At 38.4% G+C, this 144,179-nt stretch overlaps 4 protein-coding genes and 2 pseudogenes across 4 annotated transcripts; 3 read left to right on the top strand and 3 right to left on the bottom strand.

Annotated features, from left to right (window-relative positions):
• Window positions 1-29,030: 29,030 nt before the first annotated feature.
• Window positions 29,031-30,927, top strand: LOC127435435 (protein LLP homolog). The gene is made up of 3 exons (XM_051688929.1): window positions 29,031-29,103; window positions 29,946-30,149; window positions 30,226-30,927. The coding sequence occupies exons 2-3, from the start codon at window positions 29,957-29,959 to the stop codon at window positions 30,384-30,386; spliced, it is 354 nt and encodes a 117-aa protein (XP_051544889.1). The 5' UTR covers window positions 29,031-29,103; window positions 29,946-29,956; the 3' UTR covers window positions 30,387-30,927.
• Window positions 30,928-32,245: 1,318 nt separating this feature from the next.
• On the bottom strand, window positions 32,246-41,463 carry LOC127434918 (hematopoietic lineage cell-specific protein-like; annotated as a pseudogene).
• Window positions 41,464-42,459: 996 nt separating this feature from the next.
• LOC127435392 (golgin subfamily B member 1-like) lies at window positions 42,460-71,378 on the bottom strand. The gene is made up of 20 exons (XM_051688836.1): window positions 71,277-71,378; window positions 69,048-69,135; window positions 68,764-68,937; window positions 67,952-68,074; window positions 67,454-67,609; window positions 67,033-67,152; window positions 65,931-66,044; window positions 64,260-65,790; window positions 64,041-64,123; window positions 63,082-63,151; window positions 57,625-62,698; window positions 57,075-57,498; window positions 54,675-54,908; window positions 53,743-54,570; window positions 51,361-51,542; window positions 51,052-51,205; window positions 50,838-50,923; window positions 45,933-46,004; window positions 43,836-43,926; window positions 42,460-43,740 (listed from the first exon to the last, which is right to left on the bottom strand). The coding sequence occupies exons 2-20, from the start codon at window positions 69,126-69,128 to the stop codon at window positions 43,603-43,605; spliced, it is 9,735 nt and encodes a 3,244-aa protein (XP_051544796.1). The 5' UTR covers window positions 69,129-69,135; window positions 71,277-71,378; the 3' UTR covers window positions 42,460-43,602.
• A 3,396-nt stretch (window positions 71,379-74,774) lies between these two features.
• LOC127435431 (guanylyl cyclase-activating protein 1-like) lies at window positions 74,775-80,908 on the top strand. Its single transcript, XM_051688926.1, has 4 exons — window positions 74,775-75,119; window positions 78,003-78,152; window positions 78,243-78,336; window positions 79,794-80,908. Exons 1-4 carry the CDS (start codon window positions 74,922-74,924, stop codon window positions 79,919-79,921), a joined length of 570 nt encoding a protein of 189 aa, XP_051544886.1. The 5' UTR covers window positions 74,775-74,921; the 3' UTR covers window positions 79,922-80,908.
• Window positions 80,909-81,049: 141 nt separating this feature from the next.
• Window positions 81,050-96,264, bottom strand: LOC127434917 (origin recognition complex subunit 5-like; annotated as a pseudogene).
• A 1,448-nt stretch (window positions 96,265-97,712) lies between these two features.
• On the top strand, window positions 97,713-143,498 carry LOC127435430 (LHFPL tetraspan subfamily member 3 protein). The gene is made up of 4 exons (XM_051688925.1): window positions 97,713-98,595; window positions 134,338-134,568; window positions 136,347-136,380; window positions 142,118-143,498. The coding sequence occupies exons 1-3, from the start codon at window positions 98,169-98,171 to the stop codon at window positions 136,361-136,363; spliced, it is 675 nt and encodes a 224-aa protein (XP_051544885.1). The 5' UTR covers window positions 97,713-98,168; the 3' UTR covers window positions 136,364-136,380; window positions 142,118-143,498.
• Window positions 143,499-144,179: the final 681 nt, after the last annotated feature.

Here is a 144,179-nt window from a genome sequence, read left to right as displayed (position 1 = left end):
AAATTGGGATCATTAGTGTGAATGACAAATAATCAAAACAGAGCTCCACTGCATTGCTTTTAATCGCAGAGAGACCCTTGTAATGTAAATAACAGTGGAAGCATGGTACAGTGTTGATATTGGATTGCAATACCATGGTACTAAAATGATCATCATACTTAGGGTTGCAACCCGTCCCATTAAATAGAGGATCGAATCAATACAGGACATGATTTGTCCCGTATTTTTAAGCAGGGCAAAGATGGACTCCTGTCGGACAACAAGGCAGGGGTTAAGCTGGGCCGGATAATTGGCAGCTTTTTATCAGTCCATTCCATTATGTGTCTGCTCCGGTCAATATTTTGTTTAATGATAATCTATTCCACACCTTCTGTCTCCATTTAGCTAGTGTACTTGCTCAAAAAAAAAAAAAAAAAAAAAACAATTTCAATACATTAAGCATTATGCCTCGCTCTCACTCTAGATACAGACCCAGGTAGAGGTGGCATATTTGAGAGTGGCATCGATCTGAAGAAGAGCACAAGACAGAGCACCCCAGCATACAGACAACCGTTCTATAGGTTTTCCACAGATTTTCCACAGATTTCATGTCTGACATCCACTGATATGTAGTTGCAATTTTGCTTGGTTTATTGAAAAGCTTTACTGTATACCTGGAGCAAGGGGTTTTGTATCGGGGACATCTCACATCAAAAGCTAAGATCTTACCACTGGAACAAAACTTTAAAGCTTTCTCTGTTATTAGTAAATGTATCTATGTGTGTACTCCAGTTTTGAATGAGCATTATATTTTGTAAATATAGCCTATGGAAAATATATAATGCATGTATGTGAGCTGTACATGTATTTCAGAATTTCAATACATAAAAAAAATAAAAAAATAAAAAATAAAATAAAAATCTGTAATTCATGTAAATTCAGCATTTTACTATGCCTATAATATATAATTAATAATGTTTATTAATATTATTGTTGTTATTATTCAATTGTAAAAAGGTTTTGATGTTTTTTGGAGATGGGGCAGTAGCTATATCTATAAAAAAATAAATAAAATAAAAATAAAAAAACATGCAAACTTTTGGTAATTTTATGAAGGTACTTTGAAGAATACCATGGTATCACCATAGTGTATGTCCAAAAACATGACATTATCATAGAAAGAAATGGTATTACCATAGTACATATCAAAAAAGCATGGTATTAACATGCTGCTGTCAAATATATATATATATATATATATATATATATATATATATATATATATATATATATATATATATATATATATATATATATATGGTATATGTCCAATAACAAGGTATACATCTAAAAGCATGTATTACCACAGTATAGATCCACAAAGCATGGAATTTCTATGCTACTATGTCAAAGAAAAAAAACATGGTAATAGCATGATGTATACTTATATATATATATATATATATATATATATATATATATATATATATATATATATATATAATATATGAACTTGTATTTCATCCCAAGTATAATGAACACAACAGTATTACCATGCTACCATGTAAAAAAAAAAAAAAAAAAAAAAAATAAAGAAAAATTTGTAATACCATGGTTTATATTTTTTGTAAGGGTAATTCATATGCTTCCTTAACACAAATCTATAGACTACCCATTTGTCTGTAGAATTCAGCTTACTTGAACATTATTCTCTCTTTCTCTCTCTTGCTCTCTCTCAAAGCTGGGAGGGATTTAGCCTACATTTCTACTTGGGTCTTCCCCACTCCCAAGGATGACTCACCAGTCTTGTTTTTTCTCTGAGCAAACACCCTGCGCACTGCTTACAGCTACAGCTCCACAGAATGCCACAGCTGGGTGTGCTGGTATCGACATACTGCAACCATGACAACACATCTTTTAATAAAGCCTTCAAGGACATAAACACTACATAAGGAATAAAACAAAGTTATGGCTGTAGTATAGATCTTTGTATCCTGTGGCTTAATGTACCATTATGATTGCTTGTTTGCCCAGTTAATTCACAGAGTATCACTCACACTCATGTTTAGAGCCAGTGTGCTGATGGATTAGGTTTTTCAAAGGAGCAATAGTTTATAGTTGTTTTTAATGGGGCCGCATTATACATGGCTCTTATCCATTGGTTTAACTCATCTTATGCCTTCAGTTAAAACAGATCTGACCAGGCAATTAAAAACAACATCACTAATCACATACAGGCCCACCAGCGAGCCAATTTAGATGAAAATACAATTAGAGGAAGAGCGGGACAGCGTTCACATCCAGCAGGACAGTGTCAGGCTAACGTTCCCACATCAGACAGTGCTGGAGGGCTCAATTCAGCTCTAGGAAATGCCTTTTCCTGAAACAGGGCCAATCTTGAATTGAGATTCTTTGTCAAAATGCATTGAGAGCGTTTAAAGGGAGAAAATGTACTCACTATCATTTTGTTTCAAACCCATTTGAATTCCTTAATTCACTTCATTGTATGAAAAAAAAATGCAATGAAAGTGATGACCGAAGGTGTCATTCTGCCTAACATTTCCTTTTATGTTCCACAGAAGAAAGAGTAAGTATGAGTACATAATGATAGAATTTATTTTTGGGTGAACTGCCCCTTTTATAAACAACAGTTCAGCAAACAGGTCCACAGCCATACACGACCAATGTGTTGGTGCTTATGCAGAGTAGATACAGTGGCTAATCTCTGTCTGTAAGCTGCAAACATATTCTCTCTATCCAAAGCACACTGCCAATTTCAATCCACCCTCCTTGCTGTGCAGCCTCATGAATCATTCATCAATACTACAGGAAAGAAAGGCGAGTCTTTCAATGGGAGAATCGATGCTGGTGTCAGGGGGAAGCCCTGTCTCTCTGTCAAGACTGCACACGCAGACACTCCATTCTCAAATAACACTATAGAGTGGTCTTAACTCACAGCACATGTGAAAGTGTGTAGTTTTCCATAATGACAACCTACACCATAAAGTACTTGATAACTTGATAAAGTCTGATGACAAAGAAAGAGCTTGCTGACAAGAACTATCATTCATGTAATGCATTGCAAGATTGATAGGGAATGTGAAGCTTTTGTTGGCATCTGCTGTCTAGCTCAAATCACACAGGACAACCATAGCTCACACCACAACCACAGATTATGAGCTTCACAGGCTATGCCAAACTCAAACATCCACACAAAAAATGTGACAGCAATATATACAGCCTATATGTGGCAAGGGAGATTAAGACAGAACTTAATCTACAATGCAAGCGTGCGCGCACACACACACAATACAATATTTGTATAATTGAGTTAATTAGGAGGAAAATGATGATAAACGTGCAGGTAATTTGTACTTTTTTGTAATGTTTTGCTGCTTAATGTGGGCTGTTCTGCTTTGCAGCTTTTTTGATGGCTTTATAAGTGACTTGAGGCATTTTTAGTATCTGCCATGAATAATAATCCATTTTATTTTAGAGAAGCAGAGACCTTGGGTGACAAATGCTTCAGTTGAAATCTTAATGGTTAAAGCTTATGAAAATTTAAACCTACAGCTTACAAGACAAATAAGTAGTACATAGTCACAAATTTAACAGCTTCTTTTAAAAGCATCTCAGGGGTAAAATATCACCTGAATGGGATATTAAAAAGACATTATACCCTTATTCATTCTATTACCATATAGACTATATACATTTGTGCTCAAAAGTTTGCATACCCTTGGAGAATTGGTAATATATGTACCATTTTTAAAGAAAACATGAGTGAGCAGGCAAAACACATTTCTTTTATTTCTTATGGGATTCATATTCAACTGTGGGTTATAACAGAATGGCACAATCATAAAACAAAACATGGCAACAAAGAAAAAAATGAAATGACCCCTGTTCAAAAGTCTGCATACCCTTAGTTCTTAATACTGTGTATTGCCCCTTTTAACATCAATGACAGCGTGCAGTCTTTTGTAATAGTTGTCTATGAGGCCCTAAATTCTTGCAGGTGGTATAGCTGCCCACTCGTCTTGGCAAAATGCCTCCAGGTCATGCAAAGTCTTTGGTTGTCTTGCATGAACCGCACGTTTGAGATCTCCCCAGAGTGGCTCGATGATATTAAGGTCAGGAGACTGTGATGGCCACTCCAGAACCTTCATCTTTTTCTGCCGTAACCACTGGAGGGTCAACTTGGCCTTGTGCTTAGGGTCATTGTCATGCTGGAAAGTCCAAAAGCGTCCCATGTGCAGCTTTCGTGCAGAAGAATGCAAATTATCTGCCAGTATTTTCTGATAACATGCTGCATTCATCTTGCTATCAATTTTCACAAGATTCCCCGTGCCTTTAGACCTCACACACCCCCAAAACATCAGTGAGCCACCACCATGCTTCACAGTGGGGATGGTATTCTTTTCACTATAGGCCTTGTTGACCCCTCTCCAAACATAGCGCTTATGGTTGTGACCATAAAGCACTATTTTGGTCTCGTCACTCCAAATTACAGTGTGCCAGAAGCTGTGAGGCGTGTCAAGGTGTTGTCAGGCATATTGTATATTATGTGTATATATTTTGTGGCATTGGCGCAGTAAAGGCTTCTTTCTGGCAACTCGACCATGCAGCTCATTTTTGTTCAAGTATTGTCGCATTGTGCTATTTATCCTGAGGTTACCTGTGGGTTTTTCTTTGTATCCCAAACAATTCTTCTGGCAGTTGTGGCTGAAAACTTTCTTGGTCTACCTGACCTTGGCTTGGTATCAAGAGATCCCTGAATTTTCCACTTCTTAATAAGTGATTGAACAGTACTGACTGGCATTTTCAAGGCTTTGGATATCTTTTTATATCCTTTATCATCTTTATAAAGTTCCATTACCTTGTTATGCAGATCTTTTGACAGTTCTTTTCTGTTCCCCATGGCTCAGTATCTAGCCTGCTCAGTGCATCCATGTGAGAGCTAACAAACTCATAGACTATTTATACACAGACACTAATTGCAATTTAAAAAGCCACAGGTGTGGGAAATTAACCTTTAATTGCCATTTAAACCTGTGTGTGTCACCTTGTGTGTCTGTAACAAGGCCAAACATTCAAGGGTATGTAAACTTTTGATCAGGGCCATTTGGGTGATTTCTATTACCATTATGATTTAAAAAGTATATATATATATATATATATATATATATATATATATATATATATATATATATAATTTAATTTAATTTGTAACATATTCCGTTTGTAACAGATTACTCAAGGTCAGTAACGTATTATAAATACTTTGGATTACTTCTTCAGCACTGGTAGATTTTTTCACTTGTTTTGACTATAAAAACTCTGCCAGTACAGTAAGACAAAATACACATGTTAAAAATATATTCTCTGAAAAACCTAAATATCTTATGCAGTGTTGTTTCTAAAACAAGATGAATCTAATTGATCTTGTTTTAAGGATTTTTAGATATTTTTACAGGAAAACAATACAAAAATTATTATCAAGAATATGATTTTTGCCCTAATATCAAAGATCTTACTAGAAAAAAGAAATTATGATACAACGTAAATTTTCTTGATAAAAAAATATGATCGTGCCTGGTAACGTGCATGTAAAATGGATAGAAACAGCATTTTATCTTAGCATAAAGCTGACAATTTACACAAGGTTTATTTCTATTTCTTCTGCTCCAAACTTACTTCAAACTTATTTCTCTGTCTGCTCGTATGAATGTAACACTTTGGATCACATCATTTATATGGATAAATATTTTCCATCTGAAAGGACTAAATATTAAATGAAACAAATGACAATAAAATGCAAAGTAATCTCTTCAGTAATCAAAATACTTTTTGAATGTAACTGTATTCTAATTACCAATGATTTAAATTGTAACTTTAGTGGAATATAGTTACTTATGTTTTGTATTTTAAATACGTAATCCCGTTACATGTACTCCGTTACTCCCCAACCCTGTATATATATATATATAACAGTATGTACTCACCACTGCTGACCGGGAGTACCCCACAAGCCTTGCCATTTCAGAGATGCTCTGACCCAGTCATCTGGCCATAACAATTAGGCCCTTGTAAAACTTTCATAGGTCTTATATATTCTCTAATTAAACAATATTAGGTTAAAATGCCACCCTATGTACACTGACGGCCAAAAGTTTGGAATAATTTACAGATTTTGCTATTTCGGAAGGAAACTGGTACTTTAATTCACCAAAGTGGAATTCAACTGATCACAAAGTATAGTCAGGACATTACTGATTTAAAAAACAGCATCATCACTATTTGAAAAAAGTCATTTTTGATCAAATCTAGACAGGCCCCATTTCCAGCAGCCATCACTCCAATACTTTATCCTTGAGTAATCATGCTAAATTGTTAATTTGGTACTAGAAAATCACCTGCCATTATATCAAACACAGTTGAAAGCTATTTGGTTTGTTTATTTTTGAGTTGCCACAGTATGCAATAGACTGGCATATCTTAAGGCCAATATTAGGTCAAAAATGGCAAAAAAGAAACAGCTTTCTCTAGAAACTCATCAGTCAATCATTGTTTTGAGGAATGAAGGCTATACAATGCTCGAAATTGCCAAAAAACTGAAGATTTCATACAAAGGTGTACACTACAGTCTTCAAAGACAAAGGACAACTGGCTCTAACAAGGACAGAAAGAGATGTAGAAGGCCAGATGTACAACTAAACAAGAAGATAAGTACATCAGAGTCTCTAGTTTGAGAAATAGACACCTCACATGTCCTCAGCTGACAGCTTCATTGAATCCTACCCGCTCAACACCAGTTTCATGGTTTCATTTCGGCTTTTGGCCGCCAGTGTATAATGTTTGATATGCGAGATGATGATTTTAAGTTAATCAAAAGTGTAATTTCCAGTAACCATGGAAAATAGTCAGTGCACAGTTTTATACAACCAAAGAAACTCAGATAGCAAAGAAGAAAAAAAAAACTCAATGTAACAAAGTTCATGACGGTTATACAATGTAATAAACATTACAAAATAATTCACAAAAAAAAAAAAAGCACAAAAAAAACAAAAAAAAAAAAACACGAAATTTAAAGAAATAATTACAAAAAGCAACATATCTATTTAAATAAAATCTAATCAAATGTGATGGGCCAAGCAGCATAATAATGCTTATAATTGACTGTAAATTTAGAATAGCATTCTGAGATGCTATTTTTCTCACCACAATTGTACAGAGCGGTTTCCTTCCACAGAACTACCACTCACTGGATGTTTTTTTGTTTATGGCAACATTCAAAGTAAATTCTAGAGACTGTTGTGTGTGAAAATCCCAGGAGATCAGCAGTTACAGTAATACTTAAACCAGCCCATCTGGCACCAGCAATAATCCCACGCTCCAAATCACTGAGATTCTGATGGTTGATGTAAACATTAACTGAAGCTCCTGAACCGTATCTGCATGATTTTATGCACTGCACTGCAGCCACACGATTGGCTGATTAGATAATCACATGAATGATTGTTGGTGCCAGACAGTCTGGTTTGAGTATTACTATGGTCTATGGTAGCTCAGATAACCGTTCTGTACACTTGTGGTAAAAAGAATATCATCTCAGAACGCTATTCTCAGATGCGGGTTGGTGCTGTTTTGGTGGCACGAGGGGGACCTACACAATATTAGGCAGGTGATTTTAATGTTGTGGCTGATCGGTGTATAATAATTTTTATCATACAAAAGGTAATTCAAATAAATTATTTATTGCTAAAACATATTTTCACAATTTGTACAATAAAATTACATGTATTTATATGTAAAATGACATGTATAACTTAATACTATACCTTTTCATATAAATAGTATATATTTTATTAGATTTTTAAATTATATTTTATTTATTTATTTGTACAGTTTTCACTATGCCTTAAATTTTTCCAACATTTTTCAAGTCTTCAGTTCACAAGCTTGAAAAATGAATGGTTTGAAGTGATGCTATGAGACACAAATAACAAACTATTGCACTGTATCCCTTGCAACAAACTAATTCAGCAACACTTTAGCCTTACAATGTCTTTTCCTCATTAAAAATGCATTGCATTGCTTCTAAGTCACCTTTACAGTCTTTTCAGCCACTGTGCAGAAATATATACTTATCTAGACATTTTGTTGCCACTGTGATTTTAAAGGGGCAAAATTCTGCATGCCATTTAAAACGTCATATTTAGCTGTCTGAAATTGCATATTTATTTTAAAAAGGCAATATGCTGTAGACATTCATTCATTTTTAGTGCTGAGTGCAAACTCCCACACACAAACACTGACTGTCTTACAGACTGTCTTCACTATCTCTCATGAGCAGATCGTTTCATACACGTCCACCTCTGCACTATGCACATCGTTTACAATTGGCACAGTAAGTCTTGCACCTGACATGGACAAACTTATTACTAAGTTATAAAAAAAACTTCACTAAATTTTGTCTAATATAGTGAAAAGCAGGTGTTAATGAGAAAAAAACTTACAACAGGCATCACAGGTTGTGTTTGACACAACCAGAATAAAAAATAGCTACTGATCATACAAAGCTGGGTTAAGAATTCTTACCACCCAATTTCAGTGTATAGAGAGTAATGTAGTAGCTTATATATACATAAATTATAAACAATCCAAAGGGGGTTCTGGGTGATCACTAGGATGTTGCTAGGTGTTAACATACTAGCCCAAGACAGAAAAGCCAAACTTTAAGTCTCTAGCATATTGTGGTCAGTGTTAGGGAAACTACTGAAACTGTAGCTTCTCAAGCTACAAGCTACTCATAACTTAAAACTACAGTCAAGCAGCTCTTAAAAAAATCAAAAGCAGTTAGCTACACTACAAAAAGTAGCTAACTACATTGAAGCTATTTGAAGAAAATATTTTTAGATATGTAACTACCAGATGATATGATTTAATTCTGATGGCAGAAATGAATAATATCACCTTATGGTTATATATTTATATCACCTTAATTATTATATATAATTAGGGTGACCTTTCCTCACAAAAACTAACCAAGGTTTTACTATAGTACCATAGTTTAAACATGGTATTTGCTGTAAAATCATAATAATCACAAAATACGCCATGGTAGTTATTAACCATTAGCTAGATGATAGAACCTATAGTCATGACTACTACAATATTACTATAGTAAAGCCATTGTTTTTAGGAAATGTAGTTAATTCCTGGAAAATCTTAGTGAAAACAGCCAAACTATTTTCATGCTACTGAAGGCGAATTAAGGTTCCAGGGGCCCTGGGGCATACTGTTCTGCTGAGCCCCCCTGACAGTCATCCAAAGGACTGTTATTCTATGGAAATGCGCTGCAAGGACGGCTTTCGCTGTTGCACACCATCTCTGTGTTTATCTGACTATTCAAATTATCAGTTAAAGGTGCAAGGAAATGATTATCAGGCATGAATGTGGCTGTGTCAGTTGGTGTAGTCTTTCCTCTCTATAAACAGTGAGACGAGAGATAGAGACTCTGATGGGTCAGTCTAATGGACTGGAGGTAGGGCTTATACACTCAGTTTTCCTTGACAGTGTGTGTCATGAAATTGCAGTGGAACCGGATCTTAGGAAGAATAAGGCTAAGAATAGCCTTGTGTAGCGAGTATACAGACACTTTTTCTGCACTGCACCACCTGTTGTTTATTGCTGCTGATGATAGGCGAAAACACCGGCATCCACCCACCAGCCAAACACCTGCAGACCTCACCACCTAATCAGAACAAAAACATCATCATCCTATGACCCTGTTTTGATGACTCACTTCCTCTTTCAATTTTCTCCCTGGATTCTCAACAAAATAAACTAGGTGCAATGAAAACAGGAAATTGCTGGGTTTGATTTGACTTCAGTGTGAATAAGTACTTAAATAAAAGAACAAAGTGAATGCATGCCTTCAGAAGACTTGGAATATGGTGCACAAATGGGTGTTTTTTAAACAATATGCTCCACAAAAAAAGATATTCATATGAGTTTGGAATGACATGAGGGTGCATGTTCCTTTTAAGCTCTAAAAACAGCATCTTTGGCCATAATTGACTCTTTCTTTCAGTTTGTAAAAAACTAAAACAAAAACAAACAAAAAAATTTACAGTAATTCACTTACAATGGAAAAAAAGTGTGTTATTTAAACTGTTAAGTTGTATTAATTGTCTTTTTAGGGGTCGAACAACTGTTTTAGCCAAAAGAACTTCTGGAATCCAACGTGCGTTACAAACGTAATTCCTGTGGGTGGAGTTGCTCCACGTAAACACGCTGCGGATAGTTACATCACATCCCTTTAAGGTATTATATGGTCATGACAGAAGTTGAAAGATTAGATATAACTTTGCTAGCCTGGTATCATGAAAATAAAATTTTTGCAAACCTAAATTATGTGCTTCATTACACATTTAGCTGCAGTTTCCTTGTGAAATGTCAATTGGGGGGCACCAAAAATTTTTTAATTGGTGTCGTAATCAGACTAGATTTTTCAGGTGACTATTAGTCGGGTTTTAATGCGTAAAACGAACCTCCCTAACCAAAAACTTTAGTCTAAACCTAACCAATATTGTTTTTGAAAAAGCAAATGAGAGGTGAACAAAACAGACATCCTTACCCTAAACCAACACCTAAAACTAACCGATAGGGGCCTGGTTAGCTCAGTGGTAAAAACGCTGGCTACTACCCCTGGGTTTCGTTAGTTCGCTGTTTGAATCCCAGGGCGTGCTGAGTGACTCCTGCCAGGTCTCCTAAGCAATCAAATTGGCCCAGTTGCTAGGGAGGGTAGAGTCACATGGGGTAACCTCCTCGTGATCGCTATAATGTGGTTCATTCTCGGTGGGGCGCGTGGTGAGTTGAGCGTGGTTGCTGCGGTGGGTGGCGTGAAGCCTCCACACATGCTATGTCTCCGTGGCAACGTGCTCAACATGCCACATGATAAGATGCGTGGGTTGACAATCTCAGACATGGAGGCAACTGGGATTCATCCTCCACCACCCGGACTGAGGCGTAGCACTACGCCACCACAAGGAGAAAACGGAAAAATAAATAAATAAATAACCGATAGTGTTGTAAAATGAAATACAATATGAAATAAATTTTTTTTTGAAGCAACCACATAATTTCGTGTCCATTCTATGACACTTTCATCTCATGTGTCAACTTGCACGCTTGACTGGTCTCGAGCTGCAGTCTTCAGAATCCAAAGTACAACACTGTATCAGGTGAGCTACCATGGAAGCTAAATCACATTGGAATTAGTGTGTAAATGTAGGTGGGTCTGTAATGCAAGTGTTAAAATGTATAGTTTTTCAAATTATACATTATAGTAAAGGAGTTTCGATATCATAACAAAGTAGTGCATGAGTTATAGAGCAAAAAATAAGTGTTTACACAGTCATAATCAGCCATAAATCTTGTGAACTGTGTGATTAAAACACACCCACACCCTCCTCCCTCGTCATATACCTCCACCGCCCGATTTAGGCCTAGGAAACCTCCGGTCTGACTTACTACCCTCCTCCCTTCCTTGAGGGGAGGAATTGCCCCTTCAGCCATTCCGTCCCGACCACGCCACCATTCAGTCCTCAGCCAGCTGTCCAGTGATCCTCTGCGACGCCGGGTGATGGCACTGTATCCCGCTTCCTGGTGGCCGGCAGTGGCTCCTCTGTCCCCTGGCAGACGGCAGCGGTGTGAAGGCAGTCGATAAGGAGGACACGGGAGGCAGGTTGCTCCACTCACAGTTAAGGATTTTAATGACCACACTTCAGCGCTCACAGCTTCACACACTATTCTCTTCAGTTTCACAATAATAAATTCTTAGCTTCACAATAATAAATTCTTAGTTCACAATAATCTCTTCAGCTTCACAACAATCACTTTCTGGACCCAGGCTCTCTCTCTCCTCTGCTGGTTGTGTGGCTGCTTTTAATGCCGCTCTCCTCATGCTCACTGGAATTAGAAACAGGTGTTAGGCATAATTTAGCTCAGGTGTAAGTGCCCTTACCGCTTTCTCTCTCTCCAGACGGGCGCTTGACCACGCCCCCACTGCCACAGACGGCAACAGCTCTTCCGGTTCCTGGCAGACGGCAGTGGTTCCTCTGCCTCCCAGCAGATGGCAGTGGCTCCTCCGTCTCCTGGGGGACCGCTCCAGTATATTTGAACCACTCCTCTCCTCAACGTCGCAATCCTTCATCAGCAGCGAGGGCTCTCTGATGGCACGTCTTCCTCCAGTCCCGGGTTTCGGCACCAGTGTGGCAGACAAGCCTCTCATTCATCGGGAAAGGAGGAAGCAGGAACTGGATTAACAATCAAAAGAATTTAATTCAACATAAAACACTGAACTGAAACTTAACAAAAGCGCACTTACAAACACTGCTGTGTCCATCTCTCTCTCTCTCTCTCTCTCTCTCTCTCTCTCTCTCTCTCTCTCTCTCTCTGGCATCCCCGGCTCCTCCTTTTATCTCTCTCCCGCTGATTGGGCAACTCATCGCTGGGTATGAATCCTATTGGCGTGGCCACACCCTCCTCCTCAACACAGCTATACTTTCAAAACAGTGTCTACTTATTAATTTATCCTGGTTCAATGACTTGCCCCAGGCAAAAACATAAAAATACACAGACTTACAAAAAATAATTTCACAGATATAAAGATGGTGTTCTAACACAATGATGACACTCAGGGTGATGCTCTGCTCCTGTTGACAAGGTTCTCATGTGACTGACATTTGGGACACTTGTTAGCCGACACACAGTGACGTGAAGTAGAACATGAGTAAGGGGTGTGCGAGAAGGCAGAGGCACACACTTGGGCCATAAACAGGGCTGAGACACTTAATTCGAATTTATCTCTGAAATATTACCAAAAAATATTACCAAAATTTGAATTATATTCAAATTATATTTGAATTTTAAAGACATTATTTTAGGTAGGGGAAAAATTCTACAAGACAATTAATATAAACCAATCAGCACGTGTTGAAGCGTTGTTTATTGCAACGAACATATCAGGCTGTTAACAAAAGTGCATAAAATGATAGTCAAAAGATTTAGCCAGTTCATATTCTCAAATATTAAGTAAAAAAGCAAAATGAGAAAAGAAATGCTTCAATAGACGGTTCTATGTTAACTTAGTGTTGCACAGTAGCCTATACCGGTGCCACAGTACTACTACGGACATTCGCTTCATAAAACTGCCGGTACCACAGTGTTTTTCATTAAATACAGTTGTATATATGTACCTAATGCTTATGCAGCTAGACACTGACAAAAGAGCAAAGCATAGTCAAGACACAACCACCAAAGACCACATCTCGAGACACCCGCATCCTCGAGACACCCGCATTTTATTCGTTGCACTGCACCTGTTTTAGCCCTACAATATAAGTCATTATCAGTGCAAAATTCAAATGATAATTGTCCTAAATTTGACAAATATTAGAACTGAGTTTTAATTTGACAGGCTTAGCACACACACACATCACTCCACTGTTGAGGGAGCAGAACATTAAACTGGGCTGGAAAATCACGTTGCTAGGCAACAGATGCTGAGCAAAGCTTCACTACTCGGTGTAAAAGCAATATGTTCATAGTCTGTGTAAGCACTAAAGCGTAAAAGTGTAAAGACCAAATCGTCTGTCCGTCTAGAGTCTAGACTATGAGAAATGACCACTAACCAGGCTGCAAACAGTGAGCACTGATTTACGATGAGAAATCAAATGACTGCATTAAATTGTCTTCAGACAGATTACTGTAAAAGAATTTGATCTGTCGCAATGGTATTGTAAGCGTTTTTTAATCGCTACTCACTTAGTACATTCATCTTTGTCAGGTTATGGCGAAAGCTTGGAGCCCCATCAATTCCACGATCGATTTACAGTAATCTACCTGAGCTGCACAGGAACCCTGTGAACTCAGAGACCCTTCAGTTCTGGAGTGTGGCCAGATCCAAGCAAACAGCCAGGGGGAAAGTCCTCCCAAGCCCATTCATCACCAATCTGCCACCACATTTCTGTATGAATACTGAACTAAAGTCCACACACACCCAGAGACTTCACAGCATTTATAGAATGCTAGAGAGAAGATCTAGTCAGCACAATGGAGAAATTTAGCACAAACAAAAGCTTAACCATTCTCATCCTTGCCAATAAAAGTTACTGACAGTAACTGTGCTGTGAAGCCAGACTAATATCATCACGAATTCGGTGACAATAGGTCGAAAATCTCTGTGCTTACTGAAATTCAAACTGCTTCCACCAGTGGCAAAGTTGGAAGTGTTGTTAAACGTATGGGCACTTGTGAGCTCCAGTTACTGGGTGAAATGTCTAGATGAAATCGCAAGATAAGACCGCCTTCCGCGAGCGGGGAGGGGCTCACTGCCGACCGCCTGGAGTGGGAGAACCGCTCCCAGGGGCGGAGGAGACTCCTACCATCCACCAAAACGTTTCGTCCGCCAGGGGCCAGAGAACTGCCTCCGATCCACCCGGAGAGGAGCGGCTGTCTTCCACTAGAGGGTGGAGGAGTGACCGAAGACCAGGTTATGGCATAACAGAGAACCGGCGACTAAGTTTTTTTTTCTCTCTCTCTCTCCTGCTGTCGCTCCGTGTTGGCCTTTCCCTCTCTTTTTTTTTTTTTTTTTGTTGCTTTTTTGTTGTTTTTGTCTCCCTCCCAGGTCCGGAAAGGAGGTGGGGGGATGTACGTCATGCCGGGGGCTCCCCGGCCTGAAGCAAAGGAGGGAGGGGTGTGGCAAGGAGGAAGGCACGGCCAGGCCGTGATGACGCACGCCCGGCCCCTAATCAGGCTAATCAAGCCAACGAGAGGGATAAAGGCGGCCGGAGATGGCAGTTCGGGAGAGAGAGAGCTACAGGCAGCTGCCCTGTATGCGTTTGTGTTGTATGTATTTTGCTTTAAGTTAATCATTATATTATTATTTATATTGTCAAGCCGGTTCTCACCTCCTCCTTTCCCTTTTACCCTGTTACAGTCTTTAAACAGCAGCTAGTTTTTTTTTTCAACACATACACTTTTTAATTCATGAATTACTATTAATGTCAATTAAGTCACAATAAAAGAATCTAAGATTTAAAGTAATACAGTATGTGTCTTAACATGAACTTATGTCAGAATATTACTGTATCCAAGAAACATGGGATGCTATATGAGATTTCAAGAAGACAACAGGATTTCTTAATAATAATAATAATAATAATAATAATAATGCAGAGACTATTTGCACTAAGTGTAAATAGCAACATCTTTGCACTAAGTGCAAATAGTATTGGACAGATACTATTTGCACCCCTAATTAAATACTAACAGGGCGTCACTGTGGTGTGTTTATTTAGAGTCCTAAAAACACCCTACACTAACCTATCACTGCGAGGAAATCAACCTTTATATTCATTTTATTTATTATTATAAGTAGTATTAAAGAAAAATATTAAGAGTGGAGACAGGAAACAGGATCAAAAGGAGGGTTAGAACCCAGGTCATCTGCATAGAAAAAGCCCATTCACACCATCTTATCACACTAAGCCACTGACACTCAAAGAACAGTTTTTCTTTAATTTCTTTGCTTCCATCAAACTATTTCAGTGCAAACAGTTGTACTATGTGGCAAGTATTTATACCTAGTGCAAACAGTCACTCTATGATAATAATAATAATAATGTTATATTATTGAAGTTTTCAATGCTTTCCATCATTAATACGCTGAGATGCCAGCAAAAAAGCACAGGCGAAAGCATTTTAACAAAATGCGCATGCGCGAGAAGTTGACGAGAGAGGGATCCCTTCTAGACACGACCATGTGGCAGCTGCCCAACTTTACATCTGCAAATTCAGGCCCACCAGCTGTTGCTTCCCCTGCTGGGCAGGAATTGCATTCGCACTGGCTGCTTTGAGGATCAACAGGGCTTATATAAGTGGCCTATTCTGAAGGTACAGTACAAGCATCACCTCAAGGTAAGAACATGCAGCAGAGAATGACAACCCATGTTGATTGAGTGATTATGAAACGAGAAGGTGACAGCTTCATGAAATGTGTCACATAGTGCGAGTGTAAGCTAAATGTTTGGAAGACCATGATGGACCTCAATGAAATAACAAACACCAATGCCCAGAGTCAAACTGACTCATTAATTTCAAGTGATTGTACACAATGGCATTCCTAACTCAACACCCTTCAAATATTCCATACATTTTAATGACTCTAGTCATGGCAACACACATTCAAGCTGATGTTTGTTTTATAATGATGCTAATGAATAATTAATCAAAGGGCGTAGCAGCAACGGAGAACGTGGGGGACACGTCCCCCGCACTCTTTAAAAAGGTCATTTTTGTCCCCCGCACTTTTCCAAGCTAAACCCATACTGAGTCCAAATGGGGGATTTGTATAAAGTATTCTTTGCGTTTTGTTACTTTGGGCTGATTGAGCGACCATCCAGCCAATCACAGGTGAGTTTCATGAGCTGAAACAACCCTTACATAATAGGCCGTCAGTCAGACAGTTTAAGTAGCTTTCAACGATGCTCATTTATCCATTGATGTTGATCTAAATGAATAATCTAGAGATGAGGAACACAAATGAGAGTTATTTATCGGCATTTCGTTCTTGACTGGTAGCATTACGTGAAATGTACTGCAGAAAAAAAACAAAGGACAATCCTTCTTTAAAGCACACATTGTAAGTGGAGTTTATATCAGTGCCTGAGTCTTCATTAAGGTATGCTTTTTACATTATGTTTGTGAAGTAATAGTTTGATCGGTTGTTTTGGCCAATTTAAGCAGATTAATAGATCTGTGTTACATATGTAAAGCTATTTTTAATATCAGCTCCCTTTTTCTCCCCAATTTGGAATGCCCATGTAAGGGGGTTTCGAGGAAAGGAGGAGGCGAGAACCAGCTTGACAACTTAAATAATAATTTATTAACCAAAAACACACACAAAAACACACAACCAAAAACACAGCACAGCTGTCTGTAATTCTCTCTCTCTCGAACTGTCGTCCCCGGCCGCCTTTATCCCTCGCGCGCCCCATCAGGCTGATTGGGGACCGGGTGTGTCTCATTCCAGCCCGGCCCCGCCCTCCTCAGCGCTACACTCCTCCCGGCGTTGCCTCAGGCCGGGGAGCCCCCGGCATGACGTACATCCCCCCCACCCTTCCTCTCCGGGTGGGGCGGGTCCTCCCCGCCTTCCTCTACCTGGGAGGAGACAGGAGGGGAAAAAACAACAACACAAAATGGCGAGGGAAAGGCCAACACGGAGCGGCAGAGAGAGAGAGAGAGGAGAGAGAGAAAAAGAAACTCACCGGTTCTCTGATGCGCCGTCGCGTGGTCCTCGATCACTACTCCACCCTCTCAGGCGGACTGCAGCCACTCCTCCCCGGGCGGACCGGAGTCAGACCTCCGACCCCCAGCGGACAGAATGCCCCTCCGCGTTCCCGGCGTCCCGTGGGGACTCTCCTCCGCCCCTGGCAGCGGCCCTACCACTCCAGGCGGTCGGGGAGTCGCTTCCCTCCTCCCCCCGCGGACGGCGGTCTTCTCTCGACCCCTCCGCATTCCCGGGGGACGGCAGGGCACTCCTCCGCCCCCGGCAGCGGCTCCCTCGCTCCAGGCGGTCGGGAAGTCCCGTCCCCACTCGCCTCGCGGACGGCGGCCGTTCCCCGCGTCCGGGTAGTCGGGCTACTCCGTCCCCCGTCGGGTGGCGCTCCCCTGGGTGGACGGCAGTGTCGAGGACTCTGCGACGGGAATCCCTCCTCCTTCCCGGGTTTCGGCACCAGTGTAAGGGGGTTTAGAGGGAAGGAGGAGGCGAGAACCGGCTTAATAATATAAATAATAATTTAATGAACAACTTAAACACAACACAAAAACACACAACCAAAAACACAGCACAGCTGTCTGTAATTCTCTCCCTCTCGAACTGTCGTCCCCGGCCGCCTTTATCCCTCGCGCGCCCCATCAGGCTGATTGGGGACCGGGTGTGTCTCATTCCAACCCGGCCCCGCCCTCCTCAGCTCTACAGCCCAATTCCCAATGCGCTCCAAGTCCTCTTGGTGGCTTAGTGACTCGCCTCAATCCGGGTGGCGGAGGACGAATCTCAGTTGCCTCCGCGTCTGAGACGGTCAATCCGCAAATCTTATCACGTGGCTTGTTGAGTGCGTTAACGCGGAGACCTAGCATGTGTGGAGGCTGTACGCTATTCTCCGCGGCATTCATGCACAACTCACAACGTGCCCCACCGAGAATGAGAACCACATTATAGGGACCACGAGGAGGTTACCCACATAGGCCAATTTGGTTGCTTAGGAGACCTGGCTGGAGTTACTCAGCAAGCCCTGGCTCACTGAATGCCACATGCGAGTTAACAAGAGCAGCATATGAGCAAAAGCACAGATGGGCTGCTTAAACACCATTAGGCTGACTGAACTGGACGACATTTCGGTTTGAAATACATATGCATCTTGTTTGCAGTATTGTTTGCATTGGTTGACAAAAGATTACTGTGAGACTAGACAGATTCCATTAACAAGTACACATGTTGGACAGACTTTAAAGGAAAGTTCATCCAAAATGAGAAATTCTGTCATTATTTATTCACCCTCATGTTGTTCCAAACCTGTATGACTTTCTTTCTTAACATAAAAAATTAATATCCTTGTGTGTCTTTTTAATACAATGGCAGTGGATAGTAACTCATATTAAAACTTAAAAAAAAAAAAAGTAGTCCATGTGTCATATTCCAAGTCTTCTGAAGACATATGGTAGGTTTTAGTTAGAAATAAGGCTGTCAAATTACAATTTGAAATTGCAATATTCGTCAAATTTAAGATGCACATTCAAATGCTAAAATGAGCATTCTAATTTTGGATGTGCCAAGCACTGATGATAATGTACATTCTCTGGCTAAAACAGACACAGAGCAGAATACGGGTGTTTTGATACACGTTTGAATTTCCTTTTAAACTGATACAGCATATAAACAATGCATAGTTACTGTACGAGACGCTGAAAAAACAGTGAAACATGACGCAGCAGTCAAAGACGTCCGTCTAGCACATGCTTACATAGAAAAAGTCACGTTCTGAGTGAACGGCCCCCAGAGGTGTAGGTCTGTGGCAGTTGTGTCTTGACTATGTGTTGCTCTCTTATCAGTGTGTTGCTGCATAAGCATTAGGTACATATATACAACTGTATTTAATGAAAAACACTGTTGTTCTCATTATTATAAATGGCATCGGTATAAGTTACTGTGCATCACCATGTTAACATAGAACCGTGAAACGCTTCTTTTCTCGTTTTAATTTTTAACTTAATATTTGAGAATATAAACTGGCTAAATCTTCTGACTACCATTTTACACACTTTTGTTAACAGCCTGATACTTATGAAAGAACGTCGATTTAAAAATCTTGTAGCTTTTTCCTCTTTCCTGAAATAATGTCTTTAAATAATAGTTGAATACACACATACCTTTTCCAGAAAATTACCTACAATTTCCAGTTTTGAGGTCATGTGTGAACACAACCCTTTTGAAAATATGTGTAAATTTTGCTCTGGCAATTTTCCTTAATGTGAAGTTGTGTCATTACCTATAAATTTCCATATAGCGGCACATTTGGTACATTTACCAGTAAAGGCAGCTCAACAATTTTCCTGTAATTTCCCTGGTTGCTTGTTTGAACGGGGCTACAGTCTTTGGTAATATTTCAGTGAAAAATTTTCATTTTCATCAGCCCTAGTATCGAGTATTACCATTGTATTGAACAGCAGGTCATATGGGTATGGAATGACATGAGGGTGAGTATATTGTGACAATTTTCATTTTTTGTCTAACAATAACTATTATGCTTTCTCTGTGTTAGTGCCACCAGCATGTACAGTGCCCCAACAGTATTTTACTATCTGGACAGTAATGCCACCCTTATTTAATTTTATTTTATTTTATTTATTTATTTTTTAATACATTTCACTGTTTTGGAAAACTATATATCAAACCAAGTGGCATTTATTTTAAAGAAAGAGAGCACAAAAGCACTTTCCAAGCCAAACATTTTACAAAAATATATTTTTTTCTTAAATAAGTTTTAAAACAATGGATATAGTGTGCACTATGAACACAAATGACAAAATGTATAGACACTTTCTGTTTGTTAAAGGTTAGAGGGTCATGTCCATAGTTAACCCTATAACGCCACCTGTATCATATCTAATACGCTATTTTCTAAAGTCTGTGCATCATTAACATTATAAAAATGTTGCCGAAAAGCCTGCTGCCACACGGTGGACGTTTCCGGACATTTCTTGATGGAAAAATATTTTTGAAAAATGTCAAAAAATGTCAGCTTTTGTATTGCATGCATTTTTTTTTTTTTTTTTTTTCATTGAAATCTTTGCCGATTTTAATGAAAAGTAAAAGTGGCAGTAATGATTATATTTTACTGATATTTTAAAATGAGTATTTGCTGAATATAAGCAATTTGTTCTTGGTTAAAATTGTGTATATTATTTTATTGAAAAAGCCTGTTGAAATCCATGTATCAGATATGATACAACAGTCTTTTGAGGTATATCTCTCAATCACCATTCATGCCCACCACAAAAAAAAAAAAAAACTAAAAAATACAACAACAAAAAAATCACAGAGCTTTGAAATTTCTGAGATATATTTATATATACAGTACTGTGCAAAAGTTTTAGGCACTTAAGATGTTTCACAAAAACATTTGTCTTAAGATGGTTATTTATATCTTCAGCTTTAGTGTGTCAATAGGAAAAATACATTTTAGACTCCCAAACATTTCTTTTGCAAATAGAAAAGAGTAGAATAGAAGGACAGGGCACTCTGCAAGAGATGGCACTGCCAGAGCCCAGAGCCCCCCACTGAACATCAGGTCAGTCTGGGATTTCATGAAGAGACAGAAGCAGTTCAGACAGCCTAAATAGATAGAAGAACTGTGGTGAATTCTCCAAGAAGCTTGGAACATTCTATCTGCCAACAACCAAGAAAAACTGTCCAGGTGTACCTAGGAGAATTGGGGCTGTTTTAAAGGCAAAGGTGGCCACACCAAATATTGATTAAGCTTTTTTATGTTTACTGGACTTTGTATGATGTTAACTGATAAATGAAAACTATTTATGGCGTTATTTTTGAAAACATCCTCACTATGCAACATTTTCACAAGTGCCTAAAACTTTTGCACAGTACTGTATATATATATATATATATATATATATATATATATATATATATATATATATATATATATATATAATTGTCATTAAGTTGTTGCAGGAATAACATAATGGTTTAAGTTTAATTTTTAGCGTGCACAGTAGTCTAACAAAGCTCATCAAAGTTATTTGAGATAGCAAATCAAATCGATGAAGGAGGGACTCAAATTTAAGAAGTTAAACGGGAACCTTGTGGATTATTCCAGCACCATGCACACATCACTGTCAGCAGTTAAGAGTGTTAGTGTCATGTAAGATGCCAATATTTAACTAAACATGCAATATTTGCCCAGAATTTTATGACTGAAATATTGTACAGACTGACAGCAATTTCCAGTGGTGTAAACTATTCACCATTTGGCAAAATTTGCCATTTTGAATTAAAAATATGTCACGTAGAGTACAAGATTCATATGTCATTCATAATTTTGAATTTGAAAACATGAACGGAGCCGTTTTCAGCATATCAGGCTCAAGACAAAGAGCGAATGTGTGCATATTGTAAAGGAATTGAATGAATGTGGTTATCTGGCAAGTTTCCTGAAGTACCACTTGATATTGTCTTAGAAAATGATCTATAACACAATGTAAAGCGTTATCACCCATAGATTAGAACTAGAACATGGCGAGATCTGTGACTTGTGGCTTCCATTGAGTTCCTAGGTTGTGGCAAGAACAGTGTCATATATTTTAATGCAAATATTATTAGGAAATAATTTAAAATCATTTTAAGATTTTCTAATTTCTTTATGTCTTTAATTCTGAATTTTGCACAGCATCTCTGAAGAGTCTTCTTTTAAAAAAATGAGCCACCAGTTAAAGGAGTAGTTCACCTAAAAATGGAAAATGTACTTTTACTCACTCATTTACTCACCCGTATGTTGTTCAAAACCCATATGCTGTTACTTTTTCTTGGAACATAAAAATAGATATTTTAAGCACCTCTATTCCATAGAATAGCAGTTTATAGTGAGCAGGAGCGGTCAAGCTTCAAAAGGACATATACTATAAAGAACTCTTAAAGGTTCAGTATAAAGACTTCATAACAGTAGTCCATATGATAAGTGCACTATATTCCAAGCTTTTTGGGGCCACACAACAGCTTTGTGTTGATTGTGAATTTGCTGTGAGTTTGTTGTCGCTGTTGAATAGCGGAAGAGCAGCTATTACTGAGGCAAGGCTCTCGGGAGCACGCATAAACGACCCACTCCCTTCGCATGAAAATCAGTCTACATGCTTTAATAGGCAACCTAGGAAGTCCAGGAAGGGCTAATTTTTTAAGTTGCGTTTCAAGCCGTTCACACATTGGCAAAAAAAAAAAGGCGAATATTACATGAAAATTGTTACATATTGCACCTTTAAATTTGCTTGGCTCCTCTGTGATAAAACTCATGCGTTTGGAAGGCAAGTAAATCGGGGACAAGCGAAACTATACGTCGATCACATGATTCCAGTCGTGCTTGTTAAATGGAAAGTTCCTCAATCCACAAACTGCGTCCTCTGTATTTGCATTCAAATATGTTTGAAATTACGCTAAAGTGAAAATCAAATTTTCAAAGCATGTATGAGGGAACCGCGATAAAATGTGCTGCGGACATTTACAGCAGCGTTGGTCCTCCCTATAGGCAAATCTTTTTTGGTAACTAATTGTCTCTGTTAGCTCCATTCCAAAACACAGTAAGCTCAATACCTGGACAGCATTTTAAGGTGTGTTCCAGAAGAAAAGGCTGTTACAAAAGGTAGGCAGCATCAGATACATCAGTTTGCTCCAAATCTAAGGCAGCATCACAGAAAAGGCAATTCCAAAATAAATTGCGACGAGCCTAGTAAAAAGAATAATATCCAAGATGGCAGATGAATCGAGAGAAATTATGATTATAAATATAATTCATAAGGTTAAATCTAATCAAAAAGGACTATTCTAACAAAAAAGGACTATTTTAACAAAAAAAAATGTTGTATCTGTTTGTGTGTGTATACAGGATTTTAGAAAAATAAGGAAGCTGCCTATGTAGACAAGAGTCACACTAAGGCAGCTTACTAGGTTTTGAAAGAGATCGGTGTGCCTGTACATCTGTTATTTTGTCATATCTACATAAAAGTCATGCAACCTGACTGCATGTGAGAGCCACAGACGGTGTGTGTTTGTGTGTGCCGCTTGCATCCTGATCATTTCAGAACACAGTGTCCTGGGACTTAATTATTATACACACAGCCACGTCACACTCACTGAACGAACCCTAATTGGGGGATTCAAAACACACAACAACAAACACAAAACTCCCCCCCGCTACAAAGAGACTCAACTGACTGCCAAGGGCAATGTCACTTGAGCAGCCCAGCAGATGGGACTTTCAAATTCGGATCCTCCTGATAAGAGAACTTGCTGGTCCCATGATATGTTGGTTGCAGGTTGTCTTCAGTTTGTTTGTTGTTTTATTTGCCATGGTCTAATTCTATTGGTTTTACAAAAAGCTACTTACATGAGTTTTGGGGCTGCGGAGGGATAATGTGACTGTGGCTGATTTTTGGGTAGCTGGAAGGAGTCATCTTCGCCTTACTATGCATCGGTTCATGGGCAACATCAGTACTGATAAACAGAACCTGAGAAAGGAGAAGATAGAGGAGATTTTTAAAGCTAAATTTCATTGTTAAAATACTTTATTCTTTCCCCGCTTAATATGCAGAGACTTAAGATCTATAAAGATGGTAATTGTTTCAAATTCTTTTTAAGGTGCCGTATGTAAGATTCAGAAACCCTTGTTATTAATGACACCTGTGACCGTTAAGTGAACTGCAGCCAGCTACCTGTTGCTCGTGCTCCTGCACACACTCCATAGGGACACGTGCGAGCGAGCATCGACCAAAACAATGACGTAACGTACAAAAAGACTGAACGTGATTCACTGAAATCATGCTGATAGATGCATAGTTAAAATTACACAGTTATGATTGTTTTACTAGAAACTTTGAGACTGTATAGTATATATGACTCTCCAGTGCTGGAACAGGGCTAAAACAAAGTGTGGATATAGGTCTGACTATGTGAGACTGTAGTTTGAAGTAATCACTTTTCTTTGCATGATACATTGACTGCATTTATACGATAGCCTATGTCGGCATTAGCTAGCTAGCCAGCTTTATCAATAGCTGTTAGCTAAATTTGGTGGATGATGACTTAGCTGTTTATAAAATAGACTGTATTATAAATACGTTGACACAATTCAGTATTGATGTGATTCCATCACAAGTGACATTTTAATATATCGATGTGCTATTGTTTTATAATAATAGTTATTATATTACGCTACACTAATGAATGGGTCTTTTTGCATTACCTTGAACATTGCCTAGCATTCATTTCATGTGTTATTGTAGTTTACCTTGCTGAATATTTACAGATTAGCATTGTTTATGTCAGTTACTGTGAATCAGCATACCTGACTTTTAGTATAAAGAGAAGATCGCTGAAATTATTGAAAGTTATGAAGCAAGGTAGCTTGCAATTCGTCAGCGTTAGCAGGCAAGATAAGTTAGCTAAAATTACACAGCTCAATCCTTATGACACTATATTTCACATGCTTTGCAGTTACGCAAGCTTACCTGTCCAATAAGAAGAACGCCAATTCAGGGTTGGTTTTGATCCCCAAAATCGGTTTTGATCCCCAAAACCGAACAAAGGTCCCTCCAGGAATCAAATGCCCTGCCGATGTTCACTGCAGTTTGTTGTTGCTGTTGAATAGCGGAAGAGCAGCTATTACTGAGGCAAGGCTCTCGGGAGCGCTCATAAACGTCACATCCTTTGGATTTTCCCGGCAAAAGCGACCCACTCCCTTCGCATGAAAATCAGTCTACAGGCTTTAATAGGCAACCTAGGAAGTCCAGGAAGGGCTAATTTTTTAAGTTGCGTTACAAGTCGTTCACACATTGGCAAAAAAAAAAAGGCGAATATTACATGAAAATTGTTACATATTGCACCTTTAAATTTGCTTGGCTCCTCTGTGATAAAACTCATGCATTTGGAAGGCAATTAAATCGGGGACAAGCGAAACTATACGTCGATCACATCATTCCAGTCGCACTTGTTAAATGGAAAGTTCCTCAATCCACAAACTGTGTCCTCTGTATTTGCATTCAAATATGTTTGAAATTACGCTAAAGTGAAAATCAAATTTTCAAAGCATGTATGAGGGAACCATGATAAAATGTGCTGCGGACATTTACAGCAGTGCCGGTCCTCCCTATAGGCAAATAAAGCAAGTTGCTTAGGGCCCCCAAATCTGCCCCCAAAAGGCAAGGACCAGCACTGATTTACAGTGTACATTATCACATACGGCACAAGCCAAAATTCTTAAATATCATGGACAGTAAAGATAGTTTAAATGAAATTTGAGGTGATATGGTAAAAATGGTCTTCTTATGTTTTATCTATTAAAAAAACCAGATATAATTTGGAATTATCCATTTTTTTTTTAAGTGGCGGAAGAAATTAAACCTTTTAAATAAGCTCCGGCCACTTTTCTGGGATTAATCGACCCGTATCTACGTGTAGTTGTGCAAGACCTATGTATAAATGTATATAGTATACGTTTCTATATTAAAATGTTATATATTACAATTTTACTACATGTTGCTACAATAATAATGGCCCACTTCAAAAGTTTATGGGATCTGGATCTCATTTTTCTTTTCCTTCTTCTTAAGAGTTCCCACTCACTGTGTTGGAACGGCGACGTAATTTTGTTATTGTGAATTATTTCAAACAGTTGTGTTACCCAATCCTCCATTGTTCACAATGTACATTACCGCCAGAGCTGTTACAACACAGCGCAACCGTACGACACTTAACAGTGATCAAAAATGATTTCCAAAATGACTTTTGTATTATAATATTCGGAGATCTGGATTCAGACGTTAATTAAATTACCTCACGACCTTGGTGTCTAAAAACAGTAGGTAATTCGGATGGAAATTTTCTCCTGGAAGGAGGAAGAAAATACTGACATTTCAGATTCGGACAGCAATAAAATCACAGACTACCCCCTGTAAATGCTGGAATTACCTCACACCTCCATGTAAAATAATATCTGAATAGGGCTTTAGGCACAACTATAAGTAAGCCATTCATAGGTTAATTTTCACGAAAACCAGAAACACTGTCTCTGTAGAGCTATAAAAATTCTTGTGTTTGTTTTGAGCGACCCTCTTTGACCCACCCCAACAACATTACTCAGCCAATGGTGTGACTGGGGGGTGGGACAGTCTGACTGTTTGAACAACTGCAGGCGAGGGGCGTATTCAGAAAGCTTTTTTGAAAACACTGTTAATTCCGTTCAGGGGCCCTAGTGTCGCAGAAATTACATACTTGCAGATCTAAAAAAGGGGAAATCAATATATCTATCAATATACATATATATATATATATATACACTACCGGTCAAAAGTTTTGAAACACTTGACTGAAATGTTTCTCATGATCTTAAAAATCTTTTGATCTGAAGGCGTATGCTTAAATGTTTGAAATTAGTTTTGTAGACAAAAATATAATTGTGCCACCATATTCATTTATTTCATTATAAAACTAAAATTTAATAATAATAATAAAAAAAGTTTTAGAAATTGATGACTTGGACCAAATAATAAAGAAAAGCAGCCAATAAGTGCCCAACATAGATGGGAACTCTTTCAATACTGTTTAAAAAGTATCCCAGGGTGATACCTCAAGAAGCTGGTTGAGAAAATGTCAAGAGTACATGTCTGCAAATTCTAGGCAAAGGGTGACTACTTTGAAGATGCTAAAATATAACACAGTTTTGATATATTTTGGATTTTGTTTAGTCACAACATAATTCCCATAGTTCCATTTATGTTATTCCATAGTTTTGATGACTTTACTATTATTCTAAAATGTGAAGAAAAAAAAAAAATAAAGAATGAGTGTTTCAAAACTTTTGACCGATAGTGTGTGTGTGTATATATATATATATATATATACACACACACACACACACACACACACACACACACACACACACACACACACACACACACACACACACACACACACACACACACACACACACACACACACACTGGCGGCCAAAAGTTTGGAATAATGAACAGATTTTGCTGTTCCGGAAGGAAATTCAGCAAAGTGGCATTCAGCTGATCACAAATTATAGTCAGGATATTACTGATGTAAAAAACAGCACCATCACTATTTGAAAAAAGTCAATTTTGATCAAATCTAGACAGGACCCATTTCCAGCAGCCATTACCCCAACACCTTATCCTTGAGTAATCATGATAAATTGCTAATTTGTTACTAGAAAATCACTTGCCATTATATCAAACACAGTTGAAAGCTATTTGGTTTGTTAAATGAAGATTAACATTGTCTTTGTGTTTGTTTTTGAGTTGCCAGAGTATGCAATAGACTGGCATGTCTTAAGGTCAATATTAGGTAAAAATGGCAAAAAAGAAACAGCTTTCTCTAGAAACTCATCAGTCAATCATTGTTTTGAGGAATGAAGGCTATACAATGCTTGAAATTACCAAAAAAACTGAAGATTTCTTACAAAGGTGTACATTACAGTCTTCAAAGACAAAGGACAACTGGCTCTAACAAGGACAGAAAGAGATGTGGAAGGCCAGATGTACAACTAAACAAGAGGATAAGTACATCAGAGTCTCTAGTTTGAGAAATAGACGCCTCACATGTCCTCAGCTGACAGCTTCATTGAATTCTACCCGCTCAACACCAGTTTCATGTACAACAGTAAAGAGAAGACTCAGGGGTGCAGGCCTTATGGGAAGAATTGCAAAGAAAAAGCCACTTTTGGAACAGAAAAACAAAAAGAAAAGGTTAGAGTGGGCAAAGAAACACAGACATTGGACAACAGATAATTGGAAAAGAGTGTTATGGATCTTAAACCCATTGAGCTTTTGTGGGATCAGATAGACTGTAAGGTGTGTGAGAAGTGCCCGACAAGACAGCCACATCTATGGCAAGTGCTAAAGGAAGTGTGGGGTGAAATGTCACCTGAGTATCTGGACAAACTGACAGCTAGAATGCCAAGGATCTGCAAAGCTGTCATTGCTGCACATGGAGGATTTTTTGATGAGAACTCTTTGAAGTAGTTTAAGAAGTTCTGAAAAAAAATTTCAAATTGTAATAGTAATTTTTCACATTTTTAATGTCCTGACTATATATTTGGTGAATAAAAGTATCAATTTCTTTCCATAAGAGCAAAATCTGTACATTATTCCAAACTTTTGGCCGGCAGTGTGTGTGTGTATATATATATATATATATATATATATATATATATATATATATATATATATATATATATATATATATTAGTCTGAACTGCTAATTAAAGATTTGTATTTGCTGTTTACACAGTCTAGGTGCTGTCACAGAGACCGGTGAGATATCTCAGGATACTTATTTCAGTGATATCTTTCAGGGAGAAGGAACATTTTCTGCATACCTTTCCATAAAAATATTGCTTACAGCACCTTTATGAGAATTACAACTAATAATTATGGCAATTACTGCTAACGTTGTGCTGTATACTTCTTTGAAACATACTTCTTTGTTTTTTGTTTTTTTTTGTCTTTTTTGTCCCCACCTCACATTTGAAAACTAAAGAGGATTGTGAGATCACTGCATTGTGATGTTCATAATATCGCAGTTCTGTCTCCATCTACTGAACGAATGAGTTTACTGCCGCGTTATCATTCCAACCGTCAACACACTTCACACTAGACGTTGTGTCGTAAAACAGGAAACGCCTGACGCAAAAGTTCATGTTTTACGTCAGCTGTGTTTAGACACACGTGGAAAACGTGCGCTTACACGTAAGTTTTCTATTGCGAATTTAACAGCTTTGAATATACGATGAAACAATTCTGTCAACAAATATGCAAACAGTAGGAGTTTTTACGTCAGTATCTGTTAGAGGAGAGATCTTTGTGAATGTATGAAGTGGCTAACAACAATAATTGTATTTACTGATTATGTAGCTTCCACCGTTCTAATGATAGAACAGTATTGATTCTGAACATATGAGATGATCGCTGCAAAAATACGAATGATTATGTATGTTTAATAAGCAACAATATGAAGGATTATTAGTGTTTACTATGTAGTGTGGAGTGTTTTTCAGATCAAACTCTTCCAGTCTTTCCGAGCACTAGTCATCTGATTAGATATCGGCTGATATTGATTTTAATAACCGATACAATACAATATTGTGTCTACAAATAATTAAACTAGTTTTATTTGAAATCTACACTTGTGCAGAGCCCCTCACTTAATTAGTATTTAGGATGTAAAGTCTTTTGTGTATAACTTTATCAGTAAACCGATATAAAAGAACCAGTAAGCAATTAAGTGTACAAGTGTAAGTAAATATCGGTCTATCTCTGCATCTGACACCCCACATTCCAGTCTACTAATGAGCTGATAAGTTGAATCAGGTGTGTTAAACGAGGGAGACATCCAAGATGTGTAGTTGCTGGAAAAATCCAGGATCAGGACTGGAAAAATACTAAATAGATAAGCAAGTTGTTCAGCACATTTCTTTGCTGTTACATTTTCAGTGTGTATTGTTTAAATAAATCATGATACTGTCACATTATGCAAGTAATTGTCTGTCAAAAATGTAAGCCCTCCACAATAACACATTTTCTCTCTTTAGTCTCCATTAGGATGGCGAAAAGTTTACGCAGCAAGTGGAGGAGGAAGATGAGGGCAGAGAAGAGAAAGAAAAATGCCCCCAAAGAGCTGGCAAGACTCAAAGCAGTGCTGGGCCTGGGGGAGAAAGGCGAGATCACCATGAAAGATGTAGCTGAGGTTGCCACCGTCGTGCCAGCTGAGAAAGTGAAAGAGAAACCAGATGATGGTGAGCTGGATTTTGATCAACTTAATCAAGTTGTTCTGCTTTACCTGGTTAGGTGATCACTGTGGTTGTGTTGCAGGAAAGATGGATTTGGACAGTAAGCGTAATAAAAAGACAATGCTGGATGATCAAGGGCGGTATCCTGTCTGGATGAGTCAAAGGCAGGCAAAGAAGATGAAAGCCAAACGTATGACTAAAAAGGGAAAACCTAACAGTAAGAAGAAAGGGATTGCATGGTAGATGAACGGATTTGCCTGTGTATGGCCTCCAATCCGTGAATAGTTGTACAGGAGCCTTGCTGTGCATCGTTTGGATGTGCAAATTGAAAATATCCATGATTTCCGACTGATTATGAAGACAAATACTTCGCAGAGTTTGCTGTTGTCAAATGTAATGACGATCTAGTAGGCACTGTTTATGGCTTATCATTGAGAACGCGAGATGTGATCAGACTGGGATTCATTGAATGAAGAGCATATTTAAAGATCTTTAATCTGCTGGATAATATGGGGGAAGAATGTCTATTTAAATACTCTCAAGTACTCTGGATTCAGCATGCTACCTGGCTGACTCTTTCAATAAAATAAAAAGTCAGTCTCTCTCAGGCTAAACAGTCTGGAGACTTTTTTTTTTATTATTATTATTGTTATTATTTTTGATCTTTTTCACTTATTGGGTCTGCTTAATTTTTAAATGGTAAAGTTTTAAGAGTGTTTCTATGCGGACAGAATGATTATGGATGTGCATACATTTTTATCTTAATAAATCCAATATATGTCATGGTGAAGTTTGTCTTTTGTGATTAAAACAAACGCATTATATTGAATCAGTCAATAAAGGCACACTTCCTAGTATACTTTAGGTGCATGCATACACCGATCAGCCACAACATTAAAACCACTTGCCTAATATTGTGTAGGTCCCCCTCGTACCGCCAAAATAGCGCTAACCCACATCTCAGAGTAGCATTCTGAGATTATATTCTTCTCACCACAATTGTACAGAGTGGTTATCTGAGTTACCGTAGACTTTGTCAGTTCGAACCAGTCTGGCCATTCTCTGTTGACCTCTCTCATCAACAAGGCGTTTCCGTCCACAGAACTGCTGCTCACTGGATGTTTTTGGCACCATTCGGAGTAAACTCTAGAGACTGTTGTGTGTGAAAATCCCAGGAGATCAGCAGTCACAGAAATTCTCAAACCAGCCCGTCTGGCACCAAAAATCATGTCATGATCCAAATCCATACAATGCAAGTGAATGGTGACCAGACCTTTGAAGCTCCAAAAAGTAAGGCAGCATTAAAGTATTCCATACAACTCCAGTAGTTTAATCTATACCTTCAGAAGTGATATGATAGGTGTGGGTGAGAAACAGATCAATACTTAAGTCCTTTTTTACTATCAGTCTCCACTTTCACATTTTGAAAGTAAAAGTAGAGGTTGATAGTAAAAAAAAGACTTAAATATTGATCTATTTCTCAACCACACCTATCATTTAGCTTCTGAAGACATGGATTTAACCACTGGGGTCGTATGGAGTACTTTTATGTGGTCTTTATGTGATTTTTGGAGCTTTAAAGGTATTGTAAGGACCTCAAAGAAAGTCATACACATGGGATGGCATGAGGGTGAGTAAATGTTGAGAGAATTTTTATTTTTGGGTGAATTATCCCTTTAATACAGTTCCAGTCTCAATACATTTTGATTGATATTTGCACATTTGGAAAAATCTTGAAATTCCTTGCATAAAGCAGCACTGTTTAAGAATATACAGTAGTATGTTGGTAGTTGACACGCCAAGCAGTTACAGCAGTATCCTGCATTGTGACACTATATGCCGTCTAAAACTTTTAAACAGCATTTTTCAAATCCTTTCATAATGATTTTGCATACATGAGGCACTATGTGAAACATTTGCACTTTTAGAAATTTGTCACTTACAAAATGACTAATAATTCATGTTATGTTCTACATATGTCATTATACATTAATATACATTTTAGCCTACAATCCTGATGTATAAAACATTTGTGTTCATGTTATTTGGCATCTACCCATATGCCTTCAATAGACCATTTCTATTCAGCTAATGTAGGCTCCTTAAAACAACTAACAGCAAGAAGTAATTTTTCTAAAAGGTTTGAATTTTTGTTCAGTACATGTTTGTATATTGCACTTGTATTGTCTTAGAAAAATGCAATTGAAACAAATGTCATGCAAAGTGGCCAGTGATCATATTTGATCATTAAAACTACATGAGCTGCACAAAGGTGGCAGGAAATAGTCCTGTGCGCCCATGACATGTTCCTTTCCACCAACCCTCATCCACCATCTCAATGTTAGTGATGTCATCGGGCATGAAGGAGATCTCATCACTGTTCTCTGCAAAAGTAATGTAGCTATTTAGGAAAAACGTATGTAAAATTTAATCCTAAGTCAACGAAACAATTCTTTTTCACAGATGACGACACATTTCTCAGGTCAACCATTCACTGCTATAGAAGTTTTTCCTGCTATAGTTTACTTATGTGTTCCAAACCCAGAAATGTAAAATAGGTCAATAAATTGCTATGACTTAAGGTTGCACTTACCTCCTTAGTAGTCATAAATGGCCACAGCTGACTGTCCTCCACTTAGATCTTCGTAGTCATTTTCAGCAACTGTTGGAAAAGCAGAATAAAGCAATTACAGCATTCAGAAACATTTGTAACAATTATAATTATAATAAGCGATCTGTTTTCTCTCCTTGTGACCTTAATAACACTTCGATCACTGTTAGATCAAACAGCCGCAGAGAAAATCTAGTAAGTGGGAATGTAATTGTAAAGCAGTCGACCCAACCAATTACTTGGGTAGAAGGGAAAGTACAGCCGACCACATGTAATGTTTGTTTATGAGGTTGTCAAACCTGTAGGAGTATGAGCCAACATCCTCATAGTCTTCATCCTGCAGTATAGGAGGAGGATAAGCACGACTAGCATCTGGCTCCTCCTGCTCCTCCTCTTCCTCTTGGAGGTCATTAGAATGGGGAGGCAGAGATGGTGGCTCCTCATAGTCGGGCTTCTGCTCCACCTGTAAATTAGGCCTGCTTTTCTTAAAATGAGCATGTGCCTTACATTACACCAACTTACATACTATATGTATATATATATATATATATATATATATATATATATATATATATATATATATATATATATATATAAAAGTATAGATGAATCATTGACTAAGGTTGTGTATGATCGTGCCTGTACTTCTGTCTCTGGTTCATCTCTGGAAATTTTAGGCAGTTTTCTGAATGTCTGTTGGGGTTTCTTGGGTGCTGTGAACCTGCTGTCTGCGTCGAGACTCCTCTTGTTCTCTCTTCTCTCTGGCGAGTCTTCTGGCTCTCCTCTGCTCTCTTTCTATTCTCTTCATCCGAGGCTTTAGCCATGTTCTCAAACCGAGATTTGAGGTTTCCAGCTCAGCAAGCATCTACAGTGGACCAAAAAAGTAAGCTCCATAAGCTGACCTTTCAATCATCCTGTTATAGTTACCATGACATGCACGTTCCTCATTTAATTTTTACTATGACTCCTTCATTGTTCTTTTTTGCATTTCATTAGCAATACCCTACAATGCTTCCTACAGTATTCGAGAAGAAACAGTGCATCACTGAAGATCTGCCATGGGGTGTTTTGTGTGGAGAACCGCTGATGTTTTGATATAATGATGCATGAAGTAAGGTTTAGTTAATGCCAGTTATAATTAACAGTTATATTTAAAGTTACAGACGTGATTTTATGATTCATCATCAACTAAGATTATCTACTTAACATAAAGTGTAATGCCAAGTCGGAAAGACAGAACACTTAAATTACATTGTGTTGGACTATTTTTTATTTTAAGTTTTTTGGATTTTCTCCACTTTTCTCCCCAGTTTGGTATGCCCAATTCCCAATGCATTCTAAGTCCTCGTTTTGGCGTAGTGACTCGCCTCAATCCGGGTGACAGAGGACGAATTTCAGTTGCCGCTGCATCTAAGACCGTCAATCCGCACATCTTATAACGTGGCTTGTTAAGCGCGTTACCGCGGAGACATAGCACGTGTGGAGGCTTCACGCTATTCTCTGCAGCATCCACGCACAACTCACCAAGTGCCCCACCGAGAACGAACCACATTATAGCAACCACGAGGAGGTTACCCCATGTGACTCTACCCTCCCTAGCAACCGGGCCAATTTGGTTGCTTAGCAGACCTGGCTGGAGTCACTTAGCACACCCTGGATTCGAACTCACGACTCCAGGGGTGGTAGAGTTTATTTTATTTTTTTATTTTTACACATTTATTTTATATTTTTGGCAGAGAAACATACTGTTTACATCATTACAACAGTCCATTGAGAATTGAGAATCTGACTGATGATGTGCTGCCAGTTTTAATGCCATGTTTGTAATTTTTTATGTTTGACAATTGTAGTTCTGAAGTGAACTCTTCTGTCGAGCAAGTTATTGTGGGCAATATTAGCCAATAAAGTGTTCATAGATCAACACTTCGAAAATCTACCGGAAATAGTAGACCATCCGGCAACTTTGGGACACTCATTTCAACATACTATGATTTGAGGCACCCTAATTCTATTCTCGGATACTATTTAGGGCAAATTGGGTGCATATTGGGATGCAGTGTCAGGCTTGCTTGACACTAGCAACAGCATAGGATGACGATGCGTTCAAAGTCAAACACAGCTGGACAGAGCGCAAATCCGAAAGCAGGATCTCAAGTTTCAAACTACGTTTAACTTGACACAGTGATCTAAAAATGCTGTATTTTTTACATAACACAACAAATGTGAGATGATCCAAAAGCATCCGTCTGATGCAGGTGTACATTGACGCGTCCTTAGAGAAGCCCTTATCCACCTTTTTCCTGGGGGCCTTACTGGGTAAAAACGAATGTGGGTGGGACTTCCGCTGGAAGTTGTTCTACAGCATTCCCCAACTCTGGCAGCAGTCATTTTTAACCCTATTTACTGCTGGTAATAAGATGTGTTTCGGATGATCAGATCGCAAATGGTCAGCACTAAATATAGTTGTAAACGGGGTGCAAAATGTTTTGTGATTGGATCACGAAAAACACATACAGAGGTAGTCAAAAACTATTGCATTTGAGGTTTAAAACGGCATCCTGATGCGTCCTGGACGGCAGCAAAGCACCACCTTTCACCAGTCAATCACCCACCAAACAAATGTTTAAACTTATGTGTGGATTTAAAAGGAAATAACCGTCCGATCGGAAAACTTGAAAAAGCAATTACATACCCAAGTATGAGAGCACAGTTGTGTTAACTTGACAACGGAAGTAACGCCCATATTTCTCATTAAGCATCACGGGATGTATGAAAAAGTTGGATAATAAATCTGTCTCGGACAGACTGACGAATTCAATTGCAAAATGGATCGCTGTGGACTGTAGGCCAAAGATAGCCTTATGTTAATAATATGGAAATAAACTATATATTGACTTCTAAAGACACTTTTTTTTTATTGTCTTATCAATGATTCACTTGTCTGCCACAATAATGTAATGCATTTGTAATTATCTGAATTCTTATATTTATAATATATATTATATTTATAATTATTTTATTATGTGATTAATTAATTGGCATATCATTGGTTTGATATTTTGTGATCTAATGCAATGACATTCAAGTGTATAAATATATTTTGGTGCCACTGAATAACACAAATCTTCCTACCCCAAAACCAATCAGATCAATTGTAATTATATTGCGTTAAAGACACTCACAGGCTTCAAAAGCTTGAGGTTTTTCATATGATGATGTTGGAGACTCCATGTCACTGAATGAAGCTGCACTCTACGGGAAAAACACTCGATGCACATTCACTGGGAAATCGTCAAACATTCGCTGCAAACCATCAAATAAATAATTAATCTTCTTAAATGTACCTTATCCATGTGATCTTCCTTGACTCCATAACGTCCTCCAAAACCCTTTGCATAGTCTGAGACATTATGAGCCCTTTATGCTTCTAGAATTATACTTACACATTATGTAAAACAGATCAAAATGAGTTGCATTTTGAGCTTTGCTTGTCAGTTTAACACAGCACATTTTGTGATAAGAACATAATTTATGTTCTGTGCTTGACATTTTGTCTTTGTATTCTTAAACCTCTCTTTGCCCTCACCCAACAATATATTTTCACCAAAGCCCTTGACATAATCTGGGCAGTCAAAGACAGTCACAATTATGGATGCCAGTTAATTTGACACTAATACTGTCATTGTCATGCATGAGAGCAGTTTTAAAAGAGTTTCTCTTTAGATAAATGACCATGAAAAACTTTTTGTGGTACCTTTTTGTGAATGATGTTTCTCGGTAGACATAACCCAAGGCAGCCTTGTCCACCTTCTCTTTTTCCACTCCTTATTTTCCCCCAAATCCTTTAGCATAGTCCGTGAGAGGTAAACAGAATTATTTGACTCTTGCTCCAAAAGCAGACCAAAATATGGATTGAGCACCAGGATGCTGGTCAATATCGGTAAAAGTAGAGCTCCAAATTACCTTTCTGTGACTGGTGTTTCTCAGTCTCGCCTTTGTAGTCGTACCCCATCACAGCCTTATCCATCCTTTCTTTCTGTACACCGTATTTGCCACCAAAACCTTTGGCATAATCTTGGTGAAAGCAGAATGTTTACCATTAGAAGAGTAACTGCAAAACACAGGAAAGTGAAAAGTTGTCTGTGAGGTTTTGGATTTGAGATATTTGAACGCATAACTAACTTTCTGAGAGGCATGCTGCTGTACTTCACCCTTATACTCATAACTCATGGCAGACTGAATTGAGTAGAGAATGAAGAATGAAAGATAATAGGAAGAGACAGTTTCCAATCCATGTGTGCAAATACAGATTGTTTTATTAATAATGATCGATGAGTAGAGGAGCTTCTAACCTTGTCCACACGGTCCTTCTGTACTCCGAATTTTCCACCAAACCCCTTCACTGCATCTGTCTGGGACGAGTGCTGCTCTACTTCTGCCACATATTTTGCCCTAAAGCACCCTGGGGAAATTCAACATACAATCTTCAAGTCTTTTATTACAAGACATGTGAGAACCAATGGTGTTTGATGTCATTGTCATCAAACCTGCTGCAGCGCATCTTGAAGTTTGAATATGAGCATATGTAAATGAGATTTGAAGACTATGGCGAGGGGAAGATTACTAGTGAATAATGTCTAACATTTCAGCCTATTCCTCACACATATTCCTGTATTGGCTACTTTCAAGGGGCTTTTTTTAGCTTGACAGCCCCTGGTCACTGTATATTTTGTTGCATGTAAAAGCGCAGCGTGAACATCTTCAAAAACACCTACTTTTGTGTTGAATGGATAAAAGAAAAGTATATGGTTTGGATCAAATGGCTGAATTATTCTTTTTACATAAGCAAATTCAAATGATTTTTACTTTTCCATTCAAATCATTAAATTCTTCAAAATTAGGCCAACAGGGTGTTACTAAATCATCTATTAGCTAGGTTTCTTATTTATTAATTCAAGATGAAAAAAACAAAACAAGAATGATAGTTAATGCTCCTTTAGAGAGCAGATATATTTCTAACAGCTTGATCTTATGAAATGTACATGACATTGGCAACATTTTTGCAAACCAAAATTACGTGCTTCATAACAAGTTTGGCTGCAGTTTCCCAGGGAATTATCCAGCGGGGGGTGCCAAAAGCGAGTGAAATTATGTTGTTATCAGTCGAGGTTTTTTTTTTTTTTCTCCAATTTGGAATGCGTAGTGACTTGCCTCAATCCGGGTGGCGGAGGACGAATCTCATTTGCCTCCACATCTGAGACCGTCAATCCACGCATCTTATCACGTGGCTTGTTGAGCGCGTTACCGCGGAGACTTAGCGCGTGTGGAGGCTTCACGCTATTCTCCGCAGCATCCACGCACAACTCACCACGCACCCCACCGAGAGCGAAAACCACATTATAGCGACCATGAGGAGGTTAGCCCATGTGACTCTACCCACCCTAGCAACTGGGCCAATTGGTTGCTTAGGAGACCTGCCTGGAGTCACTCAGCATGCCCTGGATTCAACTCGTGACTCCAGGGGTGGTAGTCAGCATCAATACTCACTGAGCTACCTAGGCCCCATCAGTCGAGGTTTTTAAGGTGAATATTAGATGGATGTTTTAATAAGTAAAACATGTCTTCCTAACCTAAAACCTTAACCATTAGTGTCCTAAAAGATAAATGAGAGGTGAACAAGAGGGGGGCCTGGGTAGCTCAGTGGTAAAGACACTGGCTACCACCCCTGGAGTTTGCTAGTTCGAATCCCAAGGCATGCTGAGTGACTCCAGCCAGGTCTCCTAAGCAACCAAATTGGCCCGGTTGCTAGGGAGGGTAGAGTCACATGGGGTAACCTCCTCGTGATCGCTATAATGTGGTTCGTTCTCAGTGGGGCACGTGGTGAGTTCAGCGTGGTTTCCGTGGTGGGTGGCGTGAAGCCCCTACACGCGCTATGTCTCCGTGGCAACACGCTCAACAAGCCACGTGATAAGATGCACAGGTTGAAGATCTTAGACACAGAGGCAACTGGGATTCGTCCTCCGCTACCCGAACTGAGGCAAAGCACTACGTAAGCACATTGGGAATTGGGCATTCCAAATTGGGTGAAAAAGGGGAAAAATCCTTGCTACGCAAACTCAATTTCACACATCATTGAGTTGTGAATTGTGCCAGTGCTCAATTCATAACACAACACAAGTACTGTGCTGCAATCTCATCGTTGCTGCAAGGGGCGCTAGAGCAGATTTACTTCTTTCAATTTCAATTGTCATGGCGGACTTTTTCTCCCCAGTCCATTCAAACAAACTTGTTTTTTCTCCGTGTCTCTCCCCACTCCTCAACTATCGACTCATCTACCACATCCGGGCTGCATCCGAAAACGTAGGCAGCTGACTTGCTACTTAATCAGTTAATAGCTTAACTGACAGCTGTTTTGAATGAATGGAACTCTTAAGGAAACTGGTCTCTGAACAGTTTGAAAAGCACCTTATTTTCATCCTGCCTCCATATACAGCCTCCGAAGGCAGCATTTTACAGGTTTTGGATGCAGCACCGGTTTCATGGTCATGCCTACAAAATCTATTGCACTCTTGTCATCTGATGTTTGTAACTGCCAGAGAAATGCAAGTGCTCACTTAATGTATGTACAATGGGACCACGTGTTGGCCATGCATTGGCCAAGCACTCGCGTCTGCATTTGAGTGCTTGCGTGAAGTATGTTTCGAACTTTACCCTTAACCAGGGCTATTCAACTTCATCGAAAAGTGGGCCAGATGGAAAAAATCTTCAGGACACGCAGACCAAGCCAAGATATTTTGTTATCGAAAAACTTCTATCTACAGATATTATGTTATAGTAGGCCTATAATATTTGTTCACTATATAAATAAAACATTTTTTTAAAGCTTTATTTATTTTTTTTACCATAAGAAATGTTCCAACTAAGAGGAAATAAAAAAACAAAAAAAAGTGCTTTCAAAATTGGTCCATTACAGAGAGACCATATCAGACTGTTTTTTTTTTTTTTTTGTTGTTGTTGTTTTAATAACAGTGACGTTTATTATAGATGTAATGATTTAAACTTTTGACATTTCAAATTGAATTTCTTGACCAAATTAACGAATAGAACTTTTCTGTTGCTCCGAACTCACACTTGTCATTCGTCCATGATTTTAGTTCTTTAATCTTCCCCTTTGGTCAAAATGACGGGTAATGGTTCTTTGTAGCGCAACCTCCAAAAGCGTCTAAAAGACCCGGCGCTCCTGCACGAGACACTGTTAAAACATCAAGACGTGGCGTAACGTCCGTCTAGCACAAGTTTACATAGGAGATCAATTGTGAACAGACACAAAACGCGTTCGGTGTAAACAGCCTCCAAGGCAACTGACAACCTCACACGGGCCACTGACAAATTCAAACTGGCCGGATTTGGCCGTGGGCCGCCAGTTGAGTAGGCCTGCCCTAAACCAGCACCTAAACCTAACCGATAGTGTTTTAAAAGCAAATTTGACATTAAAAGCACATTTACTGAAGCAACCACGTCATCTCATGTCACTTCTGTGGTACTTTCGCTTCACTTTCTCTTCTTGTCGAGTGTGCTTGACTGGTCTCAAGCCGCAGTCTTCAGGTGAACTACCGCGCAAGCTAATCACATTGGAATAAGTGTGTAAATGTAGGTGGGTCTGTAATACAAGTGTTGAAATGTATAGTTTTTCCAATGATGCATTACAGCAAAAGTGTTTCGATATCTTAACATACAGAAACAGTGTGTGAGTAAAAGAGCAAAAAATAAGTGTTTATAAATTTATAATCAGCCGTTGCACTATTGGTTTGTGTGAAAATGAATCAAACACACAGTTGTTATAGCGCCTCTAGTGTTCGTTTTACTATGAAACTGTGGTAAAATGATGAAAACAGCACATAAAATTCAGTTTGCAAAAATGTAGTTATAGTAACGTTCATTCTATGAGACTAGGTTGGATTCTAGCTTAAGTCTATCCTTGTCCATTCTGTTTTTTCCACTTCAAATTTCCCCCCGTAACCGTAAGAGGCTTTATGGCCCTTCGCCATCTCTTTCTTTTTAACCACCTGATGTTCCTGAGACACCTTCTGCCTGAGATTGCAATACTTCACATAAACACAGGCATACTGCTTGTTACTGCATGTTTCTGCATTTTGCACATTACAAGGGAATGCGGTATGTTTTCAACATAAGTTCTCTGTTGCAGAATTTAAGGGTGCACATTGTGGTTTAACATTTATGGCACCATTTTAAACCTAGTGGTATAGTGCAACCTCTTTTTCCACTTATGACATGATGTGACCTCACAGTTATCAGTATATATTTTGAAATGCAACTCAAGTCGGCAGCAATTCTTCTTCCTATTTTCTTTCTGCAGAGAGTGACACTCCTCCAGCTGTGTTTTCAGTTCAATGCATGGTGGTGGGATTAAAACAACCTGCCTTTGCTACATGCAAGATACAGTAGTCTTGTATAATTTCAAATGTGGTGGACTGAATCAGAGATTCAACAGAGAATAGATCAAAATTCAAGCTCTCTAATATATGAACCGTTAATGTCCATTAACCATTACCTGATGTGTTCTTTTCAGCAATGCTGAAAGAATGTTTTCCTGTCTGCTTACCTCTTACCTTTTGGATCTGTCTCCCAGTCATCCCCCTCTGAATCCAACTTCACATTGACATCATGTCCTACCACAGATTTCCACATCAATAGAGAAACTGAGAAAGAAAACATTTCATGACTCATATAACATTCCCTTATGTGCACCCAATTGAGTCATATGCAAGCATTGGGTTTAAAATACATAAAAATAAGACTTAAAAATGAAAAATACCCACAAATGTCTTGTATGTATATTTATTTTGGGCAGAAAGTGACTTATAAACATGCTATAAGCAGTAAAATAATTCTTTAAAAAGTAAGAAAATAGACAGTAGCCTATAGCTTTAGTGGTGTCAAGATTAAAATTTCAAATTCAGGGTGTGCTGAGTGACTCCAGCCAGGTCTCCTAAGCAACCAAATTGGCCCGGTTGCTAGGGGGGGTAGAGGCACATGGGGTAACCTCCTCGTGGCCGCGATTAGTGGTTCTCGCTCTCAATGGGGCGTGTGGTGAGTAGCATGAGCCTCCACATGCTGCGAGTCTCTGCGGTGTCATGCACAATGAGCCACGTGATAAGATGCGCAGATTGACTGTCTCAGAAGCGGAGGCAACTGAAACTTGTCCTCCATCACCTAGATTGAGGTGAGTAACCGTGCCACCACGAGGACCTACGAAGTAGTGGAAATTGGGCATCCCAAATTGGGAGAAAAATTTCAAGAACTTGACAGGATGCATGTTTATGTAGTTTCCATTGTTATATGGAAATCGTTTTATTATTGCAGCTTCACATTCATATTTAACTTGAACTTAATGTGAATATAACGAGTTAGTGTTGTTGCACTTTGCAAGTTCCTCATTTTTACCAGAGTATCAGTGGAAAAAGTCATGTCCACAGTTTAAGACACAACTTTAAAATCATAAACACCATGATACATACACATTAGCAATAATATAATGAAATAAACAAATGTGACTCCTTAAAAAAAAAAAAGTTCTGGCAACTCACATCTCCCGGTTGCATGTCCTTGTAATGATGCACAGCTGAGATTACCTGTCAAAAATAATGTAAGACTCCATATAACAAGAAACCACACAAAACACCATTCACGTCTTCCCATAAATAGACTTTATTTCCAAAAGATAGCCCCTACAACAGGGTAGCAGGAGGTGAGGAAGGATAATTTACACAGTTAAAACACTCACAGGGCTGTGCTTAAAATCTCACCGTTAATAGAGACAATATTTGAACCACAATCTACTGCAGCCCTACACAGTCCTAACAGATCAGAGTGAGAATAGAAGTCTTTCAGCTGTGAAAACTGCCATGAAAGCTGAACATTAATGACTTTATGAGGCATACAGTATCTTATAACCGAAACAAGATTCAAAATATTTAAAACTAGTAATAAAATGATCCATGTTTAAGCTATTTCATTTAAACCACCAAGGGCAAATAAACGGAACAGTAGTCCAGAGATGGAATATGCATGATGTGTAGTGTATTAAAGGAAACAAATACCAACAAAGCAAACAAATCAACCAAAAGAACACCAAAACAAACATATATTAATGACAGTATTGCACCAAGTTGGCAAACGAGTTTGCCGTAAAATGGATAAACAGTTAGGACGCTGGGACCACTGCGAAGACTTTTGACATGTCTCGCCAAGCACAGACCGCATCAGTTATGCTATTAAATTTCATCTGAATTTTTCCATTTTATGAATGCAAAAATAGGAAAATTGCAATTAAACAAATTACAGGAAGTTGGAATGTGGTTGAAACAGTCTTCATTTACACAATTGTGTATAAAGACAAAATGAAAGTCTCTGTCACAGAGAAACATGATCTTATTATGTCAAGAAAAGAAATACAGTATATATAGACTCTGTACAGTGTCAACTCCATTTACATTTTCTAAATTAAATTTAAAAGTCGTGAGATAATTCTTAAAGGGTACATTAATGTTTTTGAGGAAGTGCACCTATTGCTCTAGTGTTACTGGTCTGGACAAGCCTCATTAAAACAGGGTGGAGCTGATTTTGGCAAAAAGCATTCTGCTCAAAACAAACAGATTAGATGTAACTTTGGGAAATAAGCAAGAAAACCAATTGTAAACGGGTTAACCCTGTGCAAATTAAGGTGTCAATTTGATTGTATAATAAGCCAACGAGTACGTAACTCTCTTTCTCTCAGTATTGCATGCTAGGTCTCTCTCTCACTCAGTTATGCATTCAGGGTCTCTTTCACAGATACCCTCCCATGCATAACAGCAGCAGTACGTGCACAGTTAGCAGGTACAGTGACACCAGCAGAGGGGTGCGCTGGCGAGAACAGAATGCGACTCGCAGCATCCGGATCAGCCCAGGTCCACCACTTCGTGTCTAAGGGTCATAGAAACATTTGACATATTATGTAATATCATGACTGTATGTTTTATACGAACTAGCATGGCACTGCATTCAGGGTTTGTGTTTACCCGTATAATGGCGCCCTCTGGTGGCTCAATAAGGACCGCCGTCTCCGACATTGTCGCATCAGAGTCTGTCTGCCACTCTCCCTGTGCGTAACTATAGGATAAAGGAAATATTCACATTTCAAATTGAATGGTAATAAACATTTCATGTTTATGTTTAAGAAAGGTACATGGATTTAAATGTAAAAAACAAATCGATTTAATTTCTTAATACATGTTTTCTTCATCACTATATAGAACAGAGATTCCAATGTGATTGTACATATTATGCATGTAAACAATAAACATGCAATAAAACATATGTATGAGATATAATATATGCAATTTCAAGATATTATATTTATTGATGGAATACATGGATTTGTACATTTTTAAAAAGCTTAAATGTGAGCAAAATTATTAAAAACTAATGATAAAATAAAATTTGTAAAATAAATATTTCGTTATGTTCATTAAGTTAGAAGGTCGCCTGTATAATTAACAGCATTAGCTGAAAGAGATTTTTTTTCCCCACATGTAAGCGAAATTGACATTATAATCGAAATATATCCAAATTATTCAGAATTAGATCAGAATTGAGAAATCTTTTTCAAGATTTATTGATAAAAGGACATCAATAAATCAAACCAATACACGTATTATATTTGATATAGAGAAAAATTTTCACGATTCAATCAATTCTGATGGATATAAAAAACAAAAAAAGAGAGAAAAGCGTGAAGCTTCCACACGTGCTAGGTCTCCGCGGTAACGCGCTCAACAAGCCACGTGGTAAGACACGCGGATTGACGGTCTCAGACGCGGAGGCAACCGAGATTCCTCCTCCATCACCCAGATTGAGGCGAATCACTACGCCACCACGAGGACCTAGAACGCATTGGGAATTGGGCATTCCAAATTGGGGAGAAAAAGGGAAGAGAAAAAAAAGCTTTGTTTTCTGTTTGCATACATTTTTTTCAAAGTATATATTTTTTTCCAGCAGAAGTGCTTGACATGGGGTGGAAGGTTAATGGAAAGACATAGTTTGCATTTGATTTACTCTGAAAAAGTAATGCCCTCTAACGTGAGTGGTTGGACAGTTATTTTTATATATAGATATATATATATTTTTTTTTATATGAGCTCTACAATTTAGGTTTCATAATTTAGTATAGGCATTGGTAAATCACGTTCTGTTGATAATGTAAGGTCAATGCTAATGCTGTTAAATCCATAAATAAACACATCGTGGGCAGGTGGTACACAAATCAATGGGGGAAAAAATCCACACATTGTAATATAGCTTGCAAATCTGTAATAATTTACAGTTTTTCAGCCAAAGATCTTCTGGCATTCTATTAATTTCTCTGAATATTCTTCCAGTTGCAAGTATATCAGTGTTACCATCATGATTTACCAGAAAAGTTTCACAAATGATGCTGGCGATGCGCTGCGAGCTGAACCAAAGAAGGTTAATGGTGGTGGACATCCTCCTCCTGGCACGAACTGAACATCTTTTACACTAAAGCTTCATATCAAACCATTTTTAACTGGTTGATTCACAAAAGAGCCTCCGATGACAGCAAAAACATGGGATGACAGTAAGTCTTCACTTTCTTTGAGACGCTATTGTACTTGCTATATTAATATTTTACGATGGGAATGCACTTCATTCATAAAAACTATTTCATTACAGTTCTGCATAGATGTTAACAGAATTTACTAGCAAGTCTGGTGCCTTCCTTATATACCATTTTCATGGGTGTGAATTATGACAATTGTGAATGAACGTTCACACGCTCCCTATTTTTGAATGTTTGGAATTCACTTACGTTTTACTAAAAAATCTGGGGAGTACGAAGAGTTTGTACGGTCCATTTTACGCTCAAATTACTCCAAATATACTCACATATTTATGAAAGTTTCATGAATGAGTCCCATTGACTTTAAATCTGTATATCTTTGTGTAAAAACTACATTTTGGTTCATATGTATGCTATATTTCTATGTTTCACTGTTTAAGGTGGTCAATGGTCTCATCACACTGTGAACATCCTGTCTATGGCAGTCTGCAGCAAAAATGGCCAGAGTCAGGAAGGTAATCTGAGATTAGGGTCAAACCGCTTGAGGCGATCCTGTGCGGCAATGAGCTGCTCCTCTACTCCAAGTCTCTGTTCTGTCTCCTCATCGAGCCTGAGAGAAACACACACAGCACAAAACTTACTGTACAGCAAAGAAAATGAGAGTTGGCACATGGAATATCATTAAAAATAGGATCAATTATGCACTTTTGCCATACAAATTGTGATGTACAGTTCAACTGCCTAATCAAGTAGTTTATATTTCACATTACAGGCAATTTAATGTTGATCTCTGGACAATACATTTCTGGGAGAGCTGTTAGCAGCTAAATGACTTCCTTGCTTTGGGGAAAGTTGTATTTGCGGTACTGGAGCAATTGTACATCGTTTTATTAAATGCTGCCAGGAGATGCCGCAGAACGGGTGTAATATCTCATAATGAGGGCTGAAATGGCTGCTATGCCCATACGCCGCCAGCTTCTGTATACCTGGGAGCGCCTGCGCTCAAAACTGTTCTGGTGGATTATGAGGACCCACTTTAACTTTTGAATGTCATGGGCTATGTTCAAAGAATTGTGTGCTAAGGTCAGACCTTCTTGCACAAATAGACAAAACACTTTATCGTTTTACGAATAAACCTTAATGCACGTTTTGACAAATGTAAAACTCTAGAACATCCACCTTTGACAAGCGCATAAACTTTTAAGCTAAATTTGAGAGTTTATGCACATATCAAGCATTTCCATTAAGGTTTTCTTAGGCGCAAACTTACAAATAGTATAAATATAGTTGGATGGAAACCCAGCAATACTCAATTCCTTTCATATATAGTACAAGTTGTTTCGCAGAACACTATTTTGAACACACCCAATGTAGCTGTTTGGGTTATTTTCTGTTATCAGTTAGCTGTTATCAATAACTACGTTTTCATCCAAGGGGTTTTTTTGCGACAAAAAGTGTAGCGCATCAAAAAGTTTACAGATATGTCTGATAAAAATGCAAATTATCGCTAAAATTTCACAAGTGTCAACATAACATTTTTCCATTTAACTCTAGCGCATAAAATCTATGTCGATACTTTTTTGAAGAGAAAATTGGCATTAACGCAAAAATGTAGTGTCACATGTCAGAATTTACTCCAATCGTTAGCCTGTTTTAATCATGACGACAAGGTATACATCCTTGAAAGCCAATTTATTGTAGGTGAAGCATTCCTCACACTGTTATGGATTGGTCTTAATGGCATACCTGCACAGATCCGATGCTGCAAAAACATCTGCATCATGAGTGCCAACACAAATATCTCTCATTCACCTGTCATCGACAAGTGCAGGGAGAACAAATGAATGGCCACTCTTTGCGATTAATTTAATCGAGCTAGCCATCCGTTTATTAAAGTTGCTTTTCCACACCATTCAAAATAATAGACGGCAGTTACGGAATTAGCCCACAATACAAAAAACATATCATTTCTGTGCACAAAGATGTTTTCAATTAAAAATAAATACACAATACTAGGAGAAAAACATCAGTGTGCTTTTTTGGAACACTAACATATAGCCCAATTCTATTAAATTATTGTTTAGTTTTCTTTTGGAAAAAAAAAAAAAAAAAAAAGGCCAAATTCCCTGTATTAAATTAAATAAATTACTAAAGGAGTAAAGCATTAAATTAAAAAAATTAATTACCAAATGAAAAAAGCCTATATAATTGCCTTTTCTTTACACAAACTTAAATTAGCCTTACCCTGTTCTGTAGATGAAAAAAGTCGGCTGAATGGCATTCTCAGAATGTTCTGCACTTTTTTCAAGACTATAAACTATCAGAACTATTTGTGGAGTTCACTTTCAGAAAACGAGCTTTTGAACATTTTAAAACTTTTAAATATATTAAAGCTAACCCTCTTCACATTTGCTGAGCTTCTTCAGAAAATATAAATTGCATTATGATGCTAAAATTAATTTGAGATGACAATCAAGTTCAGTTGGTCATTAAAAGTTGCTGGATAAATATGCGGGACATAATGCAGTTGTGATGGCAATGCTTTAGATTAGATGATTGTTGAAAATAGCCTATTGAATATCAGGAATGTATCATATATGTAAACTCTGATATTACACCACATCAATTTTTCTTTAATAGCTGTGCACACAGCATACAAACATCGATGGATGGCCCTAAAAACTAAGACCTAAAGTTTCTTCACAGCAACATAATTTCCCCATGACGCTTGTGTAAATAACAAACACAGTATCCGTGGAAGACTTCACTATTTTATTCTCTGTTGCTTCGCTTTATTTCCAGATATTCCATAGTAGTTGCTCAGTTTGTTTCCTTTAACTTTCCATTGCGATAAGCAGCAAATTGAGCTGCAGTAGTGGGGTTTCCCTACAACAGCAGAAAGTCACGTGGACTTCATCTTTATCAGCACACTTGGTTGTGATTGGTTAATGTTGTATCTATACTGTACACCTATATACACAGAATGGCAAAAGGTCAGGCAGTTTATTAATTCTTTCCTTTATTAAGTTATTTTATCGAGTTTACTTGCATGCAGACATATAAATTGTAGTGTACTATAGGTTCGGTTTGAATAATTTTAATTAGCTTTTGTGTCTTTTCTATAATCTCCTGATTATTTTAGTGTTGTACTGCACCCAGAGCCGCTGAGCTCAGTGTGAGCCGTGTGGCAAAAATAGGCTCAACGCCGAAACTATCTGCTCATTGCCGCATCTGGGATGCTTCTGGGACACGTCACCTCGCGACTCACACATGCAGTGGGAACGGTGTAATCTGTTATGGTACGTGTCAAGGTGTGTTGAGCGCCACGTTCGCAAGGTGCATTGTGGGAATGACAACAATGCTGAGAAAGTATTGAGGGCGGTCAAGAGCTTTGAAAAAGTTCAAATTCCTCTGCTTTATGCAAATGAGGAAAGAAAAACGCCAGGCGCCAGCCAATCACTGTGAGATGAAAGCAGTGTCGTCTTCATGATAGCTTCAACACCTGACGATAATTATAGGCTTTCTGATGGATTGAGTGCTTAAATCACATATTTTGTTGAACTGAGTCTTTTAACAGACATATAGCACACGTTAATTGTTTGTGTACTAAAAACAATTATTATTTTTACTGTGTATTAAAAGCATCACAGGTCAAGTTCGAAACTGCATACTACCATACCACTCTTACTATTTTTGCCATAGATCGATAAGGTAGAAACAGTAAGAGTAGTATGTATAGTATGCCATTGAGAATCCGTAGATAATACAAACTTGCTGTACCACGGTCCAAAGTGGAAGCGTTGTAGCGTTGCGAGTGACAGAGCAAAGAAATCCGCTCAAAGTCGCTCACAACACTAGGGAACTGTCAATACTACATTGCACTTCGTGAGCATGGCGCTCGGCTACCATAGGAATGAATTGAAAATGCTTGCTCAGCTTCGCTCACAACGCGGCAGTGAAAACATAGGGTCATCTGTATGAATTTGCTAATGTTAGCTGCCTTGCTAACGATTAGGCTACGCTGGTCACTGTGGTCCAGGTCCGGACCCCGGATTGATTCCATCTGGACTGCAAGACTTCATGACAACGGTTGCGCCCTCTCATTGTCTCTAGTGAGCAGCGTAACAAAACAATAGTGCTGTGTACACCAGCTCTGATCTTTATGTGCTGTATTCTTGAATATTTTTCTTTAGCACCGAACATGCTTCATGTGAGTAGACATGAGGCGCCACATAAGTTAAAGTGGTTCCAATGTGCCTTTAGACCATAACGTTTTTTGCTTCTAAATTTTGCTTTATTAATCAGTGCGTGAGCCTTTAATAATGAACAATTAGATTTTTGTTCAAATTTTGAAAACTAATCAGATGTCATCATCTCTGGCATGGATGACAAGGAAAGACAATAAAACTACTAGTTGGTAGCCTAGTCTTTCTAACTTTAATAAAAATATAAAATGGTCCATTCAGACTTTTACATTTTCTAAATTTTCTCTCAGGTGATACTCCTGAACCCCCATACAGTATCATTCCTCAGTCACAAGGGTTTCTATGCCCCCATACTTGGGTATCTGAATGTAAAGAAATACATAATTTGAATGTAAAAATATTCAAACAAATACTGGACTGCTGTCACTTTGCTTCAAAATCAAAACGAACAGATGATCTTTTAACATTCATATCAAACTGCACTTGATTGATATACTCTATAAAATATTTTAATATTTTGGTAGAAGATCCCCAAGGCACCACTGCTTTGGCTGTCTCTGGGCCCCCAATGCAGTTTTTTTAGAGACTATTTTGACTGTATGGGATTACGTTTTTTTCTTCTTTTCTTCTGCCAACTTGGAAATTCAAAACAATTGTGCAAATGCGCATGTATATCATGATACATATCGATATCAAACGATATGAAAAAGAATATCGTGATAATATTTTTGGCCATATCACCCAGCCCTAGGTTTCCCTCTTACATAAAACTCCAGGATTCCCTCAATGTATGAACGCATACACGCGAACGTGAGGGACCATCGATATTTTACATTGGTGTGTGTAAATAGATAGTGAATGTGTTTTTCCCACCGTAGTCCCAGAAATTTAATATTATGTTTGTAATATTGTTTGTTATAATGTTTGTTATCTTGTCTGTTCCACGTACATGCACACTCTTCAAAAACCTGTTAGAATGCCGCTTGTGTTTACATGGCCACATTAAGCCGCATTCTCTGGGAGAACCGCTTTCTCTTAATCCCTTAAACGGTGTAAGGAAATCGGTGTTCTAGTTTACATGATGTTTCAAAACGGCACTTTCTGTAAACCCCTGGAATAAACTGTTTTCTTAAGTGCATGTAAACATGGTCAATGTAGTTTGTGACACAGGTGTTAAAGATAGTGAGAACTTGGTTAATAAGCATAATTAATGATAAGACTAAATGTAGAAGCATTACCTTCTCTGGAGTTCAATGCACTCAGCTTTATAGCCCTCATTGTGCTCAAGAGGACCACCAGGGGCAGCATCTACTGCAAGATTTCCCTAAAGAACAAGAATATCTCAGCACGTCAGATCATGGACTTAATTTAGAGTTATATATTGAAACTATAATGTTTTTCTATATCTTATACTTCATTGGCAGAGTATTCATTTGGAAATATTGCTTTCACCTGTCTTTGTGTGTACTCGTGCCGTAGTTTTGATGCCCGTGCGTCCTCCAGCATGGCAGTAAGCTGGCGCACCTGTTGGTCCCGGTCTGAGAGGGTGGTCAGGGTCTGCTGCTTCAGGAGCTCGGCCTGACCCTGCCAGTCCATCCTCTCTAGCCTACATATGCAAACAAATTTGAAGAAGTTTAATTGATGTCTATGATACTTGGACATAGATGCTAAAACTACATTTTAATCAATTATATACTGTAGCACATACCACATAAGGTCATGTTTATCAATATAGTTAAAAAATTCCCAACATATTCTCACCTGAGCATCTCTAGTTCTTGCTTATCTCTCTCCATCTGGGCATCTTTGTCCCTTAGCTCTGCCATGATCTTCTCTCTCTCCCCTGCCCTTCTCCTCTCTTCCTCCAGAGCCTGAGTGAGCCGGGCCAGTTCACCTGATCCGAGCCGGTCCAATTCAGACCTTTGCATCTGTAGCTGTTCCAGCTGAGGAAGAGGGAACAATGTAATTAATAACACTACAAAATATTATTAGTCATTACAATAAATGGTGCACTGATCAGGAAATTTGAGGCATATACCGTTCACCAAAATTTTAACACAGTAATCATCCGATACTGATCCAATCACTGACATTTCTTTTAAAAATGCCCTTTGCAATTTATATGCTGCAGTTAAACGTTAATGCCTCACACTGTAAAATTACATTCAATTTGCATTAACTGTGAAATGCTAACATTTATTTGAACTGAAAACAGTTATGAATAGTTCTGTTGTCACTCTATAAGATCATTGTGACATACTGGCAACCAGTGAACACCACTAAGAGCATCATAAACATCAGAGATACATTCAAAAATATGAAAGATATATCCATTACAAGCTCCAAAACTGCTGCAGTGAGAAATCATTAGTATCTATGACTTGTTTACCATCTTTGGCATTTTGATGAAACAAAAATCACTAATTATTAAGCAACTGCATGGCGACGTGGTGCCATTATTGAAGGTTAAACTGTTTTTAATTGCTGTTTTTAGTGGTACTGTGACAAACAAATACAGTAAATCTGATTAAAATCTGGAATCTGATGTGACTGATGAGAGATTGAGAGCGGTCACAGAGAAGGACCACTTCTATTGAAATGAATGGGAGAAATTGGAATGCCCAACGGTTGTAGAATAGGAAGTTTCACCTTACAGGTAAAAGAGCCAATCAACTCCGGAATGTGCATGTGCATTAGCTGAATCAGCCTGAAAACGAGTGTTTATTTAGTGTGACCTGAGCTAAAGAAGCACAATGTATGATACAATTGTTGTCAGATTTTTCTGCTGATTTGAAATATGTTCTTTGATTGTAATCTTGAACAACCATTTTGGAGATTTCTGTCTTTCCCTATTTAAGTAGATAGAAGCTGTACTTTTATGCCGGTTGATTATATAGGAAATAGCTGACCAGTCTGCCCAGCAGTATTCCAAAGATGGCCTCCGTGTGGACTGACTTGCCTTGAAATTGTCTTTGAGTCAGATTTTACTCAGATTTGTGTTTAACGAAATTAATGAATCACCTTCATCTTGTGAACGAGGATCTGCTGAATGACTGAATGAGAGGAGGCAAGACGTTCAGTAAGGCAAGTGAGTCATTCGCATTGCAAACGGAGAGAAAGCAGTGAAATGCACTAAAACTAGTTCATTGGTAATGTATAAAAATGACTGAAGACAATACAGTTACAATTAAATTAATTACGATTGGAAATTATGTGCTTTTGTGCACAGTGTGAAATATTTCAGCTTCTCTCAAACTTGATAAAAGTGAAGCCCAGCATTCGGCAAAATATAAGAAAAATAAGACCTGCTTTCTTGTCGTTTGTGGTGAAAACGATTATGGTAAGTGTCTTTGTAGACATGCAAATTCCATTTGTGTTGCTTTTTCCTGCTTTTAAAGACTGACTACAGTGTAAGCCAATAGTATTTGTGTGTGGGCTAAGAAAGAGCATATCATTGGTTTGACTCAGTGAACAAATACACCCTTTACTGGACTAATAGTCGTTCATTTGAGTTTGAACGAGACATCTCGTTTGTCAACTAACTGAATTTATTGGTACACTTTTTTGGCATCTCATTCATGAACTGACTGGCTGAACGAGAGGAGACGTTCAGTTCGGCAACTCACCCTCTAGTGGCCACAATGTCATGCTTTGAGGGCTGAGCAAGTGTATGTGTGATTTTGTGCATGCTGCAATTAAAAAGACTGGCCCTGAATCTAGGCACGGTTGGCTGATCACAGATTTAAGATGAAGACTGGCTGATCTAGATCAGTGGCATCCCTAACTAGAATGCAAGAATGTAAGATGCTATTCACACCAAATTTGGGATGATTTTCTATGTAAACATACACTAGACTGACTTCTTGACCATTGTGCCACCTCTTGCTGTTTTTTTCAGTGTTTCACGCAGTGCCACATTTTTTGACGCCATATTAAAAGAAGTTTATCTTTTAAAAATGTATCTCGAGACACCTGCATTCTGTTCTATTCATTGTGATGCGTTGGGTACATTTGGTCTGAACGGCCCCTATAGGACCTAGCATTTCATATCAAGTGTCCCTTCTGATAATATGTAAATTCACGATCCCTTATATTTAGGTTTTAAAAAAAGGATAAGGAAAGCAAGTAAGCAAGGTTATGTACCATTCTCTCCCTATCATTCTGCAGTGCTGATAAAGCATTTTTGAGACTCCACACTTCTCCTTTAGAGCCACTCGGGGGAGATGGTGAATGGCTTGTATTGTTAATTTCATCTAAACGTAGCCGCAGTTCCTTGGCCTCATTGACAGCCTGATCTCTCGTGTCCTGCAAAGAGGCCATGGCTTGACCGAAGGACTGGTTCTGAGCTCGAAGCTGTGCTGCTGCCTCCCTCTCCGCTAGAAGCTGCTGCTCCATCACCAACAGGTCTCGTGCCAGCTCCGCCACCCTCTCTTCTGCTGTTTCAGCCTCAGTTCGCAGAACACCACACTCCCAACGCAGCTCCTTCAGCTCTTTGCTGTGAGCTGCCTGGGTTTCTCTCTCTAGTTCCAAGGTCTCCTCCAAGGTGGTGATGCGCTTCCTAGCAGCCTCGAGTTGCTCTCTCAGCTTCTCCACTTCGGCCCCTGGTGCATCATGATTATCGAACCTAACACTTCCATCACTGGCCTGGCTCAAGTTCTCCATCTCCAGTGGAGAAATCTTTCCTTGTGCAACATCTGTTTCCAGAGCCTGAATATGGATCTTGATTTCTTCATTCTCTCTTTCAAGAACACTGATGCGCTCTACTTGGGCAGCAAGAATCTGCTTGTGTTGGGAGTCCTTCATGGCAAGAACCTGGTTTAGGTCATTTCTGTAGCCATGAAGCTGGGCAGCCAGCTTGGCATTCTCAGCATTGAGGTCATCCCGCTGTGACAATAGGGCTCGAAGCTCCTCCTTCAGCCCGTTATTCTCACCTGCAGCCTCCTGGATAAGGTTATCCTTCTCCATCATAACCTGAGAGACCATGAGAGCAAAGATGAGTCAGAATGTATAAATGCTCTGAACATAAATTAAATGCAAATTAACATATGGATATGTTTTTTGACAAGCAACATTACCTGGAGGTGTCGTTCCTCTAGCTGTTTGTATTGGCTGAGCACCCTGTCTCTATCATCCTGCAGGGAACCCATAGCCTTGGTAAAGGACTGCAATTGAGCTCTGCTCTGGAAGGCATTCTCCTCAGCTTTACGAAGCCTCTCCTCTAAACCACGCAACTCCTCTCTCCTCTCCTCCAGCTCTTTCTCTGCCATGTCTGCCCTTCCATCTGCATCTTTCCTCGCCTCCTCTACAGCCTAAAATATGAGAAAGAAAATAAAATTTTATTTGCATTTCACAAAATGACATTACCAATAAAGAGACTTAAAAAATACTAATTTCATAACAAGGCCAGAAACATACAGGTGCATCTCAATAATTTAGAATGTCATGGAAAAGTTCATTTATTTCAGTAATTCAACTCAAATTGTGAAACTCGTGTATTAAATAAATTCAGTGCACATAGACTGAAGTAGTTTAAGTCTTTGGTTCTTTTAATTGTGATGATTTTGGCTCACATTTAACAAAAACCCACCAATTTACTATCTCAAATTAGAATATGGTGACATGCCAATCAGCTAATCAACTCAAAACACCTGCAAAGGTTTCCTGAGCCTTCAAAATGGTCTCTCAGTTTGGTTCACTAGGCTACACAATCATGGGAAAGACTGCTGATCTGACAGTTGTCCAGAAGACAATCATTGACACCCTTCACAAGGAGGGTGAGCCACAAACATTCATTGCCAAAGAAGCTGGCTGTTCACAGAGTGCTGTATCCAAGTATGTTAACAGAAAGTTGAGTGGAAGGAAAAAGTGTGGAAGAAAAAGATGCACAACCGAGAGAACCGCAGCCTTATGAGGATTGTCAAGCAAAATCGATTCAAGAATTTGGGTGAACTTCACAAGGAATGGACTGAGGCTGGGGTCAAGGCATCAAGAGCCACCACACACAGACGTGTCAAGGAATTTGGCTACAGTTGTCATATTCCTCTTGTTAAGCCACTCCTGAACCACAGACAACGTCAGAGGCGTCTTACCTGGGCTAAGGAGAAGAAGAACTGGACTGTTGCCCAGTGGTCCAAAGTCCTCTTTTCAGATGAGAGCAAGTTTTGTATTTCATTTGGAAACCAAGGTCCTAGAGTCTGGAGGAAGCATGGAGAAGCTCATAGCCCAAGTTGCTTGAAGTCCAGTGTTAAGTTTCCACAGTCTGTGATGATTTGGGGTGCAATGTCTTCTGCTGGTGTTGGTCCATTGTGTTTTTTGAAAACCAAAGTCACTGCACCCGTTTACCAAGACATTTTGGAGCACTTCATGCTTCCTTCTGCTGACCAGCTTTTTAAAGATGCTGATTTCATTTTCCAGCAGGATTTGGCACCTGCCCACACTGCCAAAAGCACCAAAAGTTGGTTAAATGACCATGGTGTTGGTGTGCTTGACTGGCCAGCAAACTCACCAGACCTGAACCCCATAGAGAATCTATGGGGTATTGTCAAGAGGAAAATGAGAAACAAGAGACCAAAAAATGCAGATGAGCTGAAGGCCACTGTCAAAGAAACCTGGGCTTCCATACCACCTCAGCAGTGCCACAAACTGATCACCTCCATGCCATGCCGATTTGAGGCAGTAATTAAAGCAAAAGGAGCCCCTACCAAGTATTGAGTACATATACAGTAAATGAACATACTTTCCAGAAGGCCAACAATTCACTAAAAATGTTTTTTTTATTGGTCTTATGATGTATTCTAATTTGTTGAGATAGTGAATTGGTGGGTTTTTGTTAAATGTGAGCCAAAATCATCACAATTAAAATAACCAAAGACCTAAAATACTTCAGTCTGTGTGCATTGAATTTATTTAATACACGAGTTTCACAATTTGAGTTGAATTACTGAAATAAATGAACTTTTCCATGACATTCTAATTTATTGAGATGCACCTGTACTTAACACAAGTACATGTACGCAGATGAAAATGCTTGGCCAACACATTGCCAACACGTGGTCGTAAATACTTAACATGCATTCTTGCATTACTGTGGTGGTAACAAATCCCAGTACTCAAGGGGAAGATAGAGTTACCTTCAAACGTCTGTGCAATTAAACTGGATGTGTTATTATTTAGGTAATCGCATATTAATACATTGACTTCAACTTTTGCTTAGCAATACTCTCTTCAAACTTTTGCTACGCCATGACAGAAGTAGGCTTGAAAGAGAAAACTCCTTGTAGAAGTGGACAGATAACAATAATGTCCACTATAGCACCTCTTGCCGCAACGATGAGAATGCAACGCATAGCTAGAAGCGTCTGCATTCATATACTTGCGTAGAGTACGTTTCGGCTTTTAATGTTCATGCATTTCTTTCTAAAAGCCTTGCATTCTGTATTTGTGTTTTTTTTTTTTTTATTCTGTATTGTGAGTACCTGTGTCACAGCTTGCTCTTTCTCACCAAGAAGCACTAATTCCCTTTTCTCCTTCTCATCCAATGCTGCCTGAAGTATATCGGTAAGGTTCTTTGAAGAGCCCAGGTCTGTCTCCAGTTGCTCCAGTCTCAAGCATAGTCTCCTTTCCTCTGCCTCTCTTTCCTTGATTGCTGCACGTGCTTCATTAGACTCGCTCTGAAGCTTGTCCAATGCTTCTTCTAGAGCTTTAGCGTGGTGGCGGAGTCCCACTGCTTCTTTCTCCAGGGAGGTCAGCTGGGAGTGAGTTTGGGCCAGGTTGATCTCTAATGGAGCTTGCTTTTGTTGCAGGTCCTCTCTTTCTTTCTCAAGAGCTGTAAGGCTTTCACTATATTTCTTTTCTACCTCAGCAAGCTGTAGACGTAGGTTCTCTTCTGCTTTCTGCATCCTGAGGACATGCAACATATTGTTTATCTATTATTCATGATAAAAAAAAATTAACACAGTTGAAACATTATGACCTGAGTGAAAATGAAAAATGGAAAGTGAAAAACAAGAAAAAAACAAAACAAACCTTTCCAATAAACTCTGCAGTTCCTCTTTTTGGGACATCTCTCTCTGCAGTTGTTCAACAAGTTCTTTAGCACGTGTCTCAGCCTCCCGAACATCAGCCTCCTTTTCCTTCAGTTCACTATGAAAGCGACTCTCCCATTGTTTTGCTTCATCCAGCACACGATCACGATCGTCCTGCAGGGAGGACATGGAGCGTGAGAAGGCAGCCAACCGAGCCAGTGATTCATCTAGACGGGCCTTCATTTCCCGGGCATGCCTGTCTGCAGTCTCAGCAACACTCCTTGCCTCCATAGTTGCCTCTTCCTCCCTCTCCCGTCCCCTATAGGCTTTTTCTAGTCTCAGTTCCATCTGCTTAAGCTCTGCTCCAAGCCGATACCTGACTTCATCCAGAGTACGCTCTGCATCTGCTTTCAAATCAACCTCTCGTTGTTGTGCCTTTTGTTCAGTGTTGAGTTTGTCTGCCTGGGCCTGCTTTGCCTCCTCCAGGGCCATGTCCAGTTTCGCTTTACATTTTGAAAGCTCTGATTCAACACTTGATCTCTCTTGCATAATCTTTGTGACTTCCAAGCGTGCTGCCTCAAGTTCACCCTGCACCTCATCTCTAACCAACTGCAATGACTTTACTTCTTTACCCAGTTCGCTGATTCTTTCCTGGTACTCAATGCAGTCTTTCTGCAGCTGACGGACTTCCAGCTGCTTCTCTCTTAGCAGTTCCTCGAGTTGACGTGTTCTGTTTTGACTTCCTTCTTTAAACCTCTGTGCCGATTTCAACTTTTGCTCCAACTCTCTCTGTTTGCCTGCCTCAGCCTCTGCCTCTGCTCTCTCTCGTTGGGCCTGCCTCATGTCCTCTTCCATCCTGGCTGCCCGGTCCCTCTCGCTTGCCACCTCAGCCTCCAGTTCAGCTCGCTCTCGTTCCAATTTCTCCAGTTCCCGCTGCATGTCTGTGAGGCGATCACGACTGTCGGCTGCTTCTTGCTGGTAGCCTGCAATGCTGCCATTGAGCTGGGCCAATTGGTTCATCAACCGTTCCTCCAAGTCATCCCTTTCAGCCTCTAGACTGGTGCGAAGTTCCTGAAGTTGGGTTTCTTTCTTGGAGCTCGCTTCTTTCTGGATCTCCTCTCTTTCTAAAGACTCCTGAATTTGCTGCTTGAGAGAAGCCAGTTCTGATTTAAGCATGGATTCTTGCTTGTTTCTGGATTCCTTCTGATCCTCAAGAGCAGCTTCAAGTTCCCTTATCATCCTCTCTGCTGTTTCCAGAGAGGTCTCCAGTTCCCTGAGCCTTTTCTCTGCTTCAGAATTAATTTCAATATTTGCTTGCACATCCGTGACTTCATGATGAAGTACAGCAGCAATGGATTCCTCTGACTGCAGTTGTAGATTAGTTTCTGGGGAACTACTATTGCCCAGGTACTGTTGGTTTTCAATTAAATCAGGACTTCTCTGCTGTGTGATGACACTAACCTCTGTAACAGTCTTTGTGGAGCTTGCACAGTCTTTTATGTCAATTTCTTTAGCCAAACGCTTCCTCAACTCCTCAGCCGTCTGTTCCAAAGAGTTTTTCTCATCCATAGCAATATTATAATTTGCCTTTAAGGTCTCAAACTCTTCTTTGACTTTCTCCAGCTCTTGTTTCAACTCAGTTTTGGCATTTCTGGTCCCTTTCTTCTCCTCTTGCTCCCTAAGCCTTTCATTTTCCTCCTCTAGTTCCATAATTTTCTGATGCTTGACCTTGGCAAACTTCCTCATTTTCTCTTTCACAACATCTACCTCCTTCTTAGCTTCCTCTGCCAATCTCTCTGCCTCCTGTCTGGCTGCCTCATGAGCTTGTGCCTTAGCTGCTAACCCTTGCCTCTCCTGTCGAGCAGCTTCAAGCACTCTTCTCACTCGTTCAGCCTCATCACTCACATTCTCATATGACTTGAGCAGGGTCTCATACTCCTCTTTCACGTTTTGTACTTTTTCTTCCAGCTGCCTGCACATTTGTTTGGCTTCCTCTTTGGCACTCTCAGCCTGATGTTTGCAAGCATCCTTCTCATTCAAAACACCCTCCATTGCAAGCTTAAGACTCTCACAGGAGGCACTCAGACTCTGGTTTTCCAATAAAGTTCGATCCACCTCCTCAATTAACTTCTCCCTTTCTTCTCTTGATTTGTTTAACTCCAGTTCCACAAATTCAAGCTTCTGTTGTAGCTCTAATTTGACCTTCTCAGCAGCAGTCTGTTCTTCCTTGAGGGCCTGGTTCTTTTTGAGAGCCTCCTTGCGTGACACAAGAGCGGCCTGCAGTTTGCGCTGAAGCTGCTCTAGTTTGGCACTGTTACCCTTCTCTTCTTCCTCTCGTTGTGGCATTTCTGCTTCGAGTTTTTGAATCTTATCTTGCTCAGCTTTAAGTCCTTCTTGTAAGAAAGCAATATGCTGATCTTTCTCCAAAACAGTTTCCTGCATTTTAAGAAGAAGAGAACTTTGTTCACTTAGCTGTTGACTTAGATCAATAATCTCATCATTCTTGTTTTTCAGAAACTGTTTAAATTCCTCCACTTCTGACTGAAGAGCTCTGATGCGGGACTCAGCATCCAAGATGCTTCTTTGAGCTGCTTTCCAAGCCTCATCTACCTCTGCTTTCAGTGTTTCTGGATGAGCTTCAGCTCTCTGACACTTCTCTCTAAGAGCCTCCATCTCCTCAGTGAGAGCATCAATCTGCCTATCCTTTTCTCTCAAAGCTTCAAGTTCCTTGCAAAGCTCTTGGAACTTGCTATCTGCATGTGACTGGGAGGCCTGGCTTTCTTGTAGCCGCACCTCTAAGTCCACATGGGCAGCTTGCTCAGCTTTAATCTCCTCCTGAAGGGCATTTATCATTTCTTCATGAACTCTCATCTGTGGAAGATGCTCACCAGATTTGTGCTGTTGATGTGTCTCAGTCTCAGCTGAAGCAAAATCCACCCAATCATCTTGAGCCCAATCATTTGTCTCTGTTTTTTCGAGATTCTGTGAGGCAGACCCAACATTTCCCTCTACATTCACACTTACCACTTTATCTCCATCATTCATTGATTTTATCAGACCCTCCATTTCCTTAATGCGATTCAACAACCCAGCTTTCTCTCCCTCTTCAGCTTGGAAGCGCTCAAGAAGGACACTGTACTCCTCTTTCTGCTGTTTCATTTGCTCAAGATGATGGCAATCTTTCTCTTGAGCTCTCATAACAGCATGTTCATTAGCATCTGCGGCCTCCTGAAGCTTTTTCTGCAAAGTTTGAATATCGGATTCCATGGATGCTATCTGTGAAAAAAGTTTCTTTTTTTCCTCATCTGCCTGCAACATTTGTTGTTCATTCATTTTAACATACTGCTCTGTCAGATGCTGTATTTCTGCATGTGACTCATACAATGCTTGCTCTTGGTTGTTGATTTTTTGTTCCAAATGCGCCAAGGTCTCCTCTTTTGAATTCAAGACATCCCTAGTCGCTTGCAACAATGCCTCAAGCCTTTGTATTTCCTGCTCTTTTTCCTTAATGTCATCTTTGAACTGAAGAGTAAATCCCTCATTATCATCTCTTTCCTTTTCTTCCCTGCTCTCAGCCTCCTTCTTAAACTCAGCAACTTTTTTCATCAATTCCTTCCGCTGTATCAGAGCTGCCTGCAGCTTTCTCTTGACCTGCTCTCCATCTTTCTTCAAAGCATCCATCTGAGCAACCATGTCTTCATTCTCCTTTCGTAAAGCAACAAGCTCCTCACTTTCTTCTGTTTTATCCTCTTTGCTTTTCTGCTGGTCATCCCAGGACCTCTTAAGTTCAGACATTTGCTCTTTTAGCTTTTTGACTTCACTGGATATTGCAAACTTTTCCTCTCCAGCCTGGAGTAGTTTGGCAGTCATGCTATCATTAAGCTCCATCATTTCCTGGTCTTTTTGTGAAAGACACTTTTGTAGGACTTCCAGCTCTGCAGTCCTGTCAACGAGAGAAGCTTTGGTCATGTCAGCCTCCTGAGAGATCTGCAGTAACCTTCCCTCCATATCTACGAGCTTCTGTTCCAGTTCAGAGGAGGTGAGCTCTCTGTCCTCCAGTTGAGCAGCCAGCATTCTAGCTTGTCCTTCTTGTTCTACAAGTCTTCGCTGGGCTTCATCTAGGTCTACCTGTAAGGCTTGCATCTTCTCATCTTTGTAGAGAACCTCTTCTTGTAAGTTCTCAAACTGCTGAGCAACACTTTGTGCATCTAATTTTTCTTGATGGATCAATGCCTTAGCTTCCATCAGCTCTCTATCATAGATGTTTTCCCTTGACTCAGCCTCTTGTTTATAAATTGTTAGTGACTTCAATTCCTCCTCCAGCTGGTTGACTTTCTCCTGGGATTGTATGGATGATTCTCTCAGCCGCTGAAGCTCTCCCAAAAGTTCACTGTATCTTTTCTGAATCTCTTCTGCTAAGATCTGTGCAAAAGCCTGACTAGTGCCTGAATCAGTATTTAGCAGACTTCCCTCCTGCTGGCCAAGACGCACCTGTACAGTTTCATGGATAACTAAAGATGGTGAATCAATGTCAACTATACAGCTGGTTGATGTAACCTGCCCTTCACAGGTCTCCTCCCAAGACTGAGTGGATAAGCGTAATGAGGCAAAATCGTTAACTTGGAGAGGCCACTCTTGAGGCCCGTCTTGGTTTACAGCTTCCAAAAGAGTCCAGCTGCTATGTGCTACCTCTGAATCACTGCTAGTCACCATTTCATCTGAGGAAGTACCTTTTGATTCTCCAGGGGACTCAGGCTGTGGTGCTAAAAGCTCAGTGCTACTCTCATTGTCAGCAGAAACTAACAGAACAGAGGTGTCCACTGCCACAAGTGTCAACTCTTCCTCTGATGTGTCCTCGAGAACCTCAGATAGAGCTGTAGGGTTGTCGTCCAACCCACCAATGAGTACTGTGCTTACAATGTCTGCACTTTCCACATCTGGCATTTTCAGAGTTTGGTCTGTGGTGAGCGACAGTTTTTCTCTGAGATCAGAAAGCTCCCTTTCTCTGTATGCAAGCTGCGTCTCCAGAAACAGAGTCCGATCTGTCTTTGATGCAGATGCATCTCCACTGCCATCTGAGAGAGTAGAAAAACAATCATGAGATACCAAGTGTAAACATCAATTTACCATGCAAAATGCATAAATGTATTACTTAATGCATGTATTATTTAAAATACATACTGTTTCAATATTATCTGTTTATTTCTCAACTTTGTTTATTTTTTGGTATTGTGACTGAGCCCGTTGGACTGTGATAAAAGGAGGAAACCTGTCTTTCAAGTTATCCTAATTGTTGAACATTCCAAACATTGTAAACGTTTGTCAGTAACTACAATGTTAAAGGTTGTGGACTCCACACTACAGTGGAATGCAATAAGAAGCACGGTATAAGTGTTGCTGAAAGAAGGACTACAGTTCAAAGTACATTCAGCTGTACAAAGGCAAACAATAAACTCACCCTGGTGTACCAAGTGCAAATCCCTCATAGACAGGTCAGTCACATGATCACCTAATGACTCACCAGAAACCTAGGAAAGACAAGCCCCAGTTACAACAAACAGTATGCTTAGATTATTAAGATGTCATTACAAAAATCATACAATAGTACAATAGCACATTAAAGACAATTAAGAAAAACATACAGTAGAGTATGTTGAACCAAAATATTGGAAGAAAAGATGAGGTTTTAGGTGAAATTTGAATGCGGATAGGGCATAATTTTATGGAGGCTGGGGGGAATGAGCTTCAGAGGACAAACTTTAGAGAGTGGTTTGTTGAATACCACAATAACTGTTGTTTATTTGAATACCACAACTGACCATACCTTTATAAATGCTTCATAATTATGACTGTATAATTACATTATATGTGGGCCAGTTGGGCCAGCAATTAAATGGGTGATAAAACGTGGCAGGATTATGATATCTCTGACCTAATAAGCTAAGAGACAAACCGTCTAGGCATTAATGTCACCTTGTGTCTGTTGCACCAGACACAGACTGGGCTATATACAGTACATCCCACTGAGTACACAACAGTAGACATACAGTCATGATGGCCTAGACTGGAAAGTAAATCTCATGCTGTGCAAAAGAGGTGCAGTGTCCTCTTTTATTTATTGCATTAATAAAAATGTTATTTTTACATTTTCTAAAAAACATTTGAGTGGTGGTTGCCCGTGCAAAAGCCCATTCATCTCCAGAGCATAAACAGTGCTGGGAGAGTTATATGCCAAATTTGAACACTCCTATTTTTAAGTATGAGCAATAGTAATAGTAACGCTTTCCTTGACTAATAACTGGATCCAAAAGATGGTTGAAAAGATATCTAAAGGTTAATTGAAAGAACAAATGTCCTGTCTTGAATTCCACAAAGCACTGTTTAAAACTCTTTAACATATTTTTGCAATACACCTACCTGTAGTGTGTGAAGTTGTTGTTCCAGTTCCTGTATCCTAGCACCTGCTTCCTCTCCTTCGGCTGTGCTTTTATCTAGTTGACCTAGAGCATCAGGTGCATTGAGACAATTACTTTTTGATCACAGCGCAGCCAATTTTCTCTATTGAAAAAGTGCTTTCAAGGACAGTTTACTCAAACAACAAAACTGCTTTGAACTTTGACGTCCTGTGCTGTTTACCTTGCAAAGACTGAAGAGTTAGAGTGATCTGAGACATTCGCATTTTACTCTCCTGCTGTTCGGCTGTAAGGTTGCCCAGTCGGGCTTCCAAGGTGGGTAACACCTCTAAGATCTGTGCAGGGTCAGTAGGGATAGATATTTCCACCTCTTCTTCCTCAACACTCATCAAAGAATGAATCCCTCTCCACAGTTTCTCCAGTGCATCCTTTGCTTGGAGTCCTGCTTCTTGTTCCTCTTTGGGGGCACCCAGTCTCTCTCTTAAGGACTCAAGCTCATTTTGCATCTGTGCTAACTGATCTCGTTCACTCTTAGATCCTTCCTCCCTCTCTCTCTCCACTTCATCAAGCTTCTCCTGGAGATGATGAAGCTCTTCCACGTGCCTTGCAACTTCCACTTCTAGTTTCTTTGTCATCTCCTCTTTCTGTTTCTCTGCAACTTCCAAACATGTTTGCAATTTGGCCAGCTCTGTCTCAAAGCTTGTTTGTCTCTCTTGTACTGTCTCCAGCCTTTCTCTTTCCTCAGCTACAAGTGTTTCCCTTAATTCTTCTAGTTCTGTCATCTTTTTTAGTAGTTCTGCATTGATGGCAGTAATGGTCTGCTCTCTCTCACTCTCAGATGTCTCCAGTCTGGCTTCCAAACATGCTCGCATGTTGACCAGCTCTGCCTCTCTCTCTTTTAATTTCTCCAGCCCTTCGTTCTTCTCTCTTTCTTCAGCTTCAAGTTTAGCTCTCATTTCATTCAGCTCTGTTGTCTTTTTCAGTAATTCAGAGTTGAGAGCACCAATGGTCTGCTCTCTCTCACTCTCAGATGACTCCAGTCTGGCTTCCAAACATGCTCGCATGTTGACCAGCTCTGCCTCTCTCTCTTTTAATTTCTCCAGCCCTTCATTCTTCTCTCTTTCTTCAGCTTCAAGTTTAGCTCTCATTTCATCCAGCTCCGTGGTCTTTTTTTGTAATTCAGAGCTGAGAACATTGATGGTCTGGTTTCTTTCACTCTCCGATGTCTCCAGTCTGGCTTCCAAATACGCTTGCATGTTGGCCAGGTCTGTTTTAAAGCTAGTTTCGCTCTCTCTTAATTTCTCCAGGCTTTCAACTTTTGCTCTTTCTTCAGCTTCAAGCTTAGATCTCATTTCCTCAAGCTCTGTGGTCTTTTTCAGTAATTCAGAATTGAGAGCATTGATGGTCTGGTTTCTTTCACTCTCCGATGTCTCCAGTCTGGCTTCCAAACATGCTTGCATGTTGGCCAGGTCTGTTTTAAAGCTAGTTTCGCTCTCTCTTAATTTCTCCAGGCTTTCAACTTTTGCTCTTTCTTCAGCTTCAAGCTTAGCTCTCATTTCCTCAAGCTCTGTGGTCTTTTTCAGTAATTCAGAATTGAGAGCATTGAGGGTCTGGTCATTATCTGATGCATCCAGTCTGGTTCTAAGAGCCAGCAATTCCTCAGTTTGCATGGTCCACTGTTGCCTTTCCTCTTCTCTCAGTCTTTGGGCTTCTGCTAACTCCAGTTCCATCTGCCTGAACTGAGCAGTCAGAATCTGCATGAACAGAATAGTATTTTTTTGCCATGACATTTTAAAGGTTATATCACTTACACAGAAAGACTAACAAATATTTAGGCTTTGTTTACATCTCACTGAAGAGACTGATGCTTTTTGACTTTTTGTGTTATACTGACCTGTTTCTGCTGGTCTGCACTGTTGAGCTCCTGTTGTAACATTTCTAAGACCTCTGAACGAGAGCGCAGGGATTCCTCCAGCTCTTCTACACGTTGTTGGGATGTATGTAGAGCCTGTGAAATGTGCCAACAAAGGTTGACAATGCTGTTGTTCCCCGTCTTTGTCAAGTCATGTCATTTTTATTTGTGTAGCGCTTTTCACAACACGTTTCAAAGCAGCTTTACAGAAAATCATGCATTAACAAAAAATTAAACTGTAATATCTATGAAGTCTTAGAGTGATCATTCTGTAGTTTGGTTAAATATGATTGTAAATTGTGTATAACAATTAAATAAATAACAATTGCATTTAGAACCCCTGTTAACAAGCTGAAGGTGACTGTGGACAATAAATGTTGGTTAATGGAGAAAAATAACCTTGGGAGAAACCAGACTCACTGTGGGGGCCAGTTCCCCTCTGGCTGACATCATGAATATAATGCCAATATTAGTTATTTATGTGCAGTGCAGGTTGTGGTTTAAGATTAATAAACTAAGTGTTAAGGTCCAGTTTAAAAAAAATATTTTTTTTTTTTTTTTTTTTTATGAACTGTAAGATTAATGACTAATGTCTTTGAAGTCCATCCTGGATTAACTGCAGAAGTTCACATAGATGCACTGTCCTTTGTTAGTTGGCCGATGAAGGGTTTTGTTGCCAGTAAAATTATAGTCTATGTATTCCATTTCAAGAGTGTAGTCCATCAATAGACAAAGTTGATGCAGGCAGAGATCAGTGAGGTACATCACAGTTCAACCGGCAGGTCATTTTGGTGAGGTTCGATGGGGTCCATCCTAAGTCCAAGGTTCAGGCAGTGGCATATGAAGTATCTGATTTTTTCCCCTTTGATATTATTATTGGATAATATCAACCACAGTAATTATTTGCCAATTACATAACGGTACTGATATCTTATTGATCAAAAGAGCAACATAGGCCCATGATCAACACTATAATTCACACTTGGCCAATGAAAGTAACTTGCCCTTGTCCTAAATAATGTGCTTTGATGTACTGCTTTAATTCAAATACTGACATCTTAAGACTTGAAAACATGAGAGATACCTGCTGTAAGTCACTGTCATTTGAGGCCTGTGTGAGACTGAGAAGTTCCTGTTCATGTTTGAGAATTTGTTCCTGGAATCGTATGTCTTTTTCCTTCACCACAGCCTGCAAGACTCGCACCTGGACAGCATTTCAGGGTTCAAAAATAAAATAGTGGATCTTTATTTCATGCTTGCGAACTTAACATTGCCAGTGCTTATCATGAAATAAAAATAAAAAACATCAGAATGACGTTTTTTTTCTAATAATTTAAAGGATTCTATTAATATAATGATAATTCTAATAATTTAAAGGATTAAATAAATAAATGGTAACCTATGTGGATCATTTATCCTTTTACTTGTGCTTTATATTGCCTAATTGATTTATATATTATCTTTTATTAAACCCTTGAAGCAGTAGTATGAGGGGTCAGGCACACCTGCTCTGCATTATCCTCTTCTCTAACACGCTGTTCGGCTTCCCAGAGCTGCTGCTGAAGGATCTTGTTGGAAGACTCTGCCTGGCTAAGCTTCTCTTTGAGCTGCTGGAGTTCCTCCACCAATCCTGGAGTCATCACGAAGGAGTTCTCTGAATTCTGAAAAACATCCAGAGTTTTTCATCAACATTATACTGCAGTGATGTGATGTTGAAGTGGTTGATCCCTGTTTGCATTAAAGGTTTCCACCTTTAATGCAAACAGGGATCAACTGCTTCAACATCACATGCAGTTTTGTCAACAAAATAAAAGACGATGATGCAATTGTGCAAATCATTGATCAGATTTGGAATTGTATTTTGACATCACAATAAGCAAAACTGAAAGAGATAGCAGAGAGATGGCTCAAGCAGTTAATAACTGACATTACTGCAGTAATACACTTTAAGAGAATTAAGATTATTCTTAAAATGGCATTAATATGTAGGCTTGTCTGTTTACCTGACTGCTGTTCAACACTTCTTGTCCTTTCAGCTCAGAGATCTGTTTGTTTAGGGCAGCCATCTTGGCTTTGGCCTGCAGTTTAAGCTTTGTAAACTTGACCTCTGCCTGTTCTTTTTCCTCCTGTATGAGGACCAAAACAGTTTGTTTGTAAACTGAAACGTCAAGCTTTAGATCTGTTAACATTCACAGTGTAGTTAGTGGCACCAGGAAACTTCCTCCTTCCTTATTCACTATGTTTACATGCACAGTCGAGCTACAGCACGTTTTTGAGTAGTCCAGCTCCAGTCTTCATCTGTCAGTTGAAGAAGTGACATATACATTTTTCCAGTTGACTTTTGGTCATATTAGCACACACAACAAAATTTAACCACTGGAGTCAGCTACCTAGCTTCTCAACAGCGAGACTCCCACAACCAGCATAACATGGAAAACTTTACAGTGGTGTACGTTTCTAACGTTCTTTATGCTTTCTTACATCATCTCCTTATCAGTTTAAAAACGTACATTCCTAGTGTTCGCCATGCTACCTTATTTTTGTTGCATTCAGCTTCCGGGTTAAATCTACGCTCTGTGTCACCTCTGTTTTTCGTAGCATGCGCACAACACCGATTCCAGTTGTGGTCTGATTAAGGTGTGTATGCGCTGGACGAAGTCGAACTACAATCGCATTATCTAGGTTTTTTAGTCTGACTGTGCAAAAAATGGAATGGAATGATTTCAGTTGAACTACAGCGTTTACATGGCATTGAAAAAGACGACCGTTGTTGTCTGATGGCGCATGTAATCAAATTGACAGTTCATGTCTTCACCTTAAGATGTCTCTCAGTGCTGGCGAGCTGGATGTCCTTCTCTCGAATCAACTCCTTCAGTTGAACCACCAACTGCTCTGTCTGGGCCAGTCTCTCCAGGACTTCTTCTGAGGGCCCTGGGCCCTCCAGGGATGCTTCTGCAACAGGTTGGGGTTGAGGGACAAGACTATCCTGCTACAAAGCCAATGACAACGTTTAAAATATAGGCAGGGCTCTCTAGATGGTTCATCTACAGTAATCCCCTTCTACCCACATATGAACAAATTAACATTTTGTTTACACACCTGGGAGTCTCCATCGGAGCGTTCCTCGCCGGAGAGCTCTTGGAGGACAGAGGTCACCCCCTGGGTCAGCCGGCTAAACATAGCTGACCTACATGCAAAGATACGCAATGAATTGCTGGTTCTTTAATGTATGCGTTACTCAAAATGTTAGGACGGGTTTAGGACAAAAATAAAGTATTTGGATAAAAAACTGGAACAATCTTTTCCACACATTCACACATTTAAAGTCAACATAAAATGCAGTTCACACCACATTTTACATTATTACGCATTCTAATAAAAAACAGTTTTGGATGACACTGCTCCTTTATTTAACATTATACACCTATAATAATAATAATCAATCAAATGCTTATGATTGGACATGCACTGATGAAATAAGATCACGGCATATCATATGCATAACTAAAAATATACACTGGCGGCCAAAAGTTTGAAATAATGTACAGATTTTGCTGTTTTGGAAGGAAATTGGTACTTTAATTCACCAAAGTGGCATCTGAATGATCACAAAGTACAGTCAGGTCATTACTGATGTAAAAATCAGCATCATCACTATTTGAAAAAAAGTCATTTTTGATCAAATCTAGACAGGCCCCATTTCCAGCAGCCATCACTCCAACACCTTATCATTGAGTAATCATGCTAAATTGTTAATTTGATACTAGAAAATCACTTGCCATTATATCAAACTCAGTTGAAAACTATTTGGTTCGTTAAATGAAGATTAACATTGTCTTTGTGTTTGATTTTGAGTTGGCACAGTATGCAATAGACTGGCATGTCTGAAGGTCAATATTAGGGCAAAAATGGCCAATAAGAAACAGCTTTCTCTAGAAACTCATCAGTCAATCATTCTTTTGAGGAATGAAGGCTATACAATGCTTGAAATTGCCAAAAAACTGAAGATTTCATACAAAGGTGTACACTACAGTCTTCAAAGACAAAGGACAACTGGCTCTAACAAGGACAGAAAGAGATGTGGAAGGCCAGATGTACAACTAAACAAGAGGATAAGTACATCAGAGTCTCTAGTTTGAGAAATAGACGCCTCGCATGTCCTCAGCTGACAGCTTCATTGAATTCTACCCGCTCAACACCAGTTTCATGTACAACAGTAAAGAGAAGACTCAGGGGTGCAGGCCTTATGGGAAGAATTGCAAAGAAAAAGCCACTTTTGAAACAGAAAAACAAAAAGAAATGGTTAGAGTGGGCAAAGAAACAGACATTGGACAACAGATAATTGGAAAAGAGTGTTCTGGATCTTAACCCCATTGAGCTTTTGTGGGATCAGCTAGACTGTAAGGTGCATGAGAAGTGCCGATAAGACAGCCACATCTATGACAAGTGCTAAAGGAAGAGTGGGGTGAAATGTCACCTGAGTATCTGGACAAACTGACAGCTAGAATGCCAAAGATCTGCAAAGCTGTCATTGCTGCACGTGGAGGATTTTTGATGAAAACTCTTTGAAGTAGTTTAAGTTCTGAACATTTTTTTTTCTTCTTCTTTCAAATTGTAATAGTAATTCACGTTATTAATGTCCTCAACTGTGATCAGTTAAATGCCACTTTGGGGAATACAAGTACCAATTCCTTTCCATAAGTGCAAAATCTGTACATTATTCCAAACTTTTGGCCGCCAGTGTATGCATGCATAAAATATTTCACATTGCATAACACAGGTATCTGATTAGCTCAAATGTGGCTCCTTTGCTGGCAACGTAATGGGTTTTTAGCCTTCACTGATCAAAGGAGGCGCGAACGCATAGATGACAAAAAACACAGCGGTTATTGTTACGCTTATCTCTCTTCTCTGAAAATAAATAACCTGGTGTGGCAGGCCAATAAAGCGAAGATAAACGAACAGAACCGAACAATACCGAAACACACAAGATTGACGACTGCGGCTGCGTTGCTTTCATTTTGTCTACACAACAGCAAAGATTATTGAGCGACTCATGTTCTCTCCGTTTTAGAATCGAGTAATTTCAGAACAAATGATCGAGACATATAAAGGTATGGTTATATTTCCTATAATGGTTTTCAAACGGCATTATTAAAGCAGCAGATATTACTGTAATGTGCGCGAGCTGTAAGTGGGCTCGTGCTGATGACTCGTAAACAACTATAAAGATATTTATAAGTTTACGTGTGTTTTAGCATATGCTGTGCATGTCAGCGTCTGAATAACTTTAGGCGACTTGTTAATGTCATTAAGCATGAAACTAACCTGTTTAATCGGCGCAGGGAAAAGCTGCGTGTTTTATTTGATCAATTTCGTCTCCAGGATTTCAGTGCAGAGCCACATCACCAAACATCCCGGAAACAGAAACGCAGCGCTGTGATTGGACCGCACAAGGGTGCGTCTGCAAACTACAGTTGACTCTGTGACACGCATAACTGTAGATTAAGGGACTGTCAACAAATAAAAAAAACGTACAATCGTACAAAAAATCTAAACGAGGAATGCTTGCTTGAACAAGATAATAAGAACCAAGTGCAACTATAGTTTTCTTTTAGGAGTTCCATAAGTGTCCAAAACAGGATGGGAGGACATGATTTAAACATGATTGTTAATTGCGGAAAGCAACTAGGACGCAGTTTCCTTCTTTTGGCACACTACATTACAGTGTTTGTAAGCTTTGTTTCTCTCTCTGTGAACTTTTTTGTGGAAGTAATCAAGTGGACATCGCTGTTTGCCAGATACACAGTGGCGGTATTTGAATCAATTCACAGGAGCCTGGATTGGTGGACCAGGAGACGAAGTAGGGTGGCCATAGAGATGCTCTCCAGCAGTGACACTGAGTCAGACTGAAGGACAAGTTGCTAAGCTAGATTTCCATAGCAAACAAAAATCCATCATGAAGATAAATATTTTTCATGGATCTTACACCGTGCTAAACTGTAGGTTCCAAGAGGAACACTATTCTGCAACACAAAGAGAACCTGAAATTTATTTTAAAGGGGTCATGACATGAGGAATCACATTTTCCTTGATCTTTTGACATATAACAGGTTGTTGTACTATAAAAACATACTGTAAGTTTCAGAACTCAAAACTTCCTCCTTACTGCAAAAAGAGCATTTCTTGAAACCAAAATGCCAAATGACTCGTTCTATACTTCCTCCACATTGTGATGTCACACTGTGGTAGACATTTGTATCTGACCGCCTCCACAGCAACACCCACTTTACCTTTAATCACTTCCGTAGCCTGCCCAGTAGCGTTGAGCAGTGAGCCAATCAAAACAGTGAGCGTTTACTGTCAAGTCTTAAAGGAGAAGCAGCACCAAAACAGAGTGTTTCTGACAGATGGTCAGAATGAGGGTGGAATGGTTTAGGATTATGACTTTATTTGTGTGCAAAGAACTTTATTTATATTATAAGTGAACCACAAGTAACATATTAAAATAATGAAAAAAGGCATGTCATGACCCCTTTAATGCACCAAGCTCACACCTGCAGAACTAGGGAATTAGGGACATCATGGAGGCAAAAGATACACAATCACAACACACATTTCTGTATGGAAACGGCTTAAGGGCAGATTTCTTTTGCGATAAACCAAAACTTACGTGACTTTTTTTATGCATGACATAATCACGCACACCATTTTCATCGATAAAAGGCCATTTGAATGGAAACAGGCAGAAGACTGCAAATTTTGCAACATTTTTTAACGCATTTTCACTTTGTCGCTAACAAAACAGTGTGAAAAGTGGATGGAAACTAGGTTAGTGACCCTTTTGCCAAACAAATTTTCCTTATATTATTCCATATCCACTGAACAAGGTTTAACTGCTCAGTACTGTTAAAAAGAGTAACATACATTTTGATTTCATGTATTTGAAGTCACACCAGCTGACATTACTTGCACTGAGCAATATAGCATAATTCGAGTAGGAAGGGAAACTCTGGTACTCTTAAAAGGTTCATGGTTTTGATGGGATAACCTGAGCTCATTCTGCTTCAACATGTGATAACTAGATTAAAAGTGTCCTATATCCTGTATTAAATGCAAACTTTGTTTTCCTGTCTATATTAGTACTTAACCTAAATATCTTCCTGACTGTTAAAGTGGTTATTCATGTAATGAAAGGTATAGAGAAGTGTTTCTTGAATTATACAAGTTTTTATGTTTTAAATCTATGCCAATCAAGATCTTAATGCACTGTATTCTGTATAAAGCACTGTCCGATTCATGTTTTGCACTAAAAACGAACTCTTAAATCTCTATCCAGTCAGTTTCAACAACAGTTTGACTGATTTTTTTTCCTTGAAAAGGGAATCTTTATGGGAAACTCAGAAATGTTAACCTGTGAACATATTTAGTTTAATGTGAGGTGTCAAACAGCATCTCATAGAAAAGCTAGATAAAAGATAACTTTTTAGTTACTGAACCATTTTAAAGGAATATTCCCAGTTCAACACAAGTTGATTTCAATCGACAGCATTTGTGGCATAATGTTGATTACCACAAAAATGTATTTCGACTTGACAATAGAAGTAAATAAGGGGTTAATTTCTTGAGGGTTTAAATGAAGAAATGTGAAGCTTATAATTTCATAAAAGCACTTACATTAACTCTTCTGTTAAAACTGGTGTATTATATAAGCTGTAAAGTTGGTTAAATCGTTGTTTTTACGGTCATTTTAGGGTTTTACAGTGTTGCGTCGTCATTGCACCGAAGTTGTACATTTGGATATAACTTCACACATTAAAGGTTAGTAAGTGTAAAATCATGTTAACACGCATATTGTTTACGTCTTGTGGATATACTTTCTAAACTTTTCAAGTATTGTAACGTTTACAGATTGGCCCCATTTAATTCCATTGTAAGTGCCTCACTATAACCTAGATTTATAGGTTGTTTTTTTTTTTAAAGAAAAGAAGGGAAAAGTCAAAATGCATTTTGTAATAATCAACATTATGCCAACAATGCTGTCGATTTAGCTTAACTTGTTTTGAATATTCCTATAGATAGCACTATGGAACACACGGCATTCCAATTAAGAGAATTTGGAACCTGTTTCCTAAGCAATGTAATGTAGATACAGTAAGGGTGTCTTATTTGACAATCAAATAAAAATAAAAAAAATTCCCTGTGAAGGATGTTGAGGCTTCAATGTTGAAACCCCATATTTTTGGCACTGTAATGTTTGTTTTCAAATTATTCTTATTATTTTTATTGTAAAATTGAGTCTATGTATACATCATTATTGTAAAGGCTTTGTCATGTTAAAAATATTGGCTGAAGCTATTGTTACCATATGCACTATATGACAATGACTCACAAATGTGATATTAAAAAATAAACATTTCAGAACAGAATCTGCATGTCTGAACTTGCAACACATGACCTCTTATATCATAAACACAGACACTGGCTACTAACATTGCATAAAAAAAAGACTTATGTCTCATTTGGTGTATTTTAAAATAAATTCAGAAACAACAAAAGACACATTTACGTCATAGTTGTCCCTTCGGGCAAACCTTTGTCACTAAAACCTCTGTGAAATGTAAAAATGCTGATCAGTGCATTTGTTCACAAGTGTTTGTCAGCATGTCCCCAAGCTCACATGCAATTACCAATGGACATCCCCAGTTCATCCCAGCCATGCGGCACTTTAAGCCCCACATACAAGATTTGAGCTGGATTAGTCATCAATAATTTGGAGTTGCTGGGGCGTGTCTGATCCCAGGCTGGTACAAAAGCCTCCTGGCTGTGCCCACCTCTTCCTTAGGTCCAAGTGTTGTGTGTCTGTGAGAAGCGAAACTTTCGCCTGCACAGCAGACCAATTGGGCTTCTAGAAAGATCTTTAAACAGACTCTCCAGTCTATAGATCTCTTTTCCAAAACAGTCAGTTGAGCAATGGGGAATTCTACGGGCTGCACCGTGGACGACCTGCAGGCCGTTGAAATGCATCTTTGGTATAAGAAGTTCATGACCGAGTGTCCATCGGGTCAGCTCACACTGCATGAGTTTAAACAGTTCTTTGGACTCAAAGGTCTGGATTCAGAAGCCAATGCCTACATTGAGCAGATGTTCCGCACCTTTGACATGAACAAGGTGAGTGAAAGACGTGTAAAAATAAGGCTGGATATTAAGAGTCCCGAGAGTTTGAAAAAGAATATTTGAGGAGAGACGGATTATTTGATCTATCAGTTTTTATTAAAATACTGGCTATAATATGCAGGTTTTCAGGGTCATTACATTCTGTTACATCAGTCTTAAAACCTTGTTTTCTAGGTTCATGTCAGACTGATTTATCCTGATGTATCCCAAAAGTTTTACTTCAGAGATTTTACTGGAGACTTACCAGTTTGAGTGGAAAAAATTCAGTTTGGTCCAAAAGTAATGATATGCCATTATACACTCACCGAGTACTTTATTATGAACACCTGTACACCTACTTATTCATGAGATTATCAGTGCAATGCATAAAATCATCAGATACAGGTCAGGAGCTTCATAAAATTTTCACATCAACCATCAGAATGGGGAAAAAATGTGATTTCGATCGTGGCATTATTGTTTTCACGCACAACAGTCTCTAGAGTTTACTCAGAATGGTGCTAAAAACAAAAAAAATCCAGTGAGTGACAGTTCTGCAGATGGAAACACCTTGTTGATGAGAGAGGTTAATGTAGAATGGCCAGACTGGTTTGAGCTGACAGAAAGGCTACGATAACTCAGATAACCACTCTGTACAATTGTAGTGAGCAGAATAGCGTCTCAAAACGCACAACACATCGAACCTTGAGGCGGATGGGCTACAACAGCAGAAGACCACGCCAGGCACTTTATTAGGACCACAGTGTTCCTAATAAAGTTTACATGGATTGTATACCAGCCAGGTTGATTAATCAACTAATATTTGGCCATTTTGACTGTGCTCGTACGATTAACAGAATTCGTAATTCCTCTTTGTGTCAGTTTTAAATCTACCGACAGCCTTGTCAATGATAATGCACCTACTTTTTTCTGTTTTCAAATATTCTTGGTGAATTTCAAGTGAATACGGTGTGATAATTTTAGATAGACACTGACAGTATAGACAGACAGACAGGTTTTGTCGACCACCATCCAAAAGTACACAGTATTAACATCCAAAGTACATTCATTTGTAGAATCAGATGAGCTTGGATTTTGCATATTGTACTGTCTGGCTTAGTATTTATAGTGCTATATTTGGCACTTCCAGTCTGCTTTCATTTACAATGACTCATATCAGTACAACAAATAATGGGCTTATCTATGAGATTAAGATTTAGAGATTGTTAAGGACTGTATTATGGAGACTGATCCCCATTTACTGTGCATGCAATAACAGCTGCATTCTTTTTTAAAGTCAAAACTGTTCTCATAATAAGGTCCCAATGGGATTTTAGGCACAAAAACTATTATAAGACCAATGGTAGTTCTTGATATTAGTTCTCGTATCTTGATATGAGCGTTTGATACAAGAATTTCAGCATGTACCAATGTGATTTCAAATATACTCACAACTTAATATGGGATATAATTAAAATGTCATTAACTGCCTGTTTATTTTAATATGCATCACTAACCTAAACTTATCATGTTTAATCAGAAATATTTAATTGTATTTGGGTAGTTGACAAAGAGTATAATGTCTAGTATGACCTTTTTTTTATTTGAGCTAACATATGTATGTATAAGATAAAGCGTCTAGACGCTCTGACTGGTCACTGTTTTTATTTCGTTTTTTCCACCCTTTTTTTTTTTAACAATATTTGCCTTCACAGTTAATTTTTAAACAGTCCTGTAGTATGCCAAATACATTTTTAAAACTACTCTCAATGAATATAAGTTCATAAAAGTTGCATGTATAATAAACTAATTAGAAAAATGCTGTTTAAAATAGTTTTAATTGGAGTGCAGCATATAACAGAATTTAATGTTAACTAACCATCATCACTTTATTATATACTGAAGCATTAAAGGCCTGTCTTATGGTTTAGTGGAGCAGGTCTTGTTTAAATTATTATGCAAATATCAAATATTATAGATATTCTATCTTGGAAAATAGATACACCTTGACAAATTACTCTAATGCCAGAAAAAGTATTCTCCAGATTCCTTATCTATTACTCAAGCATTTGCAACTAGAGAATCCAGTCCAAACAAAAAAAAACTTGCATCACCAAATTAATAAGCCGGAACACTGATATTGTCCATGACCTTCTCTCTGAGACTGCCCTAGACAGTCAGGATCTGAATTACACAAACAGAGGTGACACTCAGGAGAGAGTGTTGACCTGAGGATTACAGCTTTGACATGTGGCTGTCTGTCACACAGACGCACACCTGGGAATTGAAAGTAATCCTCCAGAGGGCAGCCTAATCCTCCTAATCGTGATCCGTATCACCTCCATCATCTGAATCAAGTAGCTCTTAATCTAAATATGTGAATTCAGGACCTCATGGGATAGCCTTTTTGATAATGCATCGTAGCAAAAAAGAAAGGGAATCTGATGTTTGATAACTGTGTCGTCACAAGGATGTAACCATATATTCAGGATTGGGGGGACCAAACATAATAATTAATAATCAACCATGTAAAAACCCCATATCAGTAGACCAATATTATGAATATTGTGGGGGACATGCCCCCCTCAATGTCTATGGTGGTTATGGCCCTGCGTCACAATGTCGGCTATTAATCTTAGTTTACTTGGCAGGGATAATATCTTCAAGCAGTAGGATGCAACTCTAGGAATTTTCTTGAGAAAAAAAATTTTCATGACACTTTGCACCCTTATAAATGCAATTAAGCACTGGCTGAAGAGGTTGTGCGCTGTGCCTAAAATTGCCCTTTAGCGATGGCCTTATTCAAATATAGCATGCCTCAAGTGCTGTATTGCTTAAATAAAGCCAGAGTTTCTTAATGTAATAATTTTACAGTTAATAAGTTTGTCTCTTTTGCAGGATGGATATATAGACTTCATGGAGTACGTGGCAGCTCTCAGTCTAGTAATGAGAGGCAAGATGGAGCACAAACTGAGGTGGTACTTCAGACTTTATGATGTGGATGGTAACGGCTGCATAGACAGACATGAGCTCCTAAATATCATCAAGGTTGGCAAGATAACACATGCAGAACTACAGCATTTAATACTGATGGTATGCTGTATACACATTATAAACACTCTGTTCCTCTTGGGTTAGGCCATCCGCGCCATCAATGGCAGTGAGACACAGGAACTGAGCGCCGAGGAGTTCACAAACCGGGTATTTGATAGGATTGACATCAATGGAGATGGTAAGTGCAATAAATCTTGGGAATTCTTCTTCAGGCATCGAAATGATAAAGCCTCAACATTTTGAATACATTGGAACTATCTTAAGAAATTGACAAATTTAGATAAAATCAAAGTATTTGATTATTTATTTATTTGGAATGCCCAATTCCCAATGCGCTCTAAGTCCTCGTGGTGGCGTAGTGACTCGCCTCAATCCGGGTGGCGGATTACTAATCCCAGTTGCCTCTGCGTCCGAGACCGTCAATCTGCACATTTTATCACGTGGCTTGTTGAGCGCGTTACTGTGGACACGTAGCACGTGTGGAGTCCCACGCTATTCTCCACAGCATCCACGCACAACTCACCACGTGCCCCACCGAGAGCAAACCACATTATAGCAACTATGAGGAGGTTACCCCATGTGACTCTACCCTCCCTAGCAACCGGGCCAATTTGGTTGCTTAGGAGACCTGACTGGAGTCACTCAGCACACCCTGGATTCGAACTCGTGACTCCAGGGGTGGTAGTCAGCATCTTTACTCGCTGAGCTACCCAGGCCCCCAAAGTATCGATTATTATTCCTATTATTTTTTAATACAAATTAATGTAGTAATTTTAACTCAACTTTATTAGGTTCATTAAACTCAATTTACTAAGGTTTATTTAATACATTTTCTTAAGTTGGGCCAACTTGTTATTTTTTATTTATTTTTTTTAAATCATTAGTATATGCCAGGTAAACAAGTGTAAGGAAAATTAAACTGTTGCTCAGTCAATTTAATAGCAACTGCTTACAGAGCTAAGCAGCACTCACATCAAGTATCCCGTGAAGTCAAAGTCCATCCTTAAGCTAAGCACAAGCACCAATATTCACCACAATGGTAACCTCCACAACTTCAGCATAACAAATACTCTTTTTAAATACCAATATAAAATTAAACATTAACAAATTTCCTCCTATTCTCATTTTGCTCAAAAATGCATAAAATAACACTTAATTTCAGTGCTTTTTCTTCATATCTACTCCCATGTAAAGCATACTGAGAAATGGAAATCCCCTGCCTAGTTTCATCAATGTTACATTAACACCACAATAAGTATACATGTAGTCCTAACTCAAACGGATTAAGTAAACTTCTATTTTACAAATTTAAAATAGATAGAACACAATGAAATTAAGTTGACAAAATGTTCTAGAAATGTTCATTTGCTCAGTAAATTGAACGAGCAGCAAAAATCAAATAAAAATAAATTCAGTACAATAAACAGGATATGATATCATGAGATTTAACATGATTAACTGTCATGAAAATAATGTCACAATGCAAAAAAAAAAAAAAAGAAAAAAAAAGTATTTGTTCTGAAAATATGTATAATTTTCTTTCTCCCCTATAAATGTTGGGGTGAAATATGACAATTCTTTGTGAGATTGACCCAACAGTTGTTAGATCCTCATTCTGTCCCTTTAATTCAACAGGCGAGCTGTCTCTAGAGGAGTTTGTAGCAGGGGCACGCAGTGATGAAGACTTTATGGAGGTGATGATGAAGAGTTTAGACCTCTCGCACATAGTGGCCATGATACATAACAGGAGACACAGCGTATAAGAGCCTGTCCACATTCACACATCTGAACGTCCTGTTCTTTTTTAGAATCTCACTGACTCTTGATCAACAAGCAAAAGCAACACCCGCTAAACAAACTACACCATCCTTACTGATTGGGTGAATGAGACTTTCTAATTATACAAACACTTTAAAGCACAAGCAACAGAGGCAAAGAGATTCAATTGGTGTGGGACATCCCACATCTAATATACTGTTTCTCATGAAACCGCCATCTCGAAAGACACAGAGGGAGGCTTCATGGGAAAAATGTCAGTATAATGTGGACAAGTCCATTTGTAGGGTTTTATTATTATTTATTACTTTTGGCCAAAAGAGATGAAAACGTTGTCGTCTTCTTTTTTATATATATTGCTCATACTAGATTTAAAAATAGCTGATTAATATCAGGTAAATGATAATATGCCCATAAACCAAAAAGATTTTGGGTTCAAATGTATATGAATGTATACATTTATATGAATGTACAATATATATTTTAGGTGCTGTGGCTGGTCACCATTTAACTTTTACCATCACCCCACATTTTCAACATTTGAATCACTTTTTAACTTGGAAGTTCACTTCAATAGCTACTGTATGCAATGGGTCAACAGACCTTTTAGAAGTACAAAAACGAGGTCATAAACTGCATGCATAGTTTGCAAATATTATATTGTCAATAAATAATACAATGTCTATGGAGTATAGCATGTCACAGCAGAGCTTTCAATGCTTGAAATGTCACGACACTACCCCAATACAACCTATATTAAGTCAGGAATATTTACTTGTGTAATAGATATGTACATAATGTGAATGTGGCTTGTGTGTTTGCAAATCTGTTAAACAGTTTCTTTAAAGCCATAGTCACTTTAAAAAGGTGCCTTCTGTTGTAGGACTACAGTATCTGTTTTAGTCTTGTTCATGAACTGCTTGTGCTTCTATTTGTACATTATATGTAAAATATAATAAATAACACTGGTCTAAGCTCATGCATGAAATAATTAATTGCAGACACCGAAATTACCCTTTGCCCTTTTCTTTGTTTCAAACTACGTCAGTCTGTGAGAATACTTGAGTCACATTTTGGAGCCTTTTTAACAATGGTCCCTCAGTTTCTATGACAACCGCAATCTATTACCATGGAGACCTGGCAAGTCAGACGCAGCTCACACCAGCTGCCTCGCAAAAGCTGAGTTAAGAGACCGCTATACTAAAACAACCTCCATTTCAATCACTTACACTTCAGTGAACGCACAAATCCTTTCTACTGGCCTTCATTTTGCAGTTGTTTTGTTTGTCTACCACTGAGAGAGTGACTGTTATTCAAGCTTGCTTTGCCATCTTGTTTCGAAGGATAAGTAGGTCATTTCTCAAAGCAGAGCTGTCCTTGGTCTACAAAGGATAGAAATATTTAATAGAGATGCATCACTCAGTTTAAAAGTGGTTGAAGAGAGATATGTAACTGTGAGATTACCTTGAGGTTTGGGAGAGATGTGATGTCAGCCATCGACAAGAGAAATGCTGAAAAAACAATGCATCAGCATACATGAACATTAAGAGATAAGACTAAAACCTACAGAATATGTGTCAATTATTTTAATTGAATAAAATCAATTCTAAATAGAGCTCGTACCTTTCACTGGCTCTTGCCGTAATACACTTTGAGCAAATCACACATCAGAGCCCCTCCCATTCTCTTTGAATCCACATATTACAGTATGTACCAAATCACCCTTAACGCATTACAGTATATGTATAATTAAAAAGAGATCTGAAAACCAATGCCAAAAAAGTACAATCAGACACATTATTATAATAACAAATTAGCTATTTTTTATTTTTATGGAACAACTTTATGTTATGTGACCCATCAACATACCAAACCCACCATTTTCCATTTGAGAAAGGAGTAAGCCTTGTTTCAGTCTCTTTTGCATGAACTGTATTGGACTAAAAAATGACCGAAGTGTAGATCTTAGGTTTCTGGAACCTTGCTGCTTCTGCCGTCCATCCACGTAATTCCAAGTGCTTTGTGCATTCAGAGGCCTGCTTCATGTCCACAGGCTCACAGGAAGTCATACAGATACTTTACCACATCGAAATTTACAGTTCTAGGATGAAGAAAACCCAAATGTCACCAAGCTGGTAAGCAAACTATGAGATACAATAGCAGCTATCAACCTGAGACCATCACATACACACATCTGGAGATCGAAAGAATGAAGTCCAGTGATACTGCACATTTGTATTTGGGTGAGTCTAGCTGGTTATCGTGTCCCACCAGAGAAGCTGAAGAGTAACTAGAGACGTGATCTGCAAGACACATCAAACTGACTAATGACCATTTCTGTTCAGGATGGAACCCAAATCGCACCTCGAGTGCAAAAATGGTTCCCACTCTTTTGACCGATGAATTTTCATGACTTTCTAAGGATTTTTTGAGTTGTTCGTGATTACTTGATAAGGATTCTACACATAATTTTATAAAGACTGCACTCAAACAGAAAACAACTTCTAGCTGATTAAATCAAAATTATATTTACTACAGGACATTTCCATGACTTTTAAAGGTTGCTGAAGGTTTTGAACTTTTTCAAGCCTGGAAATCACAACTTTAAAATTCCCTGATATTTTTCAGCCAATTATTACACTTCTGTCTATCATACTTCATAAACTTGGATAAGGCTGATTTATGCCCTTCATTTCTCCAAGAAAATTAACTACAGCATCTTGACTTCATAAATAAATCGTCTATAAACTAGCATGAAAATTAAAGATGAAACACTGCCTCCAAGTGTCCAATTTGAGTGAAAGTCTTATTTTTGTTTCCACAATGCATACAGTATAAGCCATGTTTAATTACCCCATCTGAGCTGACTAATATTAATGGAATAGCCTATCTTTACCTGAAACATAACAATTTGCCAAAACACTCATTTTAAAAGAATAGTTCCCAGATTTATTTTTTTCTTCTGCAGGACACAAAGATATTTAGAAGATTTTCACCACTGAAATCACTAGGCACGTTCATGATTTCAAGCTCGATTACACTTTCTTAGTGCTTGATGCATGCGCAGAGCTAGGGCTGTCACGATCCTGAAATTTGGCTGATAAAAAAAAAATGTCAAACAAATAATTGGGATTATGATGATTAATTGTCTATTTTAGGGCTCTCAGGATTATGAATATTAATTTTCTGTATACAAATATAAAATATACAAATATTTCTTAAAATATCTGTTCTCTTTTTGGTCAACTTTAGTCTTGGTCCATTTTGTATTTACACTGTTGTTGTTGGAACCGGCCCAACCTGAGTAGCTATTATATTATACAGGTATGCAAACTCATGAGGGGCGAAAAAGGTGAGACAACCACTGGTCCGTGAACATGTTCTCCGGGGATATTTTTTTAAAGAATAAGCTAAAAGCAGTGGTTCATGCATAGGGCTGAAATGATTAGTCGACCTTATCGACAACGTCGACAAAAAAAAGGTGTCGACAAAATTATTGATTCATAATTTAATTATTTACTTATTTTTTATCTCATTTAACGTAACATGAGATCACATTAAACTAATGATGGTGCACGAGAGCAGCACTGAAGTTCACGCCTGACTGAAGAGAGGAAGAAAACAGCTCACAGTCCAGACGCACACTAAACTTTCCAAACAGCTTCAGGTGATGTAGATCGCAAAGTATGAGGGAATTATATAAAAATATAAAATAAGTAAATACAGAAGCACTCTCGTTGTGGAATAAGCAGAACCGGAGCTGCTGCTTCACTGAAGCAAAACTTACGTGTCGAGCGTCTTTAAAGGAAACACCCCGGCGTTACCTCTTTAATATAATGCATTATAGCTTTATTAAAGTTCAAATAATACAGAAGCAGGTCATGTAAATAACTACAAACTCCGAAACTGGAATTTCTCTGTGCGGTCAGCACCTGTGAGTTGCGTGAAGTGTCCCGATCTAAGGGGGAGAGATTGAAACTGCACACGGCTGGTGCACACTCTGTCGCAGGGTTGCTCGTCCCTCGAGCAGGTGCTTGCTGCAGCTAGATTATAACGTGATGGCCCGTGACTTATTAAATCATAATATATATGTCACTGTGTATTTCTTATCGTGAAGAAAATTGGCACTACGCAGCTTTATTAATAAGAGAGAGTTTTTTTGTGTGTGTGTGTGTGTGTGTGTGTGTGTGTGTGTTAAAGATGGATTGAAGTGAACGGAAAGGTGAGAGAGGGTAGTGTTTGCCCGAATATTCATTGCAACAAAATACGTTTTTATTTGTTTTTGTTTTGGCTTGTTTTCCAATATAAATATCTAAAACTCCTTTAAAACAGCGTACATTTATTCTAGCAGTTATATTGCAGAAGAAAACATTGTTATCTGAGAATGTTGAATATAATATTAAAAATGCAGACATTTTAAAATATCTAAATATCCTTTAAAAAAAGATGCATTCACTTGAGAAGCAGCATATAAGATATTTAGACTTGCTTTTAGAGAACAGATCTTGAATATAAGTATATTTTGTCTTTACTGCACTCGCAGAAGTATAACCAAGTGAAAAAATTCGCTTTTATACAAAATACGCTGATATTTGTCTCTTAAAGCAAGTCTAAATATCTTATATGTAGCTTCTCAAGTAAATGTTTCTTGTTTTAAGGATTTTTAGACAATTATAAATGGAAAAAAAGACAAAAACACTTGATAACAATGGGATTTTTTGCAGTGAATTTCTTTACTGAATTAAATGTAATAAAAAGTATTTTTTTCCCTTTCAGTGAATGTCATTTAGAGGTATTTTTAAAAGATGATTTTGTCCTCTTTATTGTTAGTAAGCACGTTTAATACATCCTTTTAAGTTGGGGCACAAGCTGAATAATCGGTTAAGAGCTAATGATTAATAGTTGCAATAATCGCCGAATAGTCGAATAATCGTTCTAATAATTGTTTGATTAACCGATTAACAAAATAATCGTTAGTCACAGCCCTATTCATGAAGCGTCTCAGAAAGCGTCACAGTGGGCAATTTTATAAGTTTGTCATGCAAGGAAGCGGGAGATGTGAAGAATAAACACTGAAAAAAAAATTCAGAAAAGAAAATATTGCAATTGCTTTAATTACAGAAAGTAATAAAAGGACTCGTTTACGTTAAGGTCTTATTTTATTGGTGAATGTCATTAATTACTGTAGTTCTATAACTGGAGTCTCTGGATACTCGTAAACAATAAGGTTATATTTAATTAAAAGAAATGTTCACACATTCAATATCTCTTCATAAATTTGGAGAGTTTTTAAATATATCTTGTTGCTTTAAACTCTCAAAGACATCATTTGTGAGGCAAAAACGTGTGAAAAACACTGTGGTGTAAAGCTGGAGCCAGGGTTGCGCTGACGCATCACTCCATTATGTATTTGGTAGCTCTGACGCGAGTCACGTGAAAGCCCTTTAATGTGTATAAACATCAGTCACTTTTACACATTAATAGCTCTCCTTTTGCTTTTTCTTCTTAATGAACAAGGCAGACACACATGCCGATGCCTAAGTAAATGAACAACTTGCCCCTTCAGTTTGTTTTTAAAATGAGACTTTTCATGAGTGCCGCTTCTTCAGAGCCCTTCACGCTCCACTCCTGTCAGATGCAGAATCACTGTACACACGCTGCTGCAGCTGTAATCAATCATGCGATTTGCCTCGGTAAGACTGCGACTGCCAAGCATGCGACTGGCCGCTGCTGTAATCAATCACGCGGGAGAATAACATTTGCCATTACACAATCGTTAAATGAAAGTAAAACTGGAGTGCTTTGCACTGACTAAAATCCTCGTTTATATTTTCATGAGTATTTCACAGGTGTCACGGGTATTTTGCCGTGGGTATAATCTCTGCAGAAGGCACTTGCATCAAAGGGCTTCAAGTCTGGTTCAGAAGCAGTTCATCTTGACGCATTCTTCAGAAGCTGCACTCAGTGTGGTCCACGGTGTGACACAGTGAGTTGAATTGAATAAGACACTCAAACACACCGTTCATTCACTTATTTGGACAGTAAAATTGGATTGGAATTTAAAGTGCACAATAATCGCAGTTATCTCAAATAATCGTGGTTAGATCAAATCAAACCAGATGATTAATTAATAATCACGACAGTCCTACGCAGAGTGATAGATGACGCTAGGCAGTGTAACCGAGCTTGAAATCATGATCGAAAAGGAGACTGCCGATGTCAAGATTTATAGTGAAAATTGAGTTACATTTCGATCTGTTCTCACCCAAAACCAATTAGATCGCTTCTGAAGATATGGATTAAACCACTGTAGTCTTCTGGATTACTTTTATGCTACCTTTATGTGCTTTTTGAAGCTTCAAAAAGTTTTGGACCCCATTCACTTGCATTGTATGGACCTACAAAGCTGAAATATTCTTCCTAAAATCTCTGTGTTCTGCAGAAGTAAGAAAGTCATACATACCTGGGATGGCAGGCAGGTGAACTATTAATTTAATAAATTAAATTACCTGTGAAAAGATACTGGCTGTAGGTGCAACTCTGCTGTCAACCTCACTGTAGAATATGGGCAACAATGTGTCAAGTGGAAAAGGCTTCAGTCCTAATAGATGGTTACTAGTCTGCAGGAGACAAACAAAAATTGAGAAAATAGACAGACCGAGAGGCGCAGAGAGAAAGATGGAGAGATAATGCATGAGGTCTAAGTAGCAATCCCTCACCTTCTCATGTTTCATTAAGAAATATGTCTTTTTTAGTTTCCCGTGACTCTGTGACAAAAAGAAAAAGCCATTCTTTAGTGATCAGATTAGTTCATGGTGGTACATTCAGATCCATTGAGATAAAAAAAAAGACATCCTTTAACAAACTGAAATATCATGTTGGAATTAAAAGATTTTAGTCAGACCTATGACAAAGAAGCGTTGATCTGTGCAGGTGGGATTATAGGATGCCAGGTAAGCAGCGATCAGAAGAAACTTGGAGTAATAAGGCAGCTCTATGTAAGCATGGGCTGATAAACCTATAAAGGCAGAGAGAGACTTTTAACTGGGGAAATGGATTTCCATTGGCAACCCTCTACGATCACGTTGGAGAAAGAATCGTCATTGGCTAGTAAATTTTTGTTTTTACTCGCCAGACTTTTGATGACATGTAAGCATAATGTAACTAAAAAATATGTTAAGCAAACTGAGAGAGGGGGCCTCTTCATATATATTCACACAATATAGTATATTGTCATTTTTTATATATATTTTGCTTTATGATTTTTATCACATTTTAGCTTGTACAAAAATTTACAAATTTCACATTCTATAAATTTATATGATGTCATGAAATTGCATTTTTGATAATGATACAAGCTGTTGTCACTGTTTGAAATTTCGTACACATTTATCAAAACAATTCACAAGGTAGGAACCTAATAATGAAAATTAGGGGTCACGACTGTGAAATCTGGCTGACAATTAATTGTCAAACAAATAATTGCGATTATGACGATTACTTGCCTGTTTTAGGGCTATGATGATTAATTGTCTGTTTTAGGTGTTTCACGAATATGATGATTAATTACCATACAAACTCACTATGTGTGCTTCATGCACACAACAAAGTCATTTATACAAATTCAGCTTGGGTCATATTATAAAACAAGGGTATATGATTTCCTTTTTAGGCTTCAAAAATGTATGAATGACAGTCAAATATAAAAGTATAACATTTAAAATAATTAAAATAATATTTTAATTATAAAAATATGTCTAAATAACTAAAATATATCTCTCTTATTTGTCCGGTTTACTTTTGATCCATTGGACTTTTTCAATGTTTTGTTTTCTTTTGTAACCCAGCCAACCTGTATAGCCATTATATTATATTATATTATATTATATTATATTATATTATATTATATTATGCAATAGTAAAATATTTCTGCCTTAAATTCTTCACTTTCACACATTATTTTAAGGCTCTCTGATTAACTCACAAGCCCTTAATTCTCGTGAAGGAAGACTTTGAGATTCTGTTTCTTGCATTTTATCATCTCCACAGAAATAGAGCAGGGCATCTCCCACAATGACCACAGACATTTGCCATTACATGGCCGTTATGTGAAACTGGAGCGCTTTGTGTTCACAAAATGAATACGTTTATACCTTGTTTATATTTTCGTGGGAGTTTGGCGCAAGCCTCTGTAGACGGCGTGCACAACAGAGCGCTTGAGAAGTGGTTCGTCTTCACACGCTCTCAAGAGAGCTGCACTTGTGACGTTCCCTGAGATGCTCGGAGTTCAACTGAATGAGACCCAAGTGCTTTTTCCTGCGCGCTCATGAGACAGCATGCAGGGAAAGACGAGGCTGAATTCAGCTTCTTAATCAACTGCTTTTTAGTCAGTTAAAGGGCCTTGGTGCTTCAACACTACACAACTCTATCACTGGCGAGTGAAATGTTAATATTTACTTGCCAGTGGCTAAATTTACTCGCATATGTGAGTGATTTACTCGCAATGTAGAGGGCTGATTGGCTAAAAGGAAATTAAGAAAACAGATTTGCAAAAAAGATTAATTTCATGGTCTACATATGAAGGAACAAATTACAAATTGTTTACAAATTAAGCAATTAGATTTCATAAATACATTTTTGAATCATGCAAGAAAACTGTGCAAGAAGTCCAATTTGCTGCCAGGCAAAAATACGCTCACTTAGAAAACTACAAACAAGATACACAATTTGAGTTATCATGTCCATAGCACAAATGCTGCAGGACCAATTACGTACCAAAGTTTAAAGGACTCGTCAGGACAGCCCATCAGCTAATGAGTGTTGAGAGGGCAGTTAAAAGTAGAAATCCTGAAAAAGCACTGGACCCAGTTTTTATCAGGACCTGGCAGCTCTTGGCAGGGCCAGCAGATGGCCTGTGTGTGCGTGACCGAGGGCTCTGCTGTCCCGTCTGATCGTGCAGACAAGCGAGTTTGTGTGTGCGTACCTCTCAGGGTTGTGGCCTCCTTTTCGTCCATCTGCTGCTGCTCCCATTGGATGCTGATTGCAGTAAATGCAACACAAACTCAGTGATTGAGATGACACATTGCTTAGGAGACAGCTCATGCACAGTCACAACTGTGAACACTTTACAAGAATCACTCAGCACTAACAAACCTGGACACCTCTCGGAGGTAAGCCGTCTGCATGGCTTTCTGCAGATGGGGCTCAATGTTTCTCCATAACTTGTGAATATCAATCTCTTTGTCTGAAGGAAAAACAAAACATCATTTTAAACAAAGAGTAATGACACTGTTCAAAAGATGGAGTGTAATATTTTATATACTAGGGCTGTCAATCGATTAAAATATTTAATCGAGATAAATTGCATAGTTTTTTGGGGTTTTTTTAGTAAATGCATTAACAGATCGAAGAAAACTGAAAAACAGGCCTATGTGAAATTAATAGTTGAATAGTTTGAATGGATGGCTCAAAACGTAGATTTAGACAACAGCGCCTTTACTCTTCTCACTTGCTAAGCTCTGATGGTTTCGATACGTTTTTAAACATTACACAGAACAAAATCAAACAGATATAATGGCAAATGGAATAAATGCATTAACAACTTTAAAAATAAATTATTCGTTAGCCATATTTAATTAATCGCATGCATTAACAAGTTAATTTTGACAGCTCTAATATATGACCATAAATGAGCATCAAGAAAGTCAAGAATTTCAGTGAATAACGCCTTGAGTTTCGGTCTTTTCCTCACCAAAAAACAAAACAAAACAATAACTATTGCACAGCTTTAAGAGACTTGGAATATACCAAACAAGAATGGATGACTTTATTAATACATTTTTGGAGCTGGACAACCCCAGTCCTAATCCACGTATAACAGCTTGGGCATTTGATTAAAGTCGCTGTGCAGTGCCTTAATGAGCACAGTTCGATTTGGTGTTTTGACGTATTTCCAACTGGAACAGGAAGTGGGTGAGGAACATGTTGAACGACTCGTCCCATTTAAAAAAATAGCCAATAGGCTTTAGTATACAGCCACACACACATACTTGCGTTGCCGCGTCCCATTCAGAAGTGATTATCCCTATGTCCTATTCCCTTCGAAGACAATTACCCTCCAATTTGAGAGCTTCAGATGGCTGAAAGGTGATAACAGTTAGTCAGAACTCACTTTTTAAGAGATTCTTATTGGAAACTCTGTTTGGAACGACCCTAAAGCATGGATTGTGCTCCCTTCGAAGTGCCCTGCAAAGGCATGATCAGCGTCAGTTAGAACACAGCCAGATGCGCTGAACAGTTGTTCGAGGAAGGTGCGTTCTCGTTTTAGAAAGCATTTGATTGGACAAGGCTTCTCTACCTCTATGTGAAGTCTTTTTAGCAGCAGGAGAGGGACTGCAGATTTTAAATGCTTATATCTTCCATGTTTAGAAGTATCCTAGCATATAGATGTGGACTTAAAAAAGGAAAAATTAATTTTGATTTCCTGGAGTCTTTAAAGAACTTTATGTTCTGCAGAAACACCCAGACAACAAATATCATACAGTTTCTAAACAACATGAGGGTGAGTAGGTGAGACATTTGATTTTTTGGTGTATGTCCTTTTAATGGAGCCAAAAAGCATTGTAATATTAACTGGAATGATCACTCAACTGTCTTGAGTTTAAATACTTTACCTTCTCCTTTCTCCAGGGGTTCAAAGAACTTGGGGAAATTCAGTGCAGCCTGTTTAAAATAAATAAGCTAGATTCAGTACATTAAATATATTTAAGAGGCTGGTAAAGCAGCAAAAGCACCATTTGGTTTATGACTGCCTGTGCACCATAAAATTGTCTATACAAACTAACTGCTTGGCTAAATACTGCAGACTTAGATTAAGGGTGTGTGTGATCTCACCAGGTGCCTGAGCTCTCTCAGATCATGGCACACAGAGAAAAACACTCCCAGCAATATATTGATGTAGGAGGCATAGAGCTCAGGGGTGTAGGATGGGTGATGGTTCCGAGACAGGATCTGTACTAGCTCCGCTGAGGGACCAGACAACAGTTTTACCTCAATCACTCCTTTCATGCCTGAATGCAGTCATCCCAACTCTATAGATATGAAATCTAACAGACAATATCAAATTGATCAACATCTGACCAGTTTGAGTGTCTGATTGGTCAATTAGTGCTAGATTAAGCAGTACATGCCAAATCAAAGCTTAACTGGATACCCATCCCTCATTATAACAGATCTTTTGTCCCCTCTCACATCTGTTATAGCGTGTCTGAGTGGTAAAATATTTGGAGTTCAGCTGTTTGTAAAGCCACACAAAGTCTGACAACGACGGCAGCAATGGCGAAGAATCTGGGCCAAAAAGGCCAATAACACCTGGTGAAACAGTAGCCAGGGAGACACACACTCCACACAGTCCACAGAAGCATAGGGAATCTGTATACAACACAAAAGTGAGAATCAATGCCTCTTACTCTTAAGAAATCATTTAGAAGACACTTTTGCCCAAAGCAGTATACACAGAGGTAGACCGATATATCGGTTTTGCCGATTAATCAGTGCTGATAGTTGCTTTTTGGAACTATCGGTTATCGGCAAAAATCTACGGTTTTACCAAAAAAGAACTATTGGCAAATGTCTAAATTTGACAATAGTTCATTTTTTTGTGTGTGTGTTCCTCTGTGGTCAGCACTGCAGGGTTCTACACTTAAAACAGTGTGGTTCTATAGTATAACAGCGGCCTCAAGAGGTGAAAAAAATATGGGGGCCTGGGTAGCTCAGCGAGTATTGACGCTGACTACCACCCCTGGAGTTTGCGAGTTCGAATTCCAGGGCGTGCTGAGTGACTACAGCCAGGTCTCCTAAGCAACCAAATTGGCCCGGTTGCTAGGGAGGGTAGAGTCATATGGGGCAACCTCCTTGTGGTTGCTTTAATGTGGTTCGCTCTCGGTGGGGCACCTGGTGAATTGAGCGTGGATGCCGCAGTGGATGGCGAAGCCTCCACACGCACTATGTCTCCGTGGTAACGTGCTCAACAAGCCACGTGATAAGATGCCTCCGAGTCACTACGCCACCACAAGGACTTAGAGTGCATTGGGGATTGGGCATTCCAAATTAAAAAAAAAAACAAAAAAACAAAAGAGGTGAAAAAAAAAGAGGTGAAAAAAATAATCACTGACACCTCCATGTGCTGGATCTTAATCTTTCATCATTGACAATATTCATCCATATTTTTATCCTCACTTCAATGCATATTTTGATTAGATGATTAAGTGTTCTAAATTGAAGCTAAGACATGCAAAGAAAAATGAGACAATATAAAACCTTGCCCATCAGCACATACAGTGGCTGTGTCTCGTTTGGAAGGCTGCGTCCTCCGGAGGTCGCATTTGATGGTCGCATACGTCATCGAGGCTGTCTCGTTTCAGAAAAGCGAGTAGCACACTTCGAATGCAGCCTTCTTTCACAGGAATTCGGAGGATGCATGAGGTGTATCCTTCGTGGGCACTCACAACCCACAATTCTTTGCTTCAACGCAAATGTCTAAAAAGAATTATGCCAATTTGCCCGTAAATATGATGTTCAAATGCAAGGATTGTTAATTCCCAAGTTGAAGTACCTCAGTAGATGGGTGTAGAGTATATAATATGTATAATTATATTAATATACAGTTGTTGGCAAAAGTTTGCATACCCTGGCAGAAATTGTGAAATTTTGGCACTGATTTTGAAAATATGACTGATAACACAAAAAAAAAAAAAAAATAAATAAATATTTTTTTTAAATAAAGTCTTTTATTTAAGGATAGTGATCATATGAAGCCATTTATTATCACATAGTTGTTTGGCTCCTTTTTAAATCATAATGATACCAGAAATCACCCAAATGGCCCTGATCAAAATTTACATACCCTTGAATGTTTGGCGTTGTTACTGCCACACAAGGTGATACAGACAGATTTAAATGGCAATTAAAGTTTAATTTCCCAAACCTGTGGCTTTTTAAATTGCAATTAGTGTCTGTGTATAAATAGTCAATGAGTTTGTTAGCTCTCACGTGGATGCACTGAGCAGGCTAGATACTGAGCCATGGAGAGCAGAAAAGAACTGTCAAAAGACCTGCGTAACAAGGTAATGAAACTTTATAAAGATGGAAAAGGATATAAAAAGATATCCAAAGCCTTGAAAATACCAGTCAGTACTGTTCAATCACTTATTAAGAAGTGGAAAATTCAGGGATCTCTTGATACCAAGCCAAGGTCAGGTAGACCAAGAAAGATTTCAGCCACAACTGCCAGAAGAATTGTTCGGGATACAAAGAAAAACCCACAAGTAACCTCAGGAGTAATACAGGCTGCTCTGGAAAAAGACGGTGTGGTTGTTTCAAGGAGCACAATACGACAATACTTGAACAAAAATGAGCTAAACGTATTTTTTACGTTTAAGAAAATAAATAACTTTCCTTCTATTTATGGGGTGCCCCAACCCATTCACATTCCACGTGGAGAGAGACAATCCAATCCACTCATACTAACATTTGACATTTTGACATATTAGAAAAAATAGATTGTGTGTCAAAATATATTTGAAATATTGTCTTCCTAGAACAGTTAAGGATCAGTCACCGGTTTATGACATAAAAATAATTCAAACTAGCAAAGTGCGCAGAGCTCACCGTTCACACTTCCGAACCTCGCATGGCGTCACGTGATTCCTCCATGTTTTACTTCTTAATCATTGTGGCTCTGATGTGTCAGTAATTGACTTGATTTACATTTGACACTGTTATATGATGAAAAGCAACATGGAAGTAAACTATAGCAAGTGTGGCACATGAACAGTATGATATGGCTATTGTCATTTGGGTGTACTGCTAAAACAATGCAAGTTGTGTGTCTATTTATAATAAAAAAGAGCCTGAGAAAACACATATGTGTAGCTTTATGTATTGTGTGTAGCTTAATGTGTTTGACAGCCAGTTTTGTTGAATAATCTCTTTGATATATGAAATAAAACATCAAACTATATTATATTAAATTCTTTGTAATTTTCTTGAAGAAACATTTTTTGTGGAAATTTGACACTATCTGGGCATTTTGTAGATCCAGATAGTGATAGATATTCGTTATGGGTCTCTAAAGACCCGAGTATGTAATAATGTTTGGCAAAACATCCATGTATTTAAAGGTTAAAAGGTACCGTGTTGATATTATGAGTGACTGATATTGAGTAAGGATAAATTAATCACTGCATTTGCCAATGTTTTCCAGGTCAGTGGCTTCAAATCTAAAATATGTTCAGGGTTTCGTTTGAGGCACTCAGCAGCAAACAAATTAGATTTTCACAAGCAAAGCTGTATATTCCACTCAGACTGTGAAATAATCAGTCAGTGCATTTTACTTCTGGATGTACATGTTTATAAACCACACTTTTCAACACGATCTTACCTCCAGGTCCTTCACGATGGAGAGCACCATATGGCTCTTTCCAGTTGATCTATGGCCATAGATGAAAACTGAAGGATAACTGTACTGATCTGACTATTGACAGACAAAACGGCTATAATTACTAGGACAAGTTGACACTGAAATTGAGTAAGCACAAACTCCCTATAAACACTGATGAGCCAAAACATTATGACCACCTGCCTAATATGCTGTTGGTCCTCTGCGTGCCACAAAAACAGTGCTGACCCGCTGAGGCATGGACTCTACAAGACCCCTAAAGGTGTCCTGTGGTATCTGGCACCAAGACATTAGCAGCCTTGGATCAGACTTGTTGGTCCAGCACATACCACAGATGCTCAATCGGGGAATTTGGAGAACAGGGCAACACCTTGAACTCTTCATCATGTTCCTCAAACCATTCCCGAACAATGTGTGCCATGTGGCAGGGCGCATTATCCTGCTAAAAGAGGCCACTGCCATCAGAGAATACTACTGCCATGAAGGGGTGCACCTGGTCTGCAATGATGTTTAGGTAGTTGGCACGTGTAAAATTGACATCCACATGAATGCTCTGACCCAGGGTTTCCCAGCAGAACATTGCTGAGAGCAACACACTCCCTCCACCGGCTTGTCATCTTCCCACAGTGCATCCCAGTGCCATCACTTCCTCAGGTAAACGGCGCACATGTAAACGGCTGTCCATGTGATGTAAAAGAAAACGGAACTCATTGAACCAGGAGACCTTTTTCACTGCTCCAAGGTCCATTTCCGACGCTCGTGTACCCATTGTAGGTGCTTTCGATGGTGCACAGGGTTCATCATGGGCATTCTGACCGGTCTGCGGCTAGGCAGCCCCATACGCAGCAGGGTGTGATGCACTGTGTGTTGTGACACATTCCTCCGTAACCATCATACATTTTCTGTGACTTGTGCCAGAGTAGACCTTCTGTTGTTTTGGACCAGACGTGATAGCCTTTGTTGCCCTCGCGCATCGATGAGGCTTGGGCGCCCAACACCCTGTCGCCGGTTTGTGGTTTGTCCCTCCTCAGACCACTGTCAGTAGGTACTCACCACTGCTGACCAGGAGCACCACACAAGCCTTGCCGTTTCAAAGATGCTCTGACCCAGACGTCTGGCCATAACAATTTGGCCCTTGTCAAAGTCGCTCAGGTCTTTACTCCTGCCCATGTCTCCTGCATTCAACAAATTGACTACGAGAAATGAGTTTTCACTTACCATCTAATCTACTCTGACCTTAACATGTGGCCTTGTTAGAAGATGATCAACGTTATTCGCTTCACCTGTGAGTGGTCATAATGTTTTGGCTCATCGCTGTATATGTGCATAGTCCATTTCTAACATTTATGTCCCAAGCGTTGATTTTTGTTAACAGAAAACATTAAAGAAACTAGTGTGTGTGAAAAGTATGTGTTTAAGCGGGTACATTTTCTAAAAGTCCTTATGTCCAAAAGTGCCCGTTGTTGAAGAAACACTCAAATATTAAGTTTTAATCATACAATATCTCACCTCTCCCATGAGTGACAGTAGTGAGGTGACCTGTCTGAAAGTCAGAGAGCGCAGTGTGTCCTCAGGATAACCAACACAGTGCAGCGTTAAACGCCTTATCTGACCATAACAAAACATATATTCACATCAGTATTAGTACACAACTATTTGAAAATCCCCCAAACAGTGACGTTTCACCTAACTGGCTTCGACAATCATCACACTTCTCTACGAATAATTTTTTTTTTAATATCAAAACATGCAATACACTTTATATAATGTTGAAGCATTAATATTAATAAGAGTTTAGTAGCTTTATTTACAGTTGCAGAGTGTCCACATCCAGCACTTTACTATGTGCAGAGCTTTACGTAAATCACGCATTTGCGTCACTTCCGGAGAGGGCTGTGGGATTTGTAGTTCTAAAGCCTAAAGCCTCTTGAATTTAATTTTAAAAGTTTAAAAATGATAATCTATATAATTACCACATCGAAGGCGCAGATATACATTTATTTATGATTATAAAGAATGAATGTATGTTTGAAGTGATGCCAGTGTCTCTCTCTTCTTCTCTGCGGACGGGAGTGACAGGCGCATACTGAGTATATTCGGGTGTGCCAGAAATCTGCGCTGTGCGCTCGAGCGCTTCTCTCCATCCTCACGAGCGCGTCGCATTGAGATCTGCAGGAGCGGTATGAATCTCACCTCAGCATTTATTCTGTCCAACGAAATCACTGTGTATTGCTATATTGTGTTTCACTGCTTTGAGATGCGCGCATAGGATTAAGTCGGATGGACCGCGGGTGCTCAATAAAACAACCGAGAGGATAGAGATATTTTCGTTCGGTGCGCGTGAATCCGAGAAGAATGGACACGCATAATATGATGCAGTCCAAGTGTAGTCTTCTGAATGTGAGAGATTTCTGTTAAACACGACAGCAGAGAAAGATCTTTATATCTTATATTTGATCTTGGAAACATGCCGTTTGGATTGCATCAAATAGATTACTGTTTTTATTGACTACTTTTGTACATATATAACATATATCTTCTAAGGTTGGATTATTCTCAGATCTTCTCATTCGTCATCATTAAGTATTAATACGGCCATTTCCTTTGGGGGTATTGTTGCTGATACAGTGCATGCTCTTCATATCAGTGTAGTCATTTCTCTTGCTGTCCCAAGTGTGATTATTCACCTTAATGAGATTGGCTGGATCCATAGAGACTGAATCAGAGGAGAGCTGGAAGAGAACGTAACTGGAGTCACCGACAGACTTCCACATCCACGCTGAACGAATCACTGTGACATCTGGCACTAAAAGTGCTTAGTCTGTGGCGACAACTGTGTGCTGTACTGTCTGTGACTCAAGTTTAGGCAACATCCATGGAGGACTGAATCGAGATTGACCCTAAAGTACATCAACAAAAGGAATATTTAAGAAATCTTAACTGAATCCAAATTGGAACTGATTCCAGAGAGGACCAAGTCCAGATTGAATCTGTAAAGGACCTGAGCCAGACTGAATCTAGATACAGTCTAAATCCAGAGAGGGCAGAGTCCAGATTAAATTTGAAGTAGATCTCAGTCCGAGACTGACTGAATCCAGGTAAGACCTGAATCCAGAGAGCAGCTAAATCCTGACTGAATCCAGATTGGACCTACATCGAGAGAGCATCTGAGTCCAGACTGAATCCAGATTAGACCTGAATCCAGAGAGCATCTGAGTCCAGACTGAATCAAGATTGGACCTGAATCCAGAGAGCATCTGAGTCCAGACTGAATCCAGATTAGACCTGAATCCAGAGAGCAGCTAAATCCTGACTGAATCCAGATTGGACCTGCATCGAGAGAGCATCTGAGTCCAGACTGAATCCAGATTAGACCTGAATCCAGAGAGCATCTGAGTCCAGACTGAATCCAGATTAGGCCTGAATCCAGAGAGCAGCTAAATCCTGACTGAATCCAGATTGGACCTGAATCCAGAGATCATCTGAGTCCAAACTGAATCCAGATTAGATCTGAAACCATAGAGTATTTGAGTCCAGACTGAATCAAGATTGGACCTGAATCCAGAGATCATCTGAGTCCAAACTGAATCAATACTGGACCTAAATCCAGAGAGCATCTGAGTCCAGACTGAATCCAGATTGGACCTGAATCCAGAGAGGTCCAAGTCCAAACTGAATCCAGATAAGACTTGAATCCAAGCTTAATCCAGAGTGTCCAGGTTGAATATATTGGGGAATTGAATCCAAACTCAATCCATATTGGACTGATTCTCTCTATGATCCCCGGCACATCTGCAACAATGCTCCCAGCCACGGAGGCAGCCAAGATCTATCAGACCAACTATGTGAGGAACTCTCGTGCCATCGGGGTCCTGTGGGCCATCTTCACAATCCTTTTCGCCATTGTGAACGTGGTATGTTTCGTTCAGCCCTACTGGATCGGGGATGGCATGGACACGCCGCAGGCCGGCTACTTTGGCCTCTTTCACTACTGCATAGGGAGTGGGACATCCCGGGACCTGACGTGCCAGGGTAGCTTCACCGAGTTTAGTTCCATACCGTCAGGCGCCTTCAAAGCGGCATCCTTCTTCATCGGGATGTCCATGGTGCTGGTGCTGTCCTGCATTGGCTGCTTCGCCCTCTTCTTCTTCTGCAGTACAGCCACTGTGTATAAGATCTGCGGATGGATGCAGCTGGCAGCAGGTGAGTGACTGATTGCACATTAGTTGGAGTTTTCCCATGTCTACTGATGTTTGAGTAGCAAAGAGAAGGAAGTGTAAAAGACAAGGATGGATACGTTTAATTCATTTGTATTCTTACAGTTTTTAGTGAGTACCCTTAAAAACTTGTTATCAGTCACATTTCATCCACAAAATGAAATAAAAAAAAAAAAGTCAAATAAATAAATAAATAAAATCATCAAAGTCATCATTTACTCACTCTCCTGTTGTTTCAAACCCATTATTTGACTTTCTTTCTTCTCTCTGGAACACAAAAGATGTTAAAAAGGATGTCTCATTCACCTTTCATTTCCATTATATAGAAAAAGATGCAATGAAAGTGATTGGTTACTGAGTACCTGTATGTGACGACAGAATTTCCATTTTTCAGTGAACTATCCCCTTTAAATTAATTGAAGCCTGTTTTTAGAATTGAATCCTCATTACTGTAAAGTTTCCATATTGCCATTATTCTCAATGGTAATTCTTTTAGTTTAGAACAGGGTCAGAAATTTAGGGGTGCTCACGCCTAATGCCACCAAAAATTAAAAAAAAATGCCCCTGAAATTAAAAATGTAGGGAGAAAAAAAAATTGACTAATTTGAATTATTCTGTTTCTTATTTGTAAACATCTGATACAGTTTTGAATATGCTTTAATTACCCTAGAGATACATATTATGGCACAAAATATGAATTGATTTTTATTTAATTTTTAGGCCCAAAGTACACTTCGGTTTTGACACTAAGCTTAGGGTTCTGACACTGATTTGGAAGCCGTAAGCCTATAACTTTATTGTAGTTTGCCCGCAAAGTCCATATTTGCTCCTAAGTTTAAAGTATACTGTGAAGTTGCAATGTTGCAAATGAGTTACATTGTTAATCTCTGGATGTGCAATTACACTTCAGAGATTTCAACTACTGTGCAGTGAATTAAAAATACTGTGTTTGATAACCACCAGGTTCATCTCCCACATGTGATGCTTATAGAATAAACTTTACATAAATCTGTGGGTTATCAGATTCACGTTATGTTCAATAAATACAAAGTGGCAGAGATATATACAGTACATAACAAAACCATCTGCACCACATCCTTAAAAGAAACAGAAGCCAGTAATGAGCATGTTGAGATAATGAGCTCAAACAGTGAATGTGTGCGTGCCTTTTTTCTCTCTATAGAGGCAAACACCCACAGATAGGCCTTTTCAGTTTATATTAAAAATTATATTTATCAAACTGCCATTTTTTCTTTTTTTTTATACCCGATTGAACTGTCACTAGATTGAAATATGTTTTCACCTAAACTGGTTCAGGTGTCATGTTGTTTAATGACCTCTCAGGACTGTGCTGTGTTATACAGTAATTGCTTTTAAGGCATGCATGTAATACGGTGGTTGATCATTGGTGAACTAGAGAGCACAAGATGTGTAAGCTGCATTTGTCCATTTTGCTTCAAGGACATTAGAGGTTTTGCCTTCAAAGGTTTGCACCAGTAGAGTCAGCAGTCAGAGTAAATATTCCCCAAATCCCTTGTTTCATGCCTGTTAATATTTGCTTCGCTCTATCTCTTTTCTTTTGCATCTCTCTTTCGTTCGTTTGTATTCCTGACAGCCCCTTCTTGTATTTGGAAGTTGAAAAGCTCCTGGGTTCCATTTAGTGTGACGTCTTTTCAGGATTGACTGACCACCCTCCTTAAATGTGTATGAGTGTGTGCGCCTCACAGGAAACACTGGAGGAATTGTTCTAAACATACCCAGCGAAATATCTCGAAATGTCTGGTGCCTGTAAACATTTTATAAACATTGTCTATTTTTGTGCCTGCCCTCAAATGCCTCGAGGTGAGTTTTCAAAACATTTGTGAGTTCATGGAGAAATTACTTTTATAGGCAACGTTTCCGCTGTCAGAGCAAAATGAAAACTGAAGTTTTTGCTATTCTCCATTCTGCTTCCCTTGGAGGTTTATATAGTCTCTCTCCTTCTGGCTTTTTTTTTTTTTATCCCCTTTTCTCCCCAATTTGGCATGCCCAATTCCCAATGCACTCTAAGTCTTTGTGGTGGCGTAGTGACTCCGGGTGGCGGAGGATGAATCTCAGTTGCCTCCACATCTGAGACCGTCAATCCGTGCATCTTATCACATGGCTTGTTGAGGGCGTCACCGTGGAGACCTAGCGCGTGTGGAGGCTTCACGCTATTCTCCGCAGCATCCACGCATAGCTCACCATGTGCCCCGCCGAGAGCGAACCACATTATAGCAACCACGAGGAGGTTAACCCAACGTGACTCTACCCACCCTAGCAACCGGGCCAATTGGTTGCTTGGGAAACCTGACTGGAGTCACTCAGCATGCCCTGGATTTGAACTTGTCATGTGTCAGATGAGAAGCATATTTAGCACATTTGAAGAGCCAAATGTGAGCTGAATGTTATCAAATTTGCTTGGGCAGCTGCAGAAAAATTTTAAATGCCAAAAAAACCTGTCCATGTTTCTTCAATTCTCTCAGTCTCATGTGAAGCCCTGCCCACTGATATATAAGCCTATGCTGTGAACATTGATATTTACATATCGCGATATAGCAAAATCGCGATTGCCACTTTATATCATCGCCACGATATATGTATCGTCATATGGCCCAGCCCTATTTTAGTGTGATAAAATCGCTTACTAACCTTTTTTGTGTAAAATTACATTCAATTTTACAACTTTGTTGCCATAACGGTGTAATGCATACACCCACAAATAGTGCAACACTCCCACCGATGCCCACTTGCACTGCGCTGGCACAAAAATTGCGCTTAGAATTAGCGCTATTACGCAAATCGGATAAGACGTAGCTCACGGTTGTTGTGCGTAGCGCTGTGCTTAGCGTGGTCACGAAAATGGAGCCCATTGGTTCAATTCAAAGAATACATTTTTCAAAGCTTTTTAAAACTTCAAATGTTTTTATTGTTGCAAGAATATGAGATGGCATTTTTGAAAATGTATATATTTTATTTGTTATTTGTGATGCATTATTTGCTAAAACCACAAGCATTTAGACTATTATCTGTACTGACAGATGGGTTTGGCTCAACTATGCTTGGATTCAGAGAAAAAAAGAGTGGGAATATTTTATAATCACATTTGGCTGGAAAATCAAACAACTTTGAAGCCATTTTTAGTTTCAGTGTTGCCGTAATTACTGTGTTTTGCCTTTATAGGGCATATTAGTTTATTAAAGTAACCTTTACGGGTCAAATCAGGTAGAAATATCTCCTTAAGGTAATAGCTCCATGTTTTCACTTTTTACAGTGCACAAAGCAAGCATTAGCCATTGAAGGCTATTATGAACTCCACAAGGGCACTAATGGAAGTTAGAGCAAGACAGTTGAAAACTCACTGTACTTCATACTCAGTATCTGACTCAATCAGTCCACTCACTGCTTCCAATAAAATGCACACTCCTCTATCCATCTCTACACTCGTTCTGTACACTTATCTGATGTATTCTGGTGTGGCATCACATGCTTTACTCAGCTGCATTCACTACAGTATTTCTGTAAAATTGCTACTGATTGCTATACCAAAAAATTTACTTGACTAACAAAAAGTATTATGGTACTACATGGCTTTTGGAAATTAACAATAATTCCATTTATTTATTTTTACATTTACAATGGTAGCACCAATGTATTTATTGACATACCTTGGAGTATCATGTAAATAGCATGTCACATGAAAATGGTAATTATTTAGTACTATGGTATTACCATCTGACACAATTACTGTACCATGGTACCACCATAGTTTTTTTTTTTAAAAGATTATTCCTATGGACATACAGTATGGACAAGGAGGACAATTGCATAAATATGAATAAATATTTATGTTTTTTGTATTGTTTTTTAAATTTCCAGTTGATTCAGCACTATATCAACATAAAGGACCCCTAACCAAATAGGCCATGGTTATTTCATGGTTTCATGGAAAATGTAATCTTTATTTAGCATATATGTGAGTCATTTCTTAGCTGACAAATCTCATACTCAGAGTGGGAGTGAGAAAGTATTTTTTCTCATTTTTTTATGCTGAGAGATAGCAGGTAATATACGATTAAATTACATCAGTGTGGCATACACTGTATAAAATATAGCCAGCATTTGTTACAGTTCAATAATTGACAGTTACGTACTTTAAAATATAATGCAAAATGTAGTACAAATCAAAGTCAGCTGAATATTGATGTAATGGCACAAGTGGTAAAATTAGTGTTTCTCAATGCACCATACAGCACGTAGTAAAGTTTCAGGTGGATTCTGTTGTTTCTTTTTCAACAAACAAGCCAGAAATGTCATTATTTCAGCTAAGAATCAGGGCAGAGAATTCTTATAGTTCATGAAATCTGTTCTTCTCTGTCCATATATGCAGTGATTAGTTGTGCGTTGCTTAGGGTATTGCTCACACTAGGATTAAGGATTTAAATAAACCCCTAACCATAAGCATTAAACTTCAGCGCAACTCATCCCACACCGTTTGTGCTACAGGCATGAATGATACCTCAAATTGTGCAGCTTATTGAGGAGAGGTGAACTCCAGCCAGCAACCACCCAAAACACTCTAGCAACCACCTAACAAAGTCATAGTAACCACCCTGGACACTCTAGGAACCGCATAGTAATATGTTATAAACACTCTGAGCACCCTAGCATCATGCAAGTTTCGCACGGGCAAGCACCACTCAGATTGTCTTAATAAAATGTAAAAATCTAGTTAATGGTTTGTAATGTATAACAAGACTGTGGTGTGGAGCATGTTTGACCGCTATAATTAAGAGGCTGATATAATTAAAAGTGCTTCTTTAGGGTTTAGTGTGAGCAGCCACCTCAACCGAGGACAGAAAGAAAGGGAGAAGAATTAAATGATAACTTGGATGACTTCTTGCCACATTTAGCTGTCATTTAAAGATTAAAGACCCCATGATGGTTTTATGGCTTTTAGTCCATGTCTGGGAATCTTAAAAGTTGACCAAATAACTTTTAGCAAATGTACTTTTAACAGTCATAGGCCAGGTTCACACTAATATGTTTTCATTTGAAAACGCATCTTTGGCCTTCTGTTCCGAGATGGTGTTTTTGACAGCGAAAATCAAGCTTTTTGTAAATGCTCACCCAAGTGGATAATTTTAAAACACTATGATGTATTTGTTGTTGTGACAACATTGCAGTCATGTAATCCATTCAACCCAAAACAATCAAGATGGCGGCCCATGCTTTAGTGGCGTTGTTGTGCCTGTTATTCACTTTGAGACAGTTGTTAAAGGTAAATGCTTCTTTGTACAACCTTTACATTGCATTCCTTCAAAGGCGATGGGAAATTAACTCAGAAATGCTGTCTGGCGATGTAACACAAGGACAGTTGTGTTTCAAACCATACAAGGAACGTGATTTTTGCATGCGCAGTAAGGGGATTTAAGCTATCTTTTACATTTCGGTGTGGATGAGAAACTTTTGGAAAATGCTTGAAAATGAAAAGGCTGTTTTCAAATGTATCCATATTAATGTGGACGTAGCCTTAGGGGCTGTTCACACCCCTTTTTTCTAGAATAAGAATGTATATTTTACTTTAATACCACTTATTTCCAACTAGCAGTACAAGTATGACGAATTAAGGCAATCCGGGACATTGGGTAATGTGGACACCAAAGCACAAAGCATTTCTTGCTCTACCACTAGCAAATCTATTTTATAACTACCATATTTTAGCTGGGCTGTCATGAAATAAATTCTCATTTGTTGGTCTGAAGTGTTGACAATTAGTAAATTGTGGAAATTCAAAGTGCAAAAAGATTTCCTATATTACTCCAATTCATCCTTGCAAATCATGGTTTTGCCAGGCTGTGACAAAGGCTATGAGCTTTTTAAAAAAGGACAAGCCCTTTAATATATCCTGCCACAACTTCCTGCTTTAATAGGAAATATGTCAAAACTTGAATTTGTCGAACCATTCATCGGGTCTTTAAAAGAGCAGCTAAAAGGTGCAAATGCTCTTAAAAAAATTTCATAAAATATTCAAATGTTGTTCATGGCCCAGGTGTGTCATTTATGGAGTTGAACTGTCTACCAATTACATTCACTTTTGTTAAGGCATCCTTTTCACAAAGTACATAACGTAATGAACCCCTTTAGACGTAATAGTCAATAGCTTTTAAAGCTAAACCAGATGTCAATGTCAAATGTTATTGAAATGAAAAAATATAGCAGCAGGTAGAAGATAAAGACTATTGTATGATTGGTGTCAGATTCCTTCCTCTAGCCCACCACAGCTGAATCTGTAGTCATGTTAATTTACTGGTTAGTGGGTTTTCTCAGAATTCAATCCCAAAGATTTATCTTTTAGAAGCTGACGGTCCTTTCTATCGAGGGGATGAATGTCTGATGCCATCAAACATTCTCCATGGTTCATGTTAGCTCCACAGGGTGCAGGTGTTTCTTCTGCTAGTTGGATCGTGGGCTGCTTACCTGGATATAGAGAAATCAGTAATGATGAGACCTTATCCAACAACCTCCCTCAGGGGCCCAAATATGTGCCTGTTTGCGCTGGATTGTTTCACAGCAAACTATTTTTAACCATTGTAAGAAAATAACTTGTGGGAACAGGATCAATAAATAGAAAAAGATCAAGGTGTGGTTTATACAGACAAAAACTGTAACAGACAGACACAAACTGTAACTGCGTGTCTGGAGCTTTTGTACCTGTGAAAGTTGTGTGCAATGACGCAATCAGAAATATGTTATTTGCCAATGGAAGAATACGCTGGAATTGGTTGCGGCATGTGTAGTTAAAGTATATTGAAAAGAACATCTCCCATACAGTAGCACAAAGAGGTCACATTGATGAACTTTATGTAATCAGCAAATGTATCATAATATACTAGATTGTCACATTTTCTGAAGAAATTGGGTTTGATGCCAATACATAATTCAGCACCATAATGCCAGGGTGTTACCATGCAGGTGCTAGGTTGTTCTGGGAGGTTGCCAGAGCATTGCTGGTTCTTTATAGCCGCTTTTCCACAATTGGGCTGAATGGTTCTCGTCACAAAACCATGCCGTTCCAAGCCAATCCAGGCCAGTTGGCATGGTTACACTTTCTTTTTCCACTGTTGTGATGTGAAATCAGGATTAGAATGTACGTAACAGATCCATCAGTTGGCGATGGCATGAGTAGTAAACATTGGAGTGTGTGCGCTATGGAGGACGATCGCTTTTTTTTGTTTTTTACTCTGCTAAAGCACAGAAAAGACATGGCCCATGTTGCAAAAAGAAAAGCAAACACAAAAAGGCGAGAGGTTTACCATCTTATACTGAGGGGTTGTGCATGCCACTGGACACAAACACACAGAAAGGTAAAATTTCTCAGACTAGCTTAAAAAAGGACACTTAAAATATTATACGAGGAATATATTGATGTTTTATATGAGCTAGCTAGCGTAATCTACCTCCCTGATGAAAAAGTCGTGTAGAAAAATAATTTACTATACTAGTTAAGCCATCATAAAATCATGACGATTTTAAAACACTAAACATACACTAATTTGTATACATTTTATTAACCTCACCCAAATAAAAGTGAACTTAGCCAGCTACCTAGAAACAACTGAGTTAAATTGCCATTGTCAAAGAAACTCTAGTGAGTTGCTAACTTGCTACGAACTAAAACCATCCCTCCAGCACGGTTGAGCATGGTTAGCTAATTGTGCAGAGAAATCTGGGCTGAGAACGATTTGTAATCGGACGGGTTGATAGTGGAAAATCCCTTTGCGATAATCTGGTCCCTATGGCTCGAGTCTCTCCTTCAGTGGGAGTCTATGGGATTTTTCACCTGTTTTATTGTCCGCTAGGTGAAAATCGTAATCCTGATCGCTAAGAAAAGTAACATCACACCTGTCCACAACAAGCCACATGATTTTAGGTATCCACAGCACAAACACTGTGGGATGAGCTACACTCCAAAGAGAACAAACCCCTACACCTAAAGCCTAATTTATACAATGGAAGAGCTGAACGAACTAAAGCACCCTAGGTGTACAATTCCTCCATTTATACTATGCCCGATGCATTTTAAAATTGCTTTTTTGACTTTAACCTTGAACAGACAGGCTTCAAAGTTATCAATTTTAAACATTAAGATAGTAACCTATCTTGCTACAATCTCTTTAGCTGTTACACATTGTAAATAATGAATATCATACCCAAACCAAACCCACGATTAATTTGAACAAATCTTCAACACTCTTCAAAAATTTTGCAAAACTTGAGAGCTTGTAGATTTAAATTTGAACAATATTCAGATCTTTCACAATTGAGAATAGCAAATGAAAGGGAATAAAATTGCACAAAAGCATTGTCCTTAAGTGTTAGCCATAATGGCATTTACCTCAAAAATTCAGCATGAATCAGTCCTTGGCAAGCCAAATATCAGAAATCCTGCATAAGAGATTACCACACGTTGGGTAAAAATACCTGTGCTCCATTATCACTCAAGCTTTAATCCTCTCCAAACTGATCTCCACAGTGTTCTGATGAGCATTTTAGGACTACTAATTTAAAGTCAAAGTCACTTTCAAAACGTATGGCACACATTAATTATGATCTATAAAAAATGAATCAGCACACGTTAAATAAAGTTTGACGTCTGTTAATTGTTGTTGATGATCTGGTTGAAGTCCTCAGCAATCTTTACAGATTGATGAGCTTGTGTGTCTGTAGTTAATGTCATTAGCGCAGCAGTAGAAGAGCAGGCACTCAATCACTGCTCTGCTTTCCCTCCTCGTGATTAGCGACTATTCTAATCTTGGCTAAGACCATGCCATGCCCATGCAAACCACATTAATCATCCTAAATGAATGGTAAAAGTCCAGACTGATAACAAGTATTGCTTGACTCACCCAGAACACTGAAGAATCCATAATGTTGCTTTTAGCTTTGACTAAACTGCATCAGTGAAGGGTTGGCTAGGCATACCTGTTGATTATCTGCTGTAAAAGTATCATGATCACAGATTAAATGTGTCGAGTCTCAATGTCAAGAAAGAGTCTTAATCCCCTTCTGCCTTTCTAGTATGCAGTAAACAGTAGCTTTGTGTGTATATATATATATATATATATATAAAATGCAATAATACTGCATTTGCCTTTTTTTGGTCAAATTGCAATGAAAACAATTTAGTCCTGTCCCAAACTTATGCCATTTGTGTTGATTCGGTGACCATATGCATTGCATGCATAGCTTATACAGTATATATATATATATATATATATATATATATATATATATATATATATATATATATATATATATATATATATATAGACGTACACACACTGGCGGCCAAAATTTTGGAATAATGAACAGATACTGCTGTTTCGGAAGGAAATTGGTACTTAAATTCACCAAAGTGGCATACAGCTGATCACAAAGTATAGTCAGGACATTACTGATGTAACAAACAGCACCATCACTATTAGAAAAAGTCATTTTTGATAAAATCTAGACAGGCCCCATTTCCAGCAGCCATCACTCCAATACTTTATCCTTGAGTAATCATGATAAATTGTTAATTTGGTACTAGAAAATCACTTGCCATTATATTAAACACAGTTGAAAGCTATTTGGTTCATTAAATGAAGCTTAAAATTGTCTTTGTGTTTGTTTTTGAGTTGCCACAGTATGCAATAGACTGGCATGTCTTAAGGTCAATATTAGGTCAAAAATGGCAAAAAAGAAACCGCTTTCTCTAGAAACTCATCAGTCAATCATTGTTTTGAGGAATGAAGGCTATACAATGCTTGAAATTGCCAAAAAAACTGAAGATTTCATACAAAGGTGTACACTACAATCTTCAAAGACAAAGGACAACTGGCTCTAACAAGGACAGAAAGAGATGTGGAAGGCCAGATGTACAACTAAACAAGAAGATAAGTACATCAGAGTCTCTAGTTTGAGAAATAGACGCCTCACATGTCCTCAGCTGACAGCTTCATTGAATTCTACCCGCTCAACACCAGTTTCATGTACAACAGTAAAGAGAAGACTCAGGGGTGCAGGCCTTATGGGAAGAATTGCAAAGAAAAAGCCACTTTTGAAACAGAAAAACAAAAAGAAAAGGTTAGAGTGGGCAAAGAAACACAGACATTGGACAGCAGATAATTGGAAAAGAGTGTTATGGATCTTAACCCCACTGAGCTTTTGTGGGATCAGATAGACTGTAAGGTGTGTGAGAAGTGCCCGACAAGACAGCCACATCTATGACAAGTGCTACAGCAAGTGTGGGGTGAAATGTCACCTGAGTATCTGGACAAACTGACAGCTAGAATGCCAAGGATCTGCAAAGCTGTCATTGCTGCACGTGGAGGATTTTTTTGATGAGAACACTTTGAAGTAGTTTAAGTTCTGAACATTTTTTATATTTTTTTTCAAATTGTAATAGTAATTTTTCACATTATTAATGTCCTGACTATACATCGTGATCAGTTGAATGCCACTTTGGTGAATAAAAGTACCAATTTCTTTCCATAAGAGCAAAATCTGTACATTATTCCAAACGTTTGGCCACCTGTGTGTGTGTGTGTGTGTGTGTGTGTGTGTGTGCGTGTGTGTGTGTGTGTATATATATATATATATATATATATATATATAGTACTGTGCAAAAGTCTTAGACACATAAGATGTTTCACAAAAGCATTTGTCTTAAGATGGTTATTTATATCTTCAGCTTTAGTGTGTCAATAGGAAATATAAATGTTAGAATCCCAAACATTACTTTTGCAAATAGAAAAGATTAGAATAGAAGAACAGGGAGCCCTGCAACAGATGTCATGGCCCCCACAAAGCCCCCCACTGAACATCGTGTCTGTCTGAGATTACATATAGAGACAGAAGCAATTGAGACAGCATAAATAAATAAAAGAACTGCGAATTCTCCAAGAAGCTTGGAACATCCTATCTGCCAACAACCAAGAAAAACTGTGTCCAGGTGTACCTAGGAGAATTGGGGCTGTTTTAAAGGCAAAGGTGGCCACACCAAATATTGATTTAGCTTTTTTATGTTTACTGGACTTTGTATGACATTAAGTGATAAATGAAAACTATTTATGTCATTATTTTTTGAAGACATCCTTGCTACATTTTGCAACATCATACACATCTCAGATGGCATGAGGGTGAATAAATTATCAGAGAATTTTCATTTTTGGGTGAACTATCTCTTTAAATATCTTTGCCGTTAAACTGAACATGTATTTTTCAGGTTGCTAGCAATAAACACATCGGAAGTTCAACTAACTTGCTCGGCAAGATTCTCCTCAAGATGTTGCTCCACCACGGCACTAGTAGACCTGAAAGACAGAAGACAGTTTGCACTAATGCCTCTTATAGTGTCACTTGCTGCAAGATTGCACTGAGAGTGCAACATGTACTTGCATTGCGTTATGAATTATGTTTCAGCAGACTGGTCGCACTGTGAATTCGACAACAGAAAGTTGTGCTGCTGAAATCGGTCTGTGCTTACTAAAAACTGAAATAATGCCCCCAGTAGCCGAAGCTGGAAGTGTTGTTGAACATATGGGCACTTGTCAGCTCAATGTCTAACAGCAGACTTCTTCTCTTCTACTTAAACACATTTCTCTCCAAACCAACACAATGCCCTTCATTTCAGTGTCCCTGCCAATCAATATGCAATAAATGGATGGAGTTTGTCTGAGCCCGAGCAAAGGCCATTAGCAGGCATTTCAGTACACTGTCAGAATAAATTATGAGGCTGTTGTCTGCGGAGCTCCAAAATCTCTTGGCTGTTGGGGGCCGGAGAGCCGCTGTGACTCAGATGAGAAGGATAACCTGACCTCTACTGTTAGCACATCAAATCAAGCAGGCAGCACCATGATGTGTGGCTTTAAAAATAAAGTCATGGATTTACTCTGTGCTAACAGCCAATTTTTGAAGAGCACAGAGTGATTGCTACAAACCACTTCAACTGGAGAACATTTTTAAAAATAAAGCTCTTAAAGGGATAGTTCAACCAAAAATGAAAATTCTCTCAATCATCATCTACTCACCCTCATGCCATCACAGATGTGTTTGACTTTCTTCTGCTGAACACAAACAAAGACTGTTTGAAGAATATCTCTGCTCTGAAGGTTCATACAATGCAAGTGAATAGTGACCAAAACGTTAAAGCTCCAGAAAGCACATAAAGGCAGCATAATCTAATCCATAAGACTCATGTGGTTTAATCCATGTCTTCTGAAGAGACCAAAATGTAATGAGTCATACGGATCACTTTTATGCTGCCTTTAATGTGCTTTTTGAGCTTCAAAATTTTGGTCACCATTTATTTGCATGGCATGAGGGTGAGTAAATGATGAGAGAATTTTCATTTTTGGGTGAACTATACCTTTAAAGACTTCAGTCAGAGTGGATGCCATTTAATTCGATGCAAAAAAATAAATAAAAAATACACTCAATACTGTCTTAAAGGGATAGTTCTCACAAAAATAAAAAGTATGTCATCATATAGGTAACTGTTTTTCCTAATCCCATATGGCTAACTTTCTAAATCTGTCCAACACGCACAAACGCTTAGTGAATACTACAGAAACGGAAGAATCCCTCGAGGACTATGCATCCAAAAAGAACTAACAATCGGTCGAAGTGGCCCTGACTTTTGTAAAAAAAAAAAAAATGGTGTGAAATCCTCAGTCATTGTTCGATGAACTTGAGGCTTTTAGTTGTAGACTTCTCTAAGAAAGAATTTACGACTTTTACCAACAGAACTGAGGAATGCAAAACTGAATTCTGAAAAGCTTACGACACAAAGTGTTAAGATGATCTGCAAAGAAAAAATGAAGTTCCACAAGTTCAGATCAACTGATTTATTTAAAATCAAAATTCATAAATTCAAAATAGACACCATGGACTACATAGATCACAGTGTATACACTTGGATGACAGAAAGATCTAAGCAACATCAACAAGGACGTAAGACATCGAGATTTACCAGCGCTTCAGATTGGGTTGATTCTTTCACTACTTAATCTTCTATAACATCTTATCGGCACAGAAATCCTTTTATGGGCCCACTTTGTTGCTCCAAACGGAACCAACAAGAAATCAACAAGAAGAGCACACCGGGGAAAGGGGTCTTGGGAGGTAATTTCATCCAATAACTATCATCCACAAGAACAAGAGAAAACTGTGTTTAATTTGTCTGACAAGGAATTATCAACTGAACAAACTGAAGTATTGAGTAAAGCGTTATATTTTGTACCACATGCTGTTACCAATCCATTTATGGTTAAAACTGAATTATTAGCCATTAGCCAATACAACCCCAAATATACAACAATTTAAACCAAATAGTTTTTTTACACCAGCTATCAACAATCATTCCATGAATACCTTTTGTAGATTAGTAGATGATGATGTAGATAAATTATCACAGGAACCTCATGTCATAACACATAGAAATCAAAATTTAACAAAGACACAAAGTGAAGCCCTGAAAATACTCACTAATGATCCATATCTTACAAACCAATGAGCAGATAAAGGAGATGGGATTGTTGTTATGAATTATATTACATATATTGATCAAATAAAAAGGATGTTACAAGATTGGTTTTATAAAAGACTTTTATTCAATCCAACTGATAACTACAGTATTATTAGTGAAAGAGAATGGAAATATCTTAAAAAGTACATCCTAAAATTCCGACGTTATCTGCACTGCCTAAAATAAATAAATCCTTAGAGGACCCTCCATTTAGACCAATAGAATCGGGTATAGGTTCATTAACTGAATCAACTTCAGAGTTCCTAGATTTCCATATTCAGCCATTTGTTAAAACAATTAACATCATATTTAAAAGATACAACTGAGTTTTTAAATAAATTAAAACAGATATCTGTCACAGTCACCGTCGTTCTAAGGACTCTTATTATTAAATAGTTTTTGTCTTGTCATTAGTTTCCCCCCAAACTACATTTCCCAGGATCCCAGGACTGCCCTCATCACAGCCATCTGTTCCACATCTCACTCACCTGTTCTCCATTCCCTCATCAGCACCTTTTTGTATAAATACCCTCTAGTTTTGTTCCATGATGGTCAGTTCTTGTTTGTTGTTGCCTGGTTAATGTTACCACAAATGGCTGTCTTGTTTTGTTACCATTGTCGTCATCTTCTGTGTATTCTTGTCTTCTTTTGATTGTGGATTAAAGGATTGCTGCATTTAGATCCTGCTCTCTCTAGCTTCATCTAAACACAACGTGACTATCAAATTTGAGTACAACGAATTGGCTAGTGACACTTGATGTTACATCTCTTTACACCAGTATACATCATGATGCAGGTTTAAAAGCATTGAATTTCTATTACATAGATCAAGACATCAAAGTGCCTTTAGAATTCATAATGGAACTCACTAAGAGTTTTGACAAAAAACTACTTATTTGAAAAAGATTTCTACCTACAAATCCAAGGTACTGTGATGGGTACACCATGAGCACCAAACTATGCTAACCTATTCACGGGTAAATTTGAACAAGACCACATTTATCACAATAATCCTTTTAGTTCATACATTAAATATTGGACATGGTATATTGATGATTTTTTTATGATATGGACTGGTTCTGAAAAAGAACCACAGGCGTTTGCTGAGTTAATTGATTCCAGAGTTTCTTCTATAAAATTTACAATGGATAAGAGTCGTGAAACAATACATTTTTTGGATGTGAAGTTGACTAAGATGAATGAGTCATTACGTACAACTGTATATCGAAAGCCAACAGATAAAAATACAATATTGAAAGCAGATAGTTACCATCCAACTCCCCTTAAGAAAAGCTTACCTATTAGCCAACTTCATAGACTTAACCGCATTTGTAGTACCAATAGTGAGTTCAATGATTCCGAGAAACTTGGTTAAGAAATGCTTTAGAAAAAGTTTATAAATTAGATAGAAATACTATTTTATTTGCACAAAAACCTACCCCCAAACAGAAGAAAAAGTTTTCAGTAAACTGTACATTAGCATACAATGATAACAGCGATATGACTAAACCTATTATTTATAAAAATTGCCATATATTATCATCTGACGTATCATTAAACAATGCATTTCAAAACTCTCCATTGTTTACTTATAAAAGAGCACATCATTTATCAGATATGTCAAATGTTAAAAATAAATAAATAAATAAATAAAAAAAGCAGCATTTATACAGGGCTGTTTTCCATGTAGAAATTGTGCTGCATGCCAAACCTTAATAAAATGTAAAGAGATTATATGTCTTTTACAAACAAATGTTATAAAATCAAGTCATTGTTAACCTGTACTCAAAATGTAATTTATATGTTAAAATGCCCTTGCCAAAAAATATATATCTGTAAATCACTATGACAACTAAAATTTAGGATTAATGAACGTAAGTAATCTATTAGACGGCAAGATATACGTAACATCCCCAGTAGCAAGACATTTTAATGAAATGGGTCATAGCATTAAACAACTGGAATGCATAGGGATAGAGGAAGTTCAAAGATCTCATAGAGGAGGAAATTTAAATAATGAATTGTTAAAACGTGAAGTTTTTGGATTTATACACTCAAAGCACTAGCCCTGAATAATCTGAATGAAGAACTAGACCTATCGATTTTCCTTTGATCACATTATAGGGCATAGGACATCAACATAATTTCAAAATGTGAACGCTAACATTGATTAAAGATGGTGTATCCCTGATGTTTCAATGATTGGATCTTTCACATTTGACTGTTCTTGTTTAGTGATTGTATAAAATCATGTATACTTTGCAATGCTTGTGTGTGATGTGGTGATTTTGTGAATTTGCATTCAGCTATATCTAAGGGGCCGTTTACACAACAACGTTTTCAACTAAAAACGGAAAACCTTTCATGCGTTTTGGCTGTTCGCTTACACGACAATGGTGTTTTGGGGCCTGAAAACGCAAACTTTTGAAAATGGGTTTCAAAGTGCAGGTTTTTGAAAACGATGCCGTTATCGTCTCTGCGTAAACATACAAAAACGTCATGCCCACGCGTATTACATGTTCAGTCTATAGGCATGCACGCGAGTACTTTAAAACAACGCACGAGACATTCAAAACTACAATGGCGGACTACAGGACTGTGTTTCAGCTTAGATGTTATGTGAGCTTTGGAAATTGACTCGCTTTCTCGTGCTGGAAATCCTTCCACCCCGTATTTTCGCTTGTCGGATAGTGGGCTAAAAATGCCTCCAAGATGTCAGAACACTTAGACTGGCATGACTCCCAGTCCACATTATCCTGACATTTTGCTGCTTTATATTCCAGGGTCACTTGTAGTAATAAAGCAACCTCATCGTCCGTCCAGACAAAATTGCTCGATGCTTTCGACATCTTCATTGTTTGTATTCACCGCTCTGTGGAAGAATGCTTATGTGCGCAGGCATGTAATGTTTCTTTACAAAGTGACATCGCCAACTACTGGCCTGGCATGCATAATACAGCGTTTTTAGTTGTTTTCGCGGATCCGTGTGAACGGAGATCGTTTTGACAACGTTGTCGTCTTTATGCGAAACTTTTCAAAAAGCAAAGGAAAAACGTTTCCGTTTTTAGTACATCATTGTCATGTAAACGTACCCTAAGAATGTCTGCATTTTTATGTTGTACTTTGGAGGTTTTGATTATTTTACTCATTTTACTGGGTTTTTAATGGCCGATGCCGATATCCAGAGTGCAGGGTGGCTGATATACTGATAGAATGTCGATATATTCCACAATATAGTATAATAGTAAATAACATATACATAAATTGGCTAAAAAAATGAATAAACTTTTATTTAGAATTATATTTACTCAAAAATGTAAGATGGTAATTGTTTGCACAAAAAGCAGTGTTTCCCCTAGGATTCTTTTTTTTTCAGCAGCAGTGCTGATGGTGAACTACAATCAAAAGTTCTTTTTTTTATTTTAGTTTATATAATGGCTAATTTTAAGAGCCTTTTCTTTTAGTCTTACATTTGTAGTCAAGGGCAACATTGTTTGTGTTAGAGGTCATTTAAAGTGCCTTATTTATTTGGATTACAGTTCAGAAAGGACACATGGTCACATAAACAATACCGACACACTGGCAACTGACCTCAGTGGCCGCACCAGGTTTAGTTCACATGCTACAAATCATGATTTAATACATAAAGTCACGTGATGAATCTACAGAGATGTGGTTTGTATATAAAAAGAGGGTGAATATGATGATTGTTTGTTTTACACATTGAGGAAGACCTTTGCGCCGAAATGTCTGTGTCTATTTCCCCTTTAAATGTCATGGAATAAAAACAGTAACAGTTTACTATCAGAGTGCAGATCATCTCTGCATTGTAACTTTCTAAATCTCTCAGAATTGATTGGCCATCAAACAGTCAGTATAAGTAAAGTACATTGTGCGCATGTGCTTTTCAGAGGTCGGTTTAGAATATATGAGTTCACCCTGTGTGCAGAAACTTGGAGAGATAAGTAATGGGAATGTACTGGGGAATTGAAAGCAGCACCTCGTGTTCTGAGCTCACTTCTGTCAGTGTATTCCTCTCTCATCCTTCAAAGACAAGAAATGAGGTTTACATTTGCATCTGCTGTTTTCAACTGCAGAAAAAAGAAACACCACACATATTTACACCATGTAAAGTAGCTGAACTAATGATAATTAAGTAAAATGGTTGAGTGGACACCAGAAATGTCTCCCAGTTATTTATTTGCTACCCTCAACTGATGAGGGCTTTTAATAGACCAAATTTTTACGGAACATAAACCTTGACAAAATATTTATGACTGGTATTTTTGGGTTTAACCTAATTAAAATGGAAGATATGAGTGAATAATTTAAAGCCTCAAAGATTACAGAAGATGATATGCATAATTAGCTACACAGTATAGTGTGTGGTAGACTTAGACTCAGGGGCCGTTTACACAACAACGTTTTCAACTAAAAACAGAAAACTTTTTATGCGTTTTGGCTGTTCGTTTACACGACAATGGCGTTTTGGGGCCTGAAAACGCAAACTTTTGAAAACGGGTTTCAAAGTGCAAGTTTTTGAAAACGATACCGTTATCGTCTGTGTAAACATACAAAAACGCGAATTTGTGAAAACGATGACATCATGCGCATGCGTATTACGTGTTCAGTCTATAGGCATGCGCGCGAGTACTTCAAAACAATGCGCGAGATATTCAAAACTACAGTGATGGACTACAGGACTGTGTTTATGCTGCTCACGATTGAGTTTATTGACGCTTCTCCAGCAAAGTAATTGTAGTAATAAAGCAAACTCATCGTCTGTACAGACAAAATTGCTCGATACTTTCGACATCTTCATTGTTTGTATTCACCGCTCTGTGGAAGAATGCTTATGTGCGCAGGCATGTAGTGTTTCTTTACAAAGTGACATCGCCAACTACTGGCCTGGCATGCATAATACAGCGTTTTTAGTTGTTTTCGCGGATCCGTGTGAACGGGGATCGTTTTGACAACGTTGTCGTCTGTACGCGAAACTTTTCAAAAACGCAAAGGAAAAACTTTTCCGTTTTTAGTACATTGTTGTCATGTAAACGTACCCTAAGAATGTCTGCATTTTTATGTTGTACTTTGGAGGTTTTGATTATTTTACTCATTTTACTGGGTTTTTAATGGCCGATGCCGATATCAGAGTGCAGGGTGGCCAATATACTGATATAATGTCGATATATCCCACAATATAATATAATAGTAAATAACATATACATAAATTGGCAAAAAAAATGAATACACTTTTATTTAGAATTATATTTACTCAAATATTGTAAAAAAAATAAAAAAATAAGATTTTATGTCTCTTAGATGGTAAATGTTTGCACAAAAATCAGTGTTTCCCCTAGGATTTATTTTTTTTCAGCAGCGGTGCTGATGGTGAATTACAATCAGAGGTTCTGTTTTTTTTATGTTATATAATGGCTAATTTTAAGAGCCTTTTCTTTTAGTCTTACATTTGTAGTCAAGGGCAACATTGTTTGTGTTAGAGGTCATTTAAAGTGCCTTATTTATTTGGATTACAGTTCAGAAAGGACACATGGTCACATAAACAATACTTACACGCTGGCAACTGACCTCAGTGGCCGCACCAGGCTTAGTTCACATGCTGTATGATACTCTAATAACCAACTCTCCAGTGGTTGTCATGGAAACTGCACACGTCTCAGCCCTCCTCTTGTCTCCACGAGGAGATAAAGTGCTCGATACATAAACGTGCCAAGGGGTGCGGGCATGTACACGTGAATTCTTGTGCTCCGCGGGGCACAACAGAGGTGCCCGTTCTGGGATTAATCCAGCGGACCACTCTGCAGGTGGTCTTTACTGCGATCAGGGCTCCTGGAGATTTAACACCAATTACAGCAAGGATCACAGAGTGATGGAGTCCTAACAAGAGACATGTTGGCATTCCATTGTTTTTTTCCCTTCTTTATGACTTAGATTACAGAGGAAATGCATGTTGCCGTTATTAAACCACCTGGGGGTAAAGAGGTACTGTAAAGCTGTAAAGTTGCAGGGCTGCTAACCAGAAGGTTGCTGGTTTGATCTCTGCAAGGAGCGAGCAAGGAACCATCGCCACTGTGCTTGGTTGTTTGGCGATAAATCGAGATTTAATTAGTGGTGTTTGCTAAGGCATGCTTCAATATTACTATTGCTCATACTTTTGAACGAACCCCTAAACCCGAATACAGCATGTTGTGAAAATTACGTGACAGTGGTGTCATTTTTGTGTCATTGACCAATCACAGGTGACTGTAATCAACTGGTTCCTTTCAGATCAGTGTGAAATTGCTCCCTATTACCTGTAGCATTCACAAATAAATATAAAGAGAATGAATGAATGAGTGTTTTTGTTCATAGCCAATGCTGCCCACCTATCACATTTATTTAAACTAAGTTCTATTCATGTTTTAACTGTTTTATGGAGATATAACATATTTTGTGCAGATACAAAAGCAATATTAGGCTAAAACATAATATATCGTAATCGGTGAAGGCAACAACAATGAACTTACTTTTGTAAAATGGATCCAGACAGTTTTGAATAATGACACAGAAAGCCAAACTCGGCAGCATCCATCTATCCATCCATTTTGTCTTATGTAGGTTGAACCCGGCAGCATAAAAATTTCAAAGTGCGCTTTCTTTCCCTTAAATATCGCATGCTTCACTCCGTGTCTATTCCGAGAAGGTTTGTGTAATGAGACGGTCGCATTGGGTTTTAATATAGTAATGATAATCGATTCTTAAATTCCATAATCGATGCATCGAAATTTCTTTGAAAGTTTAATGCACCGTGATGCATTGATGCATTTTCACACCCCTAATTACAATTCATGCGCTATAGTAAAAGTGTTAAGATGTCATAAGATAGCATTGTGTGAAGTGTTGTTGTAGCGCCTCTAATGTTTATTTCACCATGAAGCAGCGATACGTACAACAATGTACATAAAAATTATTTTGCAAATATGTAGGTATAGTAACGTGTTTCTGAGACCAGGTTGACCGAATATTAAATTTTGAGCATAACTAGCACCGTTTGTATACATGAATGACACCTCAAATCATGTGGTTTGTTAAGGAAGAGGTATAGCATTTAGGGCTGGGCGATAGGATGATGTAATCGGATATCGACGATGTCTTACAAAGATCCCGATGCCAACAGCGAACAGACAATGATCGACAATATCGGGAAATGGCAAAACCATGGATTTAGGAAGTCGCCAAATATATTAAACAGTGACCAGGGTGTGAAACTAGCACCCGCCACCCGCAAAATACGACGAGGCTGAGTCCAGTTTGCGAGCTCCTCGTCCCAATGTATTTCATGCGCGGGTAATTTTGCTCATTTACCAGCAACAGGCGGGCAACCTGCTGCAAGACATCTCGGAGTGACACATGACAAGAAATACTGTTAGTCACAAAGACATGCGCTTGAAGAAACACACAGACAAAAGAAAAGCCGTCAATAGCTGTTTCCATCAACGCTTTTTAGGATATTGCATCAAATCTGCTGGATGGAAACACCTAGATGCAAATAAAATCTCCAAAATGCGCATGGAAAACTTATACGCTCGATTGAGGTGGATACATTTTTTATTCGATAAGAAGAAATGCGCATAAACTATGATGGAAACACATTTACAGAATAATCTCCTATTGAATTTAACAAGAATACAAGATGCACATCAAAAAAATCATGTGACTGAATAAGTCATTCATAACTGGACGAACCAGTAGACCAATCATCACAACTGAATTGTTGCCCTGGCCATTCTGAAATACTTGTGTCCTAAAAATCCAAAGCCTGCATAGAGTTTGCAGAGCAAATAATTTAAACACAAACTTGCACTTTTTTCCCGAAGAGCAGGTTTATTGATACTTATAAAGAATATCTTATAGATCCACATCATAAAGTCATGATGGAGGAACGCACACACACATAGTGCTCCCAGAACTGTGTGACGCGCTGTCATTTTCCAAATTGAGTTTTATTTCTTTTATTTTGGCAGCATTAATTGCATTACCAAAACGCAATACAAACACAGATTCGATAAGAACACACATTTGTCAGCATTATTTTGGGAACACAAGAGAATTTATTAGGCTTATTTATTTTGATTATCATTGTCTTTACATTTATAATTGTCTTTAGTTCTTAATCTTTAGGCTATTAGTAATTTTCCATCTGTGTTGACAGATGCTTGCGTGATGGCAAATGAAGCCATTGGAGACGGTAAATGTTTGGATTTGGGGAGGGGGTGAAATAAGATTTTTTGATCACTTAGTTATTTTATTGCGTTTTCATTTAGTTTAAAGTGCAATTTGAATTTAGAAATGTCTTTTAAGTTTTTTGTGTTACAATAAATGAATTACATTTTTAAAGCAAAATCAATAAAGCAAAAACATTCACCGACCCTCGGCAGGTGGGTTGACGATATAATCGGATATCGTGATATTTTTTAAGGCAATTATCGCTAAAATATTTTTTACATATCGCCCAGCCCTAATGCCATTACTTTTATCAGATTTGTGATTTTCGCCTGATGGATAACGGCCCCCAGAAAATCCCAAAGATTTACAGGAGTAGATTTAAAGGAGGGACCCGAGCAATATCTAGAGACCAGCCAGAACCCTAGCCACCACCTAGCAACCAGAATATAATAGAGAATTGGTGGTGGGTTTAACTGGAACAGTAGGCAATCACTCAGAACCCCCTAGCATGCAGTGTGCCAAAATCCACTCTAAACACCTTAGTAACTAGTTAAACTGAAGAGTAAATTGGCTTTGAGATTCCATAGCAACATCTAAGAAACTAAATCAAGCAATTTTTTCTCAGCTTTTTTGTGGCCTTTTTTTTTTTATCAGCCATTATAATAGAGCCATATATATGGACACCTCAATCAACTGTCTCCCCATAGAGCATCTTATCTAAGAGCCGGAGCCAGCGCACACTGATTGCAGCACAGCATACTGAGGATAAAATGTTCTTAGGCTCTGCGCCACATCTGAGGAATATTAAAACAATCCCATCAGCCAACTTCAAACGCTCGGCTTGCACTGAGAAAGAAAAGAGGACATCTGTAGAATTTTCAAAGAAACTCTCCCTCCTCGCAGTGCCGTCACAAAGTGCGAGGAACCTGCGAGAGAGAGATTATCTCTGAATTTAGATAAATTGTGCTAATACAACAGACAAAAGAAGGGGGAACCAATGCTCTAGTGTCTGTCAAGCAGAGAAGATGAGGATGGCATTTGGCAGGACACGCTTAGCATCACACAGACACTTCAATGAGCACTTGGCAGGGCTAAATAAACTCCGGTCCTGGGGGCCCCAGCTGGGAGGAGGAAATGGCGATCACATAGTATTGCGTACTGCCAAGTGCACCCACTGGATTGAAAAACTAAATAAAAACATTTTGGTTAAATGAAAGATAAAATATAATCTGAAAAACTGAAACTCCAAAACACAAAAACTGACCACAAATTAATGTTTTGCTTTAGCTTTAGATACTCAGTAGATTATAAACTTTGAAACTTTTACAATCCACCTTCATTACACATAACAATGCCACTAGTAATCAGTGTTAAATTGGTCAAAAAAATAATCCAATACAGATTACTTCTCTTAAATTGTAATCAAATTACTTTACTAATTACTTGAGTGAAAAAGTAATCACATTACCAATTACATTAGTTTTAAGTTACTTTCTAAAACACTTTCCACAGAAAAGTTTTCCACTCAACGAGTTCAAAATGTCTATATTTCCTCGTCCATTATCACGCCCTTCAGCTGTCACAGAAATGCAAACAGATGTACATATAAACATAATTCAAATTTTATACATCATCTTATTTTAGAAATGTTTTATTCAAGTAATGTACTTAAAATTACCTTTATTGAAAATCAGTAACTAATCTGTTTACAAGAATTTAAAATGTAATGTGTTACACTAGTTTGAGATTACAGTAACTAATTACTTCGTAATGAGATTACATTTAACAATGGTAGCGATAACACTAAATGGCCCTTGGAAATGGCATGAACAGCATTAAACATATTTAAATGATATTAGTTGAAGCTAAAGTTTGTAATTCCCGCGCTACTACCATCGCCAAACAGAACTGCAAATATAACCAATGTTTTTAAACATATTCCAGAAAACTCTCCCCGTCTGCCATTGGTTGTACAAACAGATAATCCCACCCCAAACTCACACCATTTGTCGAGTCGATGTTGCTGTGTTGGGCTGATCAAGCTCCACAAACAAGAGCCACAATGTTACACTTTTAGGTGAAATCAACCCACAGATGGCTTGCATATAGTTGATTCGACACATTAAGCTGGGATACAAGAATTTAAGAAATAAGAATTTTCCAAAAGAATTATTATTATTTTTTTTTTAATTACACACAAATTTGGCTAAACATAAAATAGAAACTAAAAACTATCCTGGTCTTCGGAGCTCTAATTCAAAACTTTCTGCTTTCCAAACAGATCATGTGAGCGGATTGGAGAGATTTGTCGCTCTGCTCAAATATTTGCTCATGTGCGATCGCTCAACTCTAGTGCTCAAGTTCAAAAGCCATTGCTCCGCTCCTCATGAGCGCTCATGAGTGATGTTGGAGCAGAGCGGCATGAAATGAGAAAGAAATGAGACATAATGCTAATTGACATGTTGTTAAAAAGCCAATGAATCTGCACTGTCTAGCCTGTGAACCCTTTAACTCATTGTTTCTAAAGTTCACCAAGTGTCTGAAGTGGATTTTGGTCATTGAGAAGACACCAGAAAATGTAAGACATGCTTCAAAACTTAATTTAACGCTGGCTGTTGCGTTTGAACTGATGCATGAGAAACAAAAGAACATTATTTCTTTTGATTAGGAAAATTAGAAAAGGACACAAGTAGTAATTTTGCGATTTGAGCAGAATGTGGGAAAAATTGTGTTGAGCCCTGCGTTTCGCAACTTATTTTCCAGAGGGACTGATAAAATTACATAATGTGAAACATTTGCTTATACGTTTAATTCAAGAGTGTGCTGTAGGATTACTGGCATGCTAATGTAACCAGTTCTGTTGTATTTTTCCAGATATTCAAGTTAATTTCTTCTAATAATCCCAGATACAGATGTATGTCCAGGAAACTAATCTGTGTTTTGAACTGCCTCTGCGCTCTCACCTCACTGTAGTCTGTTGTTGGAATCGGCCCCTGTCACCATCAGCTCGCGAATCACATCGAGTTTAAACGCTGCCTCATCTCTGATAATCTATTCTTTATAAAATCTTGAACCTATTACAGCCGCCAACACCAGATATTTGTCAGTGTAGAATCACACATATTAATGAGGCCGCACGAGAAATGTAGCACATTCTAGTAGGAGCGGAAAGTGAGTGCCTCGTGAGCGGCCGGAGCGGCTCGTGAAACGCGCTCTTCACTCCAGTGAAATTCTGATCGCTCCCGCTCCGCTCACAAGCTCTGTTTCCAACTGAGAGGAGGAAACAGTAATCACATAGTATTACGTTCTGCCAAGTGTACACAACTCTGTTGGTCACCATCCAAATAGTCCTGTTGTGGCAATTAGACTCGTGTGGTTTAAATAAGTGCATGAGAATGACAAAAGAGGATTTTTCTCTTAACCGACTTGATGGGCGTCAAATAGAGCTCATGGATCTCTCTCTCTCTCTCTCTCTTTCTCCTCTCATTAAATCTGTATTTTGGCACACTGGTTTAGTTTCCTCCTCTGCTTGGCGGGTGTGCTTGTGCTGGCCAGTAATTAATTGGAACACCTGTTCCCAATCACCTTTACTGTTCCACCAGAGAGTTATGGGATATGCAGTTTTTCTGCACCAGGGCAATGAGGTTATATGTAAACATGTTAACAAGGTTAAAATGTAATAATTTACATTGTTTAGCATAAGATGCCATATTTTTGGACATATGGGAAGATTTGCCTTATTATATTCAAAATGTACAGTGAGGAGGACGTGAATGCATATAGCAGATGATAGATTCTAGTTTGTAACAGCATACTACCATTCTGCTCTTAATATTGCAGTATATATTATGTTATACAGATTTTCTGCATGCCTGCAATACCCAGATTAACTACTACGTTTTCCAAAATGTGCTGTATACAAACATACACAGTGCACTATGGATGCTGCGATCAATCTGTAATTTGGCCGACCGCATAAACCGATCGTTCATGTTGCAAAAGACTCGCGGCTCCTTTAAGGGTGCTTTCACACTTAGTTCGATTGCTTGGACCGAACCCAAGTTCATTTCCTCCCCCCTCCCCCTGACCTCTCTGTTCACATCACATTTTTTGGGTCCGAACCACGGCCCGATTTCATAATCAACGTGAGTACAAGCGGCAGCTGTTTACTACTGTAACTAGGCAGCAACTCAAGAAGACATTAGCTTCGCTGTGTTATTGAAGTACTCATCTCTTTGGATTTACCAACTTTACATGCACAAAATGGCAATTATGTTTGTCTGCCGCGGATGCATTGATTGTGCAATGATGTGAAGAATATTAGCGTTTGTCTGCCGTGAGCCAGCGGATGCTTTGCAAGAGTGAAGAATGTGAGCTGCTCTCTGAAGGTGATTTATTTGGACACAAGCTGGTATGAGAAAATCATTAAACCATAATAATTGCAATTGGAAGCCTGCAAAGATGCAAATTATACGTCATCAGTAAGGGTTCACTTCCGCGATTTGATACAGTTGCGTTCATATTAGCAGCGAACCACACCAGAGTTCACATGAACTGTACCCCAGACCACCTTTTCAAGTGGACTCGGGTGCGGTTCGCGGGTGCGTGCCTGAGTTCGGAAAACAGCGTGCACATCATCCAAACGAACCGAACTTTGACGTCATTCGAACTTGGGTGCGCACCAAAAGTGCTAGTGTGAAAGCACCCTATGGCTTGAGCAGCACTGTCATGACATCACGGAGTGTGGGGAATATTGGCATAGTGTTTTAAGACAACAAACTTGATTCAGCAGTTAAGAACAATGCAGTGGGAGAGGTATGGCAAATATGAACAGTTTGTATAATGTACTGTTAATGTGGTGTTTCACACGTGACAAGGCAAAGGGAAAACAGCACGAGTTGTGAAACGGTCCTTATTATCATTCATGGCGGCAGCTTCTCAGTCTTTGCCGGGCATAGGCATCTCAGCACTAATGCGAGTTACAAGATGTGGTGTAATTCAGACATCTTTATTAAATATCTCCCATTTAAACGGCATTAATAATAGTAGCACAAGTAAAGTTCAGCAACATGCACTCTTTCTCTGCTTTCCTTTCATCTCTTGCCCTCATGAGAGAGCACGTGTTCATCTCATTAAAGTTCAAGCAGCAACAATTGAAAAATTTACTATTAATACAATCATCAAATTAAATGAAAGGCAAGGAAGGAATTTATAAATATAATAATTCTTTATACAATATTAAGATACCATATTATAATGTATTATTTTAATGCAAAAATAAAATGGAGATAAAATGAGGAACAATAATAATTATATGAAATATTGACAATGAATCAATTACTAAAAATGTCACATTAAGTTTCATTGCATCTATGGGTTATCAGTTTGACACTTAGCTTCATTTTTTATCTATCTTAATATAGAGATATTTTGTTGACCTACACTTTTTTAAAGTCTTATTTAAAAAAGCTTGGTATCGTAACATCTTTTTTTTTTTTAGTATCGACTTCGTACCGAAGTACCGGTACTTTTGACACCAATAAGTGACAGTGTGCAGAAAGCTTATTCTTTCAGTTATGACAGAGTTCTTGATAAAAGGTGAAATAATCGGTATCGTCCGATCAGGTGACCACAAGATCGGTGATCGGTATCGGCTGTGAAAATCCTGATCGGAGCATCACACTGCGTGTATAACTGTATTCAATAATGCAATGCACTCAACTTGACCTTCTATTTCCAGTGTGATGAATAAACCAGAAGTACATGATTTTTAACGTCTTTCTTGAGGGGTGTGCTTGCTGGTCTCCAACTTAATCAGACAGCCAAAAGTTAATACATTTTTACACAAAAGTATTATTAAATTATTAATAATTACAACACAATGAGGTCATGTGACAACAATGTACTGTAGCATACTACTGTTTGAAACATCTATTGCATATCTATGCATTGTGTACTGTGCAGTATGTAATAAGCAGTACACTTGTTTTCCATTCTGGCAAAAAGACAGGCAGGCAGCATAAGAGAACATTCTGTGTCAGTGCAACGAAAGGTTTTCCCAGGAGGATGGAGCTAAGGAGTGCTGCAGTCAATAACACACCCCTAACTTATCAAACACCTCACAATTCAGAGAGCGTTTCCATGACAACACAACTCTCTCCACAGAACTGGCACACATTCAAAGCCAACTCTTATCTGCGGCGTGAATAACTCAACTTCCCTTTATTTTAACATTTATAAAATGTAAACAAAATAAAAATAAAAGAATACTTGTGATTATTAAAATACATTATAAAATTAAATTAAAAAATGCAAATAGCCACTTACCAACTTATGCCTTTTTGCCTGTTTGTATTAACATTCTTTCATGCTACTCTTACTATTTCTGCAGTAAACAGGATGTATCCTGTGTATATTATGCAAATGTTATGTATGCATGGAACACCTGAATGATCTACAGCATTTACAAAATGTGCAGTATAAAGCCAGAACACACTGTGTGCATGATTATTAGACTGAACTGCAAAGAGTTAAGGCATTTTTCCACAAAAATTTGATTTAAATGCATTTAAATACATTTTTTGTTCCTCTTGAGATGACAACTGGATGACATGTTTAATAGTACGCATGTATTCCATTCCCAACAGTTTTGCTACAGTATTTTGTCAGTTTGTTTTGGACTGCTGCAGGACCTGATTTTTATTGTCTCAAATAATCCACAGTGAGCTGTCCAGACTATTGGTACTGCAGTGGAATTATGACCTTATAACAGATGAGTGGTTGTCTTCGGTCTGAATGAGGAAGCCTGTGGTACAGTTGAAGTGAGAAGTTTATATGCACTTAGGTTGAAGTCATTAAAACTCATTTTTTAACCACTCCACAGAGTTAATATTAGCAAACTATAGTTTTGGCAAGTCGTTTAGGACATCTATTTTGTGCATAACATGAGTAATTTTTCCAACAATTGTTAACAGACAGATTGTTTCACTTTTAATTGACTATCACAATTCCAGTGGGTCAGAAGTTTACATACGCTAAGTTAACTGTGCCTTTAAGCAGCTTGGAAAATTCCAGAAAATGATGTCAAACCTTTAGACAGTTAACCAATTAGCTTCTAATAGGAGGTGTACTGAATTGGAGGTGTATCTGTGGATGTATTTTAAAGCCTACTTTCAAACTCAGTGCCTCTGTGCTTGACATCATGGGAAAATCAAAAGAAATCGGCCAAGACCTCAGAAAAAAAAAAAAAAACTCTGGACCTCCACAAGTCTCAAAGCCCTGACCTCAATCCAATAGAAAATTTGTGGGCAGAACTGAAAAAGTGTGTGCGAGCAAGGAGGCCTACAAACCAGTTCTGTCTGGAGGAATGGGCCAAAATTCCAGCAACTTATTGTGAGAAGATTGTGGAAGGATACCCAAAACGTTTGACCCAAGTTAAACAATTTAAAGGCAATGCTACCAAATACTAACAAAGTGTATATAAACTTCTGACCCACTGGGAATGTGATGAAAGAAATAAAAGCTGAAATAAATCATTCTCTCTACTATTATTCTGACATTTCACATTCTTAAAATAAAATAGTGATCCTAACTGACCTAAGACAGGGAATGTTTTCTACGATTAAATGTCAGGAATTGTGCAAAACTGAGTTTAAATGTATTTGGCTAAGGTGTATGTAAACTTCTGACTTCAACTGTATGTTACATATGCCACTGTCAGAACAGAGAGCACATCATTGTGAGTCTTGGGTTTTATTCATGCAGTCACAGACAGATGTTTTTCTTTGGCACTATGAACCCAAATTTGTCTTTCATCAGTTATGCATGAAAGCACAGCTTGCATCCATATGACTGGGACACATGGTGAATGAACAGGGTAATAGACAGCCCAAAATTAGGGACAGAGTTTTTTTAATAGCAAGTAATGTCAGACAGACAGATAGATAGACAGGGAAGAAAAAAGATATGGATGGATGGATGGATGAATGGGATGCACCAACGTATCGGCTGCCTATATTTATCGGCCGGTTATAGACCAAATTCAAACCATCGGCATATCAGTTATAAGCCTGAAAACGTCGATATGAAAAAACAATGGTTTATTTATAATTAATAAGTAACACACTTTGTAAAAACTTCACAACACCAATAGTAATAGTAATAATAGCCACAATATGTAGAGGGGTTGGTACTCCTAAAAACATGTAATATTGAACTTTTATTCTTTGTCGTTCTCACATTAACGCCATAAAAGGATGTGACATAAACCTATAGGTTACATGATGAGGGAAACCATCCAAAATGCTTTGAAATCAGCAGACTTTGACTTCTGAGACATAGGTATGATATCTATTAATGCTGCACAATTGATTAAATTAAGATTTAAATTGCAATTTGTCCTTGCGTGATTACTAAACCTTATAAGGCTGTGTTTTAAAATATATTTTGCATTCAGCAGTTCTGTCAGCTCTATGTGAGCAAGTGGCGCCCTCTAGCGGTCTGGACAACATTATCCATTATACCACAATAATACAGAATTTAAAAGGGGATTTTGTTCCTTTGGTTAAAACTTTTTATTTTTCCATGATGTGGTTGACATTTATGTGGAATTGCCCAACATATGCATAGTATGAATTTGTAATCTTCTAATATATACAGAGCATACATGCAAAGTGTTTTGCTAAAACAGAGGTGAAAAAATGTTTTAGAAGTACAAAATAACCTTATTTCAAATCAGTCATCATGTTATAATATTTTTGTATCATTTTTTTTAAATCTTTTAATACTATTATTTATTTTTTTACTGTGGCTCTGTTTGACCTGTCATGTGTTCAACAGATCCAATCCATGTTCAGTGGAAATTATTTATTGTTAGAACAATAACTTAGCTTTTGTACCTCTTTGTACATTTTAAAAACATAATTCCAAAGTAAAACGGTGATCTGATGACAAAATGTGAGTGGAAAAATTTTGGTATCAGCATTGGCCTACAGTTTGTGGTTAAAATCAATTTGTATGGGTGCATCCCTAACAGACAGACAGATAGATAGATAGATATAGAACACAAAAAATACAGAAAATCGCACAGTATACAAAAATATACAGTATATGCAGGATATACAAGTACATGTGTATAATGAATGTATGCTGATTAGAATTCAGAACATGCATTCAGTGGATGCTTATCTTATGGCATTTTTCAAGTATTATGTTATGTAATGCTTCCGGTTTCACTGGGGCTGGATCAGTCTATTGCTTAAAGTGCATTATAGCTAGTGTGCCATGGAGATAGTGGGAGAAATTGTTCATGATGTTCACTCATTTAGACGTCATCCTCCTCTCCAACACAGCTATCAGATAGTCTAAGTCAAACCCAATGATAACAGAATGCAATGCTGTGTACCTGAGATGAGCAAGAGATAATGCTTATAATAATCCATGATGTGTGTGTGGGATACAGAATAAGATAATTACTGTGTATTTAGGCTTTGTTGATGATTTCATATCTCCTTGAGCTTTGATAGAGCCTCCCGCTGCTAACAGCAACCATTCCATGGATACAGAGGCCTGTAAATTTCATCTTCAACCATTTTTACGACCTACCCTCTTTGCCCCTGTTGCCCGAGGGAGTGTCTACAAATCTCCCCTGATGTTCGCAACAGAGAGTGGAATTTATCCTGGTGCACTTAAATTAATTTATTTTCATCAGCTGTAGGAAGGAACATTCAGTGCCAAGCTGTAAAAATTTATTGAAATTAATGAATGAATTCAGACATTTCTTGGGAGTGTGGCTACTGTGTACATGTTTGTATACCAAGGTAATTTGTGTTATGCAGTTGTTTTGCTGGCCAGCATGGTGCTTGTGTGAGTTTAAAGGGATATACACTCACTTAACACTTTATTAGGAACACCTGTACACCTACTTATTCATGCGATTATCTAATCAGCCAATCGTGTGGCAGCAGTGCAATGCATAAAATCATGCAGATACAGGTCAGGAGCTTCAGTTAACATTCACATCAACCATCAGAATGGGGAACAAATGTGATCTCCGTGATTTCGACTTTGGCATGATTGTTGGTGCCAGGTGGGCTGGTTTGAGTATTTCTGTAACTGCTGATCTCCTGGGATTTTCATGCACAACAGTCTCTAGAATTTACTCAGAATGGTGCCAAAAACAAAAAACATCCAGTGAGCGGCAGTTCTGTGGACGGAAACGCCTTGTTGATGAGGCTACAACAGTAGAAGACCACGTTGGGCCCTTAATTAGGACCACAGTGTTCCTAATAAAGTGAGTGTATCTCGCATAATCTCGTATCTCCTCATAATTATGACGAGTGTATCTCATCATAATTTACTCACCGTCATGTCGTTCCAAACCTCTACTACTTTCTTTCTCCCCTGGAACACGAAAGAAAGATTTGGAAAGACATGAGCGTGAGTAAATGATGAAAACAATATAAATTTAAGTAAACTATTCCTTTAAGTATGCCTTAGATTTCAGCATTCCTGTCGCTTTTTTCTGTCTCTAAATCTTTCTGTTGCTCCTTCTCTTTTGTTCTTTCCCACCATTCATCCCTCACTTCTTTCACTGCAGGGAAAACAACAAGCCACACTTCTCAGGACGAAACACAAGCCCTGAGGCGCTGCTCTGTTCCTGCTCTGACAATACATTAAACCGCAAACAACAGCAGCTTAGCCAGAAAGAGGCGCGGAGAGACAGGAAGTCTTTCAACCTTGCATTATCTTCCTCTCTCTCCATCCATCTTGTCTTCTTGCCTTATCGTCCTTGGAGCTCTTTCTTCTCCTCCCATTGGCTGTGATGTAAAGACATTATCAGGCAAATGCCAAGTCAAGCGATGTTAAGGGAAGACGAGCGTGAGAATGCACCTTTATTCAGTTCATCTGCTGGCTTGCATACAAAATCAAGTTCACTGTAATAATTTATTCCACCTTACGCCGAGCCAAGCCTGTATGACTTACTTTCTTCTGTGGAACACAAAAAGATATTTTTAGCAGAATGTCCAAGCTGCTCTTTTCCATACAATGAAGGTGGATGGAGACTTTAATTATTCCTCTAAACTCTAGAAACACCTTTGACAGCCTGTATATTTCAGCACCCCTTGTTCCGGACAGCTCCTAATCCTTGATGCAAGGCTTCATTAATAAATCATTGGCAGAGATTACAGGATGGCATGAAATATAGATATGCGGAGGGAGATGAGGAAAGAGAAGAAATAGAAGGTTATTGCAAATGTATCTTTCCGTATCTCCCATACGGAACGTGCTCTCACACATGGAATTCTCATCCTCAGCCATGTTTATTTATATCCTCTATCTACAAACACATCTCAGATGTGACAGCATCTGCATTCAGAGCACTCCCACTGACCTACATGCAGCACAAGAGTGTGCGCTGCCAGCAAAATCAAAAGCATTGCAATGCAACTGCAGTGTGTAATCTATTAGAACAGAGCTAGTAGAGGCATGCGTAGCACAGAAGCACATCTATTCTGCCGCATCTGTTAGTTAAAAATCAGAAGAGGAGGATGAAATGGACTACTTGTCTTTCGTAACACGGTTGAGATGAGGATAGGTTTTCATTTTAGGGTGAACTATCCGTTTAGCTGTGTGTTAATGTTGAAAAGTTCAGCTGAAGAGTCGCTCTTCATTAGTATTTGTGTGCAATGTAGTGCTGCAGGCTTTGAGAGGATGTGAAATTAGGAAAATGCTGAATGCTTTCTATTATTTATGAGCAATTCCCTGGTAGTGTTCAATGTGGTAGTGCACTCAGTATATTTTCCTCTAGTGATGTCCCATAGTGACGTTAAAGGTGAAGTGTGCAATTTCTGCAGCACCAAACTGAACTGAAAAAGTAATGACTATGTTTGAAATCGCATACTACCAAGCTACTCTAACTATTTCTGGAGTATGCAGTATGTATACTGTACATAGAATGCACACTTGCAGCTAGGTTGGTTGCATGACTGACAGCTCAAGTGGTAATTATTGTTATAAACATCCTCAACATGGAGACCTGCATGTTCTCTAAAAACACTGAAGTGAAAACATGCTGTGGATGCAGGGGTGAGAGCAACTGGCTCTTAACAATAATGGGTGTACTTATTAGTGTAATAAGTACACCCATTATTGTTAAGTGTACTTATGGTCGCGAGGACTATGCCAATCTCGATTCCTTTGGCAGTATCCGTAACTCTGATGCGATTTATCGTCCTACTAGGACCTAATACTCTTGCTCTTTTTCTTTTGACCATGCTAGGTCTTCCTTGGCTCATTCAAGCAGTTTCTGCCTTCAAGTCCTCCTGTGAAGTTCCTACTTATGAGTTCAGAAATTGTAATTATGACATGATGTGCGTTCAAGTGATTTTGGTTGAAATAAAATAGCTGCACTGGGCAATTTCATAATTATTTCTCTTTTTTTCACTTCACAACAAAGACAGAGTGCTTTTGAGCAGAAAATGATTAGTTGTACTAATTGGTGCTTTATCTTTGTATTTATCAAGGAGCTCAATAATACATATAGAAAGCTATCTGTTAGCGTTCCCACTCATCTCAGTGGCAGTTGCTCGGCTGCCACGTATTATGCAATAGTAAAATATTTCTGTCCTAAAATCTTCACTTTTACACGTAATTTATGTATACGGCTCAGTGAGATGGTCATTTGCAATCGAGTTCATTTGGAGCGCCCACATAATGCATTGACACTGGAAAATTAGACATTCATGGCATTTCTATATTTATTTAAAATTCCCTTATTTGGATAGTAAAATATGATTGGAATTTTAAAAAATGCACAATAATAGCGGATATCTTAATCAATCATGTTTAAATCAAATAACTGTGATCAAATGATTATTTAATAAATGCGACAGGCCTAAACTTTTTTATGAATATTTCTTTAATACAGCAATATTTTATTTGTAAAGCTTTATTGCTATTCTTCATCACATTACATAAAGTGCAAACGAAACTAAATTGTGCATAATTGTAAAACTTAATTATGACAAATACCAGTTAGCTTCCACCATGATTATTTTACTGACATGCCCCCAAATCAGAAAGTTGGGGGTTAAAGAAAATCCTGTTTCCCACTGGTAATAACGATTTTGTGGTGGCGTTCATCTCGTAAATATGATAATTCCGACATGACTTGAAGGCAGAATCAGAGTCTTCCATCGTATAACTGAGGAGAACCCTTGGTGACATTACAAATGATTCCTCTTATATAACAGACTGCATCTGCAGTAAATTATCAATGCATCATAACTGGCACATGCAGTATTCACCTCTATCAGCATGACATCTTTCAGGATTTGCCATAACTAGGCCCTGTGATATGCATGATAAATAGTTTTCAAGTTACAATACATCAGGGATGATGGCAGCGCCAACAACCGATGATCTGAGATCAGGTCTATTGCTTGTCTTGGGGTTTATGTTGAAACAGAGGTGTTATAAAACTCATGAGCTGTGAGAAACTGTGGCTGAACTAGCTATAACATGGGTGCTTGTGTCCCTGTAAGACAGTCAGAAGGGTTTCATTTGCATTATGGCCCTGTCAGCGTATTGAGACACCTGCATTCTGTTCAATTCTAGCTTTTTGTTAACGCAAGAACATATTTAGTCTAAACGGCCCCTAAATGAAAAAAAAATTGGGGGCTCGTCCAGGATACCTTTCTCCTCATTCATATCAGCTGTCAGACACGTCACAACCAAACAAACAACTAAACTGCCATGACTGTTTCCATTTCAGCTCATTCTGTTTCCCAGCTTTTACTCTAGAACTGCCATCAATCATATTGCTTGAGCGGGGAAGGATGCGCTGCAGACGATTAAACCTATATTCATTTTGCTGAGATATCTCATACGGTCTGCTTGCTCTGTGTCTCTCAGGTACATGTCTGGTGCTGGGCTGTATGATTTATCCTGACGGCTGGGATGCGGATGAGGTGAAGAGAATGTGTGGAGAAGAAACGGATAAATACACCATCGGAGCGTGCTCAGTGCGCTGGGCGTACATCCTGGCCATTATGGGCATCATGGACGCCCTCATTCTCTCCTTCCTGGCTTTTGTGTTGGGCAACAGGCAGGATGGACTCATGTCTGAGGAGCTGCTGGGAGACAGTAAGATCATTTTGCCAGAAGAATAGTTGTTCCATGTCTTTGAAATGTCATGTTTTCTTACCATGGGAGAGATGAGATTGTCATCTCAAGTTATTGTCTTCACTTGTGCATCTTAATAATTGAAAGACAGTTGGAAAAAAATATGAAATGATTCAAATACTTTATACTTCCTGTTATAAATGGAATTTGGGGTGGGACATTAAAGGGCTTGTCCTTTTTTTTTTTTTTTTTAAATAGCCAATTGTCTTTAGTTTACTTTATAGCCTGGGCAAAACTACACCTGCAGCAACTTCCTTAGCAACCAATTGGTGGTGCGAAGTACAAGCTTTAGTGCAACCAACGACACTCCAACAAACCATGATTTGCTACTTGCTATCGCTCAAAGGCAGGTGGTATTTATAATTTTAGGGAGGGGCAATATTGTTCTAGGGAGTATTTTATTGGGAAAAAAATTAATTATATACAGTAATCGTGGTGCATTTTCGCCTACGAGAAAGTCTGTAAAGTTTAAATGAACATATCTGCTTGAAGTTTACTTTGCTGGCTACACCAACATATAGATTAGCCTCAAAGCTAATGAGTGATTCACTTGAAACCCGTCAAGAAAATGTCCTGGCCCTATTTTACTCCAAAATCATAAGAAACAAATAAGGAATTATATTTTGCATACAGAAAATGAAGCTTGTTTTAGGGCCATTAAAACATTATTTTTTTTACATTGGGACATTATTTTAATGACAGTTACACACATTTACCCTCCAATTCTCATTACCTAATTTTGAAAAAAGTACTTTCTTAATACTGCCTTACATTAAGGGGGGTTGCTGACCTTTACTGCATATCGCTAAACCCTTACGCATATCGCGGCATCGTTTTGTGGCGCGTTCTGCATAACGCGGCGGCCCCATTTTGCGGCCGGCCCACCGGGAAACGTCCCGGTTCTCCCAATGGCCAGTCCACCACTGCAAACTGCATTCTCCATTTCTTCCCATAAACTTTCCAATGCATCAGTTTTCACTGCACAGCTGTTGTGCCATTCGGTCCAATTCATTCATTATAAGACAAACCCAGCCAACCATGAGCGGCCAGATCAAGCAAGGACAGACCAGCCCGAGAAAAAAAGACTGAGCTATGGTCATTAAAGACAGAATCAGATGATAGGGCCAAAAAAATGAATGAGATATGAGAGAGAGAGAATTCACAGTGGTCTGAGGTTAATTGAAGCCTGGGGCTCTGGACTAAGTCATGAATTACTAATGACTGTTTACACAGCTTGCTTTCAGCCCATCCATATTAATCACAGGCACAGCGTAATCTGGAACCCATGCTATGACGAAAAGCACACCTCAAACAAATCGTTATTTATTGATATGAACTACTATAAAGAGCCCTGTATGAAATGTAATAAAGGGATGAACTTTGCTTCTAAGAAGTCCTGGGAATCTAGTCCTTAACTTATTTGTTATTTAATGACAATGTACAGTCAGTTACATAGGTTTGTTAAGGTTTTGTATGAAATGCATTGCAAATGGTGATTAACAATGTTTGGTAGTGATGAATGAGCAATTCGTTTCTCAGTCATTCTGCAGCAATAGAGAATTTGTTGTGGTGCAGTTTGTGATGCCACTTGATGGGTGTTTTTGTGCCATCTAGTGACTGTTACTGGTTATGCATATCAAACTTATAAACAAAGGGTCTAATTTAATGCATATTATCTGTGACTGCAGTGATTTTTGTGGTTCTTTAATTTTGATAGACTTTTCTCCTTTCTTCAACAGAGACTGGAAATGCATAGATGGAAGATACACATGGGTGAGCAAGCGTGGCCAATGAAGACCTCCATATACAGTGGCCTCGAAAAAATAATCTGGACACTTAAGTCACACTTAAAAATAAATGTTATTGCATTAGATATCAAAATATCAAACCAAGTGGCACCTGCAAATAATCGTTTAAATTTTTTTAGCCATTTTTGCATCGACTTTTAAAGGCATGTTATGGGTTCAATTAAACGTCAACCGATGCATTATGTGCATTATGCTGATAACCGATAACTAAGGTGGTGGAAAAGGCCAATAACCGATTATTCAGCTGATATTTTTTAAACCGATTTATAGAATGTTAAAAAGTATTTCTCTACTATAACAGGCACATACATAGAGCTTTAAAAAGAGTTTACTGTCCAACCAAATTCAAGAAAAAAACAATTTAAGATTTGGTGCATAATATGGAACTTGCCTGAAACACACCGGGGACTCTTATTTTGAAATAACAGATACTTGCCACCATTATGATGCTTTATATTTAAGTATTTTCCAAATTAAGCATTTTATGGCATATATATTCACCAAATGAAGGGTTTTGTATTTATATTAGTACCGATACTGGTAACTGAATAAGGTTTGATACCGCGCTCATGTACTGGTACTCGTGCTCGTAAAAATGGTCAGATACCAAAAACCGATACCATATGACATATGAATGTCATTACATAAACAGTCAGCAAACAAATTCTAATGACGTTATGTCCTAGTGAGATTATTTAACCGCAAAAGCTGCAATTTAATGAGATAAATATATAGTTTACTTTGCATGTGCAGCGTGCTTCAAATGTGAGCAGAGCACCAGTGAATGTGTGGAGACAATGTTGTGCCGACGCCGGCTGCACCGCACGTATCTTTTAAAGCTCCTCCTTGGCTCATACAGGGAAAACACTGCCATGAGCATCGAGCGCTTTGTTTGTTGCAGATGACAGCGAATAGGGGAAATACTTTGTAGCACGAGGCACATACAGAGTACATACTTATTTAATTATATAGCAAGCTTTTGCAGTTTAATAATCACTTTGAGTCACATAGCGCCCGGCTTTTTCGGACTGAAAAGCTGCCGTCATCACACAGAAACACTTCAAAATAAAAGCCCCGTCAAAATAAAAGCTTGATTTAAATGAAAAAAGTATGACAGAAATATATATTACTATTGTAAAGTTATGTAATATTCACTGTGTCACTACTACTACTACTACTAATAATAAATCAATTGTAATTGTATTATGTTTAAGCCATATCTCACATCTGTGATGCTCTGCTATGCAGCACTTTATTTGACAAAATAGAACTGTATGTTATAACCAATGCTGTATTTTGGATTGTGCTGTGAGGTTCTGTATAAAAGCACTTCATTTGATAAAAAAATAATACAACATTATGTTGAAAATTATTATATTTTCATTTGATTTAGTTTCATATATATATAGTTTTAATTAATGTATTTATATAAACACAATTTTGATGATACAATTTTAATAATCTGTTGATATGGTGTTCAGCAAAACAAAAAAAAACAAAACAAAAAAAAACAGGTATCAGACTCAGTATCGGCGAGTATCAGCAAGCAAGTATCAGTACTCGTACTCAAACAAATTGTATCGGGACATCCCTAATTTATATATATTTCACCATATACGGTTTCATGAGGAATAAGGTTTATTATTATTCACAAGATAAGGAGTTGGATACATGATGTAGATGCTGACGTGGTATGTTTTCTTATAGTCATATTTTTTATTTGCATGCCCTTGCTTCAATTTAGAACACTTGATTATCTTATCAAAATAACAAAATATGCATTGAAGTTTGGATAAAAATATGGATGAATATTGTCAATGATGACATATTTAGAGACAGCTGTTATACTGTAGAACCAATGCGTTCTAACTGTAGAATCCTCCACTGCCCGGTCAAAGAGCAACATGGAGGAATAATAAAACAATAAATAAAAAAATAAATAACCACTATCTGCATATATATTTGCTGATAACTGATAGTTCCAAAAAAGCAACCATCGGCACCGATTAATTGGTAAAACCAATATATAGACCTTATTCACAGCAGCGCCATCTTTGATTTTTGACGGGAATGACAATGAGGCTGTGAGACGTACAGTCTCTTCAATGGGTTGTACTGCAGTTGAAAGTATTTTTGGATTGTTCCGCAGACAGAACATAAAAAAAAAAAAAAAAAAAAAAAAAACATATTTTCAAGAACATTCAGTAGACAGAAAACTCCAGACAACATGAGTTGTTGAAAGACAGATGTGATCAAGGAGCTTTTTACAGCTTTATACCGTGCTTGCCATTGAAGAGACGGTAAGTCTATCCCTCACAGCCTCGTTGCCATTCCCATTAAACTTTAAAGATGGTGCTAACGTGAATAAGGTCACATTATGCCACAAATGCTGTCGACTGAGCTTAACTTGTACTTAACCTGGGACATTGCCTTAACCAACTGGTGTCAATGTGATTTTAAGTGGATGTATGAAGTCAGTTTCCTTCAAATTGGAGTAACCACAGGTGTAGTTCATGTATAAAGTTCTGGGCCCGTATTCACAAAGATTGTTTATTTTACCACTAGGAGTTCTCCAAAGAGTTCCTAGCTAGGAGTTTTGCTTAAAACATATTCACAAAACTGCTAAGAGCAAGTTTTACTAAGGACATATTAAAATAAGAGTAAGGTGGAGTTGACCTCTTTGTTATGGATGACATCATGTTTTATAAATGCGCTCTTTTTTGTGGGGGGGGGGATTTTCTCCCCCTTTCTCCCCAATATCCACTGCGCTCTAAATCCTCGTGGTGGCGTAGTGGCTCACCTCAATCCGGGTGGCGGAGGGCGAATCCCAGTTGCCTCCACGTCTGAGACCGTCAATCCGTGCATCTTATCACGTGGCTTGTTGAGCACATTACCGCAGAGATCTAGTGTGTGTGGAGGCTTCACACTATTCTCCGCAGCATCCACGGAACTCATCACGTGCCCCACCGAGAGCAAGAACCACACATTATAGCGACCAGAAGGAGGTTAACCCAACGTGACCGGGACAATTGCTTGCTTAGGAAGCCTGACTGGAGTCACTCAGCATGCCCTGGATTCAAACTTGCGAGGTGTGGTAGTCAGTGTTTTACTTGCTGAGCTACCCAGGCTCCCATAAACGTGCTCTTTTAAATCACCCACAGTGACTGGTAGACAGGGAACTGCTATTTGTCATCAAAAACAGACAACGACATACAGTTGTGCTCAAAAGTTTGCATACCCTGGCAGAAACTGTGAAATGTTGGCATTGATTTTGAAAATATGTCTTTTATTTAAGGATAGTGATCATATGAAGCCATTTATCATCACATAGTTGCTTGGCTCCTTTTTAAAACATAATAACAGAAATCACCCAAATGTCCCTGATCAAACGTTTACATACCCTTGAATTTTAGGCCTTGTTACAGACACACAAGGTGACACATACAGGTTTATATGGCAATTAAAGGTCAATTTCCCACACCTGTGGCTTTTTAAATTGCAATTAGTGTCTATGTATAAATAGTCAACGAGTTTGTTAGCTGTCACATGGATGCACTGAGCAGGCTAGATACTGAGCCATGGGGAGCAGAAAAGAACTGTCAAAAGATCTGCGTAACAAGGTAATGGAATTTATAAAGATGGAAAAGGATATAAAAAGATATCCAAAGCTTTGAAAATACCAGTCAGTACTGTTCAATCACTTATTAAGAAATGGAAAATTTGGGGTCTCTTGATACCAAGCCAAGGTCAGGTAGACCAAGAAAGATTTCAGCCACAACTGCCAGAAGAATTGTTCGGGATACAAAGAAAAACCCACAGGTAACCTCAGGAGAAATACAGGCAGCTCTGGAAAAAGATGGTGTGGTTGTTTCAAGGAGCACAATACGACGATACTTGAACAAAAATGAGCTGCATGGTCGAGTTGCCAGACTGCACTAATGCCACAAAAAAGCCCGGTTACAATATGTCCGACAACACCTTGACACGCCTCACAGCTTCTGGCACACTGTAATTTGGAGTGACAAGACCAAAATAGAGCTTTATGGTCACAACCATAAGCGCTATGTTTGGAGAGGGGTCAACAAGGCTTATAGTGAAAAGAATACCATCCCCACTGTGAAGCATGGTGGTGGCTCACTGATGTTTTGGGGTGTGTGAGCTCTAAAGGCATGGGGAATCTTGTGAAAATTGATGGCAAGATGAATGCAGCATGTTATCAAAATACTGGCAGACAATTTGCATTCTTCTGCACGAAAGCTGCACATGGGACGCTCTTGGACCTTCCAGCACGACAATGACCCTAAGCACAAGGCCAAGTTGACCCTCCAGTGGTTACGGCAGAAAAAGATGAAGGTTCTGGAGTGGCCATCACAAGTCTCCTGATCTTAATATCATCGAGCCATTCTGGGGAGATCTCAAACATGTGGTTCATGCAAGACGATCAAAGACTTTGCATGACCTGGAGGCATTTTGCCAAGACGACTGGGCAGCTATACCACCTGCAAGAATTTGGGGCCTCATAGACAACTATTACAAAAGACTGCACGCTGTCATTGATGCTAAAGGGGGCAATACACAGTATTAAGAACTAAGGGTATGCAGACTTTTGAACAGGGGTCATTTCATTTTTTTCTTTGTTGCCATGTTTTGTTTTATGATTGTGCCATTCTGTTATAATCTACAGTTGAATATGAATCCCATAAGAAATAAAAGAAATGTGTTTTGCATGCTCACTCATGTTTTCTTTAAAAATGGTACATATATTTCCAATTCTCCAAGGGTATGCAAACTTTTGAGCACAACTGTACATACATACATACTTACGATGGATGGATGGATGGTTCTTCATCCTGTGTAAATGGGTAGCCCCACGATTGCCGTGATTCCCTGTGAATGCCCCCTTTTTTCCCTGCAGTGAAGGCACATACACAGGAAAAAATACACTATGAATTGTCAGACGATGTGCGGTATATGGAGAGGGCATATATAGTTTGATAGATTGCTCTACTGACGGATGACTGAAATTCCCATTTATCCACGCTACACAGTTTCATTTTGATGTGACCAGGGAGCGCAGAGTTTTTAAAATCTTTATCTCCAGTGTAATTGGGTTGTTTTAGTTTGTGGGAGAGGTAACTGCCTCTCTAACTAAGTTTACAATAATGAAAACACCCTCGCAATTCAGACAATACCGTTTTAAAGGTCAATGTCAACATTATAATATTTATAATATTATATTCTTAAAATACATCGACTCAATTGTGATTCAGGCAATACCTTTTTAAACGGTCAATGTCATAATAATATTCTAATATATTGTTTTTAATGTGGATTGATGACAGCAGCCATGCTTCGGATCTTTTGTGAGTCACTCTTAGTGATTAGAAGTCCTCAGGATGACTTCTAAGCTGTTGTGTGTTAAAGAGCTACTTTTAGGGTTAAAATGCTTCATGAATTATTCTTAGATTAACATTTTATGAGTCCTAAAATTAGGAGTGACAGACCTCCTAATTTTTAAGAGTAACTCCTGAATTTCCACGTTAGGAGCTAATTTTAGCCTTAAGATTTTTTGTGAGTACGGGCCCTGATTTATAAAATTCTCTCCAATATCTTACTGTGATATCATATGATGTAACTGTGACACTATACTATCACTATTCTGTTATATTGACAGCCAAAACATCTCCTTTGTCTGTTTCCAGGTGTTTCTGCATCGTTGAAAATAAAATAATTATGTAAAGTCACAATCCAGCTTTCCCCGTCATCTTGAGCGCAGGAAACCTGACTGCAGTGGTTTGGAAAACGTTAAAGCGAGGGACAAGAACGAATGAATGAATGAATGAGTTTCGAAATACTGACTGCTTTTCTGTCCATATTTCTTCTTTCACTTTACTTTCCTGAAAATGCTTTTCAACATATCTCTAGCTTGATTTTCCCCGTTCTGTGCCACTAACATGATAGGACAGCTCAAGCACCATTTAAAAACACTACTTTGACTTGGATATATATATATATATCCATAAAAATATAAAAAATATTTTATGTTTTGTCCCGTCTCTTCAGGCCTACCTTATAGTAATATAAACATTTTGTAAATTACTAAAAAAAAACAAGGTTCTATTTGACTGCAATTTCCAAGTCAAGGCAGGTGTTCTAATGTAAAGGGAAATGTTCACAGGCTTCCATGTGGGACGGTGACTCCGACAAAGAGCTGCACCACAGACATTACTGGCCTCTTAGTGTTTCTCTCTGGACCCGTGTTGAAATACAAGACCTGTGTTGAGCTACAAGAATGGACACTATCATGACTACTTCACTGAGGCCAATTGAAACGCAAGTCATCAATTAATGGGGTTTCAAATGTACAATTATTCCACCACTGCATTCTCTGACATTGTTTTAAAGGGATATGTAAACCGAGGTGGAAAGAATTCACTGTTAATATAATTTAATTATAAAACATTGTGTCAAAATTAGGGGCGGACATCTCTGCCATTAGTAATTGTGCACAAGCCAAGTATAACTGAAGTAGGAGAGTGTTTTAAAGTATTATGTATCAAGTGAACACGTTGAATTTCTGTGTCTCTATTTCGATATTTCCTTCTCTGCAGTGTTGGTGCTGTATAGTTATGTGTGCCATATTTATGATGTTCAGAGCTGGTACCGTTTGTACTCTTGGTGTAGTCATTTCTGTCCCACCAAGAAGAAGAAAAAAAAAAAAAAACAGTCTCAACAATCTTAAAGAAAAAGTCATGAGAATACCTGGAGGATGTGGTTTCAAATAGTAAAACCTACAGGAAATGGCCTCACTGTGTACCTGTTGTAACTCCCTCAGTCCGTGACTGCTTTTGGAATATTTTTGACGATGCTGGAAGTTTTGAAGGGATAGAAAAATGGAAGAATTGTTTTTTTTTTTTTTTTAAATGGCTTTGCTTCATTTATTGGGTTTCTGTCTTGTCAGATGGTGTTGAATGCAGGAAATGATGTAAATACAACAATACACCATAAAAAATGTATTCGTTACAAATATTCATTGAAGACAATTCACCCAGATATAAATGAATAAAGAATTTACCTCTACAAACTGAAATGAAGACAGTGTGGTTGTATTTACTCCTGTGTGTGTGACCTGTATTTATTATAACTGTATTTACAGTAGAAGTCAGAAGTTTACATACACTTAGGTTGAAGTCATTAAAACTTATTTTTTAACCACTCCACGGATTTCATATTAGCAAAATATAGTTTTGGCAAGTCGTTTAGGACATCTACTTTGTGCATGACACAAGTAATTTTTCCAACAATTGTTTACAGACAGATTGTTTCACTTTTAATTGACTATCACAACTCCAGTGGGTCAGAAGTTTACATACACTAAGTTAACTGAGCCTTTAAGCAGCTTGGAAAATTCCAGAAAATGATGTCAAGCCTTTAGGCATTTAGCTTCTGATAGGAGGTGTACTGAATTGGAGGTGTACCTGTGGATGTATTTTAAAGCCTACCTTCAAATTCAGTGCCTCTTTGCTTGACATCGTAGGAAAATCAAAAGAAATCAACCAAGACCTCAGAAAAAAAAATTGTGGACCTCCACAAGTCTGGTTCATCCTTGGGAGCAATTTCCAAATGCCTGACGATACCACATTCATCTGTACAAACAATAGTACGCAAGTATAAACACCATGGGACCACGCAGCAATCATACCACTCAGGAAGGAGACGCATTCTGTCTCCTAGAGATGAACGTAGTTTGGTGCAAAAAGTGCA

Source organism: Myxocyprinus asiaticus, chromosome 45 (assembly GCF_019703515.2).
Source record: "Myxocyprinus asiaticus isolate MX2 ecotype Aquarium Trade chromosome 45, UBuf_Myxa_2, whole genome shotgun sequence".
Taxonomy (NCBI): Eukaryota; Metazoa; Chordata; class Actinopteri; order Cypriniformes; family Catostomidae; genus Myxocyprinus; species Myxocyprinus asiaticus.
Note: the sequence above shows the minus strand (reverse complement) of the source record. Positions and strands in the feature narration are given on the sequence as shown.

Coding starts and splice junctions, on each gene's coding strand:
- LOC127435430 (XM_051688925.1), top strand. CDS start 98,169: ATGATCCCCGGCACATCTGCAACAATGCTCCCAGCCACGGAGGCAGCC. Junction 98,596..134,337: donor ATGGATGCAGCTGGCAGCAG/GTGAGTGACTGA, acceptor TGTGTCTCTCAG/GTACATGTCTGGTGCTGGGC.
- LOC127435392 (XM_051688836.1), bottom strand. CDS start 69,128: ATGTTTAGCCGGCTGACCCAGGGGGTGACCTCTGTCCTCCAAGAGCTC. Junction 54,571..54,674: donor TAGAGGAACGACACCTCCAG/GTAATGTTGCTT, acceptor ATGGTCTCTCAG/GTTATGATGGAGAAGGATAA. Junction 43,927..45,932: donor GCACAGGATCGCCTCAAGCG/GTTTGACCCTAA, acceptor TTTATCCTATAG/TTACGCACAGGGAGAGTGGC.
- LOC127435435 (XM_051688929.1), top strand. CDS start 29,957: ATGGCGAAAAGTTTACGCAGCAAGTGGAGGAGGAAGATGAGGGCAGAG. Junction 30,150..30,225: donor GAAAGAGAAACCAGATGATG/GTGAGCTGGATT, acceptor GTTGTGTTGCAG/GAAAGATGGATTTGGACAGT.
- LOC127435431 (XM_051688926.1), top strand. CDS start 74,922: ATGGGGAATTCTACGGGCTGCACCGTGGACGACCTGCAGGCCGTTGAA. Junction 75,120..78,002: donor GCACCTTTGACATGAACAAG/GTGAGTGAAAGA, acceptor TCTCTTTTGCAG/GATGGATATATAGACTTCAT. Junction 78,153..78,242: donor AGCTCCTAAATATCATCAAG/GTTGGCAAGATA, acceptor CTCTTGGGTTAG/GCCATCCGCGCCATCAATGG.